The sequence below is a fragment of the Contarinia nasturtii genome, unplaced genomic scaffold (assembly GCF_009176525.2).
Source record: "Contarinia nasturtii isolate CC-2019 unplaced genomic scaffold, AAFC_CNas_1.1 Cnas_scaffold_695, whole genome shotgun sequence".
NCBI lineage: Eukaryota > Metazoa > Arthropoda > Insecta > Diptera > Cecidomyiidae > Contarinia > Contarinia nasturtii.
In genome coordinates, this window is record NW_022198046.1 from 3,786,314 (window position 1) to 3,913,688 (window position 127,375).

At 34.8% G+C, this 127,375-nt stretch overlaps 14 protein-coding genes and 1 long non-coding RNA gene across 26 annotated transcripts; 8 read left to right on the forward strand and 7 right to left on the reverse strand.

Moving 5' to 3' along the window:
- Window positions 1-358: 358 nt before the first annotated feature.
- LOC116341175 (MPN domain-containing protein CG4751) lies at window positions 359-5,588 on the forward strand. Its single transcript, XM_031768090.1, has 8 exons — window positions 359-1,007; window positions 1,079-1,195; window positions 1,260-1,387; window positions 1,453-1,562; window positions 1,630-1,726; window positions 1,812-1,981; window positions 2,047-3,249; window positions 3,312-5,588. The coding sequence occupies exons 1-8, from the start codon at window positions 645-647 to the stop codon at window positions 5,231-5,233; spliced, it is 4,110 nt and encodes a 1,369-aa protein (XP_031623950.1). The 5' UTR covers window positions 359-644; the 3' UTR covers window positions 5,234-5,588.
- Window positions 5,589-5,819: 231 nt separating this feature from the next.
- LOC116341139 (COP9 signalosome complex subunit 8) lies at window positions 5,820-6,873 on the forward strand. Its single transcript, XM_031768044.1, has 4 exons — window positions 5,820-6,012; window positions 6,103-6,170; window positions 6,266-6,444; window positions 6,527-6,873. Exons 1-4 carry the CDS (start codon window positions 5,956-5,958, stop codon window positions 6,781-6,783), a joined length of 561 nt encoding a protein of 186 aa, XP_031623904.1. The 5' UTR covers window positions 5,820-5,955; the 3' UTR covers window positions 6,784-6,873.
- A 29,834-nt stretch (window positions 6,874-36,707) lies between these two features.
- Window positions 36,708-40,631, forward strand: LOC116340794. Its single transcript, XM_031767459.1, has 6 exons — window positions 36,708-37,993; window positions 38,148-38,486; window positions 38,611-38,854; window positions 39,015-39,186; window positions 39,363-39,566; window positions 39,706-40,631. The coding sequence occupies exons 1-6, from the start codon at window positions 37,942-37,944 to the stop codon at window positions 40,555-40,557; spliced, it is 1,863 nt and encodes a 620-aa protein (XP_031623319.1). The 5' UTR covers window positions 36,708-37,941; the 3' UTR covers window positions 40,558-40,631.
- Window positions 40,632-41,271: 640 nt separating this feature from the next.
- Window positions 41,272-45,049, reverse strand: LOC116340858 (glycine receptor subunit alpha-2). Of its 2 annotated transcripts, XM_031767577.1 has the most exons (9): window positions 44,138-45,049; window positions 43,919-44,058; window positions 43,586-43,847; window positions 43,401-43,483; window positions 43,196-43,325; window positions 42,714-42,856; window positions 42,609-42,647; window positions 41,753-41,970; window positions 41,272-41,665 (listed from the first exon to the last, which is right to left on the reverse strand). In XM_031767577.1, exons 1-9 carry the CDS (start codon window positions 44,290-44,292, stop codon window positions 41,510-41,512), a joined length of 1,326 nt encoding a protein of 441 aa, XP_031623437.1. In that variant the 5' UTR covers window positions 44,293-45,049; the 3' UTR covers window positions 41,272-41,509. The 2 variants fall into 2 exon arrangements, with proteins under 2 accessions (XP_031623437.1, XP_031623436.1); XM_031767576.1 differs by having other exon boundaries at window positions 43,401-43,847.
- Window positions 45,050-45,407: 358 nt separating this feature from the next.
- Window positions 45,408-48,632, forward strand: LOC116341262 (protein hook). Its single transcript, XM_031768219.1, has 9 exons — window positions 45,408-45,804; window positions 45,886-45,942; window positions 46,017-46,169; window positions 46,235-46,585; window positions 46,649-46,806; window positions 46,873-47,599; window positions 47,661-47,825; window positions 47,887-48,007; window positions 48,081-48,632. Exons 1-9 carry the CDS (start codon window positions 45,630-45,632, stop codon window positions 48,211-48,213), a joined length of 2,040 nt encoding a protein of 679 aa, XP_031624079.1. The 5' UTR covers window positions 45,408-45,629; the 3' UTR covers window positions 48,214-48,632.
- Window positions 48,630-49,662, reverse strand: LOC116341263 (uncharacterized protein C1orf50 homolog). The gene is made up of 4 exons (XM_031768220.1): window positions 49,440-49,662; window positions 49,198-49,364; window positions 48,923-49,084; window positions 48,630-48,865 (listed from the first exon to the last, which is right to left on the reverse strand). The coding sequence occupies exons 1-4, from the start codon at window positions 49,501-49,503 to the stop codon at window positions 48,677-48,679; spliced, it is 582 nt and encodes a 193-aa protein (XP_031624080.1). The 5' UTR covers window positions 49,504-49,662; the 3' UTR covers window positions 48,630-48,676.
- Window positions 49,663-50,074: 412 nt separating this feature from the next.
- Window positions 50,075-60,466, forward strand: LOC116340886 (E3 ubiquitin-protein ligase MIB2). Of its 2 annotated transcripts, none has more exons than XM_031767620.1 (10): window positions 50,075-50,282; window positions 55,534-55,786; window positions 55,860-56,027; window positions 56,161-56,332; window positions 56,410-56,519; window positions 56,605-56,696; window positions 56,768-56,993; window positions 57,079-57,142; window positions 57,263-57,425; window positions 57,544-60,466. In XM_031767620.1, the coding sequence occupies exons 2-10, from the start codon at window positions 55,729-55,731 to the stop codon at window positions 59,788-59,790; spliced, it is 3,300 nt and encodes a 1,099-aa protein (XP_031623480.1). In that variant the 5' UTR covers window positions 50,075-50,282; window positions 55,534-55,728; the 3' UTR covers window positions 59,791-60,466. The 2 variants fall into 2 exon arrangements, with proteins under 2 accessions (XP_031623480.1, XP_031623481.1); XM_031767621.1 differs by lacking the exon at window positions 50,075-50,282 and adding an exon at window positions 52,547-52,700.
- Window positions 60,467-63,387: 2,921 nt separating this feature from the next.
- On the forward strand, window positions 63,388-65,552 carry LOC116341061 (D-3-phosphoglycerate dehydrogenase). 2 transcript variants are annotated; one of them, XM_031767917.1, is made up of 7 exons: window positions 63,388-63,485; window positions 63,672-63,785; window positions 64,201-64,251; window positions 64,324-64,412; window positions 64,478-64,543; window positions 64,611-65,194; window positions 65,295-65,552. In XM_031767917.1, exons 2-7 carry the CDS (start codon window positions 63,702-63,704, stop codon window positions 65,414-65,416), a joined length of 996 nt encoding a protein of 331 aa, XP_031623777.1. In that variant the 5' UTR covers window positions 63,388-63,485; window positions 63,672-63,701; the 3' UTR covers window positions 65,417-65,552. The 2 variants fall into 2 exon arrangements, with proteins under 2 accessions (XP_031623777.1, XP_031623776.1); XM_031767916.1 differs by having other exon boundaries at window positions 63,428-63,557; window positions 65,295-65,541.
- A 297-nt stretch (window positions 65,553-65,849) lies between these two features.
- LOC116341062 (actin-related protein 2/3 complex subunit 5-C) lies at window positions 65,850-66,728 on the reverse strand. Its single transcript, XM_031767918.1, has 2 exons — window positions 66,339-66,728; window positions 65,850-66,266 (listed from the first exon to the last, which is right to left on the reverse strand). The coding sequence occupies exons 1-2, from the start codon at window positions 66,555-66,557 to the stop codon at window positions 66,024-66,026; spliced, it is 462 nt and encodes a 153-aa protein (XP_031623778.1). The 5' UTR covers window positions 66,558-66,728; the 3' UTR covers window positions 65,850-66,023.
- A 2,420-nt stretch (window positions 66,729-69,148) lies between these two features.
- LOC116340767 (S-adenosylmethionine synthase) lies at window positions 69,149-80,661 on the reverse strand. Of its 5 annotated transcripts, XM_031767422.1 has the most exons (10): window positions 78,968-79,237; window positions 78,367-78,561; window positions 74,722-74,799; window positions 73,459-73,581; window positions 73,082-73,186; window positions 72,040-72,152; window positions 71,170-71,313; window positions 70,704-70,922; window positions 70,326-70,642; window positions 69,149-70,215 (listed from the first exon to the last, which is right to left on the reverse strand). In XM_031767422.1, the coding sequence occupies exons 2-10, from the start codon at window positions 78,494-78,496 to the stop codon at window positions 70,110-70,112; spliced, it is 1,335 nt and encodes a 444-aa protein (XP_031623282.1). In that variant the 5' UTR covers window positions 78,497-78,561; window positions 78,968-79,237; the 3' UTR covers window positions 69,149-70,109. The 5 variants fall into 5 exon arrangements, with proteins under 5 accessions (XP_031623282.1, XP_031623280.1, XP_031623281.1 ...); XM_031767420.1 differs by lacking the exons at window positions 72,040-72,152; window positions 78,968-79,237 and adding an exon at window positions 80,524-80,661 and having other exon boundaries at window positions 73,074-73,186; XM_031767421.1 differs by lacking the exon at window positions 72,040-72,152 and having other exon boundaries at window positions 73,074-73,186; window positions 78,954-79,217.
- Window positions 80,662-82,709: 2,048 nt separating this feature from the next.
- On the reverse strand, window positions 82,710-85,889 carry LOC116341364 (laccase-3-like). 3 transcript variants are annotated; one of them, XM_031768378.1, is made up of 9 exons: window positions 85,555-85,889; window positions 85,386-85,494; window positions 85,145-85,317; window positions 84,578-84,867; window positions 84,382-84,514; window positions 84,145-84,329; window positions 83,826-84,009; window positions 83,547-83,759; window positions 82,710-83,481 (listed from the first exon to the last, which is right to left on the reverse strand). In XM_031768378.1, exons 1-9 carry the CDS (start codon window positions 85,730-85,732, stop codon window positions 82,997-82,999), a joined length of 1,950 nt encoding a protein of 649 aa, XP_031624238.1. In that variant the 5' UTR covers window positions 85,733-85,889; the 3' UTR covers window positions 82,710-82,996. The 3 variants fall into 3 exon arrangements, with proteins under 3 accessions (XP_031624238.1, XP_031624237.1, XP_031624236.1); XM_031768377.1 differs by having other exon boundaries at window positions 84,145-84,317; window positions 84,578-85,068; XM_031768376.1 differs by having other exon boundaries at window positions 84,578-85,068.
- Window positions 85,890-87,412: 1,523 nt separating this feature from the next.
- LOC116341285 (sodium/hydrogen exchanger 8) lies at window positions 87,413-90,539 on the forward strand. Its single transcript, XM_031768245.1, has 4 exons — window positions 87,413-88,370; window positions 88,446-88,503; window positions 88,572-88,706; window positions 88,777-90,539. Exons 1-4 carry the CDS (start codon window positions 87,660-87,662, stop codon window positions 89,910-89,912), a joined length of 2,040 nt encoding a protein of 679 aa, XP_031624105.1. The 5' UTR covers window positions 87,413-87,659; the 3' UTR covers window positions 89,913-90,539.
- A 1,837-nt stretch (window positions 90,540-92,376) lies between these two features.
- LOC116341007 lies at window positions 92,377-93,515 on the reverse strand. Its single transcript, XM_031767830.1, has 3 exons — window positions 93,435-93,515; window positions 92,635-92,781; window positions 92,377-92,551 (listed from the first exon to the last, which is right to left on the reverse strand). The coding sequence occupies exons 2-3, from the start codon at window positions 92,773-92,775 to the stop codon at window positions 92,408-92,410; spliced, it is 285 nt and encodes a 94-aa protein (XP_031623690.1). The 5' UTR covers window positions 92,776-92,781; window positions 93,435-93,515; the 3' UTR covers window positions 92,377-92,407.
- Window positions 93,516-95,234: 1,719 nt separating this feature from the next.
- On the reverse strand, window positions 95,235-112,772 carry LOC116341041 (flocculation protein FLO11). Of its 3 annotated transcripts, none has more exons than XM_031767893.1 (8): window positions 112,584-112,772; window positions 110,952-111,083; window positions 101,583-101,687; window positions 98,272-98,346; window positions 98,074-98,187; window positions 97,760-97,840; window positions 97,583-97,690; window positions 95,235-97,467 (listed from the first exon to the last, which is right to left on the reverse strand). In XM_031767893.1, the coding sequence occupies exons 3-8, from the start codon at window positions 101,668-101,670 to the stop codon at window positions 95,282-95,284; spliced, it is 2,652 nt and encodes an 883-aa protein (XP_031623753.1). In that variant the 5' UTR covers window positions 101,671-101,687; window positions 110,952-111,083; window positions 112,584-112,772; the 3' UTR covers window positions 95,235-95,281. The 3 variants fall into 3 exon arrangements, with proteins under 3 accessions (XP_031623753.1, XP_031623752.1, XP_031623754.1); XM_031767892.1 differs by having other exon boundaries at window positions 110,952-111,598; XM_031767894.1 differs by lacking the exon at window positions 110,952-111,083.
- Window positions 108,888-109,272, forward strand: LOC116341042. The gene is made up of 2 exons (XR_004201125.1): window positions 108,888-109,070; window positions 109,133-109,272. It is a non-coding gene; the product is annotated as an uncharacterized LOC116341042 (long non-coding RNA).
- Window positions 112,773-127,375: the final 14,603 nt, after the last annotated feature.

A 127,375-nucleotide genomic window follows, 5' to 3' on the forward strand; every position in this document is an offset into this window, starting at 1 on the left:
ACTGGGTAAAAGGTTATTTCGATTTTTATTTCATTTAATTATTCAGAAAATATTCTGTTTTTATTTACAATCTTATTCGGTGCTTAACCCAACTTTTTGAATGACCACAAGTTGAATGAACGAAATCGAACGAACGAGCCAAATACGAGAGTATTTGTTGTGAGAATTAGTGTTTACAGTTTCCGATTGACTCAAAAATTGGTTGTTTCCTTTGGATGACTAACTGAAGTAAGATTTAATTTTTGGCGCTTACACTAGTGCGCGAATACGTAATGATGGCGAAAATTCGCTTTTCGAATAATGATGAACCGCGTGCGGCGAATTGATCAAATGTCAAACAACTTCAATTGTTTTTTTATGATGCCAATAAAAAAGACGGCGTTTGTTGTTCTATACACCAACAAAAACTATCGTCCAGAAATTTGCGCAAAATATATTCAATTCCAAACCATTAATATTTGTGAAACAATTCTTTTTGTATAATTTTGTCTTTTTACAGTGAAAACAATTTAGAATCATCGAATGTTAGTGAAAACGTGAATATTTTTGTTTATTTTGTGAAATTCTTGACGCTCACACATACTCACACACACATACACGCAGAAGAAAAAAAAATTAGTGAGAAGAAAAAAGAGTGCGACGTTATGGAGCAATCGGAAAAATCGGAACAGCCTGGAGAGGTCATTGAAGATTTGAGTATGAAAAAAATTGATGAAGAAAAAACGGAGGCGAAAGAAATAAATGAAGATATTGAAAATGAAGATGTGGAAATGAGTGAGCCCACGGAAAATGAAGAGAAACCAGAGTTAGAAAACGATGCAGAAAAAACTAAATGCTATGATGAAAACAAAGAAACCGAAACGAAAACAGAAGAAATCGAACCTTTTGAAGAGAAAGAAGAGGTGAAAAAGCCTGAAAACGAAAGTGAGACTGAAAAAGATGTACCTGCAATAGATACAACACCCGAAAAAGATAATGACAGTGATGGAGACGATGAAAATGATGAGGTTTGTTATTCATTTTTAAGGGTCATTGTACTTTCCATTTAACTTAATTGAATTGTTCAAAATTTGATTAGGATACGGAGGGTGGACCAAAATTGGAGTTTCAAGTCGGGCGAACGGTTACACTTCAAATGCTTTTGGCTGCAAAATTGCTCGAACCCGGACCAGCCGCAATGAGTATTGAATATTTGGTGAGAAAGACAATCAATTACCTATTTGAAACGATTATTGACCGAGTGTGTTATTTTTTAAAAGGGTCAAAAATTTGTCGGTGACTTATTGCCCGATGGCAGAATCAAATCAATTGAGACAGAGACGATCTTTTGTTCACCCAGCGCATGGGCAATGCATTGCAAGAGAATTATCAATCCGGAGAAGAAAAGGTACAACACATTGTTTTTTTCTTTTTGTGTCCAGTGTGTTTTAAGTGAATTTTATTTGGTTTCAGTGGCTGTGGTTGGGCATCGGTTCGATATAAGAACAAAAAATTGGATGCCATCAAAACAACTTACTTGAGAAAGTGTCAAATTCAAAGAGACTCTAACCTCAGCGATGAAGGTGAGATTTTCAAAAGAAAACGTCAATTTGAAAAATTAGCTTAATGGCATTTATTTCATTGAAACAGCCGAAGCTGATTTGGATTGCAAGCCAGGACTGCCCGAGCTCGAAATCAAACGCATTGTATTACCATTCAACACAGTAAACAATCGTCATATTGTTCAGTGAGTTGAATTTCAATTACTTTGACGAAAACAATAAATTAAATCAACAAATGATATTCTTTTCGATTTTTGTTTGAAATTGTAGTGATCCCAATACACTGGTGGAATCTGTTTCGTTTGTATCACTGAACAAACTGCAACCATTTTTGGTATCAATCACAACATCCTCAGTGTTGCTCATGGATTTTCACTGTCATTTGACAAAGCAAGAGGTGTGCGGCTACTTGGGAGGAAGTTGGGACAACAATACCCAAAGTGAGTTAAATGTGAATGAAAATAAAATGAAGTTCCATCCGTATAATACATCTAATTCATTTCAGCATTGGCAATAACACATGCATTCCCCGTGCGAAATACTCGCCATGATCGTCACTATGCTATTGAGATTGAACAGCAAATTCAGCGTAATATGTTGAAGAAAAATTTGATTTTGGTCGGTTGGTATCATAGTCATCCTCGTATTGCTGCTCAGCCAACGTTAAGAGATTGCGATGCCCAATTGGAGTATCAAATTAAAATGTGTGGAATATCAGATGAAACCTATACACCGTGCGTTGGATTGATTTGTGCGCCGTATTATTCAGAGAATCCGACATTGGAATCGAGTATCAGTGCATTCTGGGTGGTTCCACCGCTCGACAATCGACCAATGGAATATGGTCGCCCGATGTCGATGCAATTTTCCGTATCACAAGATCTTGAAATGTCCGAACACATAAAAACTGAAATGCTGTTGGCAATCGACTACTACCGGCAATATGACAACGAAATGGTAAATTTCGATGCAAAATACGACGACGACGTTACATTCATTGAAAAATTAAAGACAACATTATATACGAAATTTCCGCGTGAACAAAATGATTTTGAGTTTTGGAATTGGTTGCGGCAAAATTTAGGTCTGCAACCAGAAACTGAATTCACTCCGCCGAAATTGTGGTCATCAAGCAACGAACAAAACGCACAAGGAAGTCAAATAAATACGCGTGGCACGGCAGTAGAATCAACCCAAATGACAACCCATAAGATGGCTCCCATTTTTGGCGTAAAAGATGTGGAAATGAAAGAGCCGGAAATCGTTGAAATTAAAGATGACGATGATGATCGTATTAAAGACTCAGATATTCCGGCAAATCTATCGATGTCAACAAGTATGGATTCAAAGGATATCAAAGATGAGAAATTGCAAATTCGATCGCTGCAGGAACAATTGAAATTGCCATCGGGTTTGAATATGACACCATCACCAATATCATCGATTCCATTGTTGCAACCAACAAAAAGTACATCAAGTTCAAGTACGGCCACAAACAATCCCGTTCCAATGGTTTCACCGCGGGATAGCCCCATTTCAACCCCATCGAATTCAGCTAGTCCGGCCACAAAATTCGATATAAGACCACCGGCCACACCATCACCGGCCAAATCAGATGCATCATCGACACGAAATCGGAATTCACCATTGCCGGCCAACTTAAGCAAATATCCTGCTTATCACAATACACCAACATCAACGAAAACAGGTATCGAATATTTTCATATTGTTTCATTCAACTCGAATTTAACCCAAAAAAATGTCTTTCAGGTTCCATTGCAAACGACTCAACTTTGGCCGCCACCAAAGCCATGGAAGAATTGTTGGCTGCCTCATTTCCAGGCGGTAAATTCCCATACTCGTCCAATGACTATGCTACTCTATTGCAACAAGCATCGTCTAAAGATCTGACTGCTGCCGCGAATCTGTTGGCATCGATTCCACCTGGCGATAAACACGCTTCATCTTTAGCAGCTGCTGCATTGGATCCATCAACCAATATGAAAGATTTCTTATCACAATTGGAGAAAAGTACTGAGCTTAGCTATCTATTGCAACAACAATATCAATATCCAGGCTTAGCTGGTATGTCACACATGGGTCAAGGCTCAAATTCATCATCGAATGTACAAATTACTACACCGAAATCAACGAAACATTCAAAACGTAATTCACGTTCGTCGTCAAATTCATCGGTACAGAGAAATTTCGAGGATGAATTCAAGAGTGAATCGAGCAAAAAATCTGATCCATCGAATAATTCGTATCATGAGTATGCACAGTTTTTATTAAATCAAGCAGAAGCATTGAATGCAGCTGTTGCCCATCAAAATTACGGTGAGATTTCGTCGATTGTATCGGCAATAAATACATTGCCAACAAATACATCGGTGAGTGCAATGTCGTCACGTAAATCGCGTAAGTCGTCGACGACCACTCAACCAATTCAATCCGTTTCATCACAACCATCACTTGCCGAATTAAGCCAATTGTTGCACGGGACATCTTCATCGAGCTCAAAAATGCAAGAAATTTTACGACAAATGGAAAGCACCACGGCTGGTTTGAATATAAAACAGTCCCAGAAACAACAACACCAACAGCAGCAGCAACAGCAGCAACAACAACATCAACAACAGCAACAACAACAGCAGCAACAACATTTGAATTTACTTTCATCAATGCAACAACAATTAGGCCAATCAAGCAAAGGTTCTTCCAGTGGTTCATCGTCAAAAAATAAACAATCGCAAAATAATCAAATTTCCGACTACATGACATTGCTGTCGCAAGCAAAAATTCCTGATCTGGCCACATTAATGGCTCAATCGTATGGCAGTGGAAACGATGGAAGCGATTTATCAATGCTACTTCGTTCTCAATACGATCAGCATGGCATGAATAAAAATTCCGATTTGGCATCGTTGAATGCATCAATTGATATGCTTGGCAATTTGTTTTCATCGGGCAAAAATCCGTCCGATTTAAATTCCATCAATTCACTCCTATTTCCGCAAGGTGGCAAAGGTGTATCATCACAATCGGATATAACAAATTTCTTAGCGGCTGCCGGCCATCAGTCGATGAATCCACCATCATCATCACAGTCATTTTCAAAAAGTTCAGCGCTTAACAATCCATACTACTCACAATCGGCCGCCGCTCTCGATAAAGCACAACAAGACTTAATTGCATTATACAGTGCAAATCCGATTTCATCGTCAATGTCTGGTGGTAGCAGTAAATTTCCAACCATTCCAGATCCATTATCGAAATCAACTTTGGCCGCAAACAATATGTTCATGAATCCATCATCAATTTATGCAAAAATCCAACAGGATGCATTGAACGCAATGATCATGAAGCCACCGTCAAAGACCAGTTCAAAAGGTGAATCAAAATCACGTGAAACATCCGAGTCGCCAGCATCACGCATAATGGCATCACCATCATCGACTCCATCACCGTCATCAACAAAACATAATTTTAGCGTTGTTGATTTGGCTGTTTCGAGTGTAAATCAAGGTCGGCCATCCTCACGATCGCCGCACAAAAAGCAATTTTCAATATCAGACTTGGTGTCACCGCCACCATCCAAAATGATGAAATTTGCCGAAAACTTTGCACATGACGCTCACAACGATGACAAGGCTGAAGTATTAAATCTATCCGGCAACAGTTCCGATAAATAATTTAAAACAATTTAGACTAATCTTCTACAAGTATTCAAGCACAAAAAAAAATCTTAGAACTGAAAAGTATTCAAGCGATTATAGTTTTGGACATTTTTTTCTATTTTCGAAATTTCGTCGGTAAATTTCACTTTATATTTATTTTAATCGAATTTTTAGCTGTAACGTATTTGTTCGTCATCATTCATCATATTTTTCACAAAAGAAAAAAAAAACCGGGAAAGTATTTGTATTTTGGGCTCTCTCCCGACTGAATCTCTATATATATTTGGAAGCATATTCTTTATTTTCTATAAGTTTTGCGAAAGTATTATTTTTTTGTTCTTTTGTAGCTCAATAAATAAATTCATATCTAACGGCTCTATTATTAATTATGGAATAAATTATATTTAGTAAATAATTGGAAGTTTTACTGCAAATTCGTGCCGAATCGAAATTCAAATTGAGAAAAAAAAACTATTGAAATCAAATTCGCAGTGCACACGATTGCTGTGTTCGAAATTCGCCCGATGTTCGAATTGGATTTTCGAAATCGCTTCAATGCAGCGAAGTTCATTTGACATTTCGTACGATTTGTGAAACGTCAAACTCAGAATTCTTTAAAACATAAACGCTGTAGACTATAACATCAACTGCGTTTTTGTGAGAGAAAAAACCGCTACATTAAATCCAATTTTAAACTGTAAAATCTTATTGATTACCACAAAGAAAACCAAGCAACAATGTTGTCGTCAAAGATAGAACAACTCATAGTAATACTCGAAAATCAGGAACTCGATGTAAGTATTCAACATATTCTATTGTGTTGCATTCAATGTGTAAATTTGTGATAGTAAAAATAAGACTTTTCGTTTGTCTGTAATTTGTAGTCAACGAATGGAGTGTCGCCACAGTTGTACGCCGAATTGATGGCCGCATATCTCTACAAAAATGATCTGTAAGTAGAATTCAATCGATGTGAATAGAATGAAAAAATGATTTGTCATTATTTTGATTGTATGGTTTTGTTGGTGTCTTTTTTCACATATTCAGCTGTAGCGCACGATTTTTGTGGAAACGAATCCCGGCAAATGTGAAAACAGGAAATGTTGAATTGGAAAAAATTCACAGCGTTTACATTTGCCTGTGGAACAATGATATCCCCGGCTTCTTCAAAACCATCAACCACGAATGGTCCAACAACATTGCCGAACTCATGTTCGAACTTCGAGGTATACATCACAATTATATTAGAAAATAAAAGATGTGAAAATTGTGTTTATTTCATGATTTCGGCATTGGATTTCATTTCAGAAAAAACGTACAAGGAGACAATTGATTTGATTGCCAAAGCGTATACATCATTATTTGAAGATTTCTTATGCAACATGTTGAATCAGACACCTGATGTCATAACCGAACTGTGCAACAACTTGGGATGGGAAGTACAAGAAGGCAATTATCCACGTTTGATCACACCACGTCGCCCGCCGGAGGTCAAAAGTAATACCGATTCAGCGGAAAATCTACTGGCCAAATTGACTGATTTCGTTTCATTTTTGGAGAATTGATTGGAGCATTTTTGCAAAAAAATATCGCGAAATTTATGCTAAATTAATATGACACAGTCCACAATTAATGTAAAAACCTAAATACAATCATTACTTAAGTGAATATTCAATATCAAATAAATATTTCTAAAAAAAAAAAAACAATTTAAATTGATTTTATCCATCTTTCACGAAAGGAGACTGAGATGAGAATTTGATGAATGATGGTGAAGGGAATCGTTTGACATTTGTCCAGCAATGGAATGAGGAATTTGAACTTTGTCCTTATATGAGGTTTACTTTTAGCACAAACAAGAACGGTGATTTTGACATTAGAGGGTAATACCATGATATCGTATCAACACCTAGATAAACAGAATGGTTCATTACAGTTCATGAATCTTTTCATCAAAACTAAAAGGTGACCCTAGATCTCACATGAGATCTCATGGTCAGTAATGGTTCCGTCATCATTTCAAACAAAAACACCTCATGATCATTGACAGTTCGCTGATGTCGCCATTGTTTGTCAATCAGTTTCAGTTTTTCCCTGCACCTTTACTTCACGGTACCAAAATATGGATTTCAAAGCTTTGGTGATTAAAATAACTACTTTCTGTACACCAAGAAGTTGGTATTAATATCATAAACCAGAGATGGGAAGCTCGTTGTGAATACACACTTTATGTAACATAAATTATGTTCACAAATAAAATTGAAATAATTACAATGACCACAATAAAAACCGTGAATTCAGGAAAAACAATAATCTCACTGATCAGATTTGACGATTTAATGTCGGTTACTCAGTTGCTGTCCAAATGCTACAGCTTGAATATCACTAAACTGTACATCGATATTTGCGTCATAAAACATTTGGGGCATATAAAAAATAAATGGGCTGTGGCCAAACATATTCTGATCGCATGAAACGGATGTTTAGACAACGAAAAAGAAAAGTACAATGAGGTATATTGATTGAAAACAAAAAGATATTCACCACGAAACATATGCCATCAAATCGATATCATCAATGGGGTGGTGAATGATGTGCGGACGTTGTTCTTTCTTATTTCACATAATATGAGCATTAAAACCAGTTTAAGACACTTAACATACATCGACAGTGAATGCGTCGTTTAATGGCAAAACTTGTGTCCTCTCAGTGGACCATTCACAAGACATTACAAAAACAGAAATTCGTTTTGTTTGCCAAATAACCCAATCCACACTCATTTATTTTCGTTTATTTGCTAAAACACAAATTTTTAGTGTGCTGTTATTTTTTGGAGCATTTTTCTGGTCGCTTTGCTTCGGCAATTTCGCAACACATTAATAGCAATAACCGTTGAGAGCATTAACGAAGTGGCAACATTGGACATTTTGTTTTTGTTGTTGTACAAGTGTGTGTGGTGTGTATGTAAAGCTAATGACCGAATGATAAATACATTTAATTTTGGACCACGTTCACATCACTATCAAACAATGTATAAATGCCAAAAAGTTGTGCGCTTCACAGGATACGGGTGACTGCATACAATGCGTATGAAAGGCGTCCGATGGGTTAAACGGCAACCGATTACAAATTCACATCTGTAACATTATCTTATTTCAAGTCTTGGCCTGCAAAATAGCAACAGCATCAAATTTCATGCATTGCTTGAGTGTAATTTAAATGAATAGACAGTATACACCAAAATGATAGTCATATTTCGCCAACTCAAATTACAATTTTAGAATATATTCTGTCTATTTCGTTGTTTTCGTTGGTTTTTCTTCAGCCGAAAATGGATTCAAACTGCAGCTATTTTTCGGGTTGAAAATAAAAACAAATATTGAACATCTTTGCCAAATGTATGAATATGTGTGCATATTATACAGAAACAAAAAAACGATCACAGATAAAAACAGTGAAAAGCGAGTGCAAGAGTTTTTGGATTAAGCCACTGTACAAACATAATATAAAATGGTGAAGATGTAATCTTCTTGCATCGTTCTCCTTTTGGCGGCGTATTCTTCAAGGCAACAAAAAGTCAAATGAAACTGAAAAAATAAGCAACTTTTCCAAGTTTGAAATAGCTTATGCCGAATCGCAAATTATATAAGAAATGGATTTTGTGGATTTTATTCTGAAGAAAAACTGAACATGGTTCACCCTCTTTTGCCAATATTGAACACGATTTCCTTTTTTCTCTCAATCTCTGTTTATTTCGATGTTTATTTGAACGCTCAATACAAAAAAAAATTGGAATGAAAGGAAAAAACAGAAAAAAACGGACGAAATCAAAGCATCGTTTTCATGATGACGTGTGTTGGTGGCGCTTCGAAACACACCGAGATTGAACGAGCACGTAACTCAACATGACATCGTTGGAAATTGAAGCCGTTTTCATTTAGTGCGGAAATTTTATTTTCAGAAGTCGAAAAAAGGGGGCCACAGAGAAAAAGAACGAAGAATGCTTATTTGCCCGCCTTCATAGTATCTGATTTGCGCCGCAATTCCATATCCAATGCCATCATTGAAAACATATAAAATCGAAGCTCAAATTGTGAGTACGTGCCGTCATCACCTCTCCCATTCTCTCTTGCTGTGACGGTTTCTCCATATATCCTTCGGCTTCGACAATTGTGACAACGAACAGAATATATGCCTCGCATTGAGATTAGCGTTAGATGCATTCAGTGTACACTGTATACTACATTTGAATTGGTGGCGATATGTGATCTGACCATCAAACCATATTCAATTGATAAATTTTTATCACTTGGGTTTGTTCGTAAAAAAATAATCCAGATGCATTTATTTGTGTGTATGTCGGTCTTTTCATTCACTGTCTGTGCCATTTGCCAATGTTGAATGTCGCACCAATGCTACCCGAATTCACAAAGGACAGCTAAACATATAATACGGGTTTTATAGATCTAATGCCTGTCGAAAGTACCGACACAAGCATAAAAATTGCATGACATTTTCCGTTCCCTTGTTCAGTTATCGAATTCACAAGTCATGTCAATTTGACCATTGGGCATACGGCTATATATAAAAACGTACACACACGCGCGCTCACATAACGGCATCGAGGGTATATTGCGATGGATTTCGAATACAATGGAAAATCAAGTCAAAATCATTTGCAAACAGATCGAATTGGAGAGATAGTGTAGCTGACATTCCGATGTGTGTATTATTGTGTATCACCCACTCACTCTTGGCTGAATTTATCCACTTTCTCATTTACAATCTGAATACGTTTTTGAAATGGTCAACGGGTCTTTCTTCTCATACCGATATTTTCAGCACCACCACGACCAACACCACACTACCACCTTCAGTATCGACCAACAACAGTGATCGCCGTCGTCATAGTGGTTGGAGTTGGGACCAAAAAAAGAGAATGTATCGTCACAGGCGACTGACTGTATGAGCGGGGGCATTGTGCACGCTTTTCTTTGAATATCATCAATATTTCAAAATGGTATGTGTGCATTCGCATTCGCATTCAACCGACGAAGCGTACACCACATTTCGGATCTCTCACAATTCAACTTTTGCTCTCACATCCGTACGAGAAGAGATATGGCATCGAATGTCTGCTATATATGCGCGACACAAAAAGCAAAATGAAAAAAGAAAAAAGTCGTCGAGAAAAAATTAAATCAAACGGAAAAGATGGAAGGGGCTGTAAATCGACTGAAGCACACACACACACACGCCATTCGCACATAAATTCGGAACGAAGTCACGAGCATGGTCACACATGTAACACAATTATATATAAAATATAAGCGCATGCAGTCGGATAGGACAAACATAGATAAAGTACAGTATAATATAGTAGCCGAATGAAGCACACCATGAAGTGAAAAGATACGACGGCACCGATACTACGGTGTGCTCTTGTTTCCATGGGCAATGCAAAAGAATAATACCCCAAAGTCCTTATTCAGATCATGTATTTGTGCAAACATCATCAGATATGGAAGATGTTCATGGCATTTTCAATGGGGATACCATCGAATGCCGAACAACTTTTCCGTCTCAGCTCTGAACATCACCACCTAATATGCACTGACGTCAGCCAGAGCATGTTTTATCGGCTAATTGCCATGTTTTACCTTCGATTATCATTTTCTTCTAAATTAATGTTCACATCGTCCATTTTTTGTGTGAATAAATTCAATTAAAATTTGCAAGACTTAAGCAATAATTGCTCGTCTTTTGCCGTACTTCATGAAAATTTCAATTATTCCGCCCGTTCTTCTTTCGTGGGAGCAGAATTGGGCACAATGATCCTTGATTATGCCCACTAAAATTCCATTGGCCACAGCGCGATGGTGATGACGATGACAACGACGATAGACGTTTTTCGGTACACAAATAGTGACACGAGCGTACGCAATAACTTGCATTAGTCTCTCGTTTCATTACAAGCAAACGCCCGTTTGAATATATTTACCCATGGTTATTTGCTCATGCAATGTTTGTACCTAAACGTCGGTTGGACTTTATTTTGTTCAGTTCAGTCATTCGCTTGCTGTTACTCTATGCTCAACCCGGTGCTGAATAGAATATTCAACAAAAGCCACACTACCAAAGTCGTCACTCTATTTTGTTCATTTTTGTTCATTTGCTTGGTTAGAGTTGGCTGGTTGGATGGTCGGTTGTTCGGTCGGTCGATGCAATACGCAAGGATAGTCTCAAATACCACATAAAATAGAAATGGCAAACTATTATAGATTCATCAAGGCATTGCCATGGGGTAGCATCGAAAGGAGCAAGAGCTTTATAGATGTGGTCGGAACGAAATTGGCAAATGTACAACTTCGTTGAGTTTTTCTTTTTGTTTCTTCCTTTTTATGTCGTTTGTGAAACCGTTTCAGTCAATTCGGTTGTGTGGATGTGTTCGCCAGTGTATGTATGAGTGAGTGGTTCTTTTTTTTCTTGTGGTTTTGGATTTGTTGTTTTTAAGTTCCAAAATTCCAACCATTCCATTTCGACAATCACAGCAGCGGCTGTATTTTCAGATTTTCTCACATTTGACGAATACACGAAAAAGCAACAACACTGCTTAGTGTCCTGCTTGTTTTGTGTGTTGCTTTTTGGTATCGTTAGTTTATCTCTTCCCATTTTTATGTGCTGTATTTGGTCGTTTTGGAATGTTTGCATTCGCATTCGCATTTTGGAGACAACTTTAACCGTGTACTCTGACCATATGCCGTTGTGTATTATTCCGATAAGTTCAAGTATGTCACAGTTTGCAAGCATTCAAATCTGTTGTCTGTTGCAGAAAGTGTTTGCTTTTTCGAAAACTATATCTCGATATGTGCATTGCAATGCACAATGCATTCAGCATATGTTACAATTGATCTTTCTCTCTCTTTCTCTCGCCCTTTTCCACTCTGTGCAGCTCTTAATAACCGGGCAGAATGAAAATAACAAATGTACACACAGCACGTACCCTCATGCATTGTTTGCATTCAACAACAATACAATGCCAAATCCACCGAAGATATTGCTAATTCCAATACATTGGCATGTAGCTTTCTGTATCTCTAGTCATAAGCTGAACACAGGAAAAAAAAAACAATTGGAATGAAAACGGTAAGTATCCGTGCTGTAGAATTTTAGTGGATATTATGCATATATACAGAGTTTTTGGTTTTGTTGTTACTGTTGTTTTTCGTTTTTTTTTTTCTCTCTCTTTTTTTGCCATGAAAAATCAACGAACGAAGAATGGCTTGCAAATGCTTCCCTTAAACTTTATTGTATGGGGTGGTTGTAAGCTTCTGAAATTCTCTACCGACCGGCTTCTAAATTCCATGATTATATACATATTTTATGGTATCAAACAAAAGCGGAAAGAAGAAGAAAAACACAAAAGAAAAGGTAGAAAGCAAACCGACGAGAAAGTTGAAGTAAAGTGCAAAACAAAAATCATCAGAAAAGCACACTCTTTCGAAAACTTTCTTTTTCTACCTTTTTCGGGGGTTTCTCATTCGTTTGCTTACTTGCTTGTTTCCATTTCTTTCCTTTTTCTCTTTTTTTTTTGTATTTCCTCTTCGGTTTCTATTTTCCACTTGGTCATCCGATCGTATCCAAGTGAAAGCGAACAGTGAGAAAGATACTATCTCTAACGACACCATATATATATATACACTTTCCGTTCGGTACAAATAACCGATTTTTTATGCACATTGCATCAGCATAATTCAGGGACTGTTTTAAGGTGGATCCTTCCACTTGAAATAAACTTGCGTGTATAACATCGTCTTGTCGCCTCTTGAACCTTTCGTCGTTCAAAGTCGAAAAGTGCTGCACCGTAACTATGAAACAGAATTCGTTATGAATGTCGATCGCTTTGGCAAAAGAACACAGAACATTCTCTATGTGCATGTATGTGACTAAGAGCGTACAACCGGTACAATACAATGCAAAAAAACCACTTCATATCTCTCAACAACATCAAAAGAGCGAAGACTTTGCACATGATGATGAAGAAGAAAAAGATTCTTTCGAAAACGAGCAAAACTGTTGAAAATAATCCTCTTTATAAGACAACGAACAGCAAGCATATATATGTGCATTGTATATCTATGTCTTCGGATGTCGTGAGTAGTTTTCGCGTTCAAGATACTTACGTATATATTTTGAGAAAGTTTTGCTACTTAAAATGAACGCTTGAGTTTTGCAAACATTCACAGCACACAACTCAAAAAGTTTAAGCCCCCTTAAAAAGTAATGGTCTTGCTACGTTAGCTCAATTATTAGTGGACGCTTCTTAATGACCCGAATATTTTTTGGACCGACTTTATCTTGTGATGAGTGAAATTTTCAACATGGACTCTTTCATTTCAAATATGCTGCTTTTCAATGCAGATATTTTTTCTGTTTGCAATGACTACCAATGTTCGGTCAACTTTTTTGTTGCCGATTTTTGTATCATTCGCAGACATTTTTGCTTTGATACGAATTCTTTCTCGTTGATCGACGGCTTCCAAAAAACAGAATTTGAAGTATTTATTTACTTTCATAAACTTTATGAAAAAAAGCATGTTCAGAGAACATCCATTAACAATGCACGTGTAACATAAATTTTGAACGCCAAAAATGTTATTAATTACAGGTAATTTTTCCTTTTTTTGGCAATAAATTCAAAACGGAAATTGCCTGAAGGTGTGGAAAAACTGCATCAATCTTGCATGTCTTTAGCATATTAGTATTCAGATACTGAATTTTGTGGCTGCCGTTTCTTTTGGCCGTAAAAAAATACCCATTTGTTTCCGTCGGAGACTTTTAAAATTCATTCACAACACCGAAATTCATTATTTTTTCTTCTCTTCTCAAATCAAAGCAGTTATCTACCTTGTGTAGCCCAAACGAACGAAAATACATACACCGTGGTTTCACAATGAAAACGATTCATAAAAAAAAAACAAAGAAAAAATGCACCGGAAAATCACTGAGTTCGACGAAAGTGCAAATATGCAATTTATTTTGTAGAATTCTTACTTGGTATTCAATACAAAGCTTATTTATTTAATGTTCAAAGCTTATGCATGCGCTGCACTCGATTTGTGCAGCAAAGACGAAAGTTGCCACCAAAACTGTTTAACTATGTGAGAGGTAAGCTTTTTGTGTTTATTTTTTCAAGTACGTTTCTTGGAACTTTCACCTTATAAACGTGCTTCATTCAAAATAATCTTTAAATCTGAATTCATAACAAAAGTGTTAACATAGTTGAAAATTGAAGATATCGAACGTACGCATCAAATACAATTACACATTATTCTTTTGTTTGGCTGACAATTATTTTATATGTGGCTCATTTGAAGAATGACTTTTGGAGACATGAAAATGGTGAATATTTTTAATTCATACATAATTAAAAATAAATGCCAATTTACTTGAAAGTAATGCTTGATGTATCGATGTGTATTATACATTGTATAAACGAATTGAATTTGAAAATGTGAAAATTTAAGCTCGAGTTATTTCGTCTTTTGCTTGAAAATTCGTGAAAATGCATGGAAATTTATTAGTTTGCGGTACTAAAGCTACTCTTCAAAAGGTCGTTTTTTTTTCGAAATAGCATATCAAGAATTACAAACTGAGCAATTCTAATCAATCGCAGATTGACTCGGATTTCAACGTCTTCGAATTCCCATACAAATTCTTAAAAAACCCTCATTTCCAAGAAAAATCCAGGACGAATTCATGATATCATGATGCTTGCAAGCAAAACTAAATGCGGTTTCAAGTTGAAACTCTCAACCCGAACCGATTTTGAAATGCATAAATATTTGAATTATCTCTGTGTAATTGAAACGAACATTTGCTCTGTGACGTGTTACCATTGGATGCTACAATTTTTCTGAATACATGTACCTTGCCAATTAGCTACCAATTATATTCTTTCAAGTGTTAAATGCAATGTCTTATTAACAATTTGTGAGAAAATTGAATTATTGTATGAAGATTAAGAATATTCTCTCGTTTAATTTATATGGTGTCATTTGTAAATAGAGGCATAGGAATGCTGTGAAATATAGATTAAATGACAATTTCATTCCTGTTTTCATGCTCTCAACTTCGAATCTTATCATTCTGTCGGCAAATTATATTTCATTTTCATAAAACGAGTGTGAGTGGAAAACGATCAAATGTATGCATGAAAGTGTGTTTCTTTCTATGTGGTGCATTCATTAATATGAAACTATCCAGCCATATGTTATGGATTGTGTCTATCGACCGACCTCTCTGCATGTTTACTGTGGTGGCGCGTACATTGTTGGCTTTCATTTCACTCGAAATCCGTTCGCATAGTTGCGGATGTTCGAACGTAAAATTTACCGACTGAAATAATGGGGAAAACTGATAGAAATGAAATGATGGAATAGCAGAACAGATTCGCCCCATGTCATTCATTGAAAGTTGGATTCTGAAATTGAGAGAATTCACAGTGAAAATATAACAAAGAAAAAGTGCTGGAGTGAGAAAGAGTACTCGGCCAACGTTTGGCCGAGCCAGTGATTGTTGAGCTGAATGGCGTTGACATTTCTTTTTCACGAATACGAAACGATGCCACTCATACCACACATTCACAACTTTGATTGTGCCATTTATTTACTTTTGCTAAAATATTTTGATTTTGGCGTTTTATTTTTCGACGTCTTGCTGAAACAACATGTATATACAAAATGTGGTTTAGTTGGAAAATAAAACGAGCATTACATTTTCAGAAACAAAACTAAGCTGGTGAAACATGGTAACGAAAACGTGCGAGAGATGTGGAAAGAGAGAGAGAGAGAGCGAGAAAAAAAAGTCGAAAATAATTTGCTATGTTTATTCGTAATTCTATTGGCAAGCTATTCGTACGGCGAATACACAAACGAGTGAACGACAGAGCGAACCAACAGTCAGCTATGGTAGTCTTTGCTACTGGCTAAATTGAACGTGGCGTTATTTTGCTAAACACACATTCTCTGTATCATTTGTTGCCATACTTTTGTATGTTGTTGTGTTGTTTTTCTTCTTCCATTTTTTCCCTAATTTTACCTTCTTTTGCATAATTTTCTGTTTATTTCGAACCAGCCGTAGTTTGTGTCTCTCAAGCAAAACTTGCGTCGACTACAACGTGTTTGCATTATGATTGTTATTCCGATGTGAATAGACGACAAGCGTGCCAAAAACACCAACTTTTCTTCTATGACTCTCTTTTTCTCGCGGCTATCTCTGTTTCATTCTCTCGCGTACAAACAATATTCTCTATCAGCAGTATATGTGGAAATGAAGCAAGCGCGTGCTTACGCTTTTTCCCATGCTATTCATGTGCCGTTTATCATTTCTCTTGCTACTCATTCCATAAAATCCAAACAGCGAAAATTGAGCATGCACCACCCGACCGTAATAATCTAAGTATGTAACGATACGAACGCGCTCCTTCCACTAATCCAAGCTTGTATCACGAACATGTGCCGTGCATAAATGTATGCTATAGATGTCGAAAATATTGCACATAGGTATGTATCCTACTACGTAGTATCATGTGTACACCGGATCTCTTTTTGGCGAGCAAGAGATATGAAAGCACACTGAGTGTGCAGACAGCAAAGCGAAATACAAATACCTACCACATCAACATCCGAGTTTGTACCGATTTTTCTACTTTTACGCTCGGTTTCGTCTCTACACTTTGGCTCTAGCTCTCTGGTTGCTAGTGTTTTACTGTTATTTCTGTAATTATTATTGTTATTCGGTTGATGTGCACCGATCTTGCTTTTATAGACGACAACTTCACCGAATACCGAATACCAAAATACACTTGTATTTATATATACGTGCTTCGACTTACCCTCGTTCACATAAATTCTTGCCAAATCGTTTCGCTCGTTCACTAACTCGCTTTGCAGCAACAAACATACACACACACACATGCATACAGTCATCTCCGACCAGAATGGCATTCACAATTTTACACAATCCAAGCAGATGGAAAACGAAGAAACATACACAAATACTGAATGCATTACGAACATTCTGCAATATTTTGTGTCTGAAGCGCGACTGAATGAGCGCTATTTGTGCGCTCGATGTGTGTCGTCTTTGATAACAATAGCTATGCTATTCACATAGATATATAGAGTAATGACACTGGTAAAGTTTCATCCATCCCTATAGCATAAATATACATCTATATATATATTCTCACACACAGTGTGAGCAACGAGAATCTACTCTAACAATTGTGATGTGCTTTGTGTAACTCTCGGTGTGTACCGAAGCAATTGATGTACACTTTTGGCACATACATAATGCCATCGCTTTTTGTGTTGGGTGGCAGGCGACGAAAATCGGATGGCGTGCACAGCATACACAAACAACACTATACTATGCCATTGCGTACTTATACACGATTGTCGAGATACAGACCAGTGCGAGAGAGTGTATTGTAATTCAAGCAGATACGATGACATGACATGGCATACGTACGTAGGTGGTTATGGTGTTAAAGTCATCGAGAGTGTGAGAGCGCATACATATATATATGCTTTTGTTTTCGTGTACTGATCGATTGCCAGGACTTAACAGTTCCACACGTACGTTGTGTTTCTCTCGTTGTACTACACTTTATACCTCGTTCATTTCATAGGAAAGTCAGGAAAGTGATATGCGTACCATCGAGACTTGGTCTCTCTTTTGAATTTGGAAGCAGTAGTTGTAGCAATACTCTGCCACCACCATTGCCACTCAATATGTGTTTGGGAATGGGACATGTGTGTATGTGTATGAATATGACGGCAGCGGTCACACTTTACCATTTATTCGGTATGCACAAAGATACTTCAGTGCTGCAAAACCATGTACGGGTCTGCATAGTAATGAATCTTGAGCATTTTATTTGCTTTGTAAAAGTGATTTCATCCGCCATAAATGTGCCTTAATGCAGCACCCCAACCGTCAATGTTTATTTTGCACACAGCAACATAATGCCATCGTAAATATGCGGCAATATTTCTACAAATATACAATTTGGCATCAACTTGATACGATTCAATACCGAATTTCCATCCACACATACACACTGGGACCACTCATCCCAAAAATAAGAGTCGACAATTTTCCAAACACATACATGCAATGTGCCATGTGCTCATCATACTGCCAGCGGTCGTTGTTGGTGTTGTTGCCATTGTGTCGAAACATTTGAGGTGACATTCGACAAAAACAGACAACGAACATTGGCATCAATAGCCAAAAAACTGTAAAAAAAACCGTAAATGCATAGATTTCGGGACACGCACCACATATCATATATACATCTCTTGATGGATAGATAGATTGGGTATTTTGTCAGTGTACAGTAGTGTTCATAATACACATAGCTATAAACATTCACATAGAATCATGAAAACAACAGTAGCATACATCACCATCATCACCAGTGTGGCACATTGAACAATATGCGAACGGAAAATGTGTGCACACAAACTATGCGAACGCGTGATAATGTTTCGAGTTAAGGCACGATGAGATGAAACACAGACAAAACGACATGTTGGGTTCGCTTTTTGCAAATGCATATTATTTGCATGTTTCCGTCATATAGAGGAACAAAAAATACTCAATGGAGGTATGATTATGTGTGCGCACATAAAACCAAATGCGAATGGAAAACATCGCATAATATCAAAAGTTCGAATCCCTAATATGGTGTGAGGTTGTTGTGGGTGCAATGTTGAAAATGTGCTCGAACATTTTGTGGCATATATGCTCTGCTCTTACTCCCTTGGCTTCATGAAAAATTGTACCACATTGTGTGTGGATATATGTATGTATGCGTGCGTATAATGTGTGGTCGAGACATGAGAAAAATCAAGCATTTAATGAAAAAGGGATGGAGAAAACGAAAAAAAATCGCAGAAAGCACTTACTGTCTCGGATTCTCTTGGTGCTTGATAATTTCCATTTTCTTATGCTCGTTTGTTTTTCTCTCTTATTCTTTTCTCTGCTTCATTTACAACCACGTCGCTGTGTGTTTTTTTCTTCATTGCCATCGTTGTTTTTCTCTTTTTCTCGCTTTTCTTCTACTCTACTTCTATCGGGTAACAAATGCTATTACCCGTTGTTGCCGTACATTTTTGATGGCTGTTTTTGGTGAGTGAGACGCGCTCATTGTTGCTTATTATTTTCTTTTTTTGTTCTTCGTTTCTTAAGATCGTACACAATATGTGTGCGCGAGCGCTTTTTTTCCTCTCTCGGTCGCTTGCTCGTTTCAGTTGTTTTGTTTTATTTTTCGCTTTTGTTTTGCTTATTGTTTTATTTTGTGTGGATAATTTTAGCTGTTGGCGTTGTCAGACTATTGAAATATCACGAAAGCATGAGTTGCTACTGACAGAGAATACAAAATCCAACACAATCCTGTGCGTATACCCACCACATTGTTACTATAGCATATATTCCATGTAGCTATATTATCGTTGCTGTTCATGTCGTAGCTTTTCATTTTATCGGTTGGTTGTTCGGTCGGTCGGTTGGTTACTACATGCAATGCTATCCAATTCCATTCGTTTCGATACAAGTCGAATATTAGCGCTTCTGGCACAAATTTTTGCTCTGGCATAATGTGCAGGATGTATACCCTGATTATAATCAAACCAACCTGCTGTATTATTATACAGCTATGCATTATCTATGTATATAATATGAGAGTGAGGTAAATACTGCAACAACAACAATGGCAGCAGCAGCACGAACGGGAATGAGTGACTGATCCACTTTTGAATGGCGTACAACACACGATGCGAGAGTACAAGAGCTTCATTCAAACACAGTTATCGCGTTGCATTCAACTTTGCTCTGTTTTGCCCTCTTCATCATATCAATTCTATATTCAGCACTGGCGTGTGCTGGTTATGCACGCTACTAGTGCAGTCATCACCCACTTGCTAAACCTCTACCCACAATCCACATATATACGTATAATAACCTATAGTAATATATGCAGATGGGAAACTTTGTAATAAAATTCTCTGGTCGAAGGGATTGCGGTGGGACTGACGGCGGATTGGTAAAATTTTCTGGTGTATTATCGGGCGAAAGTGCCGATGATTTTGATGATTTTGTTTTCATGAATAAGCTGATACGTGTACAACATTGTGTTGGTGGTTCAAGTGTTGCGTCACGTTATGTGCGATGATTTTGAGAGTGAGCATGATATGACGAGAGGAAAAATTATAAAAATCGTATGAGAGTGTGAGGGAGAAAGGCGAAAAGGAAAAAAATACCGGGTGAGGGTGGCAAAGCGCACCCCACGCGTGTTCTACTGCTTTAATGCATAATTGTAATAAAATCTATGAACAATACACAATTTAAATACTCTTGCAAAAAAACAACATTTGATCAATACCATCGGAAGCGCTGATTGATCATGCATAGTTCACAAACGCATTGGCTATTATATCAGCCGCTTTTAAACTCAAACAGGAGAAGGAGAGAAATTGTTGTGAATTTTATTCACATTTGTTTTGCACAATTTTATTGGTTGACTTGTGAATAAAACGCCACGTATTTAATTGAATCACAGTTTTTTTTGAAAATAAATCATTTTCACGGCAGCGTTGCTTGAAAAATATGTATGTTCACTTGTTTTTTTACTTTTCCGCACACCTAGTGTAGGGAAGGTATTGTATTAGGCCAAAAAATTAAAGTCATCCCAAAACATGTTTTCTATGCATATTTAATGTAGAAAACACGATTGGAGATGATTTTGTGGCATATTAATGTGTGTCGCTGTGTGTGATGTGTCCTGTGTCCTGTGGCGTGTTGCCAAAATTTGTTAACTCGATAAATCTTTTTCCAAAAACTCAATTCAAATTCTGACTTTGCAGGATGATTTGGGACTACTAGGAGACGTGCTGATTAGTTTTTGAGCAATATCTGTTGACCGGTGTAATTTTTTTGGGTCCGAATGGACACAATCCATACATTTTACTTTTTTGATCATTTTTCAACCATTTTGGTGACACGATGGTTTCGTGCTCAGACATGAAATTCAAAATCTGACTTTACGGGATGATTGGGCGTTACGAGGAATAGATCTGGTCAAATTTTCAACGACATTGATTGATCGATGTAAAACTTAGACTGTGAAGAGGCACTTATGAGAAAAATGCCTTAAAATGATATTCTTTCGATTTGAACGCTGAAAGACTGTGTAGTGGGGGTTTTTTGGCACGAGAAACCCGAATCTGATGTTAGTTTTAAGATGTAATCAATTTTTCACACACTTTTCATACAAAAATCCACAAAAAGTTTCATTTTTGTATGAAAGACTTGCCTTTGTGGTACTGTAATGATGTGAAACTTTGAACAGGCTATTTTTTTAATTGAAATTTCTTTAGACTTAGTATGATTACTTATTTTGATAAGAAAATAATATTCACAAGTTTTCACGGTAATTTAAGTTACTGCAACCATACGTAGACCATCATTTCTGTTTATTCCAAAAATTTCGGTTCCATGCGGAAAAGTCAGCTTGCGTACGTAAGCCTCTTTATTTTTGTGTGCAATGAAAGCATTGTTTGGAAATAAAATGTTTGTTTGTCGATATGTTCGAATGCGTGTTCCATGATTTTCCAGAATGGTTAAATTTATGCACAATCGAAAAACAATGTTCAACGGCAAACAGATGCTGCCTCAAAAAGCTAAAAAATTTTGCGTTACAATGAGATAAGAGTCCGTTGATTGCGACATTAAATCAACAAATGTTAGGCTCTGAATCAGACATGGAAATGCGATAAAATAGCAATCCTTAGCTGGTGTACACGATTCATGAATAAACGTCACACGGCGTGGAAATAATTTGTATTAATCCACAATTACTGAAATCGATTGTGACGTCCACAATTTGTCCAATATCTGAATTGTTGAAATGACTTTGCCAATGCCAGATACACACGTACAACGCATATTGCACACCTATTATTCAAATTTATCATGGCGTCACATTGGCCATTGTGCGGGGTGTGCAAGTGTGTATCAAAACAAATATGTCTGCCAGAAGTGCTGTGGTATCAGATGGACCATCCTGTTATAAAATAGCGCCAACATAACATAACGTAAGGATATATTTTACCATAGTCAATATTGTTAACTAACTAATTTATCGTCATTTCATGATCTTAAAGCCATTTTCAAACTGAAGTCAACAGCGTGGAGATTCACAATTGATGAACGAACTGCATAAATGGATGAGCCATTCAGTCTTTCAGCACAAGATGAACTGTTCGATTCGTTTTCCACACTTTTTTTTTAAATCATTCATTCAAACAATTCATAAGTTTGATCACACTGGCCCATGGCAAATCTATAGCAATCACAATATCTAAAGTGGGTCATCAGTTTTGCATTTGTAAATTTATTCGGTTGGAAAACCCTTTTCTTGGAATGGTTTTTGTGGGGTAGAGAGCCGTTTTGTGGTTGGATTTCATTTTCACAGCTAATTTGTAGACTTTGAATGAGAGTGTTCCTTTTCCAATTCCTGCATTAAAGTTCTTTCATTATTCAACACAAGCGTATTATTATTTTGTTGGGACTATATTACACATAGGCACACGCACATCCAAACACATTCCGATTAACGAACCAACAAACTCATACCCCGGACAAATGAAAAGTAACGAAAAAAGAGAATTCATTTTTCAATACATCTCTGCATTTTAAAACTGTGTACGAACAAAAAAGCATAATCGGTGCACGAGCGAATTTATTATTCGAACGCTCTGCAAATATTCTCGTCTATCGGCCATTTTTTTCCTTTCACATATTCGTGCTGATGATAAAAAAAATCAAACATATAATCCAAGCTGCCACACTTCGGAGCCGAGAGAGAACAAAAAAAACGATGTTTGTATGCTTTGCATCAGCAATGGCAGCGGTTGGGCGACGAGACCCATTACATTGTTCATCACAGCGAATAACTCTGTCGCTTTTTCCTCTACTCATTCATTCGTTCATTTGCTCGCTCGTTCACATTTTTATTTCATTTTTGTGTGTGTGTGTGTGTGTTTTTTTTTCTCTGTGCGCCCTTTTATCCTCACTCCAGGCAAATCGGCATCAATTCGAATTTACATTTGCTGGAGCAACATTCCATCGTGCCATCGTTCCATCAAGCAAATCCGCGTGTGCCATATCACTTTGCCATATAGAAAGACAGAGATGAAGAGAGGGAGAGAGTGTAGTGTAAACGACAAACGTTCTGTGAAACGACATCACAGTTGCTTCGTTATGCATGCGCTGGTAAATGGCAAATCGCACCCACAGCGAACACCAAAGAATACAAAAAAACAAAACGGTTTCGGATAATGGCTAAGGTTATGTTTGCACCACACGACTGATTCCTCACACTCTGCTCACTGCTGCTGTCATATCCACAGAGAATGCTCTGTGTTTGAGCGCTAACTCAGAATAAATGCTGAAAAAATGGTTGGTATAAAAAAAGCGCTGCCAATGAAGAAAAAACCATGAAAATGGTTGGAGCGAGAGAAAAGTGAAGATAGAGAGAAGAGGGAGGAGAAGAGCATCGAGCAGAAACAGAAGCAAAAGCAAGAACACAAAGAAAAAAGGTAACGACAACGATAGCGGATTGTGATGGGAGCAAACAACATGGAAATGGTAAAATAAAAATGTGAACGAACCGAAAGCGAAAAAGCGTAAAGACTGAGACGAAATGAGAACAAACACACAAAAAAGAGTGGGAAGAGAAAAAAAAGTGAAGAAGAATGAAAACAACATACACAAAAAAAAACTTCTGCACAATTCATCCGAGCATTTACAGTCGTGATCATTGGAGCCAGCGCTCCATGTCGAAACAGTAAACGTATTTCGTTATCCTTTTGGGTGCCTTTTCCATACACACTCACTCATTCTCACCCTCGATGTCTCCCTCTCCGACTTCTATTTTGCCTTCGCTCCATGATTCTATGGCATTCGTTGCATAGCACACAAAAAGATGATGATAATAACAATCACAAACGATGTTATGGTGTTACACCAGATAGAAAAGCGTAGATAAAGTTCACACACTCAACCGTCATCATCTCTTCGGTGCACATCACTCAAGGCGCACAAACAGTGTGATACGATGAGGCAATGGCACATCGCAAAACACAGGCCATTCACATACATATATTTTTATTATACAATTCTAGTTAGATGGATCTACAGATAGATATGGATACATACAGCTCTGCTCGAATGACGAAATGTGTGTATGTACCAAACACACATGAGAATATACACACACACACACACACACAAAAAGTGGAATAAAATCATCGGATAAAAAAAAAAGCACACACTCACCCCACTCGTTCGTCGCTCGTGTACATACATTCTATATCCTCCGTTCGCTTGAAATGCTATAGCGAATCTGATGTGCTATTGCATATACATAATGATAATAAAATAACACATTCATCCATTTCTATCGTTCAGACGTCGACATCTCTATTTGTGTGTACACATATAAAATTTACCGAACGAACCGAAATTTCGAACAGAAGATGAGAACGAGAGAGTGGGATGCGAAAAAGCGAAACGCATATTGTGCGCTTAGCACATTTCACATATACAACACGTATCCTATAAAGTGAGATCCTATAATATTTGTGATGTACGTTTTGCCACTTCGATCGGCTTACCAATTCGCACACAGCACGCGCGCTCCCGAATCAAATCTAGCGAAACGATTGTGCTAAAATATATGATAAACATCACTGTGGTATTTAACTATACCTAATATATAGACCCCGAAATCGAGATGGAGCGAGAATTTTGTGCATTTTCTCTCTCTCTCTCGCTTCCTCTCTCTATCAGAGAATCTCATACTCTCATTTGCTCGTCGGTAGCATTGGGCTCGCACTTTGAGTAGCACAGACAGCGAGACCAAACATTTTCGATATGCTGTTGTATCGCAAAACACAACCAAAACCAAAAACCCACCAGAGATAAAATATTTAACGCTCAGAAGCAAACTCGGACATGTCAAAACCAATTGGATTTCTTTTTTCGTTGCGGGTGGAATTGTGTTGGGACGCCATTTGAGCGGCAGTAGCATCAGCAGAAGTATCATCAGTACTTGAAATTCTCGTTGGGAAAACTTGCAAATTTTTATCTTTTGCCAAATGGCTACTTAATTTGAATATTAAGCTGTTTTCCATTTCGATGAAATGGAATTTATAATCAGAATATCATTAAGAAATGCTCAAATCAATTTCCCCTATGTGTGAATTAATGCGAAAAATTCTGATTCTGATTCTCTCATTCATTCGAACGATATTGCATTAAATTCTTCTTTTTTTCATCTCTCAAAAGTGAAGCTAACACTATTCGCAGTTGCAAATACAGAAAAAAAGAATCAACCAAACGAATGAACAAACGAATAGCAAAAATGAAAGCAACGTAAACGATAGAAATGCAGAGCAAAAAAGTTTTTTGCGAGACTAAAGCCGAAATTGTACAGAAAGAACAAAAAAAATCAACGACGAGAAAACATCATTCGCATAATACCCACCGATTTCAGCGTGGCCTGAAAGTTTTTCACAGTATACTCGTCGAGTGTAATCATAGTCTAGCTTCGCTTCGCTTTCGTTACTGTCCTTTTTTTCATTCTTCTCTGTGCACAAAGTGCGATCGCTATACTCGATTTTGTGTGTGCTGTTTTTCAACATGACACTCGAGCTGCCATCAGTCCGTGAGCAGTAGCACATTGAATGCTGTACGTGTGGTGCTCAGTTCAGCGTGTATTTTGTATTCGTTAAAAAGTTTTTTCCACGATTTTCTCGATTTGCTGCTATACCTTTTCGGTCGTTTCCTCTTTCTCAGTTCCCATTCCCTGTTTCTACCTCCTCATCCCTCTCCACTGCTTGACATTGCCAAGCAGTTCTCTCATCATCTCATACCACTCACGATTTGGCTATCGTGTTCAGTGTGTGTGTGTGTGCACTTTTCTGGCCCTTTCCACACCACACGCAACAACAACGATTCTCTACACTTTTCTCTGACTCTTTTACTCTATGTGAATGCTGACATGCATCTATATAAATGCGCTCGTTTGCGCCGGTATTATAAAATAGTGTACATTATGTCTTCGTTCGTAACCCGTCACACGCGCGCACAGTTAACAACGGAAAATGTGGTGTTTGATAAAGTTCTATTGTTATTAGTGTTGTTGTTCGTTCAAATGTGGAGAGGATGGTGGCATAGCGTGGCATTGCCTTTTTTCCATTGTCGGATCTCGTGCTCGTTTTTCTTGTTTTCCGTTTTTTTATTGTTGCTTCGCCGTTTTTGATCCTCTGTTCTTTTGCTTCTGTTACCGCCGCCACCACCATCACCACCACTGCCATCATCGTCGTCGTCATTGTCGTTTTTTTCTATTTACTCTCTTATGGTCTCATGCCGAAACGCAAAAACGAATCGGCCGAGATACATGTGTACGATTTTATACTAGTATATGTATAACGTGTTGGGAAGCGCAATCATCACGATTATTCAGTTGTGTGGTTTATGCCGTCTTTTTATGCACAGCAATGCTGCTGCTACTGCTATTACCATTCCATCGGCAAACATTCACCAAATGCCTTTTTTTGCTACTTTTTGCTGCTCCTGCTGCTACTACCACTGTTGTTGTTATTGCTGTTGATTCTCCATTTGTTTTTTCTTCCTTTTTTCGCATTTTTTTCGGTGTACTTTTTTTTTCTTTCAATTCGAAAGCGTGCTTCATCTGTTCGGTTTATGGATATGAGATGTTTGTGTGTGTGTACATTTTTTGTTGACGTTGGCAGTGTGTCGGCGGCAATGCGATGGAATGTGAATTCAGCTCGATTCTCATTGCACAACGGACAATCGACTTCTACATTTCAACTGCCACAGGATGCTAGACGATTCGGTTTCTCTTGTCTTCCTTTCTCGCTGGCTAGCAAAAATTCAACTTTTCAATTTGACACTTTTCGAAATGGATATAACTGGTTTGTGTTTTATTTTTCGGCAAAACAATTTACAAAACAAAAAAATAACACATTTTACCATGGGGCAAGTTTTGAAACCAATTTGACCCATTTTGAAAAATTTCAAAAAATTATTTTCGAAAGAAAAGAGAAGAAATACGACAAAATAAATATAAATTATAATATATAATTCATAAAAGCTTTTTGACTTTTATTTTTGGCTCCAATTTTTTTCCCATTATTTTTTTTTTTCTAAATTGTACGACTCTTGCCTTCGCATTTGTGAAACGGTAAATGTGTATACACACATAAAATGCACACACAAAAAATAAAGATGAAAATATAACAAAAGCAAAAGCGACGACGATGACGATGAGGACGAAAAAAAGTTTAAAACGCAAAGAGCACAAAAAAGGCACACGACTGTGGCGTCTTTTTACCATCGTTTCATTCTTTCTATTTGTCGTTTTTTCTCGATTTCTTTTTTGAACACTCTCATCTACACATATTCACAACGGATTGAGAAAAAAAACACATCTACGACGACGATGACGATGATGGCGACGACGACGACGACAAAAAAAGCAGCATCAAGAAATGGAAAAAAGGAAGAAGCAGAAGAAAAATATCAAAAAGAAAAACGACACAAAGTGGGAAAAAATGGAAGAAAGAGAGAGAAAAAACGAATTGAATACTTACCGCAGTATGAGCATTGAGCCATGTATTCGAGGCGAAAATTTTTATAAAATAAGAGATAGCGTAGCGGGAAAAAATACGAGCAACGGCAAGAATATCAAAAATACCAGCAAAAGTAGAAGTAGCACAGCATTTGCACCAATGAAAAAGGACCAGAAATGAGAAGAAGCAGAGAGATGAGATGGAGTGAAAGGTAGAGAGAATGGGAGAGACAGAGAAAAAAAGGCATCAGAAAAGAAATCAAACGAACAGAATGTTCAAGGAAAGTGAGGAAAATAAAGTAAGAGCGACGGTGGAAAATGGATGTGTGCATAGGATTGGAGTGCTTTTTAGAGCTGAAGACAGTGTGACATACAGCACATTGCCAGAAGCATTACACGCCATCCTCAAAACATCAAAACAGAAAAATAACACAGAAAAAAAAGTTCGAAGCAATGAAAAAAAAAAAAAACTTTCAGACATTGTCGTTTGTATCAGATTGCCATCCCTCATGGTCTTCACTGTGACTGCTGTTGCTGCTGCTCTATACAACGAACGATACAGATATGCGGTGGTAATATTAATATATAAACACATGAAAACAACAACACTAACGATATAACGTAGCATGAGGACGTAGACGATGATGAAACGAGAAAATTGCTAAAAAAGAAGTCGAATCTAACAGCAGCATCAGCAGCAGCAACAATAACAACAACAACAAATGACAAGAGAATGAGGCGAAACATCGACTAAACTATGTATGGCAATGGCAAAAAGTGATGCTTAAAAGGTAACATGTTTGCTGAAAATTCGGTTCTCTCTATCGAACTTTTCGTTAAATGAACACATACCATTCGCATACAAAGAATTCGAAACGGAGACCGTCTGTGCTGGAATTTTTTCCTTAACATTTTCTTCGTTTTATACATCTTCGACCGAAAATTACAAGAGAGTTTTTCTTTTTCACAAGTGTACATAAGAGGAACGCATATATTCGATCGGAACGATGTGTATTTTAGCGTAATTTTATGTTCGTGATTTTCTTTTTTTTTCTTCTCTTAGTAATACTGTGTGACTATGCTCAAACAACGATGTAATGAAAATGCCATAATCTAAAAAGCATTTTGAATGACAAGAAACATTCAAACATCCTCTTCGCAAATGGCAATAAATTGGTATTCCATCATCGCATCTGTATCAATGTCTATCAATATATTCACCCCAACAACCAGCACAGTATTTATCTGAAAGTATAAATTTTGTGTGATAGCAAACGAAAGCATTTAAGCATTCCATCACCAAAAGAGACAAATTTCCATCGTCAATACCATTTACCGGTTGGTGGTGCACATGCTATGGCTAACATATTTATTACTACATATTTCATCGCAAATATTATAAATGTATGAGAATAATTTGGGCAAGAACACTTTATTTTGTCACTTGTTTCTACAACTGAATCGAAAAGTTTTGGTGTATCCAAAGAATGTTACCCCAATTCCGAAGTCATTGAACACATACATATGTGAGAGATGTTTTAAGCTAAAGCTGACTAATTCCATGCAAAATGAATGGAATAATTGTTAAATGATTGGAAAAAAAGATGTATAACATCAAAACTATAACTTTTCGCATTGAATGAGAATAAGATACATACGACAAATAGAGAGGAAAAACTTTTTGTATTGTTGAACCTAGAACGACAATGACAAACCGAAAACTCGGCATTGGAAGTATGTGATGAATCTTATTTCGAGTTGATTCGACGTGTATTATTGATTAATTTCCCAATAATTTTGATGCAGAGAAAATCGTATGAGTCTCTGGCTCGTTTTATTAAAATACGTTTTGTTTTATCGTCTGTAAAATGTCAATGGAAAAGGATGGTAAAAGTCAACGATGAATTCGAAAATGGTTTGACGCACCTATTCGAATCATTATTATTTCACCAAGTCGTGTGTTTGCTTTCATTGTTGTGCAAAATGCCACAGCCGAACAGGATTGATGCGATAGTTAATGGTGATGCTCATCGAGAGTTTTGTGTGTAAAATGATAATGGCCCATTGTAATATGGGTGTGTGTATGGCATTGTTAGAGCGACAGTGTGGGTGGAAAGAGCATAAAATTGAGAAGAAAGAGTGAATGTGTATTGGCTGTAATGGTAAATTTTGAATGGTGTAGTCGTGCGGGAGTGTGGTGAATGGTATTAAAAATGACTCGTATTTCGGCTGCTTTAAGAGCGGCATGAATTTGACATACGCGTCACTCGTTCAGTACGCGTTTTTATTCACGTAGACGTACAGTACAACATTATCCATTCAACAATTTTGAACTCATTCCATTGCTCATTCCATTGCTCATTCCATTTCCGTTCAAACAACGAAATTGCCGTCACTTCTGCTGCTACTGATGCTGCTGTTGATGATGATGATGATCATCATGATGGTGTGGATGTTCTCTGCGTCGCACCGTGAATGTCAACAATTCAATTTGGGCAAATAAACAAATCGAATTGTAAATTTCTGCAATTTATGTATATTTAATTAGTTAGCGTGAAGCGCGCGCGTGCTACTTTGCCGCCGCCTTCAACTTGACTCGATTCGTTCGTTTGCCTGCATGCCTCTTTGCTTGTGCCGACAACTAGCTCGTTCGCGTGCTTAAAAAGGAAGGGAAAAGATATTAGCAAGTCTTTGAAGAAACGACGGTGTTGACACAACAGAGAATATACGCGGCAAATGCTTTTAGCGCTTTAATAGTTTCATTTTAATGTCAATTTTTTTCGTCTTCTACCCTCTTCTCCTTTATTAGATTGGTTTTGTAGACATCGGCATGTATATGTATATTTATCGGGGATTTGTTGGATGGGGTGAGAAAGCACTGACTTTATCAAACGAAATGAGAGCACGCGACATCACGATGAGATACAAATCAAGACACATAATTTAGCTGTGGAATTTTCACATTCCGGTCGCATTTTAGCATCAAATATTCAATCACATACGATGTTTTGTGAACATTTCAACATATTTAAGTGCATTCCATTCGAAGTTTCTTTCGCCTAGACTGTTCAATACGAATCTTTAAAAAAACTCGAGATTTGTGGAATTCAAAATGACTTTTCGCCAATAATTTCAAAATTCAATTCTATCGATCAGTCTATTTAACAATGGAAAACATTTTCTAGTTCAAATTCATGGGCGGACGTAACATTCTTTTTCAAATAGCTTGCACAACAAATATTCAACGCATTGACAACAATGGTATTCGAGGTGAAATATGACAAAAAAGGGAGAATCTTTTACAATTATGATTATTGCAATGAGCGGAAAATGGGCTTTGGTTGTGTGTTCGGAAAGTGAGACCGAATATGTGGTAGGTATAATCCCATTCAGTTCAGTTAATCCACACAGAAAGCGTGTCGAATACCTTTGCCTTTTTTTAAAAGGATATCCCAATCCCCAGCGGTACTAACAACAAAAAGATACACATATATAAGTTGTTTTTTTTTCTCTCGAAAAAAGGTGGCGAATAAAATTCGGTTGCATTTGGGAAAAACCCGACATTCAACAACATCCACATGCGGTTCGAGCTCAAGAAATACTCGCATAAATATACGAGAGAAATAGTAGGAAAAAAAGGCTTTCAAACAATCGTTGTGATCTTTTTTCTCTTGATGTTTTTTTTTCTCTGGAATTTCCGAACTCTGCACTTTTGTTCGCATCGTCGTTCCACATATATCGCTTTTTTCATACTCAACACACCAATATATTCCAACTCATCTTATTCGTTCGCATTTTTTTTACTGCATTGAAATTTGTTTTTCGTTTATTTTTGGCCAAACTATTTGCTTTCCATTTTTACGTGCATTTTCATTTGGCATTGCTCTCTTTCTCAATTCTCTCGCTCTGTTTCACTCTCTCTTCAATGAATGCACAGTGCACACATTTTCACCGATGAAATGTAGAAAATGTCGGAAGAGAATGAGAAAAAGAAGATGAAAAAAATGAAATAAAAACTGCTTGCTTTATATCTTCACATGCTCTCTGTATTTGCGAATGGAGCAAATTTAAAATGGAATATTTTGTGTATCGTCGACATCGTCGTTGTCGTTGATGACTCCTCGGTATATGTGTGTTTTCCTTCATTGCATTGCATTGGCTTGGTTTCGGTTTGGACTCTCTATGTTTTCTTTTTGTTATATTTTCTCGTCGTTCATTTCATTTTCCACATACAATATTGGTGTTTTACTTATTTTGCAGTGTCGTGTGTTGCTGTGATGGTATGAGAACGTGTGAAAAAAGTTTGCATTGTGTTTGTGAACGATAGAATACCCTAAAAAGTTCCGACGATAAAGACGACATCGACGCCAAGCATTGAAATGATTACACAGACATCGAATGAACATAGCCAGCGTATCGTATCGATATTTGGTGGAGGAAATCACCAAGAGAAAAGAAATGGAAAAAAGGTAAAAAAAAATAACACGAACAAACGACATCACAAAAAGCAAAGCAAAAGTAAATGCTATGCGAAAAAATAACAGGCAGCGAAGAGCAACAAAGAGAGTAAAAAAGAACAAAAAAATAGAAAAATAAGAAAAAAATGTATGTATAAATACGAGAGAAAAATGGAAATGACAAATGGTATCGTATGCGAGGTGATATGCGAGGTGCGGCAACAATTTTCATTCGTCTCTATACATATAGACTACTATGTATAGAGTATGAAGTGTAGAACTCACATGAAAAAAATAAAATAAAATGCGGCTGTTGTTTTGCAACACACATAGTCAACATACACTGGAATACAGAGCAAATGTTTTATTTTTCTCTCTTTGCAATTTGCGTTTTTGTTTTTGCTTGTTGTGCTTTTGTTTTCATTTCACTTGAGAACGGTTCAACTCGTCCATGTGCGCGCTCATTTTATTTTCTATGTATGAGTATATGTGTATTTTTGTGTAGTCTCTCGGTGGTATGTTTTTGATCACGTCTGACGAACCGTTAGCAGGCAACGGAAGCAGATACATATTCATAAACATATTATTGTTTTGTTCGAGCAATTTGGGTATATGGCTCAAACTATGGAGTGTTATGTGTATAAAGTTGAGTCGAGCAACGGAAAATATCGTCGAGTCGACAGAGTAGCATTGCCACCACCATCTGTACCACCATCATCGCCACCACCAACACCACCATTTCCAACAACATCAGCAATAACAACATCAAAACGAACAACAAAAACTGCAGCAACACGAGCAGAGAGAATAGCACAGGCGTTCATGTATGTACTGTCGGTTCGGGCCAAAAGTTTCTCATGTTAAGTTTTCTATGTACGTGCCAGCATATGAACAACACAGATGTTATTTTGTTCACACGTACGTGTAGATTTTTGGTGCATGCTGACGAGCTTTGGGCGTAGAAAGAAAGAAAAAAAATTGCACGCGACAGCATCGAAAACGAATCGGGTTCAGTCAGACGTTGCATATTGCATGAACTGGTAAAATGCAAACCGGAAAAAAGTTGGCATGTATGAAAACAATGATAATGCTTGAAGAGCTAAGGGTTTCTTTTACATTTGCACAGAGAGTGTCGAGTGCTGAATGATTTTGTGTATGCATTCGACATTACTCGAGTATGGTGGAAAATGGGGAGATTGCTATCAATAGAACGAGGAAAGTGCAGAGAGAATGAGATGTATTTGGCTCCATAACGGAAAAATGATGCAAAATGGAAAAGACACACACACACAAACACAAATATATTCACATTGCTAATATTCCGTGCAATCGAAACTAAATCGGCCAATAAATTCAGAGAAATACGCATTGTAAATCGAACGACTTGAACTTATGGCAATGGATGACGTATCTCTTCCCATTCGCATTTAGTACGGCCACAAAACATCGTCACTGTCGACGAAAATGTTGCCGGCGCGATAAATGTCTTAAATGTCTTTGTCACTCATGTAGATCCCATCCGATTTCCCTTAGCGACAAATTTCCGAGCGCGTTATTTCGAGAGATGCACAGAATCACACTCCACATTTAAACACAAAAAATGAATGTGATGAACATTCAGTCGAGATGGAGAGAGGGAGAAATGGAGATGAAAGAAATAAACTACAGTGAACCGGAGAGATACACATTCAGTTCGGTTAAATTGCGCGCGCGAACAAACGAATGAGCGAACGTTCGTAACGTCGATAATCATAATGCAGACATTAAAGTCAAAGTCTTTTTGTGCACAGCAAAAATAAATACACAAAAGTTAAATACGGCTGAACGAGCACACGCACTCCAAAATTTTAACGATCTACTGCTTTACCCATTAGTCTGCGAAGAAAATGAACGAACATATACACATATACAGTGGAAGCGCGCGCGAGGCGTGAGAAAAGTACCTCAAAATTGTTGCTGCCATAACACACAAGTGAAGCAATACCGAAATCTATTTAAGGCGAACGCGCTCCCATGGCAAAATGAACGAACGAACGAACGAAAATTGTGACGAAGAAAAGAAAACAAAAGAAGGAGAAAAAGAAAAATAAAAACGACCATGCAAAAAGAAAACGATTATGCGACGACCCAAGCGAGGGTGTCGAGCGATGACGATGATAACTTTGCTGCTTTTTTCCATTCCCATTCCAAACACTCATTCCACCTCGACTCTCATTCACTCGGTCGCATTCCCATTCCACTGCTCTTACGCTCTCCACGCTTTCAATGGGTTTTCTTCGGAGTTTCTTTTTGTTTGTTTGCACGAAGGAATTACCGATGCTTTTAACCCTCACACGATATACCAACCGAGAAACGGCGCATCATCTGTCAGCTTTTCTCGATTTGTTTTCTTATTTGAACCGTTGTGTGTAATGTTTGTTGTCGTTTTTGGCTTGTCTTGCAATGTTCGTTCGCTTTATGTCTCGCTCTCCATCTATCTTTTTTCAGTTTTTTTATCGCCAAATCATTCAAACGGAAAACTTAACTCCCCCACAATGTGTCAAAAAAGAAACGGTTTGCTATCATCATCATCATCCTTCGTGCCGGCGACAACGATGGCTTCTGCATTCGTTCGCGCGCGCAAAAAATAATGCTGTGTCGTATTGTGTGTATGGTGGTTACCAATAGTTCATTCAAATGGTGACGACGAGAGCGTTCGATGTTCGCCTTTTCGCCAATACCAAATTATTGCTGTTTCTGCGTTATGTTGCTACCTCTGTTTGCAATAGGATTGGATGATTGCTGAAAAATTTTCCATTTTTTTCCCAAGTTGTTCAGAGAATTTTGAAAAGCCAATTTTTCTGGGTGTTTTTTCACTTCATTATATGGCGTTTACACTCGCATTTAGTTTCGATTATGAAAGCTTAATTACCATTTTTTAGAAGAAACGCCCATCAATATAAATTTAATAGACGTAGAGAGAATGACCAAAGCCAGACGAACTCCTTTCCCTTGTTGCAGAAAATTAATAACCTGGTACCCACAAATAAATCTAGTTGTTTTTGATTTGTTTGTGTTTCAATGAGTTATGTGAGAGAAAAAATAGCACGGAATTGAGAAGATTGAAAAGAACAGAAATAACAATGGCAACTCGAAAAAAAAAACATGCACACACAAACATCGAATATGTAAATAATTTGAGACTGCTGTCCGCATGAATTCACCTTGTTATTTGAGATTGAGCCGCGCGCAATCGTTCCACCCTACACGCACATATTGTATAATAATGCCAGTGATATATATGTACATGTGCATGTAACATAGAAAATGTGTAGTATAGATTGTACTGTCGGTACATCGTACACACCATAAAATACAATGGCATGCCATACTCTTTTTGCCATTTTTACGATACACACAACGCCACTAGTAGCAAGTGATTATGTGCGCTTGCTGCCTTTTTGCTAATGCTACAACAACTCTGCTGGAATTGCTCGTTCATACGTTTCATGTAATATAATTCTACCACCAAACACACAACACATTCGATGGATGGATGGCAAAAAGCATAAAAAAATATGCGAGACACGATATCTGTATAGAGCACACGCTTCAAAATAGATCCATCTATATTGCATAAAGCAGCACATTCACAAACACAGACGGGGAATGGGTGGATGGTAGAATGGAGTGAGAAAACGAAAAAAAAACGTGTTGGCTCTAATACGGTCTATAAGTACTTTTGGTCTCTCGGTTGGCAAAAGCTATGAGTATAAAATTGCTTCGATACGACTGCACATCTATAAGCATACATAAACTTGAAGCGCGTTCAGTTGGTGCCTTTGCTGCTGCTTGTCGTCGTCGTCATCGTTCGTTCGTTTATTTTCCTTTTTCGTTTTCCCGTCTCTTTGCTGCCTTTCTCTGTTCTTTTGCTTCTTCTGTTTGTTGTTGTTGCCGTCGTCGTCGTTGTTTTTTTTTTTTCGTTTTTCCGCTTTAGTCGTATCGTTTTGGTGTGAGCGCCTGTGTTCTGTCGTTCGGTATGTGTACAATTTTCCCAATGCTATTTCGCTCAGTGTGTCGGGCGCGCTATGAGTTTGCAGATAAATATGCATGTATACTTTGGTTTTTCCTCTTTTCCTTTTATTTGGCCAAAAGCAAGACCATTCGCATCTTTCCCATCCACCGTTCATTTGGAAATTGTTGACTCGTGCCAGAGTGAACATGAACAGTGTGAGTAAGTGGTGTGAGAACTGGGAGAGGATGTGTGTGAGAGAGAGTTTGTAGTCTGTCGTGTGCTGAGTGTTCTGTGTGTACATTTCGAAGCGCATATGGTATATGGTATGGTTAGGCGATTTTCCATCATCAGTCGTGCGAACGATGTCGAAGTGAACTGACTTGTTTATGCTTCGAGGCGTCAAAGTTACCATTTTTCCGAACAAAAATATTCATTCACACAGTGAATTTATTACGATTAGCGAAATTTTTCGTTTCATTCACATTTGATTCGTGACACGGAAATCAAGATTTCAAACTTATTTAGAATTCGGTGGCGAATTTAGAAAGGAAGTAAAATTAGTTATTGTGGAAAAAAGGAGAAAGAACCGCATTTCAGTCACCGGCTTAAAACGACTATTCTACGTTTTTTTGTTTGTTTGAAATTGTATGTTTTGCCCAATCGAAATCGGGCGATCAAAGCTAAGGGAGTAGTGTGTTTTTTTTAAATGCGAACATATTATGCGCTGACCGCATGAAGTGCGACAACCATTTATTACGGAATAATAAAATGCGTACGCGAATAAATTTACTGTTTCATTTGTTTGCTTTGTGCTTGTGCTGAAAAAATTGTTTGTCGACTGTGCACTTTTGCTAAATGATTATCCATTTATTTAACACGCAAACCGACACAAAAATCGAGGTAACGACAGAGTGAATGAGACAAAGTGACACAAGCGAAAGGGAGACAGAGACAAAGCCGAAAAACTGCAGTCAGTCGCCAGTGAAAATCAAATATGAATAATTTGTTGTTGAAAATTTATTAACTAAAAATGGTGGTTGACGGTCTTTGTAACATATACATTGTGTGACACGCGCGTCCGACAAGCAGGAAAAAGTGATTAACTCAAACGAATAAAAGCAATGTAACTTTTGCAAATAAGTAAAGTAAATAGCGAAAAGAGAGAGAGAGAGATACACAAAAACACAAAAACAAAAGTGCTAAAATATTCATTGTGTGCAGCAAAAACTTTTGGGCAGAGTCCATTAGTGATGAATTATATGCGATTCGAAAGATATTCGTGAAAAACTTTCAAAGTGGTAAATTGTTCTCAACCAGAAAATCGATTTGCCGAGTCGTTAAATCATTTGGCGTGCCAGTGCTTAAAGTGTTTTTCTACAAAATCACACCGAGAGAAGAGAGATCCAAGCGATCAAAAATTGTGTACTTTGCTCGTATAAAATCATGTTAAGTGTTCGTGTGGCTTAAAATTTTAGTTAATTTTTGTTGCATATTTTCTTTATGGTGTTTGCCATATTTTGTTTAATTTTTGTTCTGAAAATGAAAGATGACAACAAAAAAAGATAGAGAATCAGCTAAGAACAAAGCATCTGCAACAGGTAATTTATACCACGCCTTGTTTTTGACTCACTTTTCCTGTTTCTTTGGTTTATTATACTCGATCGATAATGTACAACAAAATAATTAAAAATAATGTAACATTTTTTGCTTTTATGTTTTTTCTTTGCCTATTTCTATGTACGACAAAAACAGATCAAAATTCAAATTCAACGACAAACAATTCAAGCTCCGTAAATACTGTGACACCTCCGTCACCATCATCATCGGCTACATCGCCAGCCGGAAATACTTTAGAAACAAGCACAAACTCAACAACAAAACGTACAAATAAACCGCTTATGGAAAAACGACGACGTGCTCGTATAAACCAGAGTTTGGCCATTTTAAAGGCGCTGATTTTGGAATCGACAAAAGCGAATAATAGCAAAACGGGCGATGTACATCAACCCAAGCATACAAAGCTTGAAAAAGCAGATATTTTGGAGTTAACGGTTCGTCATTTTCAAAAGCATCGCCACATTGACAATGAGGGTACGCTATTTCGGCTTCTCTAATCTCGGTATTTGAATGACCACCTCACAATTGAACGTTTTTTTTCTTCTTTTTTTCTCTTCGAACACATTCTTTGTGCCAAATGTTGAATAAAAAAATGTAGCGACCGACAAATATAAAGCAGGTTATGCTGATTGTGCCAGAGAGGTAGCTCGGTATTTGTCGACGCCAGAACCACCTCCATTACCGTCTGTTCCATCATTAGCTGATAATGGATGCAAGACCCGTCTTTTACGTCATTTAGATCAGTGTATTGCTGAAATAGAAACCGAAATATGCCCACGTGTAGATCCAGCCACCGTAGCAAATACAACAACAGCAAAAAGTACCATTTCAGATAAGCCCGGGTATGTGTTTTCATATTTACCATTGTTCACATATAAGAGATTCGGATGTGTTTTCATGTGTGCCAAAATAAAATACTAGTAATAAGAAGAGAGAGAAAAAAGGGGTGCATATCACAACAAAAATAAAAATCCATACATTTTCTTCCTCCGCACTCCACAGATTTGAAGACGTTTCAATGGATGGTAATCAAAATTCAAACCCTTTGGACTATAGCCAAAGTGGCGTAGTATACAAGGATGTTAACGGCAATGGTGCAGCTCCATCAAATATTAAATCCAATGAATTTGTTGATCAGAATGGCATTAAATCACCATCAGCTGCTTTAGGCCAGGTAACGAAAAAAAAGCGGAGCAAAAAATATAGGCTTGTTTATTTCTCTCCCCCCTTTTCCCATCAATTTCGAGTCAAGAAAAAAAGGGACCCCATTTCTATCAAATAATTCAAAAAGAAGCTGAAAAAGTATGCTATGGCTGAAAATAATAGCGGTCACTGTATTATTCGTTTCAGCTTTCTCAAGTGTTAGCTCATGCATCGCCTGTGACATCAAACGGTGAATATTTGTCGGATCAAGAATCGAAACCATCCGAATTTGGTTCGGAAAAATCCATTTCTTCGGTTAAATCAACAGTTGGTCTTATCACACCGAAAATCGAACCAATTGCCTATTACCCCGGTTCAGTGTCTGCTACCGCACAACAAATCAAACCGGCTGTAAGTAATGGAAACTATTTTCTATCTTTTACGTGTATTATATTCATTTGCAATAACACATTCTGTGTCTGCTCACATTTCGTTATACAATTCGTACACCATGTATTATTTCATCTGAAATGTTTGCATTGCTATTTAGGATATGACTCAGCTGCTTGAATACGGTGAAATAAAATTGATTGATGCTAGTTCGGCACCATTTCGTGTGCCGCCCCAATATCAATTGGTATCATCCTCGTCTGCTCTCGAAACAATTGATAGCACAAGATTGAATAGTAGCTCCCCATTAAAGCCTTCGCCAATAAAAACCGAGCCGACAACACTGATCAAACCACAATCAACCCCAACTGATTTTGAGAATTTAATCGAAATGAATGCACGCAAACAAAATCTTGATTCAACGGCTGAAATTGCGGCCGCAACTGCAACGGCAAATAAAATGATTAAATTCGAACCAAAGACAATTGCAAATACAGCGGTTGTATCGTCATCGCCGGGAAATATGGTAATTTCATCGACATCGGCGTCACCTTTTTCCAGTCTCAAAGCACAAAATGGTGCATTAAAAGTGAAACCTGGCAACGGTGTTGTGGCTGGTGCTGTTCAACAAATGGATGTTGATGAAACATCAATAATTAGCCCAAATCTAAATCATCTACCGTCACCAAAATTTGCACTCGGCATGGATAATAAGCTAATCAACAAAGTGAAAATTGTTGTGGACAATATGAACGGCGGTGGAAATATCGGAAATTTGGCGGGCAAACATCGACTTGATTTAGATGCAAGCGGTTACCATTTAATGCCACATCCGCATGCATCATTAATGGCAGCCGCTGCTGCACAGCAGGCCGCATTTCCCGGCTATAATTTTCACAGCAGCTTCCATTTATATGAGTATAGTCAAAACAATCAAAATTTTCTGAATCAACATCGCGTCGATGCGGAACATCATAATGCAATTGACGACAGCATGTGGCGACCATGGTAGAATGGAAAATATCGACGCAAAAATAGAGTGATGATTGAAAAACCAAATGAATGAACGAATAAATAAAAAAAAAATGAAAAATAAACGAAAGAACGATCGCAAAAAAGAAAGATATAGCAACACAAACTTACATCCCAACAATTGCACACGCATCCTATACATATATATAATATTGAATTGAGCTTTGCTTTAGAAGGATACAATGCAATCACTTTTAATAAGAGTCCAGCTGGGATGTAGATAGCGGAAAAATACCAGTGACAATATGATGAACTCATTGTTTTTAGTGAATGGATATGTGGCAATTTCAGCGCACAAACAACAATAAATTATATATATATTAAAGCTGTTTTACCAAAGACGAAAACAAACAATTCCAATTGCTAGTCTCTTTTGCCGAACTTCGAAAAATTAAGGAAAAACAAATTCTTAAACCTAATGAATCTTTAGTGCAATTTTCAAACCAAAACTGTTGAACTGTGTATGTTTTAATTTTTATTACTATTATTATATCATCAATTGATTATATACACATGTAACGTATTTATTATTATTATGTTTATGTATAAATAAATGGATGGATGTATCAATAAAATATTGTATAAATCTTAAGTGGAAGTACTAAAGTTTCTATCTCCCTCTGATTGCACTGGAATTAAATGAATTGTAAGCTGCTGAGGAGAAGAGAAAAAAAAAGAAGAAAAACCAAAGCACTTAATTGTAAAGAGAATGCTCGAAAAATATAAATTCAATCGAAAAAATAAAAATAAACATGAAATGAATTCTTAAAATTATTGAATTTGACTGTGGTTTTATTTAGTTTAGGTCAATTATTCGCTTTTTACTTCAATTTCTTTTGGGAATATTTGTTGGCATCCCAAATGGGTATAAAAATCGCTGTCAATCATAAGTGGAGTTGGCACACCAAAAAATATATCATTTTTCTTCTCCTTTACAAAAATGTCGTCCAATACAAAATATTTAAAATGACAAAGGAAAATGGAAAGAAAAAACGTGAAAATTTATCGATGTATAATGCTGTTTCCCTGCCATTGCAAAATGTATCATATTGCGGCTGTATTGACGGCCGATGTTCAATGGATTTTCGCTGCATGAAAATAAACAAAAGAAGAAGAAAACAATCACTCGTATGCTAGCCAATTTATTCACGATCTATTTTACGTTATGCACGTACCTTCGAACCTCGTCCATTTGTATTCGCATCTTGTCCAACATTCTCTTCTGAAAAGCCTTTCATCATTTTTGTTGCAACCGGCCCCATAAAGTTATTAACGACGGCAAATTCCATGAGGGACATAAATACGAACACCGAACACGATGACATCCAAATATCAACCGCTTTTACATACGATACAGGTGGTAATGATTGCTGTGACTGTGTATTTTGTGTGGCTTTGTTCCGACAATGCGTGCACCAGAGATAGAAAGGAGGAGAAAGTGAGAAAATTGTTTAAAACGTTTTTCAGCAAGTAAACAATCAATATGCGTGCGTACCTAGGGGCAGAGCAGTACTAGAATAATCATTTTTGTTTAAAGTAATTCTATGTTGTGAGTAGTAATCCATATTAATCCGTAGTAATACACACTTACGTAAATTTTAACAGCAGTGCAATGAAGTTTCATGTGTACGTTGTGTATGACATTTGCTAGGCATAAAGCGATCGCCGTATATTTCGGATGAGACATTTTATTGTTAAAAAATGGAAAATAACGAATTTAATAAATAATAATATTTTATTTTAATTAAATTTTAACGAATTTAATTTAATAAATATCGAATAAATTGTTTCAATGCGCAATATACGACGATCGCTTTATTCCTAACAAATGTAATACACAACGTATACATGAAACGTCATTGCACTGCTGTTAGAATTTACGTAAGTGTGTATTACTGCGGATTAATATGGATTACTACTCACAACATAGAATTACTTTAAACAAAAATTATTATTCTAGTACTGCTCTGCCCCTAGGTGCGTACAGTGTACGCATTGTGTGTTTTAAAATCATATTGGTGCTTAACCAACCTAGAGTCAATAGAGACGTCACACCAAGGGTGATGCGGGCTGAAAAATCAGAAGAAAATGTTTCCATTGAAACTGAAATGGTACAAAGTATTGACATTGCATCACCTGGAATTGCTTCAGGTTTTATCCAGAATGAAATCCAACTCATGACCACAATGAGCGCTGAAGGTATGTACGTGTGAAAGAGATGATAGCCCAAGCGGCGCCGTAATTCAAATACCACAGCCAAACATGTAAAATTGCCCGTGCTGAAATGCTCAATTGATTGTAACAAATGCGGAATTTTGATCGATAGCGCTCACAGAAAAATAAATCATTCACATTTCAATTATTAAAGTAAATCATTTTCATTTGAGTGGAAATCATGTTCACATGTACTTTCCGTTTTAAATTTTTGCAAATTGCCTTTTTTTCGAAATGAACCCAATTTGGTGCTTTTAAAACCGAAATTATTTTAATTAGCTCTTCAATATTCGTCCCTTTGAAAAATGGACCTTTTTTTCCTTTTTTGACCTCTCAAAAATTACATCCAAATCCAATATACATATGTCATATGTATATATTGAATCTCTACTCCGCCGTTTTACCTGTATTCTATTGTACAATCGTTGGTATAAATTTTTGAAATATCCTGTTGTGGTAATTCAATATCGTCATTTACGACCAGCGCATCGGTCATATTCCATATAAATACTAAATCCTGCACCGTGTGCGACACTGTTACCAATGAAAAAGAATACAAAATGCTCGTTGAACCTGTCTGAGTGATATTACAATTTTAAATAGACTTACGGCTTTCGATTAGCATGGAACACACTTGTGTATCATGCGGATAGCTTTCGAATTTCATTGCACAGCTCAGATGTAACGTCAATCTACTCATAAAAAAAACAAGCGTGGCACCACATTTTATAGTTATAGATGTTGAAACACAATATACCAAAGTGATAAAAAAAAGTGAAGAGTGTTGCATATACTTAGCCATATAAAGTAGGGTTTTATCACGATATAACCAGAGATAATGATTTGGTATGCTCATTTCGTGGAATGTGACTTTCTTTGCGTTTTTGAAAAAACTGTCCGGTCTCCAAATGTCATGCAGCCATTCGACATCAAGTATTCGATATTCTTCTAGCATATCGGAGGGTAAACGAAGACGAGGATCTCGCCAACTTTGCGCCAAAAATATGTCCGTCACATAGGTCATTGATTCTTCATTCACTGAATCAAGACTGAGAACTGAACGAATAACGTATACTTTACATTTCAGAAATATGCGATTAGGTGCAAATAGATTCAAATCGTATTACCAGTGACGTGAAAATAAACAACCGTGGGCTGCTTTATAAGTTTGGGCGCTCGATTTTTGTCATATGAACGTTGTGTTATTGGCATTATATCAGACAATGACAATGTTGAATGCTCTTCTCCTTGGCTATAGCTGCTATTACTGCAAAAAGATTCCACTTGTCAATGGTTAGATCAACAAAAATTTCATTTTAGATGAAAAACAAAAAAACAAAACATACCTGTAATGGCTCGAGGCATCAACAATATATATACTCATTTGTTCGTTGCAAAGGAATAGAATTACAAATATGGAAAATCCATTAAATGGATTTCTTAAATTCATCATATATGATAAGTGCCGTACGGATATGATCACACCTAAGTTTGTTTGCATCTACGCACCCAACTTTCAATCACCTATTCTGTCTCGTTATTCTTTCTATTCACTCTATTCTCGGTTTTCGTTCTTTTGAAATTCAAATTTCATAAATTTTCGCACAAACTTAGTAACGCGAAAGTAACAACCCATAAAAACACATCCATACTTTTAACCAAATGAACTTTTCATATTATTTACTGTGAGCCATCGGAATATATATATGTACGCGAGTGAGAAAAACGTTTATTTCCACATTTGCACTTTTACTGGTCTCATTAATAATAATGAATGCACATAAAGTTTTGCGGAATGAAAACGAATGAGAATTGAGTGAGCGTGAACGAGAGAGAAAAAGACCGAAACTTTTATTTTTCATTCGATGTAATAAAATATTTTGAATTGGTTGGAGACATTGTATAATATAGCGAACTCATGACCCCTTTTTTGTTTATATATCAATACATTGGGGCAATTTTCTCTAATATGCACTAATTAAATTAGATGACAGCAACAGCAGAAGCAGTTAAAAATCACGCACCACAACATTCAATAAAAGAAAAAATCTCGCCGTATTGCCCTTTTTTCTACACACTCAATTGGATTGCTAAAAACACAATCACTTATTTCAATTTAATAGATTTTTTCCAATAGATTGAAATACAGGAAATTCTATTGCACATTATCGGCACGCCGCGCTTTTTTCTCTTGTATGTTTGGAACTTTTGCAATGAAAATTTATTATAAAGCCTAGAGCGTTTAATTGGACCAACGTTTAAACACTAAACCAATGTACATATAATGTTAAAAAAAAAAAGGTGACAGCGGCAACGGCGGAAAGCGAAAACAATGTCACAAAGTAAACAGGTAAATGTTCCGTTGCAATAACTATATCGTCTCACAATGGATGGTCATCCCTCATTTATTCAAATCATTCGAACCGTTAACCATTCCAAGTTAACTGGCCACATGCATCAATTGAAGACAACCTCTCATATGACGTGTAACATACAACATGTGACTGTATAAACACAACACAACACACATACATTCGCACTTCTCGCCCGCCGATGACAGTTCATCCAGTATAGATACACAACAATCTCTCGTTGTGGTTGTCATCGCAGTCGTCATAATAAAACAATGTCAAATTCTTGAATAAAATAAATTAAATAGATAAAAATTTTGTTGTTCTATTCGTTCTTTTCTTCGATGCGATTACTTTAACAATTCCACGAATTAGAATGCAAAGATAGTCGTAACACAGTTGTCAGTATAAATAGAGCGTTTTGTTTTAAGTTGGGACTTATTATTTTTTTGGAAAGTGATTTGATATACCAACAAACAAGTCAATCATGGAAACAAGTCGCGAAGAAATGTGTAAAAGTTTGACCGAATGGTTTTTTGTATTTTATAATGAAAATTGCGTTTCATCCGATCAACATCTCGTGAAAAACTATTTAAACGATTTAACCGATGGAGTTGCAATCGCTATGGCTCTACAAAAATTAGCACCCGACTATTTTACACGTAATTCAAACATCAAATGCACATATACAGACCTTAATTGGTGTGAAAGTGAAATCTAAACTCGACATTTTTTCTTTGCAGAAGCATGGTTTTTGAAGCTTAAAGTTGATAATATCGGTAATAACTGGCGTCTCAAAGGTATGAATGAATTTAAATAACATAAAAAGTGTTTGTGCCGCATTATTTTGAATGATTTTTTTTGTTGTTTACAGTGAGTAATTTGAAAAAAATCATCGAAACTGTCACCGAGTATTACAATGACGTTTTGAACATTACACTGACTGAGTTTATAAGTCCGAATGTGATGAAAATCGGCGAAAAAGGCGATCCTAGCGAATTAGGACGTTTTCTACAACTGGTATTAGGTAATTTTATTGATATCTCGGGAAAGTCTCCAATTTTCACTTATGTTTCAACAATTTAATGTTAGGATGTGCAATAAATTGTTCGTCAAAGCTGGATTATATCCGCCAAATTATGGAATTAGAAGAATCATTGCAACGCAATATAATGCAGGCAATTCAAGAGCTTGAGTCATCATATCAAGGATCAATGGCATCCAAAGCGTCATCGATAAGCAATTTTGATACGAAATCCATCCAAGAAGATCGCGATCGACTGGCACAAAAGTGCCACGAAGCGGAAAGACAAATTGCACTCTTACTTGAGGAAAAGGCACAAATGGCACAGGAATTGAATAAACTTCAGCGCGAAGTTGAAATGTACGAAAATCCAAAAGGTGCTATAATCGGAGATGATGGAACGTCGCTAGGACCCATTGGTAACTATTACATTTTGCAAGTTTAATGATCACCAATTTTCAACAAATTGTTCAATTCAAAAGGTCCCGGATCAAATCGACACAACGACCTACGACGTCAAATTGAAGCACTCAAAGAAGATTTATTACAAACAGAAGCGCAACGGGATGATTTTAAAATAAAATCGATGCAATTGGAGGATGAGCTTGTGGTGTTGAAACTTAAACTGGATGAATCAAGTGTGAGTGAATGATATTTGGTAAAGGCAAAGAGAGTTGAAAATGACAACGATTTATTCAATTTTCAGCAAGCTCAAAGTGAATTGTCACAATTGAAGGACGAACTGGATGCATTACGTGAGGCAAATGACAAGTTAAAAGTGAGTGAAGCACTCGTAACTACATACAAAAAGAAGCTCGAAGATTATTCAGATTTAAAACGTGAAGTCAAACAACTTGAAGAAAGAAATGCGGATCTAACACAACAAACGTTACACAAAGAAGAAAATATGAAAAAGTTATCGGCACTTAAGGGTCAGATTGAGCTATACAAAAAGGAGATTCAAGAATTGCATAGTCGGCTCGATACCGAAATCAATAAATGTGTTAAAATTGAATTTGAGCTCAACAATTCGAATGCAAAATTGACTGCATTACAACGTGAGTACGAGAATTTGACAGTTGAACGGGATTCCCTCCTGGAGCAATGTGATCAGTTCCGATGCAACAACGGAATGACAACGCCAAGCGATGGTGCCCGTAATGCAATTAGCAATGAACTAACATTGCCAGCACAACGAGAGAAAATTCGACATCTAGAGGAAGAGAATAAAGCGCTCCGTGAAGGACAAGGTGGTCAAACGGCATTGGCACAAATGCTTGAAGATGCCAATCAACGTTCCGAAAAACTTCGCGAACAATTGAAAGTGGCCAATCAAAAAATTCTCACGTTAACCGCACAAAACGGCGCCGATGGAAGTGATTCCGGAAAATTGGCACAACAAAAAGAATCTCTTGAGACCAACGATCAAAAAGGTGAGACATTTTGAATATTTGTAAATAAGAAAATTTAAATTGAACATTTGTGCGATTTCAGGTCTTCAAACTGAAAATGGACGATTGCAAAGTAAATGCTCACAATTGGAAGCATCGCTGAATGCACGTGAACAGGAAATCATTCTTCTTGAAGCAAAATATCGAAAGTGCGTTGAAAAAGCCAAAGATGTGATCAAATGCTATGAACCACGGCTGATATCATCAGGTTTGTTATATTACTCGAAAAAGATTCGAAATCAATCATTTAACTTCAATCATTTCTCTAGATTCACCTCAAATCACTGATAAGAATACAGATAGTGAAAATGAATTACTTGTGGCATCATCACATTCACAACCAACAATGAGTCCTCTTGAAGAGCGATTGATGGCAACTGCTTACCATAAGTGAGTAGTCGAAGCATTTTAGGCACCTAATTCTAAATTAAATTTTTTTAACCTATTCAATTTGTCTTCATAGCTTGGCTGTATCATGTCAACGAGATGTAGTTGATGCCCGTTTGGCTCTGATCAACGGTGGTGGTCAGAGTTTTCTATCTCGTCAACGACAACCTCCGACACGAAAAGCATCACTAAACAAACGTACAAAATGACTGTAGTAGTCATGGTTCTTTGTTTTGTTACTTTTTTCCGATCATTTAATCAAGTTTTCTTTGCTTTAAAAGTCTCACAAGTAATTGTAAAAAAGAGCTTACACAGAGAAAAATTTCGCACCTGTTTATTAAATTGTATTACATACATCATATGTATTATCACTCATATATTATACCCCCTCAAATTGTTTATATTTTATAACGATTTTATGATTTGGCATCAATGTTTTTTTAAAGTAGTTTCATTTGAGCCTTCATCAATTTATGACCAAAAATGCATATGCACACATACACAGTCAGACGTAATCCCACGAAACTGTTGAGATCGAATAATAAATGGAGAACAAACATTATTTTTCTAATTAAAAGAGTTGAATATATTTCATTTATAAAAATAAAATTAAGTTTTTTCACACACACACAATGTTCATTTTAGTTTCTTTTAAAAAATTGTTGTTAAAATTCAATTCATAGCATCGTCAGTATTGGCAATTGCACGAAAACTCTCCGCAAAATTGGATGACTGGATCAGTTTTTTGGTGATTTTCTTCTTTTCGTCGACATCACCGATTCTATCTAGTGGCGTCCACGTCTGATCTAATTCCAACCGATAGCCTCCCAAGTACTTGTGCAATAATTTCATTCCCCATTCCTGAACAAATTCATTACATTCAATTATTTTTATATGTATGGAATATATATCCCTTACCTGAGGTGACAGCATACTGAAATAACATTGTCCTGATTCACGTTGATATAAATAGTATGTTTTGCCAGCGACTTTTTTAAAATTACACGCTGCTTGATGTAAATTAACGTCCGTTTTAATATCGCGAAGTATTTGATGTGCTTGCGATTGTAGAAACCGGATCTACAGATGAGAAACATATGAAAAGGGAAGAGAGTTCATATACAGTCTAACTATATAAGATTGGTGGCTATTTGGTCTTATATAATCCAGGATAAGACTTGTCATATACTCACTTGATCCAGAATCAGTGTTAATTTTCCACTCTGATTATTTACTGCAATGTCTGCATTTTGAATTTCTGACGCCAATGAAATTAAGTCGAATGCATTGTGTTTCCCAACATAGTTTGGATTCAGTAGTTCATAGCCCAATGGTGTTGTGTTTCGTTCCACTAAATTCACTGTTGTGCAAACAATTGAGAAACATGGATAATAGGAACGAAAGCAAAAAAAAGCTAAAAATAATCAGAATTAACCTTGTTTTGAATTCATTCCAATGCTATCATCATTTGACAAATTTTCGGTCGCTGCACGTTTCATTTTGTTTGTTATTACTGCTTTAAGTTGAAAAGGTAACAAAAAAAAAAACTCGAATCAATGTATGTAATAAATACAATGTCACAATAAAGACTCTTTGCTTCTTCGACTCTTTGCTGTGTATTTATTTGGATAAGCTATACATATAACATGTGTTCAGTCATACACATGTAATCTACCGTGGTATACGTAATACATATGACAGTTTGTTCACAATACAGCATTGGACGCATTTGACGTACAGCATCACAAACGTGTCGCTACCATCGCGTTCAACACACACACACAAGCACACTACAGCCAAAATAAACGTTTGTTTTGTTATCGTTCTTCCACGGAATTCCATTCAATTTATATGGAAAGTTATTCTAAATAATTGTAAAAAAAGCGACGAATAAATAATGTAAATCTAAGTTAATTTAGTGTAAGTAATTCGCATATAATCCATTCATAAAAACAATCATTTGTCAATGCAAACCAAAAGTGGCAACACTGAAGCATATTTGAAACGACAAAGCATGAATGTGTTTGTTCGATCATCTTTTCAGCTTTAGTTCTATTTTCATTGAGTTGCTGTCGTGTTGTGCACTTCAATCCATCTCTCACAAAAAGGAAGAGAAAAAACCTTTTTTTCTCTTTTACATAAACTGTGCTGTGTTTTTTTTACGACAAAAGAACTGAAATCAATAAAAAAATTTATAAAAGAGTTGTGAAATAGAAAAAAAGAAGAAAAAACAAACACTGTAAAAATGTTAGAATGAAAACGGAGTCATCGAGATTGAGTGAGTGTTAATAAATTGCTATCGTCTCTTCTCTGTATAGAATACGAGCAAAGATAGCGCAAAAATGTAGAAAAGAAGATGATATATAAGGTTGTCATATCGCCACACACAATTCACGGACACCGAAAAGAAAAATGTTTCGAACAAAAAAAAAAAAAAAAAAAAATGTATGCGTCAATCGAACCAGAGTGCCGAAAAATGAATGACGACGAAAAAACAGCAAGACACATTTTATTATTGCTTAAAGAGCTGAAAGAGAAGTGCAATGTGCAAATTGAAATGAGCCTATTTAACGCATTGGGTCATCGCAGCCAGTGATTTGACGTCGATTTTTCTCGAATCACATTGCGATGTGAATTTCTAATGTGTGTGTATGTATGTGTGTGTGTGTTTTATTTTTGAATAATCGGCTTGAATAAATTTGGAAACGGAATGTTGTCAGTTGTTGTTGTTGGTTTCCTTTTTTTGTAGAAAATTTTGTGATTGAATGACCTGATATGCTCGATATTTGGATTATGGTCAAAATGTTGCCTTTTCACTGTTGCATTGAGTGAACGAATGAGTGTTGTGCGTGTATGTGTTTCTATGCACAAACGATGGTGTTTGTTTTTGTTTTGTGGCTCCAATGTCACGAATTCGTCCGGATACACGCAATGTAGAAGTGCACTTTGCAAATGTTTATCCTGTTGTGTGGCGTGTGCTCAAAATCAAATTTTATGAATGAATTCTTGCATGTTGAGTTCGCTCTTTTTTATTCGTGCAAACAATTCACATATTATTCGAGTCGTGAACAAATATTGTATACATGCGATAACTATTCGATTCAATTGACTGTATAAATTGTCATAATCGCTTACATCAACTTTATTTAAATGAATAACATTTCCGATGTAACGAGAACATGGACATGGCGATGAAATGATGATCGATTGTAAATTGTCATCGTTGATATTCATGACCGAACGTTCGTCCGACTTTTATAGCAAAATGCATCGTTTTAAAATGTATTAAAAAAACTTCATTTTTGTGGGATGAGTTGCGAGAGACACACACATAGATTATATCATTTTTGTTACGCGCTGCGTCATATTATCCCATCCACATGAATAATTCTGTGGGTAAGGTACAGTGAGTTAGTCAGTGTGTATGATATGTACGGGTTTTGTTGTTGTTTTATCATAGTTTTTTGTTGTTTTTGTTGTATTTCTACTTTATAAAGTGTTACTACATCTCATTTACGTATAATGCAATATGAACATGCTTGTGAGTATCAGCGCTACAAGAGTAGTTCCGCACAAATACAAAAGCAATCAACAATCATCATTGAGCATTCTCCTAGTACCGACTCTAATAGAAAAAAAAACGACATTTGTGTTGTTGTAGCCGCTACAATTTTTTTTCTCTATATTATTCCATACGTTTGTTGGTGTTTTTCTCTCTGTTATTGTTCGTTTCACTACGATTCAACGTGTTTATTGTGTGTATCGCTGTTTTTTGGGGCGGGGAATTTTTAATCAAACACTACACAGCGAAGAGAAAAGAAGAAAAGAAAAATAAAATGCGCTTAAAGTCAAAGAATGAATAAAAAAGAAGGAGAATAAAATACACGATGAAGGAAGAAAAGAAAAAGAAGTAGTAGTAGTGGAAACAGCAACAAATTATAACAATTACAAACATTTCGTGTGTACATTTGTATGTGCCATTGTATGCTTGACTATAAGTGTTCTCTCTTTTTCACATTGTGCATCTATTTTGTCATTGTCAATGGAGTGGATAAATATAAAACATATAAGCGCAAATAGACATCAACGACAGAGACAGAACAAATCAACATACACACTAAAATGAGAACAACAACAACAACAATCAAAAAGACAAACACAAACACACGAATACACAAACGTCTAAGTAAACATGGATAAATTCTGATTTGTTTTTATTTTACATTTTATCAATTGGATTTGAATGAATCATCGTCCACGATCGAATGGACGATATGTATGTGGTATAACCCATTGTGAGTGTGAATAAGTGTTTTACCATTTACAGAAATAGTTTTGTGTATGATGCATCGATTCGGGGTCCAAATGTTCATTACATTTCACAGCATACAGTATAGACATGGTACAAATTAACGTGTACAGATCTCTCTATTAGCAGATTGGCCTTTTAACTTGTGATTTAGATTGAATTTGTCTTTTGCGTGCCTATGTGTGTTTAGTGTTTTGTGTTGCAATTTCGTATATCGAGAGCGCAGCGTTATATTCATTTCAGTGTTGAATTCAGTGTTCGTATCGTCGTTCACCGTATCAGTGTGTATATTGTGTTGAGCTGTGAAATATATTAGAGAGAAATGATTTTGTCGAGTTTTGTTCGAGTAGAAAATTTTTCATGTGTGAGAGAATATGCTGATTGAAGGTATTCACGCTTTCCTTTTTCCGTTGAACGAGCAGAGAGCTCGATTTGCATGTTGTACAACAACACACAGGAAAAGCCATAATACATAATGGAATCATACACTTCGTGGGCTGTTGAATTTTCGATACGATGCCATGTTGGCTATAAATAAATGCGGCACTTTTTTTTCTCTCTTTTCTTTATTTGATTCTTTTTTAGCCGACACATTTCCATGTCGGTTTAATTTTTTTTTTCGTCGATAGTGTGTGTGTGCATATTTGATATTGAGGGAGAGAAAATTGTATCTAGAGACCGCTTTAATTATACGCGTGTGCATGCAATATGTAGATAAAAATCGTTTGGTTATGTGACAATTTTAACACAGAGCCTTTTGAAACGCCACACATACACACAGATATATTGTAGAAAAGTTCCTGTCAATTTCTTTTCCATTTTTATTTTTCAAACTGGGGGCTAAATTGAAACAATGACATCGAACGCTTGTGAACAATGTCAACATTAGTTTTCAACAGAAAATAGTCGTGTTACTTACGTGCGTTGAAAAGTTTTCGTTTTCCCTTTTTCGCTATCGCTCTTTTTCCGCTTTCCGAATAATGTCTTTGGTGCGCATATATTCCGACAAAACTGTGAATTTACTTCATCATTTTGAATGCCGGAACATTTCAATTCGTGTACAGACCAAAGAAGTAGTGCACAAATATTGATGTAACTAAAAAAAAACCATCAAATTAAAATATACAAAATACAACCGATTTAATACATCCGGTGTGCCTTCTATATTGTTGGCCAATTTCTTCCATTAAAGTAATTACATTTTGTACCGAAGTTCCATTCGTTCTGCACAATTAATGTGGCAAGAAAAGAATAATTAAAATGAAAAAAAATCATCAGAATAAACTGATTAATTGAAGTGAATTGGTGAAAATATGTTTGAAATGAAAAACGTTATTGTTTATGTCGACAGAAGACATAACTATATACACACGAAATGCGAAAATATATATACAAACATTGTATATTCGCACATCTTGCGAAAACAAATAGTTTCTTATGAAAACTTCCGTTTGATATCTCATTTCCTCGCGTAACGGATGTAAACACAGTAACAAAGTGTAAACAAAACCCTCTCGATTGTTTTGCATTCGTCAAGATGAGAACAGCCCTTTTGCCATTGTTCGCAAAATTCATTTCTTCAGAACAATTGAAAAATTAATGAACTGAAAGCCATCACAACTGTGCCAAAAAAAAAACATTCCAAAAGAACAAAGATATTTGAATAAATTGTAATAACAGTGAGCGAAATAATGACATTGCTGTATCGTTACATCAGATGTGATTTGCTGCACGCATCTTTTTTCGCATAAAAAAATGCTTAAGACAATAATTAATGGGAAAAGACCAAAACTGGTAGAAACAAACAAACAAACATTTTGAAAAAAATCCCCAAGTTTAAAAGTCACAAGCCAGTGTTACACAAATTGATAATTGTATGCAAACAAAGATAGACAAAAAAAACCTAGACATTTTTTTTTTAATTTTTGTAACACAAAAACCCGCACACATTGATTAAAGTTGCGATAGCAAAAATACCAAAAAAAATTATTCACAATCGCATATTTTGGGATTTTGCAGATAGTTAAAAAGTGATAAGTACATTGTGTGCATGCACAAGAAATCGATGATTCATCATAATGTTTATCAACGTCAGTGACAACTTTTAGATTGTTGCTTATTCTTGAAGTTGTCGGTGTGGAAGTTGGCATCGTATTTAAATCAAGTAAAGAAAATAAACAATATACAGTGACAAAGACATCAGTAGCAGCAGTAGTAGCATACAAAAGGATAATAATATCAAAGTTGTGATAAGTTTTGCAAAATCAAATGGAAAAAGTAATTCGAGGCATTTCAATTCTTCATTCAGTGTAGTCAACTTCAAAAACTTTGACAAAACAAATGTACAAAGATTGCATTGAATGGAATTGCAATAGTTGAGTTTTCCTACGTGCATCAGCGCTTTTATGTATTTACACCTTTTATTTTCCATATAAATGTTGCGATAAGAATTGGCACGACTCCAGGCAACAAGAGTGCAATATTATTCCGTGTTCGTATTGTGCAATGGTTTCAATTTCACTATTAGTTGTTGGCCGACGGGATTTTCTTTAGTCCCCGATATCATGCATATTTCATGAATTTCGAGATTGGATAATTCATTATTGTCTATCTAAAATTTAAATTTATTGTCGCAATTACAAAGTGCCGATGTGTAAATGAATTGAAAAACAAAATTGATTAATCGTATTTGTAATCGTTATTTGTTCGGCTGTATTTCGATTAAATTCCATAGTGTTTGCATTAGAGTTTGTGCCGCTTTTGTACTCCAAAACTCACACAATAGGAGGAAGCGAAAAAAAAAGTAACGAAAACAACGAACAATTCAATTCAATTATCATATTCGCAATGGATTGATAAGCAATTTTTACTGTGTCAATCATGGCATTAATGCAAATGTCAGTCAGAAGCAACAGTGCGATTCAAAATGGAATATAATAATAGCTTCGTTTGCGTTTTGTTTTTTGTTTTTTGTGTCTACTCATTTTTAATTCAAAACTTGCGCACACACACACACGCATACTTGAATCGCCAATTAAAAGTTGAGTCATTTTCATTCTGCATTTCGGTGTCTGGTGTTATTGACAATAATATCACAGGAAATGTCATCAAACACACTATATTACTTGCTTATTAGTTATTACTGCAATTTATGCAATTTTTCTCTTCTTTCAATTCGTATTTACATCGATATTTTGTTTCTATAATAATTTAATTACAGAGTCGGGTCAGTGATTTCGAATATATCTGATACGAGCCCTACGAAGAAGGCAGTGTATGTGTGAGAAACACACACATACAGAGAAAGAGAGAGAGAGAGGGAGATAGACAGACAATCGATAGAGAGTGAATGAAATAAAGTGGGAGAGAACAAAGACACATACTTATAATTAAACGAAATCGACAATCAATTGATATGATAGCACCGGGAATTCGGGTGGCGCGCGGTCCCAATTGGATTTGGAACGATCAAGGTATCATCAATGAACATTCATTTATTGCTTGTACATAAATCAAACTGTAATTAATAATCGTTTTGTCTTCCAGATGATGGAGAAGGTCACATAGGAACAGTTTGTGAATTGGGAAGGGCTGGATCTACATATTCACCAGAGAAAACAGTCATTGTAAATTGGGACTCTGGTAATCGGTCAAATTATCGGGTCGGCTATCAAGATCAATATGATTTATTGGTCGTTGACAACGCACAAATCGGTATGTTGCGTAGTGACATGCACACGAATCTCTCATTTTTTTCATTCATTTATTAATCAAACGCTAATTTTATGTTCATATAATTTTTATTACTCCCGTTCGTTGTTGGATTTCGGCGATTTGAAATTAAAAGGTGTGCGACATGCAAACATTATATGTGATGGCTGTTCGAAATCGGGTTTAGCTGGCATTCGCTTTCGATGTGCACAATGTCCGAACTTTGACCTGTGTTCATTATGTTATGGTGACGATGTGCATGATTTGAATCATGAATTCATTCGATTTCAAACTGCCAATTCGGCCGGGTATGTCACATTCAATAGGCGACGTAGAGAAACCGCATGAATCATCAAATTAATTGAATCAATTTTTATTGCTATAGAGTTCGGGTGCCACCACGTGCCGGTTCAGTCAAACTAGAAATGAAAGGCATTTTCGTTGGTGCCAAAGTTGTGCAAGGCCATGATTGGGAATGGGGTGGTCAAGACGGAGGTGAGAATTAATCAAATTAAAATTCTTTGAACATTTTCTTAATTATTTTTCCGTCTTTCTTCATCCATGGTGATGTAATTTTCAGGCAAGTCTGGTTTGGTCGTTGAAATTCGAGGTTGGGACAATATTTCATGCCGTAGTGTAGCAAATGTATCTTGGGTATCCGGTTCGACCAATGTAATTTTCAAACATTATCATTTTTTCATCGACGTTCATTTTAATTAGATTCGTTTTAATTTCATTATTAGGTATATCGATTAGGCCATAAAGGAAATGTTGATTTGAAATACATTCAACCAGCGTCAGGCGGTTTTTATTATAGAGATCACATGCCAATTCTCGGTAAAAAGGAAGAACAACAACCGGTAGCGGCAGCAACACGCTCCACATTTACAGTGGGTGACCGAGTCAAAGTGTGTTTGGATCGAAAGGCATTAATTAATTTACAACAAGGGCACGGTGGATGGAATCCACGTAAGATATTTTTCATTTTATTTTCACAAAAGTTGTCCATTACCAAAGTATCGCTAATCCACTCGTTTCATTTTTCCACGTCCAGGTATGGCTGATTACCTTAACAAAGTCGGTTGTGTTCATAGAATCACCGACAAAGGTGACATTAGGTAAGGAACTTCTCATTACTCACAAATAACTTGCACTTTCTTGGTTGTATACACATATCAAACGTGTTTATTTCAAATTGTGTCATATGAATTGAAAACTTTTCCTTTTCAAACCACTAGAGTTCAATATGAAAACTGTTCGAATCGTTGGACATTTCATCCGGCAGCATTAGTGAAAGTGTGTACATTTCAAGTTGGCGACATAGTTACAATTGATACAAATGCGACTAAAGTGGAGAAATTGCAAAAAGGTCATGGTGAATGGGTGGAAACGATGCGAAATGTAAGTGAACATTTTAATTGCCCATAAACATAAAAATTATAACTGCAAATACACCACAATTGCGCAAAATTACAAAAATATAACGAAAACAAAAACTTTCTATTCAAAATCATTGCAGGCTTTGGGTAAAACAGGAAAAGTGACAAAAGTGTACACCGATGGTGATTTGCGTGTGCAACAGCTTGACGATGGTTTTGCATGGACATTGAATCCAAAATGTGTGAAATTAGAGCGTTCACCGGCCATAACAGCAATAGCCACCGAACGTTCGAATAGTATGATGGATTTGAGTCATCAACGCACTGACCATGTAATGACACCATTGTCCGACTTGTCTGGGACATCGGCTGCTGATAAATTGGTACGTGAAGCTGCATTGGGCCGATTGGATTATGTAAAACAATATTTAGATGCACATCCCGATCAAGTTGATTGTATGAGTGCTGGTAAAACTTGTCTTCAAGTGGCTGCACATCAAGGACACATAAATATCATCAAGTATTTGTTATCGGTGCGTGCAAATGTCAATATTGTTGATAAAGAGGGCGATTCTACACTTCACTATGCGGCATTTGGCAATCAACCAGATATTATGCGAATACTACTCATGCACAGTGCTCACATAAATGTAGTGAACTCAAGTCGATGTTCAGCGCTGCACATTTCAGCCCATAAAAAGCCACCCCATTGTGTAAAAGTTTTACTTGAATTCGGTGCAAATGTGAATATTCAAGATAGCTACGGCGACACAGCGCTTCATGATGCAATCGGCAAAGAAAATACCGAAGTTGTTGAGCTATTATGTAATGCAGCAAACCTTGATCTAACCGTTCGAAATAATCGTGGTTTTAATGCATTGCATCATGGTTCGTTGAAAGGAAATGTGGCCGCAACACGAAAAATCCTTCAATTAGCTCCGCAACTGGTTGACATTAAGAAAAACGATGGATTTGCACCGTTACATTTGGCATCGTTAAACGGTCATTCAATGGTTGTTGATGTTCTTGTTCGTGAAGGCAAAGCCGACATAAATATACGTAACAATCGACGTCAAACTCCATTCTTATTGGCTGTGGCACAAGGACATACAGCTGCCATCGAAAAATTGGTCGATTTGGGTTGCGATGTTTTAGTCAAAGACGAAGATGGTGATAATGCGATGCACTTGTGCGTCATCAAAAAAAGCAATTTAACACAAGAAGTGAGTGCTAGTGAAGCGCCCAAGATTTATGCAATCTACCAGAGTTTGGCACATTGCCATGAAAATCGTTTAATGTATGCAATTCTATGCTACTTGGCACAAAGTGGTTGCCAAATTGAAACGAATAACAAGGGCAATCAAATTTTGCATTGGATATTGGATAAAGAAATGCAAGACATGATACTAAGCTATGTTGCAAAGGCTCGTGCGGTGGATGCGGTGAGCGGACGACGACCCGGTGTCAGTGATTTAAGAAGTGAAATTGAACAAACCTATTCAAATATACAAGCATTAAATTTATCGGACAGTGGCAGTGTTAACAATAGTTTTGGTACCGAATTCGAACGTGACGATGCCATGCCAGGCACTAGTGGCACTTCAAATCAATCGAATCCCCCGACACCGATGCGACGACAACAGCAACGCGATCAAAATGCATCACCATTGAATGCAAGCGGTGATGAATTGTCTGCAAATCAGAATATACCAAAGAAATCGAATATCGATGATTCACGATTAGCCGTACGTGGAAATACACCAGTTGCCGCAGCAGCAACATCGACACCAGATACAAGTAATTTATATGCAAATGCTGACAATGAAATTGCATCGTCATCATCTTGCAGCTCAACTTCCAAAGATAACAATAATTTCAAGCAGAATACAAGCAGTTCGAGCGGACCAAACGACACCACCACCAATGAAACGCATCATTCAAATAAAATTATCAACCAAATTCATTCGGTGCAACCGAACGAGTGCATTGTATGCAATGAAATATTACCGTTGGTAATATTTGGATCATGTTCACATCAAATTGCATGCAACGAATGTTCGATGCGAATGAAAAAGTGTTTGTCATGTGGACGACAAATTGAACATCGTCACGCTCCAAATGGCAAAGATATATCAACTGTTAATTCAGCAGCAAGTCGAATGCAAGTTCAGGTGACGCCAAGACAACCAGCCGCCGATGATCGGTTACGATATCTTGAAAGTAAAATTATGGAATTTGAAGAAACGCATAGTTGTAGCATTTGTATGGAACGTGTACGTGATGTTGTTTTCTTGTGCGGTCACAGTTGCTGCTCTCGATGCGCTGAAACACTAAAAACGTGTCACATGTGCCGAAAGCAAATCGCCAAAAAAATCTATTTGTATTAGACATAGAATACACCGCGTATACACCGATTGACCGATTTAATAATATGGATCATCATTCGATATCTCGAAAAAAGAAAATTGATAAAAAGAATAAAATCTTAAAAAAAATTGAAAACATAAACTGATTAGCATCGTTTATCAATTGATGAAAAATGAATGTATTTACAGGGTGCACACATTTATGGCTAAGATTGCATATATTTTGAACATTTTAATCAAATATTACAAAATGTACCAGTAATGTTAATGCTCTATTTAAATTGTTCAACTCTATTTTTCACCATATAGTCAAAACTTTATATTATGTAATGAAATTAATATACGGAAAGAATGATAAAGATAGGGAAAGAGGGGGATAGGTAGAGAAAGTTTAATAACGTATATATTAAACTGACGCATCGTAGTCTCGACTAAATTGTGAATTATAATTTACGACAACATTTGAATGAAATCTTGAAATGGAAGTTGCCAACGGGTATTGAAATTCGAAACTGGAGAATTTTACCGTGTAGAAAAAGTGAAAATTAAAAAGTCGCAAATTAGATTTACTTGACCGAAACAAAATAATAATAATTTATCTACATTTTGAAAGTCTGATAGTTTTCTCAAATGTATTTCGTTATATAAAGTCAGCCATAGATTCAATAAAAAAGGAATATGGAAATGAAAACTCTAATCGGAAAATAGTTGATATACAAATAGATTTCATATTCAGTGTAGTATTTAGGATCAGTCAAAACCAATTCGGATTGCATTTCTTATCGTCCATTTTGTTTTAATGAGTGTTGAGACAGTAAAGTGCACATGCAATAATTACACATACAATTCAAATAACTGTATATTTTCGTAGCTATCACTGGCAAAATAACATTATCAGTAACGAAAACATTTCATATCGCCTCACATTTGCTAGATACTCTGTTTTTTTCAGAATAATAAACAATAATCAATGGATTATATATTTGAAAATCGTAGATATCAGCAAAGTTGATGATGCAATTCTCTAGTAAACATACAAACAAGACTTACTGATAGATATTGATTATTTGAGTCGAAAACGGTTTTGAAAATTGATAATTGAGCAATTGAGCGCGAAAATCACAATTCCTTAATTTTTTTTTTTTTTAAATAGTCAGAGTTTTTAGTTTTGCTTGATTTTTTTTGCCAGACTCAAAGGGCACCTTATCACATTCACACACAAAATACAATTGTAACATTTTATTTTAAATACAGTCGGCTCTCGACCAATCGGTGTTTTGAGTATAAATCTACATAAAAATTCCGTTCGATAAGTCATTTTTCCTGAAAACATTCGGTTCAAGTCGGCTGGTTTTAAATAAACTTTATATTGATATGGAAAGAAGCATCGGTCATGAATTTCGAGTTAATCTTTTGTTTCATTGAAAGTAATATCAAAGTTCATAATCGATATTTTTCTACATTTCAATAAATGGTTTATGAAAATTGGTGATAAAGCTTTATAGTTATATTTTGTGTGCAATACTGCCATATACCTGACTATATAGACGAAAATCCAGAAAAAATTAATGAAAAATCGAAAAACTGACAATTTTTAGATGCAAATGCGTAAAATAAATCTCTAAAAATATGTGTTTCTTTGTCATTTCTGAGATTTTTGTCAAATAGTCCGAACTATGGTAAGTTAATAATAAATGCATCATTGAGCTATCATTATTATTTTTGATTAAAATGATTACACATCTCGTATCATAGCATTTGTACTTGTGTTTTCGCTATATTTGCGAATTGCTTTAAATTGCCCTTGCATTTGTACATAAAACTAGGTTTTGTTTGTCATAAAACGGTATATAATGAGAATTAATGCGAATAGAACGTTTTCTTCCTTTTTTTTATATTATAATAATTTATTTATTTTAAATTATTACCCATTTTTTTATTATTTTAAGACTTAAGTTACGCCTAATATATTCAATTTACAATCAAGAGTTAAAGCCGTTCCAGATAATCAATCGTGAATGCATTGAATAAAAAAAACATCAACATAACAATTTACGGAAAGAAACAAATGATGATTTCACAATGTATTTTTTATTGAATAACACACGAACACACACACCTCGCATTCAGATTGAATTCTTTGCAACAATTTTCTTTCCATAATTTCCCAACATAATAAGGACCATTTGATTGTAAGCAAAGTACATGTGTATACCAATAGGTAGGATTCGACGTGCATCACAATGTTAAAGAAAACATGAAATGCCCATATATCATAGGTACATTTAGAGATTGAAAGATTACAAACAATTCGGACGAACAAAATAAAATGAAATTCTGTATTTATTCTCGTAATGTTGAAACAAAACAAAATAAACCTTATAAAGTTATTGTTGCTAATATTTTTGTGACAATTCTGTAAGAACCCCAATAAATTTGTTGACGAATATGTTAATAAAAAAAACCTACATGGCAAACATGAATAAAATCAAATTGTTTCTTTTATATGTTTTAAAGATGATTTTCAATCTTTTACATTCCGACTATTTAATAGAAGAAAATCCAGTTTTGATGGCCAGTCTATGGAATTCGGTAGACTTTGTCTATTTTCGTCGCAATTAAATCCATTAAATAAACAATGAACAACAACAAGCATGATTAAGTACGTAATGGAGCATACATTGTTCTCTGTTGCGATATTGCGAACATTCCAAATTCGTTCACAAAATTCGCCTGAACGGTACAATTATTATTCATTAATATTCAATGATGCACCCTTGTCAGTGCATCGCCATTTTCGATATTTCAACGTATTGACCGATCCAGAGAATTGTCAATATTTTATAACCCATTACCGTAGTACACCAGAAATTAAAACACTGTAGAAAATTCTCGAACGATTATGGCTGGAAAAATAATCATGACTCGCTACAATTGCAATTTCTTATCGTTGTTATTTTGTTTTTATTCCTGATAAAGAGACCACTAACGAACTTGTTATCAATTCAAGAATAACCTATTGAAAATAATCTCTCCCATAGTAACAATTGAATCGTTATCAGACATTTACCCACGATCTTTTTAATAAACAAAAATAGATGCAAAACAGAATTGAAAAACAAAAAAAAAAAGTTACGCAAAATTAATCCAGTAAAATATCGAAGAGTTTCTACATTCGTTGTGAAAATTTCAGCTGTCCCAATATGTCTGTATTCACACTGGAGAATTTCCCAATTTTATACAGTTGAATATGAATTTATTTTTGTCTCTTTTTCTTCTTATGATGATCAACAATTGAGATTTTCGTTATAATTATCTGGTTCCCCCCGTTGAGAAATGACATGCTGGATTTTAACGTCATTTCCAACATTTCAATTGAATCAGTGATTAAATTAACGCTATGTCTATTTGAATCGCTGTTGAATCCATCAAATAAACAACAAACAACAACAAGCGCATCACATTATTAAGTACGTTAAACAAAGTGATAAGACCCACAAACACAAGCAAACAGCAGATCATACCATTTACAGCGCTAATATTCTGTGGACAAAAGCTTGTGTGTATTGATAAGTAGACTCTCGACACCGCTCGACACACAGTGAAATATGCACACTCATACACATTTGCAATGGTCGATTGAAAGAAAAATTAAGAATATTTCAAAAAGAGTGAGTTGACAGGCGAAGCATATCACTTGGAATTGAATCGTTTCGGTGAGTAAACGCATAATTAGTTTGGCCCGATACACAACACCATAGTGCTCATAAATTCATCTTATTTTTCAAGTGAGCTGAATTTTTTACATTTATTAATACACATTAGAATCCAGACGCAACCGACTGTTTCAACTGAATTATTTTAACACATCTCACAAACATTTCCTCTTGTTTTTTTTGCAGTATAAGAAATCAAAAAACAGCAACAACACAATGCCTGTAGACATAAAAAACGTTCTGGTCTGCGATGCTGTCGATGAATCGTGCATTGAACTCTTGAAGCAAAATGGAATTAAAGTAAGTTAAAAAAAATTCCATTACATTTGCGATCGCTTAAAATCTATACACAAACATGGCAACCAAAAGCATTCCGATGCTAATGTTGTTGATATATTCGTTGGGAGGTGAGGCGCTCACATATTTGCACGCAACTAGAATGACCGAAGAAAGAAAAATCATAAATCAACCGGTTTTATAGTATGCATATTCATGCATTTTGATCAGAACGAATAAAAAAAGCAAATTCAGAACTGCAAACGCTCTTGAATGGTTACTTCTTCTCTTTTCATATGAATGTATTCAACAAGTAGTCGTTGACTGGCACGTGTATAAATGAATCGGCATTTTTTGCATGCATTCATGTGCATCGATTTTTTAAAATAAATTAAACCATTGCAATTTTAATAAATAAATAATATAATTCTATTTACAGGTTGACTACAAATTGAAATTGTCGAAAGAGCAACTTTGCGCTGAAGTGAAGGTATGGTTATGTCACTGATTTTCTTATCATATTCTCATGTTTCAATATATATTCTACTCTATTTCACTACAGAATTACGACGGTTTGGTTGTTCGATCTGATACAAAAATTACAGCTGAAGTGCTCGAAGCTGGTGCGGGTCATGTTAAAGTTGTCGGCCGGTAAGTTGATCGGTTTATGTGTGAGTGAGTGCTTTTAGTTAATGTCTGAATTTTTTTGCGTATAGTGCTGGAGCTGGAGTTGATAACATTGACATCGCTGCCGCAACCAAACACAACGTTATCGTTTTAAAGTGAGTCGAATGAAAGTTTATTGTTTGATTTTTGATTACAAAGTAGCTAATTAATTTTTGCGTATAGTACGCCTGGTGGAAATTCAATTTCAGCATGTGAGCTAACATGCTTTTTAATCGGTTCGTTGGCCCGTCCCTTTGTGCCAGCTGGCAAAAGCATGAAAGATGGAAAATGGGATCGTAAATTGTATTCCGGATCGGAATTGTACGGTAAAACATTGGCCATTCTTGGTTTGGGTCGCATCGGTCGAGAAGTTGGCATCCGCATGAATGCATTTGGAATGAAAGTCATTGGATTTGATCCAATCACAACGGCAGAAGAAGCAAAAGCTACGGGCATTAAAAAATTGGAATTGGACGAAATTTGGCCTTTGGCTGACTATATTACCGTACACACACCACTCATTCCAGCCACTAGAAATTTAATCAGCACAGAAACACTTGGAAAATGCAAAAAAGGTGTTAAAGTCATCAATGTTGCACGTGGTGGTATCATCAATGAAGCTGATTTATTGGTTGCTTTGCAATCGGGACAATGTGGCGGCGCAGCAATTGATGTTTACGAGCAAGAGCCACCAACCGCTGATGTAACAAAACAATTGATTCAACATCCAGCGGTCGTTGCCACACCACATTTGGGCGCCAGTACAGGCAAGTCACTTTTTTGCCCATTGATAAACCTTCTTATCATTTCACGTTCAGTTCAACAATCATAGTATTCGTAATTATGTGTAATTTATCTTTCGTTTAGGTGAGGCTCAAGTACGTGTCGCAGTCGAAGTAGCTGAACAATTTGTCGCACTCACCGGTAAATCAAAGGAATACACCAAATATGATGGCGTTATCAATCGTGATGTCTTGAAAAAATACTAAACAACATATTCCGTTTGAAATACTTGCCACCACGTTTATGTGTTGACATTCTTTCTATTCTCACAACAAAAAATTATGAATAAAGATAAACAGTATATTTCTTTTTTTTCTTAAATAAAAACGAACTTGCAAAGTATTTTGTCTTGGCTACGTGTTTATTTGAGCGCAATTTTTATATATATGTATATATTTCTTAATTTATTCAATTGATTTTTTTCAATGAAAAAGGTGTCATACAAATCAACTAAACCATTTTGCTGTGATGGTACATAAAAAAATGTTTACAGTCAATTCTCTACATATATTGCAATTAGTATTCGTTTATAAATCGATAGAAATTGTATTTAGCACATGATTTCATCTTACTAAAAGTGGATCACTAACATTGCAAAAATCTTTGTCATCAAATTGAACCGAAAAAAACACAAAATTGTAAATTAATTCACAGTGTCCCCATAAACACTGCCGAAAAGTAAGTTATTTATTAATCGAAGGAGGAAAAAAATGCTGTTTTCAAAACACTTATTACAATTTAATCTTATCTACAGAGGTTCATTTGACTCTGTCATACACTTGCTTTATAGTAAACGGGTGTGTCCGGTCGGCATTACGCTCGATTTGTGCATGTTAAAACTCGTGTAATGCAACCGACACCATAACGAGCGTACACTTTTTCATGCCATTGCAATAAATGAGCGCTGGAATTATCCGATGGAAATTCGAAGCCTCGATAAATGTACTTCATGAGAACGTCCACCAAATCCACATCGTTCAAAGCTGTTATTGCACCATCCATTTGAGTGGGTTTGATCGATAGCAGTACTTTCAGTGTCAATTGTCGTGCACTTTCCTAATGTATCAAATGAAAGAATCGAAATCAACATTTCTGAACCACATTGAGAACATTATTCAAGAGATTTACCTTGGTTTGTTGATTTTTGCTGGTCAATGGTGCATTTTCAAGTACCAATTTCAACGCTTCAATATTTTTGCCGGTGTTAATTAGTTTTGTTATTTCTGCATCATCGGGTCCAGTGTATGCTGTTCCATTCGAATCAATTTCGTCTTCTTTGAAATTGTCTTCATTGTATTGATCGACATTTATCTTACGAAAAGCCGAACTTGATGTATTCTTTGCCATTTCTTTTGTTTATTTTGCTATTCAAGTACAAAACTACGCTAGTTTTGCTCAATTTATTATCAATTCCAAAGCAATTTGGTGATTTAAACCGCACCTTTTGCGATAAATTATTTAGTTCACTTGCAATTTAATGTATAAACTCAATGAAAAGAGATAAAAAAAAGAAACATAAAGATGATTCAGTGGGGTAATGATATATATGTCATAAACGTCGTGAGAGTGAACATTGAATTGAAGTTGGATGCGAGTAATGTTAGATACATTGGATTTTGACTATTTGAAATATTCGTTAATTTTTTTTCTTCAGTCAAATGATGGAAAAATAATTTAGTTAAATTATCCAAAAATATTATACGACATTTTATTTTTTGTTTGTAAATTTGTTTCTAGCAAAATATTCCATAATACGATTTTGTTGTGAATGATTCTTACAACGGGGCAATGAACGCACTCACTTTTAAATGCTACTTCAGTTGTGTCAAGCGGTAAACAAAATTGTAAACATCAACCATTTGAATACAAAAAACGGGTTCAACTGAGTCGTATTTACTGTCGTTCATACATGTATAATGTTTAGAAATTTGAAAGTCAGTACTTTTTTTGATGTAATGTAAAATGCAAATTATGCGAATATTCATATAAGAAGAGCGAAATAAATATGTATTCAAATACCGGTATGTCTAAAGTTGACTAAAGGGCACAATGCATTTTTACTTACACGGATCAATAGTTAAAATAATACAAATGACAAAAATTAAAATGTATAAGGGGACAAAAACATGTTTTGGCTCATCCTTCATTTTTATTTCAGGAATAAAGTAAATTCTCCCGTTAACAACATATGAGCAAGATGTTTACTGATCGGCACCGAACGTTCGATTAAGTTTAAGCGATACATGTGCAGGATTCTTTCCCAGCATTAGTGTTGAAGCGTATGCAATTGAAAATACTCCGCAGGTTTCTGCTACTTTCATGATAAATACAAATGTAATGTCCGATAGCATTCACATCACCAATTTTGCGTCCATATAAAATTTGAATGTCATCGGCGTTCGCCAATTTTGCATGGACGCTGTACTTTTCTGGAATTTGGCCCAAATTAACATTGATCATTTTCAATTTAGACTGTGCTTTGCTGGCAAACTCAATGAAGAAATTAATGCTCTCATCACTTAGGACCTTTCGCGGTTTCATAATTTCGGTCACTACTTTTGTTAATTCAAAAGAGTTTCCTCTAACAAAAATTAAAAACCATTGAATTTCATAAAAATATTTTGATTTTTAACTTACAACACTTACATACTTGGAATTTCTAGCCCTTCTACAGATTCATGCACATTTTTGCATCTACAACCGAAGTTAGACTTTTGGCGAAGATAGACTTTTTCATTTAGAATAACAGATGCATACTAATAATGCACTACAAAAAAATTAGGATAAAAATACATAAATTAATATATTCATAAATATTGCAAATTATCATTTTCATGAAATCGATGAAATTTAAAATTTAAAGAAATACTTTAGTTCTACGTAGAACTGTTCGTTACGAATTGAAACAGTGTCAATATGAATCTTCCAACCAAAATCAAAAAATGTCATCTGCTCAACAAGAGTCACTTCAGTGGACTTTCGCCCTGTATAAAAATAACAAAATCAGCGGTTGTTTTTTGGACTTTCGTTTTATTGTGTGAATTTTGAAATTGATTAATTCTAATCAAATACATGGTTTTAATATAAACTGATTATTTTGATAAAGTGAAAAATGTATTTTGCGACAAAAAAGATATGTTATAAAATGTTCAATAAATGCTATAAATTTTCATACAAAATCTGAACACTTCGTGTGTATTTAAGAAAAGAAGGAATTTTTCGGAATCAAACATAAAACGTTTTGAGATTATAACTATATCATCTACATACAAATTAAACGTTATTCATCGATGTATTTTTCAATGTAAATGGGTGTTTCACCAATTTTTTCGAAAAAGCGGACAATTTATTTTATAACATATCTTATAAGTCTCAATGAAAACACATTTCCAAATATGGCATAGATTGTGAATTTGTAAGAAGAATTTTTCAAGTGTGTGTGTGAATTTAACATTGTTTCTATTCCACAAAAAGAAATGTATAGAGCATTTTTTTTAACATCAAGGCCGATCATATCTTAGAATAATTGTTCTTTTTCTCTTCTGCAATAAAAACAAAAAAAAACATAAAATCGTTCTGAAATGATTTTTATTTGGATTTCAATTTTTCGATTGAACTGACGAAGTCGAATTTTGCTTTTTTGTGTATGTGTGTTCTCAAAAAAGGAAAATAATAAACAGGAACAAATTACAACTCTTATGGTCTGTATAAATTTAGTGATCGCAATGAATTATAAAAAAAAGGAATAACAAGAGGAACGGTTGGCAGAAAATGCTAAACGAGATATAGACCAAGCAAAATGAATGTAAAATTCTTTAAAAATCACGATCTTTTTTCGCTGAGCAAATCGTGATGCTCCAAAGTTTGAAAATGCAATTGGGTATGTCTGTAGCTCGCCGATGTGGAAAGTGTGCTTAAATAAGTAAAACAAAAATTGCTTCTATTGCCTGCTCAAAATTAAATAACATACGATTATACAATCATATCAAGAATTTATTGTAATTGATCACCGTGATAAGTCAGATTGCGTTCGATTGAAGACTAAATCGAGTATGAGATGTGTAAGCTATAAGAACCTACAATATCTAAATAATATAGTGGCTATATTAATCGGATGGAAGCTATACAACGTAGCTAAAAACTACAAATATTGTGTAAGTATGTAAATCGGACAATCGGTTAGTTATAATAGAATCATCATTAAATACACGAAGAATCGTTCATGGCTTAATGCCCATCGTTTGCTATATTTCTTTCATTTCAAAAATGTATAAAGTGTATTTTGTTTCTGTTGCCTTCAATAAAAAAAAAATGGTAACGCACAACGTCAATTACAATAAAAAACAAAGAATAAAACAATAGAACAATTACATTTTTTTTCTACAAAAAATTAGTGCATAAATATAGGAAAATAGAAAAAATTCTTTGATAAAATCAAAGATTTCACTGAACATTAATTTTGAACTTAAAACATGTTTGTTTGCTTTTGTTTCCTGTAGTAATGTTAAATTCGATGTGAATACAAAAGTAAGCACGAAATTGTATACAATTTAATGACGACGTGAGCAACATTATAAACAAAATTTTGAAAAATTTGTTATTTTTCTCTTTTTTTTCATCTCACAAATAATCCGCCTATATTCTATGTCGAGCTATTTTCAAAAGGATATACTATATACGTTAAACTCATTTATTTCGCTCTTAATTTACTTATTAAATTGTTGTTATTATTATTTTTTTGTTATGTGTTTGTTTGTGTATGTCTTCTTCTATGTGTTTGTGTTGAATATTTCTTAGGTTCTATAGAAGGTGTCTGATTTTTTGCTGTAGTTCTTATGAATATTTAGCCTTTTTCGCTGCAATAGATTTTTCATTACGAGCTTCGTCAAGTCCATCTAGTCAATCTACATCTAATTCTTTTGCCTGTTCCCATGGGAAGCAGTCACGTCCAAAATGTCCATAGCAACTGGTTTGTTGGTAAATTGGTTTGCGTAGATTTAACTCTCTGTTTGAAAAAAAAAAAAGACAAATTAATATCAATTCAGAGATTTTATCAAATTAATTTGGCCGAAGAAAATGGTAATTTTCAAAAAAAAAAAAAAAATGTGCACTTACTTAACAATGCGACCAGGTCGAAGATCGAAATTACGTTTGACGATTTCTAATAAGTCTCTCTGAGATCGTTTCGATGTTCCGTAATCGAATACAGTGATTGAAATTGGTTCAGCAACACCAATGGCATACGATACTTGCACCAAACAACGACGACAGATTTTGGCTTTAACTAGCGATTTTGCTACCCAACGTGCTGCGTATGCGGCTGATCGGTCGACTTTTGTGAAATCTTTTCCTGAAAATGCACCACCTCCATGTGCACCCCAACCGCCATATGTGTCGACGATAATTTTACGTCCCGTCAAACCAGCGTCACCCTTGAAATTCAAATGATTTTAATTAATAAACCGAAGTAAAAAAAAAACAGAGGAAACTTACCATTGGACCGCCAATAATAAATAATCCGCATGGATTGATGTGTACGATTGTGTTTTCATCAAAATACTGTTGCGGAATTACGATCCGGATAACTTTTTCCATTAATTCACTACGTAAATGTTCCAATGTGACTTTTTCCGAATGTTGAAGTGATACGACTACAGTATGAACACGTTTTGGTATGCATGCTCCCTTGTCAAACAAGTACTCACACGTGACCTGCCAAATAATAGAAAGAAAATCAATTAATTTTCATTTCAAAATTTATTGGTGTTGCAATCATTTATTTTAATTGAAAAATTACATCAGAAAAACGTTTTCATCACTGTTCAATCAAGAGTAGCAAATAATCATTTTTTGTTTTTGTCAACATCATGTACTTTTCTTTTCAAATTTTGTTAATTCTATCAGCAAGATTTATACCTTGATAGATTTTGAATAAGAACTAATTTTATCTGGTACGTACCTGTGTTTTTGAGTCTGGACGTGCCCACCAGAATTCTCCAGAACGACGAAGTTCGGCAATTTTAGCATTTAATCTGTGTGCTAATACGACCGTCAACGGCATACACTCCTCGGTTTCATCAGTGGCATAACCAAACATCAATCCCTTTATTTAATTTTTATCAATAAATGGACAAGAGACAAAGAAAATAATTTGAAAATGAATGTCATTGTTTTTGAATAGAAAACAAATAATAATCGAAAAAACGTGAATAAACTCGGTTAATATACAAATATATATCATGCAATTGGAATTAGTTTACACATCTGTTAAAATAAATTATGATTGTATTGATCTTTATTAATTTTGGTCAACAAATGAATTCATGTTAAATTTTGTATTAACACGTTTAGTCCAAAAATGCTCGAAATTGTGAATGTTATTTTAAGGTGAAATCAATCGGTTTCAAATGAATTTAGTATATAAAAAAGCGATTAATTTGTTTCTGAAAACAAACACGTGCAAATTTGTTTTTTTTTTTTTTTAATATAAAGATGCGTTGGTTCAACATGAATTGATTTGAATGAAGAGCGATAAATATATATACAATAATGGAGATTTTGATTCTGAAAAGTGGTGATATGCGATTGTAGATGAATTTAGATGTTTTGTTTGCCGATTGATTTCGATCAAAACTATTCTACATTCAACAAAAGTGACTGCGCGCGAAATCAATAACAACAAAATAATAATAAAAAAAAATTGGAAGACATTGCATGAGCAAGTTCAACTAAGTGCATCAGGAAAAGTGAAAATCCTTTACAAATCGGTTTAAATAGAGATAAAATGAAACATAAAAGCAACGCTACGGAATTCGAAGAGAGTGCTGACCTGATCACCTGCACCGATATCATCTTCGTCACGGTTCACATGAACACCGGCTGCAATTTCAGGCGATTGTTGATCCAATGCGAGCAAAACATTACAGGTTTTATGGTCGAATCCTTTGAAACAAAAGAACGAATCAAAATCATTTGTTTTTCTTTAATTTCATTTTCAGGCGCAACACTTTTATCAATTTTTTTTTTTCATCATTTTTGATTATTTTATTTCAGTAATATCGCTGTCATCTTGAATTCGGCACTAAATGACGACGCTTCGATTTTATTAATGTATCGTTTGTTGAACTTGATATTGAATGTATATAATGTTGGCGTTTTACGACAATATTACGTCATTATATCTGTCAATATAAATTGTGACTAAAGACTAAACATTGCGATACACTGGAAATTCTTGTTTAAACAATATCGTTGTAAAAATCGATATACTCTATGGCAAGCACTTGTGTTACGAATAAAATGCTATAACTATTGTTTGCGGTTGATTGAAGTGGGTCACTGCCCTCTCTTTCTCTCCATCAAAATTCAAAGTTTGATTCATGTTTACCAATTTTACATACAAAAAAGTTTCGGTTAATAGCATGCAAAATAAAACACAGGCTACAATAACAACGATGATAAAAATAGAGTCCAAATACTAGATTTTGGGGAATTCGCTGAGGTCAAAAAGGTTGATAATTACGTCAAAAAAATAACGATTCGGACAACACAATGAATGGGACAATCACAAAAATAAATTCAACCATTGTTGAGGTATATTTTTCTGTATTTCAGCAAAATAAATAAAACGATTCCCATGTGAGATGCAAAATGAATATGGCAACGATTGATAAAGAATTGTTCCCAGAATTTATGAAAAGAAGCAAATTTGAAAATGTTGTTCCGTAAGTTTGAATGCTAATCATTTCTTTTTTAGTGAAACAAAATTTAGTAATTTATTCGGTTTGTGTGTTCGAACACGATTCCCTGCATGATTTTCTTTGTATGGGTTTATTTCGTGTTTTGATTTTTGTTTGTGTGTACCTGATCACCAGCACCGATGTCTTCTTCCACACGATTTACATGAACACCGTTCGCAATATCAACGGATTGCTGTTCAAGAGCTACCAAAAGATTTAGGGAGCGCCAATCGAAACCTATAGTTTGTTGGTAGTTGGTTCGGAAAGTAGAATGTGAATAAGGCTTTTCATATATCATTCGGTTTTGTTTTTCGTCGGGACGATCACAATAAATACACTAAATAAAATCGAACGGTTCATCAAACAATGATGTAAGATGTGCGCCATCTCTCGTTTCAATTTCACTCTGTCTCTGTTTTTCTCTCTCATTTTTTTTTTAGATTATGCATAAGAAAGTGTACGGAGTCCGTGTAGAGAAAATGTGAGGGGCGCTCGGATGTCAAACTTACCTTTTGAGGAATCGTCATATCCTATATGATTTACTGTGTCACGTACAACTTTTTGATAGTCTACAACGGCTTTGCTCGTAATTTCACCGCACAATAAAATCATTCCAGTTTTAGCAACGGTCTCTGCAAATAAAAAATAATTATCGATTTATCACAATGAATTTTCTTTCAAAAATCATCTATATCATTCATTCTTTAAATTGATAAATGGTATTCATAGTGTGGTTGAGCTATTTTCATAATAAAACAAGGAAGCGAAAACGAAGTGTTACGAAATTGAAAAATTACGTGAAAAAATAAATGATTGAGTCAAATGGATTTAAAGAGAAAATTAACATCTGTGGCAGAGTCGGTTTATATCAAATAAATTAGTCGCCTCGACACGATATGAAAATAAAGAACGACATCGTGAAAAAGAAGACGAACAAAAAAGTTACGCATACACTGTCGCCCGACGACAATCATATGAAATAGATATTTTTAGAACACAACAATAGTAAGCAGTTGTATTGGATTACATGCAAAACACAGCAAAATGCGGGACACAACACCACCAAATGCTATATAATACTCTAGTTTGAAGCAGCTGATAATATCAGTGCTTTGTATGTAAGTAGAAAGCACATTTACATCCCATTTTCCGGTACGAGAAATAATCAAAATAGCCACCGTCGACAGTTACATCAATTTCGACGATTGAATATTTGTAGTCACGTTGCCTTGCTCTACATATACACGAAAAACATCGATGGCTCTTTGTATTTTGTTGTTATTTTTTTTTACCGGCATTCTAATCGCTTTGCTTCTTTAATATTAGGTTTCAAAAGTTGGGCTTTGTAAGTGGTGATATTGTCTGCATGCATTTTTGTGCGTTCATCGGCGCTTTCAATTTGAATACATAATTCAAACGATTTAACTTAAAAACATCTCAATTCGACTCATGCTAATTTTATCACATTCAAATGTGAATTTTCGACGAAATCATTTCAATCAACAATGTGGGAGATTTTTGCTTTTAACAGAGAGTGGAAGCCTAGGGGCTACCCACGAACTCGATACTAGAAAAACTAGAACATATTAGAAACATGTAAAATGTACATGTTATATGGCGTTTTGATAGAAATATTAGAAAAAATTAGCACATCCGTGGTTTCCCCTGAGTGGAAGCTCAAGCGATCTTACCACTTTGATAGAATATAATGAATTTTTTTTTTCAGGAAATTATTGACACCCTACAAATTTTACAAAATATATTTTACTTACCACATGCAACTTTCGCGTTCGGATCTTGCTTCAAATGGGCGTCCAAAACTGCATCACTGATTTGATCACACATTTTGTCTGCGAAGAAAAAAAGGCAAATAATTAAAATACAATTCTGTTTACAAAAAACTAAATCTCATAATTCATTTACAATTTGTGTATTGATTGTTTGGTTTGAAGTTCAATGTTATTACATTTAAATAATCGCAAAAGATAAGCAAAAGGGTAACGTAACCATCATTTAAAATTTGGGATCAAAAGAGAAGCAAAGGTCTAGACTGAATCCTCATATAAACAAACAATGGTAAAACAGTAATTTTTTTAAAAATTCAATGCAAATGTGTTTGTTATGTTATGTATTCTCTTGAAATGCTAAATACATATTTTTGGAAAATAATAAAGGACTCAGACGTCGTAGAATGCGAAAATATAATGAGCAAAATATCGCGTTACGATTTTTGCAAAGCTGTGTAGTTTTGCGAAATGAACTACAAAAGTGAATATACTGTGTTTGCAATTTTGATCGGTTCGCACAGACGATTCGCACGTGCACAACTTGCTTGTGTTCATGGTTTGGTATTTCATCGGTTCTCGATGTTCATGTGTCGCTTTTTGTATGATCATGGGATCAAACGTGAAGAATCAGATTAACCAAAATAAAAACTGACGTTGATTTTGATAATATGATAAAACGATTCCTTTTGCTACTTCCACGAATTTTTTCGTGATCGTGCATATATTTTTTTTGCTTCAATTATTTACGACTGGTTTTTTGTCATGCATTGTCCACTTCTCGGAAGAAAATCATGAATTTTCAACCGACTAAAAAAATGATTGTGCTGATTAAATAATTATAAAGTCGTTCGATTAGTTTTAACGAAAGCACTCGAAAGATTAAAAATCTTACTTCGAATGGAAATAATATTAATTATTGTTTACAGAAATTTGTGCTATCTCTCGTTCAGTCTTACATTGCCAATCTAGAATTCTAAGATGATAATGATACTTGACATAAAAAGAAAGAATCTAGAAAATGTTGATTGATAGGTTCAAAATCCGCCCAGCATGCGCATAAAACTAGCAAATTATCGAACAAGAACGTTGTGAATTTTAGTGGTGTGTTACTGGGTGCGCAACAAAATAAAGATGATCAGTGATACCTGGCGATTGATATAGCCTTTGTTGCGGTCATTACATCTTGAATTATATGTGCTTTGGTCTAAAACCGGTTTATTGGTTTTATTTATTCTTTCATTGGAAACGGGCTTAGAACATAAGAAAAGAATTCGAAGGCAATAAACGAAAGTAATATTATAACGTTGTTTGGCTGGAGCCTGAACCGCTTCATTTGTTATGATATTCTAAACACATGTGCGTTCGCAAATGAATGCGGCTGTATTTTGTTTATATTCGCAGTATGATCTCAATGCTGTGTTTCTGTCGGTGAGTCGTCAACGGAGAATGACAATTAGCACGACGTTTATTTTTTTCTCTTCTCAATGCGAAAACATTCGAATGATTCTTTTATTGCATTTAATTGAGCAACAATTTTTCCTTTATTAATTTCTATCTGTTTGCCACTGAATTGCGTAAGTGTCTCAAATGATTGCTATTCACACACGTCAAGCTGAATTCCAGACGTGTAATATCGACAACAATTTTTTTATTATGTAAATACTTGATAAACATTCCAATATATATGTGTGTTCGAGACGCGCCAATCGAATATTACATCCAAGTGTAATAAATGCAAAGCAAAAGCATATTACTGTATGTACCGGTTAGCGGCCACTGTCAAACCATGTATATGCAAAAAAGAAAATACAAAACATGCCAAACAAATACGAATGGCTGAACTGTTGTATCTAAAGATAAATACTGGTATGTCTAGTCTCTAGTATGGGCACAACACACATCACCGTCGGCAATTTTCTTGGGAGCCACTACTATGGAAATTCATGGAATTCTTTTTCTATCTGTATCTATGTCGATGTCATGAGAAAATCTTGAAACAAGTGTTAATTTACTACCTGCTGGCTGTGACTACGATTTCGTTCATGTATGTCGCCAAAAAGATTTATGCCATAATCGGATTTGTGCCATTGTATACATATTGGTATGAACATCTGCTCCGTTTGCCAAACATGCGCATAAATTTTCACTTGGAAAAAAAAAGAATGAATTACACTTGAGCGTGTATACTAGGCTGCAAACGGAAAATTTTACGATTTCTAATAGTCAAAAGGCACTCAAAGAAATTATTACCGAAACATCAAAGGAGTGTCAACGAAACAATGAACAATGTCCTTTTTGATCTAAATTCGTTCGCTTTGTGACTATGCCAAGTCCACGTGGTAGATTTTTTTTACAATTATGGCATGTCGTCATCGATTATCGTGAAATATGACATGGAACGTAAAAATTCCCAGATAAAAATTGCGACGAAAACAATTTTTACGTTCGCTTTCAAAGTGGAGTTCATCATCACGAACTATTATGTGAATGTGTCACCACAACAATTATTATTCGTTTTTAGTGAGGGTTTTTCATTTTTATCAATACTCATTGACTTCAATGCTATTGTTTGCTAACAAATATGATAACATAATTGAATTAAAAATTGAGCGCGATCTTTACTCTTGGCAAAAAAAAAGAATATACAACTTAAAGCACTAACAAAAAAGTACACAAGCGGCTCTTACTGTCGATTTCGATTTCATTTTTAAGTAGATAGTATCACACACGTTGATTGTGTACAAATCATCTGACTTTAATTTGGGTTGTCAGCACCGCCATTCGTTTTTAACTCTATGCGATTAAGCTATGTTTTTTTTCCGTATGTGACATGACTCCCGTGTGTTTCATTGCATGCGTATTGGAATAGCACGCGCCAGATAGAATTCAAGTTGAAATATTTGAGCATATGGATCCAGACACGCGTATCAGACGCCATATTGGGAATGCGGTAATCTAGAATTTGTTGAGCACTTTGTCTTTGAGCACACATTTGTTTTACAGTGTCTTGACCATTCGCAAATCAATAAGATAATGAAAAATTACTTTTTCGCTTCACTGTTTCGGTTGTTGTTACCACATCGATTTATTACAGTTGGAAAATTTGGAAATCACCAATTATTGGTATATCACTTCACGTAGTTGACATGTAATAAAAAATGTTACCGTCGCCGCTTCAATTGGGTTACGGATTAAACACAATCGCATATTGACATTTTTCTTCGTGGCAAATATTCGTAATCACACACTGATATTCTGATTATTTTTTTTTAATCATAGCTAAGGGACATTAGAAACCATTGGAAGTGACAGCGTTTTCATCGTAAAATTTCGACTGTGTGTCAAAGAACAACATTTTAATAAATACGCATTACATTTACGCAACGAAAAAGTAATTCTAAATTTAGACAAGAGCATTTGAGATGCATAGAAAAGTACTCATGAATCACTGTGAATCACTTGAAAAAGATGGATTCAGTACTTAAAATGTTATTTTTGTACAGTTTTAAGGCCATCATTTTTTTTTCATTTGCATTCGTAACACAATGCATTGAACGTAACATTTTGTATACAAATCATCAAAGATTCTGGTTTCGGGGCATATTAAATTCCTTAATGTTGGATACCTACCGGGATGACCTTCACCAACTGATTCCGAAGTAAATAGAAAGATTTGCTGATCCTCCATTTCGTATAATCCACCTCCATTGGCGTTGCTGTGGCCATTAGTGTAACCATTTGTATGAGTTGATTGCGGCATTGTTTCTCTCTGTTTTCTTATTTTCGTTCAACTATCTCTGATGTGGGTCCGAATCCGAAAAAAAACTAATAAATTTTAAAAACAATAAATTAATAACGACACTCTTGTGTTTTCCGTTTTTCATTAAAAAAAATTCAAACATTCAATTGAATCTTCCTTTGCGAATTTTAATCGCTCTAACACACACTTCGAAATTGGTACATATATTTCGTTCTTTTTTTCGCTCTATTTTGCAAGGTTTTGAAATTCATAAAATGATTCATGAACACATTTAACTATGAACGAATTCGCTTGCGATTTTCTTCTTCTTTTTTTTTTATTGTCGAAGCACACAAAAGTGGATTCGCGCGGCTTTTATTCTATACACACAAATTCACTTTTTTATAATATTTTTTTTTTGTTAGATTCTATATTTCCTCAATCATTAACCAATTTCACAAGTATTTCAATTTATTACCAGATTTTACGTACTTTGAATTGCACTTTAAAATTTTCGTATTTTTTCAATGTGTCGTTTGAATTTTTGTTGTTGTTTGTCTTCTGATTGTGAATTAATCGAAAAAAAATGTGTTCGATTAATTTTTGGTTGTTTTTTTTTTGTGAGATAGGGAGAAATACTCATACAGCGATGTACGATTTGTGAGCCCTCGAGAATGTCGTCTGTATCACATCAACGTAAGTAAAGAGACAAACATAAATGGCGTGCACGATTTTATATAGACTCGGAATTGTACCGCTTCGTACGAACGAGAACCAATCGCAATTGTTTGTTGCTGTGTTAGTGCATGCGCTTCATTCGTTTCAATACTCTTTTTTCCGTATTGCTGTATGCCAATTGGTTGTGTAGTTGTGTTTTCTTGTGTTGCGGCACAATTGAAAAAACCATGTGCTTCACACAGTACGAATATACACATTTCGAACTGTCAGCACATTTGCGGTTCATTGTGTGCGTTTAATGACGTTAAACCGTATTCAAAGAAGCTCTTTTATTCTCTTCATTGTTTATGTGCATCATTTGAAAATGGAAATCTTTATGTTTGGTTTATTTTTTCTTGCATTTTAAACGGAATCAAGATTACAAATGTTTACTTTGAAATGATTTTATTTTAATTTTACACTTCTGCATTATTTTACTGGACGTTTTCATTTCGTTTAATCTTATTTCATTCAAAGAATGTTATTTTGGTCGCATATGAAAAAAATGATTTGTCCATTATCAGACAAGTATAATCGGTTTTACGTCAAAAAATTTTTGCCGAGAAATCGTTCCCTATTCTCATGTAAACAGTTTTTTCGTTGACAACAAATGGAAATATGTTTGTAACCAAAAATAAAAACATTTCTATCAGACAACAGACGCATAGAAAAATGTTTGACTTAGTAAAAATCATAATATTTTTGGCACAGGTCAAATTTTTTTGTATTCGAAAGGGCAAATTACTGTCTGATCTTCATTTCTTTGATAAAAATACAAAATTAAAAATAGAAATTGTATTAAAATGAAAATAATGTTGTATGAATTGAAAAGAGGTCACAGCATTTAAAACACACTCCGAATTGCCGGAAACTGATTTTGTCATTGTTTCAAAACAGTTGCTGAACCGATCGCTATAAAACCACTATCTATTCCAGCTGTGGCCTCCTTTGACAAAAGTTCGTCGATACTACTGACTCAGTAGTCTTTTCAATTGATTTCGCAATTAAATATTGAACACAGTTCCAAGGAAACTTGAAATCAATTATTGAACTTGATCCGTTCCCGATAAGATTTCAACGAAAAAACGTTGTGAAATTATTGCAATTAAAATTTAAAGAAGAAAAAAAATCGTGAAAAATGTGTGCGCCTCACGATGCTAACGCCAATATATTATACAAAAAAGAAACTACACAATTCACACGTGGCTACTCGGTTTGCATTCTTATCAAAAAGAAATAATTGTCGCAAAAAGAAGAACTTGCACATCACACTAATTCAACAACAAAAAAAATATGTAGAAAAAATTTCCATAACATCAGGGTGTACGAACCTTATTTTTTGTACTCAAAATGATCAAATTTACTAACTGGTTTTTTCTACTTTAATTTTAATTCAACTTTGAAGTTAAATATTCACGATCGAAAAAAGCCTCCTACTGCTTGAAATTTCACTTGAATAATGACAAGAAATCGATTCGATTGCTGCTTAATAAACATCCGTCGTAATGATTTGTTTCTTTCTTTCCTAATCGAGATAACCAGCTGATATTATTATTAGACAAATTGCACTGGACCTCTCACATGTTTCGTTCCGAGCGTGGCTCATGACTATGCATCTTTTTCTGTCGAATACAACATCTACGTCTATCTCGCTCTCTTTGTCATGTATTTCATTATAACGTTTTTCTTTTTCGTTCACATAACAACGAGTACATAAAAATATTTCATTTATTATTTAATTATTTTTGTTATTTCTATGGATCATCATGGATGTGAGAAAAGGAGCTTCTGAAAGGTGATGGCTGTTTTTTTTTTATTTACAATCATCAAAAGTTGATGATAATAAATAACCTGATTGAATGGCGAAAAAATACGCTTAATTTAAAAGAAAAAAAAAACATCGGATGTTAATCATTTATTACAATAAAATTATTGGCATCATATTTACACTGTTAAATGAATAAATGTGCCATAAATTCGATAAGAGTGGCCTGATACACAATGTAAGTGTATATAAAAATAAAAACGTACGAGATTTGGAATGATGGCTCGTGATTCGCGCGACAAATCATACCAGTGGTATGATACCAACGATTCGGACTAATCTAAAGCATTCACAATCGTCGTGTTGGTCAAATAGGTGGAAAATGACAGGCATTCTATTTAATGCAAATTTTAAACAATATATTGTACATTTATTCGAAAGAGGTTTTAAAATAAAAAAAGTCTTGAAACATTTCTCACCACATGAAAGATAATCCATACACACGTTCGCCACTTAAATTTCATATAAATGCTGATCCAAATGTTAATTGAGGGAAGTGTGCAAATAGTGTACAAAAAAGTGTCGTTGATATGGATATATCAACACGAACAGCACAATATGAATCATTGTTGAAATGCAAATGTCCATCTATAGTTTGATCGACACTCTTGAATTTGATGAAATAGATATGCAGAGCACAAAATTTGGGCTTAACTAACTGGTAGACATGAACTCGATACTTGAGAGAAAAGACGAACAATCTAGAGCTTACTAAGAACCATGTCTCTTAGGGAAAAAGCAACAATTGAATGTTTTTATTTAAATGAAATTACTAATTCTTATCCCATAATTGTTATGATTATTATTTTATTGAAATTATTTAATTATAATTTGCGCAATTCAATAAAATTGATTTGAAGAAAGCAAAAAATGAAAGTCACGTTTGCGTATTTCCCAATGCTTTGTTTATCAGCTTCGTTTTGATTCATTTGTTTGCTTTTTCCACAAATGTGATCATGATCAGGCTGAAAAAAATATATTTTTCAAAAATCGGAGTTTTGTTTTCGTTTTCACACCACAAACACGCAATTTTTGAAAAATAAGCCGTCATTTATTCCACACCGCTATTACAATCTACAATATTTGCCATATAGAAAAAATCGTATGATTTTTTTGAAATCAGTTATTTTTTTTAGTTTTTTTATATTTGTTTTTTGCTAAAAGTATCAAGCGCAAAAAAATGCGCGCCGAAATGAAATGAACTTGAAAACAAGCATGATTGCTTTGGAACGAAAGAAAGAAAGAAAAAGGAAATTGAAAGTTATCATCGCGCGTTTGTCACGTCATGCTCTTGCAAAAAAACTTCGACAATGAGTTTCAATTTTTCTCTTTTCAATTTTTTTGGTGTTTAATATTTTTTTACAAAAAATATATGCGCAAGAAAGAAAAGAGTGAAAAATGGTTATAATCAATATATTCGAATTTAAGGCGCAATTTTTTATTAAATATATTCATTGATTCGTTCAAAAACCAAGAACTCAATCAGTTCACTGCAACAAAAACTGTTTTACGTTTACACAGCAAAACAATTCAATTCGAATGCAATAGTAATCAAAAGTTTTGTTTTTCAAAACAATCATTATTCATTTAACAGTTATGCGGTGCAATTAAAACGTCAATTCAATCGATACGAATCAAGAACTCTGATCAGTAAACCGTGTGATTTTACTTATTTCTGAAAAGAAAATCACATTGTGAAAGACAAAAACTTCATTTATTCATTAATCACTACAGGAATGCACGTAAAAAATCGAGTTCTCTTCAATGGCTTGGAAGATATTATTGTGATGTATTTTGAATACACTAACTTAGAGTATATACTAACAAATGTCATGCGTTTTACACATCATGTAAAATGGTTGTTTCTATAAAGTTAAAATAAAAAATTTGCAAAAGCAGCGAAAAATTTTTGATTTTAAACTGCAGAAAAGCACATTCCTTTGAAATTTTGATTTTAACATTGAGTTTTGCGTTGACATTCATAAATTTTTGATGAATGTTTTAATTTTTTCGGATATTCTGTTTCTTATGCGCGATTTTTTGACATTTTGTGGTGATTTTTTCAACTTTTTTAGATGATGTTTGCTCTTTTTAGCCATTTTACAGGGGCTATCACAAGATTGTGGAAACGAAACCTTTGGTAAATAGTCACCACAAGTTGGAAAATTTGGTGGCGGTTTTACCATGTCTTCTTTTTCGCCTACTTTAATAATAGCCATCATGCCGGTATGCATATGGAATTCGAAGTGACAGTGCAATAGCCAATATCCCGCATTACATGATCTAAATCTCAATCGAACAAAACCTCCACTGGGAACGCTTATAACATCCTTAACCGGGGGTAGCTTCGAAGAGTCTGCGAAGGCTGTGCTACCACTTTTATATTGTTCCATGCTCCCCATATCCACCACTTGAAATCCATAACCATGCAGATGAATCGGATGGTGAATAGAGCCACCACGTCCTGAATTATTTGTTTGAAAGAATTAAATTTTAACAAATACGGTATGGTTATTATGCAATTCTTACTTCCACTGTCGTACAAGAAGAACTCATAGACTTCACACAGTTTAAGCGGAATTAAATGAATGCAGTTGCAAAGATCTTGACGATCACAGTTTGCTGGCAAATTTTTTGCATTACAATATTTAACATCGGAATCATCTTGGGTTAGCACTGAAATCGGCGGATGCATCATCGATATATTATTTATGGCAGAAATAACGGCAAAATCACCAATAGCTAAACACAAAGTAAAATCGATGGATGTAAAATAAAATTCATTATTTGTATATTGCATAGACATACTGAAGTAGTTCATTGACCTATCGGTACCAAGTACATTTCGGAATTCAAGTTTGAAACGTTTTTTTATTTCTTTATTTCTTAAATTTCCTCCAGTTGGGTATGGTATCTGTTTTTGTTGTAAAGCAGCCACGCAATAGCTGTTCGAATTTTGATCAGTGCAATCCGTATGCGGATGATTCAAGTACTGAAATGGAATAATGAAATGAATGCCGAGAAACATACTGTTTCTCAAACAAATTTTCGGGAAATCGGCTTTGAAATGAAATGAATTGACGTTCAAAAGATTACTACACTCATGGTTTTCTTTGGATGAACTCACAGATACTGTTGGATCATCTAGTGATTTATAGCTTGGTCTTGTAACCAATGGTGTCTGATCTTGAATTCGATGTTCAAAAGTATCTAAATTGTCTACGAAAATGATTCGAGCGAATTCTTGTAGCTTCAAATTTTCACAACCTCCCAAAGCACGTACTCGCATCAATTTCTCCACTAAAATGTTTTCTTTCCAATAAGTAATTTTTTTATGGCAAAAATGCACGAAACTCAAACTCACTTGTTTGTAGGTCGCTTCTTGCATCCATAACAAAATCGTAGCGTTCTCCCGGTGCGCTAACTATACGATCGACTGTTACTGGAATAATAGAATAGCTGTCTGTTGCAGTCACTTTTAGTCGATGTTCTTCAATCTACAATGATCATTTTAAATCAACCAAATTAAATTTTTGTAAGCCAAAGTAAATAATACAAACACTAAATTCCATTGGACAATTATGTGAACCAGTATTGACAAGACGGAATAGATGTCGTTTGCCTCTTTCAACATAAAATACTGCCATTGGTGCAAAAGTGAAATTTCCAAATGGAACATTGTTGAAACTTCCACAACCGTTAATCAGAATACTATCAGGACGTAATGGTTGATTCTTGTGCCCTGGTATAAATTCTTCTGACAAGAAGTTATTCCAATCACTCAATACGATTGAGTGCTCTGCTCTATCGTAATCGTAATATTTTGCATTTGGATCATTTTCTTGGCGAACTGTAAATGATCCAAAAATGCCGTTACCTCTCTGCACTCCAGAATGTGAGTGATACCAAAAAGAACCAGGTTGTGGAACATTAAAATCATAGCGAAATGTGTTTCCCGATAGGATCGGACACTGTGTTACCATTGCCACACCGTCCATAAACGGTGTTTCCTCTTGTAAAATTCCATGCCAATGAATGACAGTTTCACTACCTGGTTTTTTCGTTCAAATACATTTTATTATTGATATAGATTTATTGGAATTGGAATGGAACAAAATTATTTTTACCAGGTAACTCATTCATAACATCGATAATGACACGATCACCTTTGCAAACATTAATTGGCATTCCAGGCAATCTACGATTCACTGTCATTATATTACGTTGAACGCCGTTTGCCGGTATGCAACCGATATTGAAGCAATCATCGATATTTTGATGCACACAGTTGCGACATAATCTGTGAAATGGATTTTTGGATTATTTAGAAAATCATTGGAGAAAAATGCGGTAGGGAATTCAACATACCCTGACATTGTGTCATAGGTGTCCACCATAAATTCGTAATAGCAAATCTTTGGTTTGTCATCAGAACAGTCACGGTAGCAGCTTTTGCCATCGTTGAATGTTGTTCCGTCTTGATGGGAATATTTTTAATTTAATTAAATCGCTTTTTATATTTGTCTTTTTTTTATACCCTGTCCGAATCTTTTCATTAAGTCCACTCTAGATAAATGTATTTTTCCAGATTTACAGTTATTTCCACACTTGCAATTAGTTCCACGTCCACAGCTTACCATCAGTGAGATTAAACAGAGAAACACGATTACGATCGATTGTTTTGTATTGAATTGTGGTACCATTTTTAATATCATATTGGATCACAATAACGCCCAAACACTTAGTGAATTTCAAAGAATCAATGTCAAAATTACACTCAAACTGAATTTCTTTGAAGTCATACATTTAACTTTATATTAAAATGGTCAGAAGCACTTTGATTTAAGCATTTTTACATGACAGAATCTCTGGGAACTAGTAACACAAATCATCAACGGCCAAAAGTGGACGCATTTAAATACTCTACTGAACGTGAGGTGAATTCACAAACAAATAAATAAATCAAATAAATAAAGCGGGACACAGGTGTTTAAAGCTGATAAGAAAATAGCCAATGTAGATCAAGCGATGTTTTATTTTTGCACAAAGTAAACAAATACATTCGACTAATCGGTTTCATTTAAAGCATTGATTGACTCTAATTTTTTAAGGTAAATTTACCTGAATTGATTCTGATTTAAGATCAGTTGCGGGTGGACACAAGTTAGAAAACTAAAAAAAACTAAGATAAATTATACCTTAGGCAAACTCAGCCATAGACTAGTGGTTAGCGTGCCAGGTTTGTGAGCGTGAGGACACGAGTTCGATTCTCGGTCAAATTTGGTCCGGTATTTTTCCACCGTGATTCGCTCAGGAATTATCAGTGGTTTTATGCGGAATAGATTTGGCCGGGTTTCGGGCTAGTGGAGTGCTTCGGAGGGCACTTAAAGCCGTCGGTCCCGTGTGTGTGCACAAAGAATAATGGGTTCAGCATAGACACACGTAAAATGGAGTGCCTTTACGTTAGGTTGGTGTCTTGGATATGTCAAATATCCAATACGTCAACCGTAAAAAGGTAGTGCGACATCTCTGGTGAATATACCGGTAAACCAGCGATATGTGCATTCCTCCATTGAAATAAGAAGAGCCCAACGCCATCTAGGAATGAATGGAATACTTGTGACTGTCACGACAATTGACTTGAGAAGAAAGCCCTGGTCACTGACCCTGTACGGAGGCTAGTTACATGGCTGCTATAAAGTGGGCCACACCGTGGGAAGCATTCTCCAAGCAATCGAGTGACAGCACAAGTCGGGTCGTCATGCAATAAGTTACGAAACTTGAGCATCGAAGTGAATAACTCCCCGTTTAATCCAATAATCCAATAATCCAATACCTTAGGTCTTATCAAATATACAGGTTATATACTAAAAAAATAAGAAAATTTAGCAATATTAGAGCTCGTGTCTTCCCCTAGTATGCACCTCATTAGAAAATAATTTTATTATTGAAGTAGTAAGCGCCATTTGCATAGCAATTTTCATATATTGTACATATAACCGTTAATAACAATTAAGTTTATCTGAGAATAAATTGAGCTTAAGACTTAAATGAAACAGCGAAAAAATTCTAATGCTGTATTTGAGTGACAGCTGGTAACTAGTTAAAACATAAGACGTTCCCATATTTTATTAACGCATTTAATCATATTTTCTCAGTCTTAATTCAAAATACATATTTTATTTGGCATTTTGGATATAAATCTTTAGAAATCAATAACTCAATTTAAAACCTGAATCATCACGCGCGCCAAAATTCAAATTCTCAAAACAATTGTTTAAAACTCTAATGACATTGAACGCATCCATTATATATACATTCGTCTGACACTATATACATTCATGCACAGAGTTAAGAACGTCATGTGTTTGACATTTCATGTGACGATTGTTATTTTTTATATGATGCTGAAGTAATTTTTTTTTTCACATACGTATGACTGCGGAAAAATGACAAAGTTTACGTGTGTAATTTGAATTTGCAGAAAAGCACACGCATCGATTTTTTTTATTTGATTTTAACGTAGAGATGGTACTAAGCGGCAGTGTTTATATGAGTTGTCATCGTATTTAAACAGTTTGGGTGAGAGAATTACGGTGAAAAAGTGTTATTGATTGAAACATATGTTAAAAATCAAACGTCATGACGAATACACGGAAATCATCACGATCCAGGGCCATTTTTATGTCACAACTATTCTTATCAATAATATTGGTAATTTGTACGAGTTGCCTTATAGATAGTGTCCAATGCGATGCGGCTTCAGGCCAAATATCATCGTCTGCTATTCCAAGCACGATTGCAACAAATTTAACGTCGCCAACTCAGGGCACAAGTACTACAAGCAACGTTACCAGCAGTACACCGAAATTGAATCAAAGTGTAAGCACTCCGAATGACAATAATCATTTGGTTAAACCATCGTCATCAGTTGCCCCAGAGATTTCGTCAGATGGCGATAATAAAGAATCGGATGCCAATAATACCGTTAGCAAAACAGATGAATCGAAAGCCGTGGAGCAAGAGCACAATAATTCAATGGCCATATTTTTTGTGTTATGTATCATTGCATTGGGAATACTTCTGATTCATACAATGCTTGAGACAGGCTTTCAATACTTGCCAGAGAGTATTGTAGTCGTGTTTTTGGGCGCACTCATTGGGCTTTTAATAAATTTACTGTCAGATCAAAGTCCAAATTGGAAACGTGAACAAGTTTTTTCACCGACCGCATTCTTTTTGGTACTTTTGCCACCAATCATCTTTGAAAGTGGATACAATTTACATAAAGGAAACTTTTTTCAAAACATTGGATCGATTCTAGCTTTTGCTATTGTTGGCACCACTATATCGGTATGTTTTACTTTTCCACCTATTGTTTTTCCATTATTTTCATATTTATTTTGATTGGGAAAATTCTTTCTTCAGGCATTCACAATCGGAGCAGGAATTTACATTTTGGGTATGGCTGATGTTGCCTATCGATGTAAGTTTTTTTCAAAGCTTTTTTTTACTTCGATGGACAAAATCACATATTTTGGTTTATTTTTGTAGTAAATTTTGTGGAAAGTTTTGCATTTGGCTCCCTAATTTCTGCGGTCGATCCAGTTGCAACTGTAGCCATATTTCATGCCATCGACGTTGATCCTGTTTTAAACATGTTGGTGTTTGGCGAAAGTATTTTAAACGGTAAGTTTTCCTCTTTTGATTTCAAAATTTCGCAGTTTGCTCTTAGAACATGAACATTTTCCGTTTTCAGATGCCATTGCTATTGTTTTAACAACAACGGTTTCTCGTATCCCTGACTCGGATTTTTCGGAAGCAATTTGGTCTGGATTTAAAACATTTTTAACAATGTTCTTTGCATCGGCCGGCATTGGAGTTGTATTTGCGTTGATTAGTGCGCTTCTTTTGAAGCATATTGATTTGCGAAAGCATCCATCCTTGGAATTCGGTCTGATGTTGGTATTCACATATGCACCGTACGTACTTGCCGAAGGTATACATTTGTCAGGCATAATGGCGATTTTATTCTGCGGCATTGTAATGAGCCATTACACTCATTTCAACTTGTCAACAGTGACTCAAATAACCATGCAGCAAACTATGCGAACATTGTCATTCATTGCAGAAACATGTGTTTTTGCTTATTTGGGTTTGGCAATATTTTCGTTTGAGCATCGCTGTGAATTGGCTCTCGTCATATGGGCAATCATTTTGTGTTTAATTGGACGTGCATGTAATATATTCCCACTGGCGTATATGGTGAACAAATTCCGTGAGCACAAAATCACCAATAAAATGCAATTTGTAATGTGGTTTTCGGGGCTGCGAGGTGCCATTTCCTATGCACTATCATTGCATGTAGAATTTGCCAGAGAAGAATCCCGTCGAGTGATGATTACAACCACACTAATTATTGTCTTGTTTACGACTCTTGTTTTTGGTGGATCGACAATGCCGTTGTTGCGATATTTGCAGCCGGGTAAAAAATCAAATAAACGTTTGCGAAAACATTCGGGAAGAGGACGAAAAAGTTCAATATCGTTAAGTAAAACACGTGAATGGGGTCATGCAATTGATAGTGAACATTTGTCAGAGTTCACGGAAGACGACGAAGTTGGTGTTACAGTAAGACTTGGTGGTTTCGCTCTATGGGACACAAAATATTTAAAGCCATTCTTTACAAGACGATTTACAACACAAGAGCTACACGATTGCAAGAGTCAAATGACCGATTTAACCAATAAATGGTATCAGGCGATTAGAGTGTCGCCCGATCACAGCGATGAAGAGGATCTAGGAACTGCATCAACGCTACCGATGGCATCGCGGATGGCATCACCAGGCACATCAAACAGTACAAGCATTCAAAGCTTTACAACAAACGCATAGACACAATAAATATACTTATGAATTTAGACGTAATTTTTACACCAACAACTCAGTGCAAACACAACGCCTTCAGTTCGGATAACGAGATAGAGTAGTTGAATGTAAATTTGAGAACATTAGCACAAAATGATAATAAGAACCAATTCGAATGCTATAAGAATGTTTCATGTGCTGTGAGGTGCTATAAAGATGCGACACATTTTTAGTATTGAATATCTTTTCTTCGATGTTTTGCTTAAACGTACAGTTTTAAAATTAATTTATTTAAAATGTAAGCATGCGATATATTCAATATTTATTTGAAGCGAGTAGATAGTTTTTCGACAGTAGATATTGCACAGAAAAAAAGGTTCGTCACCTGAAAAGACGCCGGTCGCAAGTATTAAATAGTCCAAAGATTTAAGTCGAAAAGGTCAAAAGTGAAGGTGAAAACTTGAAGTGATTTTTACACATTTTGAGATTACTTATGTCTCAAAACAAAACAAAAAAGATCCACGTGTTTGACATGTATAATTTATTTTTATTTTGGTGTGACTTAGTTACCAACGTTTTTTTTCAATGGCTGTTGGTTTTCATTTGTGATATGATATGATCAGCATCAAGTCGAGTTACATTGTTTTTTTTTTTTGCCCAAATGTAAAAAGAAAATTCTATTTGGTTTTTGGTTTGAATAAAATAGTAAATAAAATTGACCTTGAATTTGTGATTTTGATTGCCACGCATAAACATTTTACAGCAAATTTCAGCGCGATCTGGTGAAAATTGCACGAAGTTTGAAGTTTCTCAACTGATTACACATATGCTATATTGGATGGCATTTATGTGAGCAAGCACTTTTTGGTTGCAATTTATGTTATTGATGAAGGAAATAGTGCATTCACCCTGAATGATAATGAGGAACGAAATAACCGATAAATGTCAAGCGAATTTTACTTGAGCCAATTATTTATTGGCCATTTTTTTGGTGTGCGCTGAATACTCAATGCTAAGACATTTATTATCTTATAGCCTAGGGATTCCATCTTGTCATCCACATTCTTCCAATCCAAATATGAAAGTAATTGATGTATCCAACAATGACCTCAGGCGATAACGAAAATTCGTAATTGTGATCGACAAAAGAATCACAAACGAATTATACATCTCACCGCTGAAAGAAGTACTTGCGGTATTGAATATGGATGTATAACAATTATTTTAGCTACCTCAGGAGAAATAACCGCTGAACGAACAAAACAAATTGCAATAAAAAGTATTGAAATGCCAATGAGCAACCAAACGTTAATTGTGAAATGCCCATCATTTATTTCCCTTTCAATGAAAGTGAAAGCACCCAATACTAGTAGCACCAGAGTAAATATCACGTATTATTTTTTATCTGTGTCGTGCAAGTAATGTGTATTAAAGTTTTTGATTGTTTTGTTTTGTATCGGATTTTCAATGAACATTGTACGTTTAGCATCGCCACATAAATTATAATGATTATAACTTTATTTGCATACTTTTGCTCTTGTTGGCTTTCGTTGAATTTTTTTTTTGTGTGCTTAATTGCTCACGATCAATTTTCGTAGTTACATCAATCTTATAATTGAAATTTCTTTTTGTGGATATCATTTTCAAAATCAACATAAATCACAAAAAACGCATGCATTGTTTCAATTATCGCTGATGATGAAACTACATATTATGAAATTCAATGACATCAACAAACAATGCGAAGAGAAGAATGGAACAATGTACCGATTAAAAGTGAAGAAAACAAAATGATCAAAACTTTAATCACGTCGATTCAAGCAATCAAGCGAAATTAAAAATATCAATCCATTTCAATTTATGCAATCTGTGCATGCTTCACATGCATAGTCGCACCCATACACACTACACAGTAAATGTTTCATTCGGCAGCGGAAGAATTTTCAATTAAGAAAATACATGCATTTTTACATATTATTTCGAGTTTTTTTTAATACCTCTGTAGATGAACTTCCTCGTATGAGATGGTGCTCAGATTGTACTTACAAGAAGCTGAGATACTTTGATGAACACGTTTTGCCATAACTTCAATTTATTGTTCAACATTTGAAGTGAGCGCTATTGAACGAAATAGTTTTTTTTCGTGTTCCGATGCAAGAAAAGTATTGATGTTCATGGTTGCTCTAAATATAAATAACCTTATAAAAGTAAAAAAGCACACATTTTTTTGGTAACAAAATTAAATTTTTTTAATATATATTTACATTTCTTGCATAACAAATTTTGTTTAAAACATAAATGCCTAGGTAAAGAAGATAGACAGAAATGGGAAACGACGTAAAATTAGTAGTAAATTGTGGACACAATTTGGCACCATGGTGGAAGAATGCAGATTAAATGTCCATTTAAAAGAAAAAATTCCATTGAATTATTATCTCGATCATTGAGAAAAAGATAGATCACATAAAATTGCGCGACATTTTGAGGTTTCTTTTTTTTTGTTGGGAATATCATCGTTCAATTTAGTTACGTCCAACGCTGTCGATTTGTCGTTGAAGATTTTGAACGACTTCAGATGGGAACTCCGAGCCCAAAATAGCATATAAGTCCACACGTTGATTGCCAGGAATGTTTTCCAATTCATTTAATGGAATCGATGATTCAACCTATTTGCAAAAAATCAATTTTTAAAATAGCTTTCACACAAAAATTAAATGCCAATTTCTATTATGTAAAATTAGTTACGCACTTTTTGGATTTGTGCATTTTGTGGGATTAAATGTGAGCTTTGTGCTTGCCGAATGGCTTCGTTGGTGTAGGCTGCACCTTCCTGAGCTGGAAATGCGACGGCAACGGCAATGATAGCAACGAAACAAATGATGGCTTTCATTTTGACCTAAAGCAAAAAAATATGTTTGTTTTTTTATAAATGAATAGCGTAACTATTGAAATGGCACTTCATTAAAAACACATAAATAACAATTAATTTCGTAGTTTTTCTTTGGCTATTTCATAATAACAAGCAGAAAAAAACAACATCGACAATCAACGAATTGACCACAACATCATTATGCATTGCAAATTTAATATGCATATTTCGTAACCAATATTTTTTTGCCGTTTCGATCATACATTTTGATGCAATCTGTATGCCATCCATTGGCAATGATATCGCATTTTAATGGTATTGGCAGATATTTGTGGTGTTTGTATTTCATTTGCACATCGTGTGCACAAAGATTGCACTCCGTCTATGATACATTGCACTAAGCCTAAACGCGTTTAAAACTGTTGTTATTCTTTTCAAAATCGATGGTTAGAAAGTTGTCGCGTCGACTTTTTATTTTTAATCCGAATTTATTCGACGGTGAAAGTCCATATATTATCTAAAATGGCACACGTATGCTTGAGTTTATTCCCTATTCTTTGAATTTATTATACTTGTTAATTTTGTTTTCGACAAGCAAATACTACTTCATTCTTTATTATTTGTGTAATCCACAAACACACAGTTTATTTAAAAAGAAAACTTTCTTGAAGGGAACCCACCTTTTAACTTTCTCACTACTTTGATCTGTAATACGTTCACTAGAAGAATGGTGAAGCCGGCCAAAACAACTCTGGTTTTATAGCTATAGCTTACGATCCCCTCTCGATTGTTTCAATTCACGATTACGTATAGCAAGCAGCGTATACATTTTTTTTCTTCTCTTGCAGAGCTCTGTCGCAAAAACCCACTTAATGGTCAAATCAAATTCGTTAGCTGTGGATACAAAATGACAAAGAAAGAAAGCAATTGGAAATCAGACATTCTGCCAAATGAGAGCAGATTGATCTAAAAACCCATATTTAGTGAAATTTGTTGATATTTATGTTTACGCACTTAATAATCCATCAAACATTCACTGTGATTTTATCCGAAGATAGCTGGCCAGTTTGAAACCAATTTGTATATGCCCAACGAACTATTCCAGTTCTTTGAATTTCTAATTAAGTCGAACTTGATCAAATGAAATATTTGAAGATGAAAAAAATGGAGAGTAACGCAGCAAAGGTGATATTCACAGCACGAAGCGATTCAAAAAGGTAATCAAAATTTAGGATAAGTGATGCAATCATCTATTTTTTACCCATCGAAAATATTCAAAATAGCTTCCAAGAATAAGAAACGGTTAAAATAAAACACAATATACACTAAACGATTTCATGTCCATTTTCAATGTCTTTATTTTAGATATTACAATATTCATTTTTATCATACATACTTGATTTATAGCACATGTGACATGTCAATAAATAAAAATTCTATTTAAACTTAATTGTTTGTTATTTCTCCTTTTGTTGTTGTTACTGTACTTTTACTAATTTTTCCAAAAAATCCAATATTCATTTTTCTTGGTTTTAATTTTTGTCCTCTTTCTAAAATGTATCTCTAAATGTGTCAAAATTTAGAATGTGCGAAATTATTATTCAGTTAATTAAACGCTAAATGAATTAATTTCGGTGTTATTTGAAAAACGAAATGCATATGAATGAAAAGAAAAAAAACTATATCACATAAAACAAATTATTGTGTTATCTAAACCGAAATGGGAAATGGAAAATGAAGGGGAGAAAGAGAAACTAAAGGAAATTCAAATTATAGTTTTCGTAATGCTAAAAATAATGTAGGAAATGGAAGTTGAATTGAAACGCACGAAACATTATCTCCTCTCAAACCAAAATAACGTAAGTTATCATAGAAATTCGTTCCGTTCGAAGCCAAAATGCAAATTCGTAGTGCGTCTTATTTCTGACTTGCACCGCACAACGACCTTAACAATTAAATTTTCATTTTTTTTTTTTCAATTCGCGACTTAAGGGGAAGGAGGAAACACACACTTAATTGCACATTTTATTGATATAATTTACTCGCAATAATATCTCTATCTCGTCCAATTACGAACATCGTAATCATGATACACGACTAAATATCTAAAGATCTAGACACAAAAAAACTATTTCCATACTGTTTTCCTATTCAAAAAAAATTCACTAGATTAAAATTGCTAATATTAAAATTAAATTTAAAAAAAGTCTTGTGGCACGACTCTTATTCATTTGATACACAATTTGTGCAAAATAAATACGTTACACATTGTTTTTATTTCTGTTCCTTTTTTGCTTCTTTTGCTTCGGCGAATAATGTGTTTTATTCACTAGCTTCTTACGTGCTGCATCTAAAGTCATTTCTAAACTGCTAAAAAATTCAGCCTATATATTTCTTCGTGTGTTCTTCGAACGCAGTTGAGAACATTCATCATTCATCAAAAACAAATGTCATTTAATTGTAAAAAAAGAGCATTCAAGTTTCATTCACGGGTGGCTTTTATTCTAGAAAATAAACCACAAAAACGTTATTTTCGTGCTGACCAGCCGTTTTTCTCTATAAATCGCCAATAATTCTGGAATGATTTTGGAATAAACGATGGCTCTTCCAGAGAGGAATATTGCTCATTTGTATTCTCATCACTGCTGCTGCTATTCAATTTGATGCTTTCAGCATCGTCTTTTGGCGATGTGCCAGTTGAATTATCAAATTCGGATTTGGCGGAAGAGGCAGCTGAACCTTCTTCACTATCAAAATTGGCATAGCCTTTTGTTGTCGGTCGTTCGGTTGTTGGCTCTTTATTACCGTATTTCTCTTCCGAATCCACAACATTCGGAAGTGTTTCGATATTTGTCAATGCTTCACTTTTATTTACTTTTGTTCCGGCCACCGGTAGCTTATCGAATATGGTTGTTTTACTGATATCATTCGCACCGGTGATCATATCATTTGGACCAAGTGTTGTGCTTTCTTCCATTTTCTCGGTTGTGGTTGTGGTGCGTTCCCATTCTGGTATTAAATGTGGTTCGCCCGGTGCACGTGATTCAACGTTATCGATTTTATGTGATAATTTGATGTTTTCAAGTGATGGACCCCGTGTACTTAGCTCCACACTTTTCAATGCATCAGCATCACATTCTTGACACGGACCGGAGGTTGATGATGAAATATTCTCTTCGGCCTTATTTGGTAAACGGCGTTTTTCCTCTTCGTCATCTTTATGCGTTAAACTCAAATCATCCGGGATTGGAGGATATTCGGGGTTCTCAAGGATGCTTTCTTCATCTTCGTATGAAAAACGACTAGTTGATCCGGAGAATGATTCAGTTGTTGTGCTTTTTGGTGTACTCAATGGCTCAGCGGTCACCGGAGCCAATGTTGTTGACGTAAAGTTTGGTTCGGACGAACTATTTGCATCCAAATTATCTGTTGTCGATGATGAAGCATCAAATGGACCCTCAGTTGTTGAATAGAAAACAGTATCAATTGCCTCTTCACTACTTGGTGATACGGTTGATTTTTCTTCCGGATAATAAACAGTTCCATAAACATGTTCTGCACTTGATAAAATTTCAGATGAATTTTCTACGCCTTGCGTCGATGATTCTATCGAATTATTTGGTTCTGTGCTGCTTTCACTTGAATTCAATGTATTTTCAAGATTTTTATTAATTTTCCACGAAACCGTATCGTTATCGTCAAACAATTCAGGTGTACCAGTGGTTGTTGATGAACCATCCATAACCAATTCTTCACTTGATTTACCCTCATTGCTATCAACAGTTAGATTAAACTCATCATTTGTCAGTTTAATGGCTGAATCTCCGATCTCTTGACTATTTTCTGTCGTTGAACTTATGACATCTAATTCTTCAACGCGTTGCAATTCATCTACGCCAGATATGTGGAATGATTCCGTTTTGCCGCCATGTCGAACAACAACTAAATTTTTTGGTGTCGAAGAAACTAAATCGATTTCTTCGCCACCGTTGTTTTCTGTACTTGGTGATTCGCTAAATGTACTTGTACTTGACTGAAATGGATTATCGGTTGTGGTTGAGCTGAAAAACTCAGAACTACTTTCGGAAGACTGGTCGATTCCATCGTTTGTACTATTTTCTGTCGTTTGTCGTACACTTTTATTGCCCACATCATCACCAATGGTATTTGAATCGGCGCTCACCAAAAGCAGTTGAGGCTCCACTTCACCTTTGGCTGAAGCTTTTGTTGGTGGAGCATCCGACGATGATAAACGATCGTCGCCCAACACACCGTCATCCATATAATCACGACTTTCGTGCTCTCCACTTGATTGGTTTGTGTCTACGGTAGACGATTCATAGCTATCTCTTGGCAACTCCGTGCTTATGCTGCTAATTGTGGACGTTGACGACGTTTCTGTTGTTGATAAAAACTTTGTTATTGCCTCTACAGTACTTTCTGCTGTTGTCGGTATAGATGCTGTTGTGGTGGTGGTTGTCGTAGATTTGAATGGATTATACGGTTTTGGTTTATCATCTGTTATTCTAATCTCTTCGGGTTTTGTGATTTCTTTGATTTTAATGCCAAGTGGATTGTCATTGGCCAGTTGCAGCATTGGATTTTTCTCCACAATTGTACTGCTTCCGGCCGTTGTCGTTGTCAACGAAATGATTAAATCATTCTTTGTTGTTTTTGATTCAGCTTCTTTAGTGGCTGCGATTTTCGCATCGTCTGATAATAAATCGAAATATAAACATGAGATAAATTAAACGAGAAAGTTTTTTGAATAGCAATCAATAAAGTTCAAAAGATAGAGAAACAAAAGAAATAACAAATAAAAACGTACCTATCGGAGGACAATTGTCGAATGTTGGACAACAAACACCCTTTACGTATCTTGGCTTGCAGTCATCACGAATGTAACATGAAACATCGTTGCAAGTCACTTCGCCACCTATAAAAACACAATCAATAAATTAATGATAATATAATAATTGAGTTAATTAAAGTGTTAAAAGCTGACCTTTACATAGACATCTGAAGCATGGATTGTGGCTTACAATTTTCTCTCCATTCTCATACGTTCGATCTTCATGATTACATGCTGGCAACAAATTGAAAAATGAATATCATAATAATTAATCAATTAGTTCAAGTTTGTAAGCAAAGGGAAATGCATTGTTGTTAATGAACTTGGAAATTATGAGAAAAAGGTGAAGTGAGTAAACATAATGGGAAAAAAGAAAAGGAAACAAAAAATGAAGATGCGTTGAAAGAGGTGTTACAAGTAACGAAAGAAAAGAGAAAAGATGAAAAAAAGAAGAAAATGAAACTTACAACACTGATAATCCGGACAGCATTCGCCTGTCTTCTGAATGAGCTTGCATCCAGTTTTGATTTCGCATGTTACGGATGATTTCTGAACCTCGACCCCGTCATGAAAGCATGTTTCTGTACAAATAACAAAAAAAAAATATCGACCTTGAATTTCAGAGAGATGCATTCAATATAATCGTCGAAAGATTGTCAACTCACCATTTGAAATTGTATTGCTATTAGTTGCATCAAATGAAAATGTTTCACGAACCATGCGTCTTGATCGAACGGGCACTGTGTGAATGAAAAACAGAAAAAAGAAGAAATGTTAAACACGATGTAAGAAGAGATAATTAGCAACAAAACGAGCTATTTTATACGGTATAGTGCAAACATACGGTGAGTGATTTACGTTAAAAAGATGAATTAGCGTAAAAATATGTAATGAATAAATTTTGTAATTAGGTAAGGCAATGAACTAGATTGACCCAATTAAATTATACGGTTTATACACTTAAACGATATGAATCATTCGCAATTAAAACATAGAAAACTATATTGTTTGTTAGTTTGTTTCAACAACAACACTTGGTTATCACGCGCATATTCATTTCATGAAAATATGTTACAAAAGTATCGAGCTTCATGGAAAAAATGGTGTCAGTTATCAGGTTTTTTTCAGCGGCGCTGTTGATTGATATAAGGTGAAAAATGGCCTGTTAAACTGTCTGATTGAAAACTTTTTTTCTGAATGAAATTAATTTGAAAAATCATCGTTTACATTAGCACCATTATCAGACCTTTATTATTTATGGATGAGCGAGTTTTTTTTTCGATAAATGTTTTTGTGCTGTCGCAACTGCAGACACGAATGTATCAATAGAAAATTCAAAAAATCAATCGGAATATTAACCATTATGCCAATAACTGAAAAAATGCTGAATAGAAAAATATATTCGACGAAAAACCCCTTCAATGCACCAAAAAAAAAGGGATATACCTTTACCTCAATTGTTCAGCGCTGATTTTCAATTTCAACGAAAGAATTCGATTTGAATTTTTTTTTCTTCGTGAAATGATCCTTCTACGTTCGTCGTAAATCGACAATGTATCCAAAAGTTTAAAAATGATTTGCATTTTTTGTTCGTTCATTTGCCGTATTTCCAATATCTGAAATGATTGCCAGTTTTTACGCGTAAAATCATCGATTTGCAAATGAGCAACCATCAAAAATACAGGTAAGTGCTTTTTACTTTTAGCTGTGAAAAATTTCTTTAAGCATTCTTAAAACTTATCGAGCACTTATGCACATTTTCATTTTGACTGCAGTCAGGTAATGTGTGCGAACAAAAAAAAAACTTACTGAATGAGAGAATTCCCATATGATGCGAGGAAAAGGATCGAGATTGACGTGCAATTTTATTGAGAAAAATGCGAAAAGTAGTTTTATCTGAAGTGAAGTTCTCTTTTGTGCCAATCGAATGAACATGTAATAAATCAACAAACTATCTCACACATCCCGGGAAAAATGCATGACATTCGAATTTTCAACTCCAACGAGATGATTTTCGCTTTGTTGCAATGGCGTTTGTTTTGTTTTCTGTTATCTCACATGCATGATGAGCGCTAGAGGAAATACAAAATTGCCACATGCACTGCATGTCATGGCACCACAAATATGCGCATATACATAGACATTGATTACATCGGCATCGTAACAGTGTTAAGAGTTTTCAATCATCGGTTGATCGCATCATGTTTAGTGGATTTGTATCATCAAATTATGGGAAACTAATTGAATATTCATAAGTGAATACATCATTTTCAATTGTACAACACCAGCTCGTGTATGCGCATTTGTTCTAGTTTTCATTTTCCGCCCTCACAAAAATACCACAAAATATTCGCAATCAAACCAATGGGAACAAAGCACAGCGTACAATGACGATGAACCATTCGCAATGAATTGAAATGTATAAACAAAATCGAATTCGGTTGCAGTGGATGACAATAAAAAAAAGAGCAACCCGCATAGTGGAGCACATTTTCGGTCAACATTTTGAATGATGAATATTACAAAGACTTTTTCTAACTATATATTTTTTTAAACTTTTGAGTCTTATCGAGTACAGCGGTTCCGGTAAGAAATCCATTAGTCATATTGATGCGATACAATTTCCATTTAAAATCAATCCGATCTGTGTGTTTTCAATCACTCTTTTGATTTATAAAATTCCCCTTTTTGTACGATTTTATTTGTTTTCATTTACTTGTGACATTTTTTAATGAATCAATAAATCAGCAGTAACAACAGTAGTAGTTCATGTACAATTTTAAAATGTAAATAAATCTGAATCGAATGCAATTGCAAGCAGTGTGGTTCTAATGCCAAGGACTAATCCTGTATTGTGGCAAATAATGCATTCTCACACATGCTGAATTGAACAAGCACTTCGGATAAGCAGTAAGCATATTCAATGCACATTGTTCAAGACAAAAAAAAATTGTAAGTATCGAATTAAATCAGAGCTACAAAATTGTAGCTTATCTTTGGGTTTTCCCCACCGTTTGGAATCGTCGTACAAAATGGAACAATTACCCAGCGAAACAATGTAAAATTGTTTTAAGTATATGAATATCGAGAGGTTTTTTTTAATTCAGACTTTTGTCGAGGTAAATGCAGTTTGTGAGTGCGCTTTAAAGTGTGTCGAATTTATTGTTAAACATGCTGAACTGCTTCTCATCACTATTTTCATTGAGTGTAAGCGAATAAAGATCAACGATACCGGCCTCAAACATTTATGCTTATGTAATTTTTAAATCAAGATTTCAATCTTCTTGTTTGCACTCGAAAATTGGCTGTTAATTCAAAATCAACCATTCAAAATCTTCCCATTGAAATAATTTCTGAATTAAATTGTGATAAATTTGATTTAAGAACATGATTCATTTCTTTTATTCAAAAATAATTCAAAGTCTTTAAATCGGCATTCATTTCGAGGTGCAAAAAAACATTAAAAAAAAAACAATCGAATAAGACGTAATTGCAAACAATCATCAAATTCGTGGCATTTCTGAAACAATTAATATGATCAATAGATCGCAGCTGTTGATTTGATGTTGACAGAAAAAAAAGTGCTCCATGTCTGAGTTTGAATAAAATTAGCGATGAAAATATCACATTGACGTCGATTTGAAATTCTAGACCAAGGTATTGGGTTTTGTATCAATTGTCTGAGAATAGAAAAACCGCATTCTTGTGTCGTCTCTCACACATCAAGCAACTGCGCTGGTGTTGGTATGTACGCGTGAAAGTTCTATTGAACATCAAAACGATTGTTTCTATCCGCAATAGAAATACAACGCGAGAAAACCGCAAAAATCAACATAAAAACCGCCGTTTCATTGGTTTGGCAATTGTTAATTGATTTAGAGCGATTTCGGTGAATTAATTAGTTATTAACAACAGAACTTTGGAAAATTGAATTTATTTTTGTTGAAAATCGATTAAAAAGATGATTTCCACTTACCCGCAATAACTGTTGACGACAGAATGACGAAAATACAGCAACAGGTATACAATGGCGACCATCGTAAATACTTTGAATTTCCCTGCATTGTATTTGTGGAAAAATCTGCAATCGAAAAGTCAAGAGCGTTAAAAATGTAGTTGAATGCGTCACATGGAATTTGCGTTGAATAAAGAGAATAAAGATTGGATTAAATTACAATTGGATTAAATTAATAAATATATTTATGTATAATTGGATTGAGCTTCAATACACACACACTCTACGGCTATAACAACAAATGAAGGAAATAAGTTTGGCAAATTGCTAATTAGTTCGAGAGTTGTACCAATCTGTTGCAGTTGACATTTGAACTATGATCCGAACGTAAACTTTTTAATTATAATTTCATAGCCGGAATATTAAGCAGACGTCGGGTATGATGATGACGGCGACAATCGGCAATGACGCTACCGATTCAAAGTGATAAATAAATTAAATGGATTCACAAAAGGTACAACCACATGAATTGCTTTGTGCAATTCTATTTCGATTTAATTCGATGTTGATGTGAAAATTATCGCCTGAAACAACACTTCATTATAATCACAATGTGCGAAAAAAACAACAACAACAGCAAAGCATATATTGAATTTTATGTGTGGTAGAAATCGAATCGGCCAATATTTGGAATTGATTGCATTTCCATGCGAATTTACTAACGGGCATATACATTCGACATGTGTATGTATCGTTTGTCGTAATTATGAGATAATTTATATAATTTATGGCAATTATTGACCGTATTGATATAGAGCCGTATAATTATCCAAAATAAACGTGCGTTAACGATGCACACACACCGTTTGCTTATGTGTGTGTGTGTTTGGCATCGAATGAATTGAATGTATTTTACAAGCGATGCCAGTGGCGAGTAAACGCATCACTGCGATTATCCCATTTAAAGACATGAGTAAATAAAATAGCGAATCGCTCCAAACGGGCCTCATGTTTATCGTGATTCATCATCATATTTAGTGTAAATAGTACATAAATATATTCAATTTGATGGTCTATTGTCACCAAGAATCACAACAAAAACAAAAACATTAACAAAAAAGTTGTGAACAGTGAGATGACACAGGCAAGCCGAAATTTGAATATATGTGACTTCTGTAAATTGCATGCATTAACAACGAATTAAATAATGCGTACACCATATAATTTTGAAGTCAGTGTATCGTCGACGATCTTTTCAATATATTTTAGGCTAACAACACAATGCTTTGACGAATAGTTGAAGGCAACACCCACAAATACTAACAGACAATGGCTAGTATACAAACAAAATTACATGGTTTTTTTGTGCATGATTGTGACGCAGCATATACACTGAAAATACGATCATACGTTTACATATACCGAAATGAAAAGTGAATCGCTTAAATGCGATAAAATAGATATTATTTTGAATAAAATTTAATATCATTATCGCGATACTGTTTATGGTAAATCAATAAAAGTAATTATCGAATATCAGCGATCTTAATTATAAATAGTGCCAAAGCTCATTAGAGTAGCTTAATGATTTGCGGAACATTTTATAATATCATAAATGCGGCAAATTCTATTATATGAATTATTTTGGTGCAGCACCCAAAATAAACTGCTAGATAATAATAGATAATTGACAGATTATTCAATTTCATGTGGCTATGTTTAGCATAATGATTGAGTCACTCTCGTTTCGGGCGAGTTTCAAATGGATAGTTAGATTGACGAATGTCTTTTTCCTTTTGCTTCTTTGTCGATTTTTTTTTCTACTTCCAGACTTTTTGTTAGACATTCTATAGTTCGAGTACCGAAAAAACTTGTGTTTTTTTTGTTCATTCTTTTGTCAAGATTGTTCGCAACAAAAACAATGACCTTGAGAGTTATCGTGAATTTTGCGGCTCGGTTGCACGTTCCTATTTACGTATCGGACTGTTCATTGTTCCGTGCAAAGAGAATACAATATAACCGACTCGATCAACGTTAAAAGCAGAATGCATGATTATTTGGCTATTTTCTAGTTAACGATACATTGCCCAGGAACAATGCCAACAAAAACGCTAAACACTATTGATTACCGGAGAGAATGGATCAGCATCACGTCTGTTCGTTGTTGTTGTTTTCTTTTCTTCTTTATTCATATCTAAGCAATACAAAAAATCATTGTCAGTCAATTACATTGTTAAATGCTTGAAAAACGATAAATTTTTTTCTCGCTCACTTCGATCAGATTTACATAATTGCGCAAAAATATTGACACGGAATACATATTGAAATGCGGAAATATGGATATCACTTGAAAATCGGTCTCGAATTTCCAATGAAATCGTGCCGAAGAATTTACAATTTATTCTAGGAAGAGAATTCATTCGTTGCCAATTTGCGGTTTTTTTATGCGACGTTGAGGTAAGACATTTTTTCAACATTTTTTTGATCGAGTTGTCATAAAATGATGACTTTAAGTGTAACACCATCGAGGTTTTTATGAATGAACAACTTTTACTACCAAAAATCACGAATTCGATGTGTGATTAATATTCATTCACAAGAGTGTTTGCTGGTGAAATCGAATGTTTGTCGATCTTCGTGCGCTCAGCAACACATGGTGCTGAATAACTGTGTACACCATTTAATTTACGAGCTTCTGGTGCTAATCAACCATTGAATAATAATAACGGCAAAAGAATTTGGCCTGAATTCGTCACTTTTAATTTTTTGTTTTAATTTCAAATGTTTGGCATGGTGATATCGCGTTTGATTGCAATCGACAATTTTTGACGGAAGTGAATTCATTCGACCCAAGAAATTCTCAAAAAAAAAAAAAAAAAAAAAATCAAAATTACGAGCAATGCTTTTGTTTTAAATAGTAACGATAATAGCAATTTCTTTGTGTATTTGCTTTTTGTTCCCCATTCCGGTAATTAAATCGCAAATGAGCATTTTCGTGATAATAGCCAGAGAGACCACACTGTGTGTATGTGTGTTTGTTTGTGACGATATTAGCATACAATCAATTTGGTATTCACATATGAAAAGCAATGCACGTGCGCTTGCTAATCACAAAATACTTCAGGTATATATGTGATTTACATGTACAAGACGTCACCTTCAATTTGTACACATTCGGAGCTATCGATATCGGACATGATGTTATTGTTATTGCTTCCGATCAAATGTGCACCACTTGGTATGCAAATCAATTCCATCCGAAATCAAAGTCTGCAGTTTCGAATCAACGATGTGTACACTGTGCAATTTGAAAAAAAAGGAAACATTCAATCACAATCACGTTTTACATTCTTTTATTTCAGCGCATCGATTTAATATCTAGTTGAAATCAATTTCATTTTAATAACAAATAGTACGGACCGTAAATTATGATTTCATTCTAACGAAACATTTTCAAAATGGGTGAAATAAGAATTTTTTTATGTGCTCGCAGAAAGAAAATTTCCAAAGTCGAAATAAAACGAAACATTCTTGATTTTCTGATAGTTTCGAAGAGATAGCAAACGTCTCGACGGTGATAGTAATCGAACACGAACAACCACTTTAATTGAATTCCGCTTGAGCGTAGACAATTGAAATCGATGTCGTTAAAAGTGGAGAATAATTCCCATAAAAAATTCATTGACTTTTTTCGTTGATAACACAATTTCAATTCAAATAGTATGATGAGATTATATAAAAAATCGAGTAATTCCACTTCGAGTGACATTTTCGTCGTTTGACTCAGTTATGCAAACATATTGATTTTTTTCGCATTATTCTCGTGGATATTTTTTTGTGGTATACATGTCAATTCAAAAATGTGCATGCACAAAGAAAATAATTGAATAAAGGCGAATTTTTGACGAGGAAAAACCGCCCGGAACAATAGTTGTCAAAGTAAAAATGCGCGACCTTGTGATATTTTGCCATAAATTTGCATCCGAACAAACAAGCGGGTGATACTAACATCAATCGGCACCTCAAAATGTAAACAGCACACTGTTTTTGTCATTTTGCCAATAATTCAATGTTCTAAGCGTATAAATTTGTCAAAAGACGCCATAAATATTGGATAACGTGTGTTGGGGAGTCAATTCATTGAAAAGAAGGCAGGTTTACATTATTATTATTAAATGTGCTTGACTTTCATAGCGACCGCGAGAGTAGGTGCTCGTATCAGAATGGGAATATTAAACAAACAAAAAACTTGAATGTAGTTTAAAGTTTGATTCGTTATTTCGGTTCGTTGATACGTGTTTGAACTTTCGTTTGGTCACGAAACTCCACTCGTACAGTCTGTACACGTGAGATCTCTTGAATTGAATTGTTTTTCGGCAAATGTTCGCGTGCTGGAGAGTATTAATATCTTGTAATCAGGTGAGAAAATTTACTTTTGATTGATGCACACATTGACAGGAAATGGAAAGTTTTCCGACCAATAATGCATTAAATTCACGCTTCACAGTGGACAATAATTGAAAACTAACAACTTTATTCAATGGTCACATTTAGAAAAATATCACACAGAATTAATGAGATCTAATCGACCATGTGCATGTTCTCTAGTCTAGAATAGTATTAAAAATGCTCATTTCAACAAAAAAATGCAACAACAACAACAACACATAACGTGGTGTGAATTCACGAAAGAGAAATGCATTTGATTTATATGGTTTTCATTGTTCTTCCATACAAAAAATACCCGACAAAATATTTTCTACAAAAACCAGTATGGAATTTCGTAATAAAATGAATTTATTGATGTAAAGGCAAGTATATTTTTTCTGTGTACGGTGTTTTTTTGGAATTGTTTCAGTTGGTAAGTGCCATAAAGCTAAGTGCATGCATAAAATGTACAAAAGATACACAAACGACTAGCCGTACATCAAAGAGGAAAAGTAATGCTTACGGTAAATATACACAGAATGCCCGAAATGTTATTGTTTGAACTGAAAGTTATTTTAATTTGGCGTAATCGAGACATATTTTTCGGAATGAATGTGATTAATTGCTCGGCTAATTTAGTGGCAATAAATTAGTTCGAATGGAATTCTTTTTTTCCTCACACAAACACAAAAAGTGCTGCTGACTACGATGGTACTGCTTACCACTGAAAAATCAACTGTATAGAAAATCAACTGTATAGATAAAAATCATACCGAAATTCGATACGGAAAAAATCGCAAACAGAGTCGCAGAATCGAGCCAAAACTGTCGAAAAACACAACCGTACTCACAATGGGTGAAAATAATGAAATGTCACAATGCATCGCTTTGTATTTCAATAAAAACCGCATAAATCGATTAAATATTCACTTAGAAATGGATGTAGGGGTCTTTTTTTAACGTTGAATATAAACAACGGCATTTTGCGAACGGTGTTGCACATGACTTGTGCCGATTTTTGTGAGAAACCAGGTGGATCCAATAACCCGATACTACATATTTGCACAAACTCATCGTAAAATCGATGAGCGTGTCCGTCGTCATAGCTGCAATAAATTTTGTTTACATTTTGCTTGTAATGCATATTTTTTTTCGTAAACCAACGAATATTGAGCGTTCAAAACCCGAGACTCATTTCAGGATCGTTCACTTTGTGAATGATAAGACAAATTATTTCGAATAAGTCAACAATAAACTTTGAAACACTGCGGTAAAGTATTCAAGCGACGATGACGACGACAATGGGTGTTCTATTCCTTTGAACATGCGACACAGTCACAAGTTGTTTGGATTGTTGTATAGCAACATGCGCGTCACTTCGAAATGCTCTGGAATGCATCTGATATAGAAATTGGATTACGGCACGTTGCAGTCAGAAAATGGAGCGGGGGGATTTGATAGTAAAACAAATCAAGGATCATGGATACCAACAAAAGGCTACATTTCGGAAAGTTGAATAAACTTAATTTAAATATTTTATATGTATACATTGTATAATTCATCAAACGACGCGCACACAGCGATATTTTGTCAACTTGATGCCAACTATTTGTAATTACACGTTTGAAAAGTTTTTTTTTCGATAAAATTCGTGCATTCGTCACTTGCTTTACACTGCAAAGGAAAACTTCGGTCTTTTTTTCCAAGGCAAAATTCATTTTTTATTTTCTTATAATGAACTTTATCATAACTTTACTTGAGCGATAAACTTTCATGTCTAAACGAAATTTAATTTGCTGTCCAAATCGTGCAACACGCTTATCGTCGTCATCGTTGTCTTTCAAGTGAGCAATGATTGTGATTGAATAAAACGGTAACATAGTTTTCCGTACATTCTAACAGAAAATTATTGGCCAATCTTATGCTTGTTAAAATTAAGATCGTCACTTGCTCTGGGTTCGAGAGTTCAAATTGTTTTACACAATTTCAGTTGAAGTTTTCTTCAGAGGAAAAAAAAGTGTTATAACACGATGAAAACCAGTTTTAATTTTGTCGTACATTGGCTTCTTCACTTTGGTGCAATCAAAACGAAAATATGCACGATAAACTTATTTAGTTAAACTAACAACTATCGTACACATGATATAAAATCGTTTTTGTACGATTCACACTCATTCAATTTGATGATGTCCAGGCAGTGTGCAAATTTTTCTTGCAATTCAGCATTTGTCGCTTTGTCCATTTACTGGAGTAGCGATAAAATTTAAATTTATGCTAATTTCGGTTCGCGACCGTGGCCTTCTTCAGTCATAAATCAACGCATAGTTGTGGCGAGCAATGGTGTTTTAACTTTTAATGGATATGTACCACAACCGTTACCTCATTTACTATTAATCATATAGCGGTAAATCGCAATCATCTAGTCAAATGACCAGTGCACAAACATCGAACGACAAAACATATGTTCACATCGATTTATATTTAAAATGTTGATGTTTAATGAAACCCAATTAAAATGATTCTGGGAAACGGCGAAAAAAAAAAAACAAAACGAACAGAGTCATAAACAGCAAAATATTTGGGTTTAGAAAATATTAATTAAACATGCAGTAATCAACATAGATAGAATGTTATTTATTTTGTGTTTTTATGCTTGCACAAACACCGTTTGACATTGTTAAATAATTCGGAGCAACAAAAAATGATTAAATTATCAATGGTTCATTTAATCGAACAGCGACTGAACTTTTTTTGCACATCATAAATGCGATACGAACTTTTTCACTTCAAAAACATTACCGAATACCGATAATAATGATAATAGGTTATCAGGTAGACTTTATGCAGCAGTGAATTGGTTTCGATTCAATTGCATTCGATTCGCCTTTATAAGAGCCATGCATCTGCAGTTGAAATTTAATATTCAATATAAAACCAATAAAATGAGAGCTGTATTCGCATTTGTTTTTATGACAGTGGCATTACTTTTGGTCATCGATCAATATAGTTGTCATTCAAACACCGACGTATCGTGTCCAGATATATATGAAGGAAGACCCGTTCAATGCTATTTCTACGAACGTAAGTAACTGCACAAGTGAATAGTTTCGAAATGAAATGACATTCTTGAATATTCTTTTCAGTTCATCGTGGTGATAACTGCGGTACTCGCATCTACACTCAATTTCCTTATCAGCAGAGAACATGCTACTGCTGCTGGAAAGACTAAATACGCTGAAATATCTTCAATCAATTGAGTTCAAGATGAAACTATCCAAAAAAATTCAAATTATATAGTTGAATTGAAATAAAATTGACGAATTTTCATACATTTTTTTTTTTCATTTATCATAAACAGTATTAATTTTTAAGCAAATGATTCGAGACAGATCGTTAAAAACAAAAAGCAGCTAAATTATCAATGCAGTGCAATAGTTGAAAATTGCTTGGCCTTGATTTCAATTTTTCCCAATTTCAATAGGAACGAGTTCAGAATAAGTATAAAAATAACTGTTGTGTCATAATTTGGAATTTTAAAAATATGACGAGCAACATGTCAAGGTAAAGCTTAAGCTTATTACAACATTTCTTGCGATTATCTGTGATGCATTCGTATTTTTGTTAGAATCCATGTGATGACTGGTCAAGTTGCAACTTGAACTAAACAAAAATGAAAACTCTCTTTATATTGACAATAGAAACAGCTTATAATCACGATAAGATTGATTATTCATCTACGATCAGAACATTTGATTCATCAATTTCAGATTTTCTTGAACACATTTTTGAACTCTTCAACTTGTAAACGGGTTTTGTTCCTATTGCCCCGCTCCATAGACAATAGATTTTTAAATAAATTGATTGCAGTATCGAAAGATGATCCACGAATGTATTCAGTCACACGTGAATTTGTTAAAATAGACATTTTTTAAATTATGAATCAACTGTTAGATCTTCCGTCAAGATAAGCTTATTTAAATGAATAGCTACGTGCGAGTAGGATTTATTATTTTGAAGCATAGTCAAGTATAATCAATAAATTGAATTCTTTTATGCTGTGTAGCAGCTAATCAGTTCAATCACGTTATAATCGATACGTTTCAACTTTCGGCTCGAGTGTCTGATTGAGTTTTTATTTATTTCAAAAATAAAATTGTGAGAAGCGATTTGCACGCAATAAGTTGTTTGAATGAACAATTTGACTGATGCCAATGTAAGTTGAAACTATTACAAACATTTGCTAAGCTACTATAATCATGTGCATCCTCGACATCGACACTGACAAATGTCGAATTGCATCGAATTTCAGCATGAAACGAATTTTGACGCGCATCTTTTCCGAAAAGAGTGTATTCATCTGTTTCAATCGGTTTCGTTGAGAGTTCAATTTTGCGCGAAAGTGACGGTAACTCTAATTAAATCACTCTTCCAACTTTATTGTGCTGTATACATGTAGAAGTGTGTGTACAGCCGACTATAATGATGCAAATCAGTTAATTATTCATTTCTGGTTTATTTATTTTTCTCGCGCGTGAACACAACAAATGTTCTGTGAGATATCATTGGTCATGAATCATTTTTTTTTCGTACATTTTTTTCTGACTCGAATATTTACAAATAAATCTATTTTTTCATTTGGTATTAAAATAATCACTTTTGTTTAATATTTTTATGTGAATGAATAAGTCCATTTCAGCAAAAAATAAACCATATGTATATGATAAAATGTTAACGAACTGAATCAAAAGTGACAAATAAAACACGACACAAAGACGAAAAAGAAATAAAGCGATACCATGGAAAGAAAAAAAAAAGAATTGTCTATTTGTATGACACATGGGGATATTGGAATTTTGCGTGCTCATACCAAACAACCCGATATGAATAACACCAAAACTATGCAAATGTGTCAATAATAAAAAGATCAAACCATTGCACTAAGTTTGTATGGTCAAAACTTACCGGTTTTTCTTTCTATTGGTTCTTTCGGAGAAATGCTTTGGAATACATACACACAAAACTGCAAAACGAATCGACGACTCTTTTTACGGATCAATAGACGACGGTCGATTGACTAAAGGAATTTCTTTCTTTCTTTTTTTTGGTAAGGTTGTAAGAGACAGAGATAGTGAATTTTGGTGTACGATGTGATAAAATGGCAATATAAATATATGAAACAAAATCGAAAATAAACACGTGCGGTCAGGTAAATGCCATCGTTTCAAACGAAAAACTTACAACAACCAAGCAAATTCGAATGCGCAATAGATTGTTCGTGTTATCAGTATATGTTGCAATAGAAATGCGTAGATTTGTGTGCCCAATGTTGCTGTGTTCGAAGTTTCTCGTAGACAAAAGATGCCTTAATTGAACCTTCTTAAAATTCGTTTTTTTTTTCGTTTCTACGTTTTGTGTCGTTACTTTTGACGTTAATTTTGTGTTATCTATTTCGCGTTCTTTGCTAATCACACGATGCTGACGGCGACTCACACTCTTGATCAATTGTAGTTTATCTACTTAAAGTATTCTGGTTTTGCTTAATGCTTTTTCTTTTCGGATTTTTTTTTTGGTTCTCTTCACAAATTCTTTTTTTTATTATTATTTCGGATCTAGAATATGAAAAATTAAATACTATAACGTGATATTTAATTGATGGAAAACGAACTGCGAATCGAGAGAAATAAAAATATGTAGTCAGTTTTATGTTCATAAATATTTTATGAATCACCGAGTGCGCACTATATCGATGAAAAAATTGGTTACACGCAAACTTTATTATTTATATTTCATTACAATCTTGGTTACGGGCATTTGTTATTATTGCTCTTCGTTCCGAAAATTTGTGTGTGTGTACTTTTTTCGTCGTCAGTTGTTATTATTGCTACTGTACAGAGATTTTCTTATTATTATTATTGGCTCTTTTGTATTTAACTAATTTAATCGTATATATACTTTTCGCGCTGCCTCTAATTAATTACTTATCAACATCGCGGTCTCGTCTAATTGACTGGCGCGCGCGCAAGAAAAATATTCATTTCAGAATCGCAAAACAAGACAGGCGATTTATTGAAAGAGATAGAGAGAGGGGAAGAGTTGCAAATTTAATGCGGTCTTTAAAATTTCATTTATTTACAGCAATTACACGAATATTCACTGGTTGTTATGGAAATTTTAAGTTTGATATCGATGGATTTCAAAAAAAAAAAACAAACGCCGATGAAATTTAATTATATATGTGACGAGGAAATGCTAGAACTTTTCTGGCTTTAGAATATTTCGACTGCTATTTCAGAATAATTTGAATAGGTTTTTTTGGGTTTGTGCGATTTACTCAATTTTTTATCATTTAAGATTTTTTTTTAAATTTTCAACTTCTTTTCTATAAATATATGTTTTACTCATTTTCAATTTTGATTTTTATTTTAAAAAAACTTTCATATTTTATCATAAAAAATTCTCTCCGAAATATTTTCAGCAAAAAAAAAATGTGGATAAAAAACTATTTGAGAACTCGCAATTTCCGTTGTTCTGTCAATTTCAAATTTCGTTTCGAATTAATAAAAAAAACGATGATAAATCAAGTAATTAATTTACCGATTATAAAACAATCAAACACCCGAAATAGATTATGTTATGACTTGTGTGTTTTGCACAATATACACGGCACATTGAATTATTGAGTCGAACGATACACGATCAAACAAACGATATATAAAAATAACAATCATCAACTGAACTGAACGCCAGCGACAACACAGCGCATAATATATACGTCTACTTACATTGAATCTTTAGTTAAAACTAAATATTACAAGTTCAAAAGCACTGGATTTTTTTTCATTGGCCGTTTTTCCGTTTTGGTTACACACCAAATACAATTAGCGTATAATGTAAAATACATAGAGACAGCGAAGAATGTATAGTGTGTTGATTTGTTGTGTTTTTTTCTCTCTCTCTCTCTCTTCGTTCATTTTTCTTTCGTTGAGTTTGGAATCGGTCGTCGCAGGCCGTGTGTGTGTGTGTTTGTGTACCTTTTTAGCTACCTGTACAGTTGAGCATATATTTATAATCAACAATATAAAATACACAAACAAATGCAAAGCATGATCGTGTTGCGTTTACTCAATGCTATGAACTGATGGTTGTATTGTTAGTCTATTCATTGGTTTGGATTCTCTCACTCTTCCTTACCTCTCTTTATGTGAGAGAGAGCTCGGTAAACAGTGCACATTGTGTGCAAATGCAAACACATGCAAACATTTTATCGAAGTTTATACAAAAAGGTAGACGAAGAAAAACATCTAAAGAGTAAATGAGATAGAGAGAAAACGCATCGATACCAATACGAATGAATATTTTTGATTACGCGAACTCGCGCCCACTGACAACGGCGAATAGTTTAAATTCCATCTGGTTTATGAGTGTATGCGTGTTATGGACGATATATGCCATGTAAATTACCAAAGAGAATTAAACCATCTCTTTTTTTTCTAAATAAATAATTCTTTCATCTCCCTTTTGAACACCTTTTCTCCGGATTTTGCTCAATTCATATTGCCGTTGCATTAATATTTTTCGAAATCTGCAAAGAGACAGAGCGATTTCGCACACATGGCAAACATCCAAAATGCATTCTTTTCTCTGCGCTACCCAAGTATGTGTTTAAAATGCCGGTCACATAAAGATTGAGCTTCGTCTATGCGGCTGTAATTTCACGAAGAAATTCTTTGTGTATTTGATTGTGTACATTGGAATCGTTGTGTGTGTTGTATGCGCGCTTTTATATGTTGGTATCGTATGATTTCTGTTATGAAAAATGAACATACCGCACAAGGGAACCGATTTATAAGACGATTGTATTTCTAATGGAGTACCTGTACTGATAACTAAATGAATTCGCTGTCGTTGTTGTTGCTATCGTCGATTAAATTGCACATCACAAACACACTCAATCCAGATTATTATATTTGAAATGTGGGGGAGAGTAAGATCAAACATACCACAATCACTTTAAGCTCAAAATCATATTTTCATATATCATAGCAAGTGTGTGGCTCTACTCGAATTCCGTATGCATTACACTCGTGCATACAAGCACCAAAGAGACACAGAGAAAAATTATCGACTTTCGATTCTTTGTCGCACGCTCTCTCGCTCGCATATTTTCTCAATAAATTCAAATTTTAATTTATTATTTATTGGAAATTCTGTTAACGTTGGCGTTTATGCAATTTCTCGATAACTGCGTCGATATATGCTAAGTAGCGTGCTGTATTTTATTCCCCATGTAAAAACTGAATATCTCGTAAAGCAAAAAAAAAACCAAGTTGCGTTGTCAACATTTAAATCATATATAACATGAAATTATGCGACAAATTGAAAACAGTTTGCAAAAACTCGATCAGATTTTTGCTGGCATTTGAGTTCATTAAAATTTTAAGACATCGACACAATTACATGGATCACATCGAAATGAGATTGATGTTTTTTCTCTGTCAACGGAAGAGGGTAAAAATTGTTCAAATTAATTTTAAATTCATCAATTTTTCGATGCTTGTTCCTATACTGTAATTTGGAATACCACTTTAACAACAGAACGAAAGATTAAGTGAGAAAAAGTGTATGCGAGAGAGAGAGAGAGAGAGAGAGAGAGAGAGAGAGAGATGGAACCATCACTCGACATCGGATAATGAAAAAGGCGACTTAGCACAACCATCTCAGTATTTATATGTTGATATTGAACTTGATGTTGGTGCCTGTGTTTGGATTTATCGAATCTCTATGCTTCTGCCATACATACACATTTCATACACATGATGCATATAGAATTGAGTGCGAGAGAAAGAGTACCAACGAGTCAAGTCAAGCAAATCCAAGACAAAATACCATCTGAAGTATCGATCAAGTATTTGCTTAGACAGTCGGTGTAATATGCTGCTGCTGTTCCAGCACGAATGAAGAGATGGTTGCCGCGGCAACGTTTCTATAATGAAAACAAGCATATTTACCAATTACATTCACATATGCAAACATTGTTCGTATATTCCATCGCGTGCGTCTATCGTCGAACATTTTTTGTCCCAACCAATTTCGTTCGTATGTGTCTGTATGATGGTAATATATTTTACGATTTTTGCACACCGGCAAGTACGTGCGATGAGATTCAAATATTTATTTGAAAACCGATTCTTTCTTCATCTCTTTCTTCATTCTGGGTTGTTTGCTGTTCCGTTGTTGCTCTTGTCCAAATGTTATTTCCTTTAAATAAAAATCGTTTTGATAATCAGATGTAATTCCACGCCGATTTCATGATCACATTTCAAGCACACGTAGTTCACGTGTATTCCTACGTTTCTTCATCGTTGTCTTCTTCTACATTTCTTTTTTGTCGAAGCGTTGCTGCACTTTTCGCTAGTAAGTGCTGGCCGCAACAAAAAGTTGGCGAGGTTACGCGAATACTGCATATTTTACTGTGCGTTCAAATAAAAACCGTTGCGCAACTATATATGGTCATGATTTGGTGTGTAATTGAGCGCTTACCAAAATGCATTTCTTGCATAAAATTGGATCGGAGTGAACGAATATACATTTTTATCGGTTCGCGCGATGATATGATGATTCAATATGGTCTTGATGTGTATGTGTCTTGTCGAAAGACGAACAAAAAGGAAATAAAAATCGTATCGAATATTTTTCATGCGATTTTCTTATTCTTCTACTCGTCGTTTATTTGTTTTGCGTGAATTGCAATCGTGCATTTAAATCCAGTTTGAAAATGGTAAATTTTGCTGAAGATGCACGAAAAAAAAACGCGCTCAGGTGTATTTCAGTGGGTCTTGTGTGTGAAAATTGCGAAATATAAATTCACTCTGGTGGTCGTACCACGCGACTTTTCTCTCTCTCTCTCGCTTCCTCTCTCGTTTTCTTTCACTTGAAATATTTTGCTGACGATGAAAATCGAACATAAAAACAAAATCGAAAGACACCTTTTTTTCGCAACGATGGTCATTTTGTCAAAGCACGCGATTCCAATCACCTGATCCAACTAAAAAATGTTATCCAAATAAATGTCACTCATATGTCACACTTCGGTTTTGCTTACGATGAAAAAAAAAAACGTAAGAAAAAAGGTGATCGAATCGTTCGCATCAAGAAAAAGTACTTGTTTATCGTTATGTCACTTGAATGAGATGCTATATTTAAAGGGGTTGAATCTTAGTCATCTGATAACATTCCATTCATTTGAACGCACGTAAATCGACGCATTTTTAATAAAATGACGATAATTTAGACGATTGAGCGTTTACAATAATCGTGCCACATAAATCATTAATATTTTACATATAAAAGCGGCATACATTTGTTGTCCTATGCTTTAAAGTGCAAAACTATTTGATTTTCCGTTCAAGTTCAAGTTAATCGCTCACGTTCGAAGCAACAGCCATCGTAGCAGCAGTAGCAAACACATATATTCTCATTCACACCGCCACCTCGCCAGCTGCGAATATCAGCGTATCTATCCATACATGTCTCTTTCGTTTGTATTGATGTTGACTGCGCGAACAAAAAAAAAATCGTCGACAAACGTGCTGACGATCAATGAACTGGCCATACGATCGTGATACCTTCAATTTTTTAGTTCGCATCCGCAAACGTTTGTTGAATTTTCGTCTATTAGCCATTGAATTTACATTAAAATAGAATGAACGATAGACAGAGACAAAGATTTGTTCACAATACTCACATGTTGAGGCATCACCGATTGGCAAATAGTTAATTTCTGTTATTTGTTTGCCGCTATTAAATCAATGGTTATTGTGTGCTTCGACGATTACAAGCTATAAAAAAATATCTTTTGTAGCCGGAATATGTAATAAAAGAGTTGCCAGCAATTAATTGAATCGATGTAAAATGAAATCATTGTAATGCCATTGAAAATTGGCCTATAATTTACAAATCGTGTAACTTGAATGGGCATCGATTGTCATTCATGATATCATTCACAAAACAGTTGGTCCCTTATCCGTATAATCTAAGTCGCAAATAATATGGTTTGGTCGATACTAAATTGACCCAATTGTTTGTCTAGGCTCAATTTGTTAGTCTAGGCGTCATTGATTATCACCGTAATAAACTGATTCAATGGTCATCGTAAATTTGTTTTGAATAGAATTTTGATGTGACACTCTGTTTGCTCTGGTGAGCGGCATATTTTTAAACCACACATGGTTAATATTGTTATTTATTTTACTTGAAATGGATAGTGAATATGTAAATTAATGACGACCGCGACGGTTTGGTTTATTATTCGAAAAAATAGCACAAAAAGATCGAAAGTTATTTATTACTTGAGCACCAGAATCATGTCTAGCAGGTGGGATTGATTTTGGGGACGATTTCCGCTTCTAGTTGCATCATCATATGAAGATATTTGACTGAGACATACGTTCAACTATGTTTAATAACAGCTTCCATTTTTGAACGAAGAGGAACGTCTTTATTTTGTTTTCGTTTTTAGTTTTATTGTTTTTCATTGATTTAAATGGTCATTCCATTCGAAAGTGTTATTAATTCGACAGAATACCGTCAAAATAGATACCAAATATGATGAAGCTAGTGCCAAAACAACAATAATCTCCGTCTGTTTTACAAAAATATATTCTATGACTCTATGACAAACACGGATTTATTAATCATTTGAATAAAATACTTATTCTGAGCAATGCGTGCGAAGAGAATACAACGTGTTAGCTTAATAGCCGATCATCATCATGAGATAGCGTAACCATTTATTAACAACATTTAGACAGAATTACACAATAATTCGTAATATTTTGAGTTTCTGACTTCATAATACTTTTGATTTATGCATAAAAAGAGATTGATTTTCAGCGAATTAATCATCATTTAAACAGTATTTTGAATTTAAATTCACAATCACCAACATTCAAACAATATGTGAATCATCATTGTAAATTGAATAATTTGTATAGTCGGTGTTAAAACAGATAGAATTACGGAACATCAAAACCCTAGTTAGAACCCGGATTGAGTCGGGGCAAGAATTTATCTGTAATTAAAAAGGTCTGATCATGTTAATTGTGCTGTGATTGCTGACTGCGTATTTCAAATAAAAAGAAGATATATCACTTGTAAACCGCGCACACGAATTGCGTTTTGCAATTGAATCATTTGCTCTGCAACAAAATGATATGCGATGAGTAATAAACAGACACCGCATCGGATCGAATTGAATGAGGCTGTTAAATGTTATTATTGGTATTTGAATTGTAAATCAACAATCAAATTGAATCACTATAACTTTGTTTCGAATTTCGATTGACAACTTGTCAACTTTGTTTAAATAAACGTATTAATTCGTAATATCCAATTTTACATCTTGTTTGTATCTCTAAGACATATTGCGGGGAAATACGACGACACAAGTTTCCTACTGCGTCGTTCAAGAGCGTGGTTGACATTGAAAAAATTGAAAATCGAGTTGCTTTCGAATGAAATCGAAGAAATCACATACAGGGAAAAAACGTTAACAAATTCGCGTGCAAATCTCGTGGTTTCTCCCATATATCAATAATTCTGCGAAAAATTTCTGCCATATCAAATTCGATTTGGCACAATTGGAACATTGATGCAAACATCAATATGTATTATGTATTTTATTTCTTGTGAATTTTATTTTTGGTGGCCAATCAGCGCAAACATGTTCAATGCAAAAGTAGTGCTAATAAACTGATAAACAAGCAATTTGTAAGCCAAATATGTAAAGACATTTTAAAAAAATGAAATGATGACGATTATTGTTGAATGACACGTCCCTCGCCAACCGATAATGACTCAAAACTAAAACCTGACTAAAGAGAAAAACACATACACACACAAAACATCAAAGAAAAACCCAACATTTAAAAAAAATGCAATTTATTTTACATTTAAAGAGTTAAGCACTCTTCATACTTTTGTTTTAATCATTTGAAAATTTGTTTTTAAAATTTCTATATTTTTGCACACACACCGAAAAAAGAAGAAGAATTACAAATTGTTGACCTGGTTGTTTGTTCGATTTATTAGTACATATGGCAATTTTATGCATGGAATTTCAATTTTAATTTTAATAGCAATGATTTTGGATAAACAAATTCCGAAACAACCAACATACGAAAGAAAGAAAGAAAAAGAATAAGAAAAAAACAACAATATGCAGCGATTGAGAAGCCATTCCTGCATAGAGAAGAATGCAGTGAATAAACTTTGTCAATGCTTTGTCGCATTTTTTTGGGAAATAAAACGATTCACTTCCTCAATTACGATTGAGGTCTACGTTGTGTCCTATGTGCGCCAAAAAATTGTGCATTGTTTCATTTCCTTTCAATGTAGAGTAAGATATATATTATGTGAACTGGTATGGCACAAGAAGACAATATCCGAATTCATGTAATGGCCCGCACAACATGGAAAAGAAATATCGAACGGAAGCGTGCACAACCAGCAAAAATACAATAACAAAGTATAGAAGATAAGTTTGTTGAAGCGCCAAGAGAGTTAGTTAGGTAAAGCATGACATGTCGTTCGCTTGCCGCTGCTCTGCTGCAGTAGCAGTAGCAAAAAGTCAATGCTGCATATTTGAGTGCACTCCATAAGCCGATTATAGCAACAGATTGAATTAAATTAGTAGCAACATGATGAGTTGGCGCCAATCAAATGCATATACAGAGGCAAACAGAAAAAAAAGAGACCTGTGACATCATTAAATACAAAGTGCCCAGATCAAGTGTGTTGAAGTGAAACGATGGAGAGAGAAGAAAAAAATGTACAATAAAACACAAAACAAACATCTCTCGACAGACGTTAGCATTAGTACAAGACGTCATTCATCATTTTTGCGCAATTTATGACTTGACCAGCGCCAATATTCACGTAACTGATTATGATAATTTTTCAATTCAGTTTAATTGATTTACAAGTACTAATTCCAAACTACCTACCTGAAATGGTTGCAGCGACAAACGTCGAACACAAATGCCAACATTTTTATGGATGATTTTAAGTAGTCACGCTCGCGCGGAGATACGATACGCTTTTATTTTATTTTCACGATATTTAATGAACCGAATAGGCTGCAGCCATGTCTTCCTATCCGTTGAGCACTTTGTAGTTGATTCATTTACGATCGCTTCGATTTTTATGGCTGATTTACGACTTTTCATCTTCGTCTTTTTTTATCAATTTTAATTTGCAAGAATAGCAAGAACGGAATTCATTCGTTTAATGTACAGTTCTTTACTCTTTCTTAATGTTTTTTTATATTTCTATAGAATTTTATCTTTCATAAAAAAAGATTTGATCAAGGAATGGAAAAGTGAATCGGAACTGAATTGATAATTGTGTATTTGTTCTAACATTATCCAAAGCACATCTACAACGATGTTCCTTCTAATTGATGACGTTTGTATCGCTGGGCAAACTGTATTTTTCGCTCAAAATCATTCTTTTCGCACTCCAAAAATACATTATGATGACAAATTGATGTTTCATAAGAGTCCGGTTTTTTTTTCTTGTTCGAAAAAACTTTGCACACAACCATAAGGTGCATTAGGTCAATGTACTTTGTATGGCAAGACAACGGGCGTTATATTTAAAGAGCCTCTTATGTCCATTTTAATCGAACGTAACAAAATTCTTTCTTTCTTGTATCTTTTCGATTTAATTAAAAACTTGAACGTTGTTGCCAACAAGGTATACACTTTTCTTGTTCTCTCTTCAATCGGCTATCGTTTCAGTGGTTTTGCTGTGTTACGTATTCCTTGTCTCAGTTTGACATTCATTTTTTCCCATCGTATTTAATCTTCATCTTGTTGGATTCACACAACAAAAATCCAGTCGAAAAAAGAATCGGAAGACAACAACAACAAGTACGGCGACGACTCAATCCGAAGAATGTTGTTGGTTATCTGTTTCGTTTGAACTTCGTACATAAATTACAATCAATATTGCTGGGAGGCGTACGTACATTTTTCGATACTCTGATCGATTCAGTTATGCGTGCAAGACGTAAGGCGATGAGAAAGAAGCAAAGAATTTACTTTCATTCTTACTTCGAGCATGCACTTGATGGCCAGATAATGCTATTTTTGTGCTTTGTTGTATCCTAAGCATGCCAGATCGCCCGGATAAATCCGGTCTCGCCCGGATTTTTGAGGCAAAACTCGGACGAAAAATCGCCCGGCCCGGATGACCGGATATGCCGGAAAAATTCCGGATTTCGTCCGGATTTTTTACAATTTTCGACAATTTTTTAACAAAAAACTTCAATAATTTTGGATTTTTTTCTTTTTAAATGTGTGAGTTTGTTGTATTTTTTATATTTTTTAAATCCATCTTATCAAAAACTATAGAAACATCATTTATTGAACTTACATTGATAATCAAGTCATTTTTGTGGAGATCGAAAAATGTTACAAAAATTTTCTGAGGAAAATATTTTTGTTTTGGTTGAAAAAATTAATTTTGCAGGGATTCCGCCCGGATTTCGCCCGGATTCCGCCCGGATTTCGCCCGGATTTTCAATTAACAATTTTGAGTTGCATCGCCCGGACTTAGAGCAAATTCGCCCGGATAATCCGGACCGGATCGACATAAAAAAAAATCTGGCATGCTTATTGTATCCAAATCTAATACCTTTGCCCGAAGTACGTCACACAGACAAAATACACACATCAATTATGTAAAAAAACGACCACTTCATCGAGAAGCTTCAATTTCTTGCTTCATAGACATACAAAAGAATTGTGGTTGTTCTATAAAACCGAGTGAATCATCTTTTGAACAAGAAACCCGAAAGGCAACAAAAAACCGAGATAAAAACAACTTAAAAATATGTAACGTTAAACCAGGTATGCTGTGAACTATTTAAATGCATTCCGCTTTGGCATAAAATCGCATTCCATTTGTAAGTTTTGATGACACGATAAACTGATAAACTTCTACACGGCCTCTTAAGTGGAATATCCTTAAGGAATGCAACAGCTCTATAAAATTGAGCAAACGAAAAGAATTCTTCAGATTTTTTTCTCGGTTTATTCGTTCGTTGTTCCCCAAAGACAATGCCGGTGATGCATCACTTTAAATATTGTGTGTGTGTAATGAGTTTCCTTTTCCCCTCGAACCATATGGGCTCACTTCATTTTGAACATTATTCAACGATACCTGAAGTGCTTGCGTTTTTCGTTGTTCGGCGTCAACGAACTTCATGAGTTTTAACGGAACGATTTATAAAAAACCAATGTACCAACCAAACAATGACGAAGAGAGAAGTTTAGCCTTTTTCACATTCGAAATGACCCTTTTAAATCTTTGATAAGGCAAATGAACAACAGCAACGAGAAATAACAAAAAAGCGATCAACAATTCAATGTGCACACTGAACAATGGACGATAAATTCTTGTTTACGTAATTTTTTTTGTTCGTCCATATATTCCTGTAAAGTGCGCTGAAGTGATTTCGAGTTTTAAGTCCCATTGAGTTGATGACTCATCGAACGTGATCTAAAAACACAATAATGGCATATAATTGGGTATCATTGGCTCGTTCAGTGCACAGACACTGAAAATAGCAAAAGCAAGCATTAAAATAAAACACAAACACACACTCAACTGGAATTAAATCGAACGTTAAACAATGCCAATAGCAATACGATATTTATTGGGCTCGTCTCTTTCGTTGAACGAATCAGTGCGTCTTCTTTTTATTGAATTCGAAATGCGACTGAACGCAAAAAAAATTGTTCAACATAAGAGAATCATTTTATGCAATTTCATTCAATGTGCCATTTCTCAACTTTGAACAATGCGCGCAGTTCGATTAAGAGCATTTTATGATGGCGATAAGAGCACAGAACATGATGAATAATACGATTTAGTCCGACAAGTGTACAAACCAAAGAGGGAAAAAATTCGCTTCGACTGGATGTTTTATTGCATTGTGTTTGTTGCATTGTGATTGACTTTTTTTCTGTTGATTTTTTTCATTTACATAATAAAATGTAATCATTCGATTCAGGGTCAGGGTTAGGCTCCATTGTGCACAAATCATAAAATTTATTTATCATAAGCACCGCAATCACTCTTCAATCTCATTCTCTCTCAATACTTCCAATTTAAAATCCTCGTCATTCCTTGAACAACCAATAAATAAATATTTGCTCTCGCATCGAATATTATGTAAGTGGTTGGACCATCTTAGTATGACTCGGATATTTGTTGAATTCATAATTTTCAGTGTGAATTTAAATACAATGCAGCATCATGGTGAAAATTCATTACTTCTCATTTAAAATGTGGTACATTCATTTCGTTTTCATATGATAATGCTGGGTTGTGGACGAACAAATAGCCAAAAGCTTTTTATTTTTTTTCCCACTCCAATCATCGTCTCGATTTTAAAAAAATAGCTTCGAGAGGTAATGAAATTTTTTTTTCTTACAAAAACTTTTCCATCGATGTATCGATAACGTTGTTGAAAGAAATTCTGAACATTTCGCACAGAGTCTGTAAACTCATTTGAATAATTGAACACGAAATGCAGCTACTTTGTAAACCTCAACTCTGGCCATCAATGAACGGTTTTAGGTAATCGGTTCAAGCAGGTAAAAGGTCAATTCGTTTCGAAGCATGCCAATAGCCTGTCAAGTTAAAACTATATTTTCTCATATCATTCGGTTTCGGTATCGAATATTCAAGGGGAAGAATGTGTTGCGGGGCTGTCAAAAGCCATTTCGAAAACAGACATTATTCTTAATGTCGAGTAGTTATACTTTTTATATTATATGCATATCAGTGCTGATTCAAATGGGTTAACTCACTCACATGAATGTGAATGTGAAAAACAATTCACATTAGCACAAAACTTTTTCATCAAAAATAAAAACATGTGCTAATTCTCATTCACATTGTTTGGTTTTATTACAGCACGAGCCGTTGCAGTTCCATTGTAATAAGATCTAACGGATATATTCAGAAACTAAGCCAAAATAAGCCACAAATATCGTTTCCAATAGTCAATTTTACATGCCGTTCGACAAGTAAATCTCAAATTAATTGGTTTCAAATATTGGTATTAAATTTCCAGCAACTTGTCGAAGAAAACGATACGAACCAAGTTCAAGTTCTTTCATTTGCAGTAATCAATTTTGCTAGCGTAAACTCTATGAAAACTTTAATGAATTGGATTTTTTTTAACATGAAAACTGCTAATTTTGAATTTTGCTTAAAGAGTGAACGATTTTTTTTGTCGTTTGATCATAAAAACAACGGTAAGCAACAAAAAGGGTGTACGTTTTCAAAAGCAACGGAAATACACATTTTTACGTTAAACGGAATTTTAAATATTAATCGACTTTTTGCATTACAAAATAAAAGTTTATACCGAAAATGTTTGTCAGTTGAACAGGAAAAAACACACACTGTTTTCGGTTGATTGATTTGATCCGATATGACGAAGAGCGACGGTACGTCCGTATGTTCTGAAATTGTGTTCGCATAATCAAATATTGATGGTGACGAAATGATGCAGGTAAACGATGAATGGTTGGACAAAATGTCGTCGAAAATATGCAATGTATAATAAGCAATCAGTTTCATCAAGTTTCATTGCCTTCTGGGTACTTTGGCTCAAATTGTTTGTCGTCGTACGTTCTTTTTTTTCGCATCGTCGTTTGCATAACATCACATTCAACCAATCTATTCAGCAGTTGTTCGAACATGAAATTTATGCAAACACCAATTCAGATTTTTATACTGTGTTGCATGCTAGCCAATTCCATTGAGATTGGCAGAGAGAGAGGAGAGAGAGAGAGAGAGAGAGAATCTTGCCATAGCAAACAAAAATAGCTTTAAGATAAGAAAAGTTTTTCTCTTTTTTTTTGCTCTGTTCCTGCTTTCATTCACACAAATGGTACACATCGATGATGGGGTTTGCTTCGTTAGACGAACCGTTTTATGTGAATCAAAATATTGAACCAGTTGAAACATTGAACATACCAATTTGGCTGACACCAGCACATTTTCGAAACACCTGTCCAGACGTGTTAAATCTCTTGAACGGGAGTGCTTTGTCATAGAAACATACAATTCTTATTTTCAGTGAATGGACAACTTTTCGTTGACACTTTAAAATACTTACCATTGAACTGTCCGACGCAGCAAGGACAAACTGTCGAAGAGAATGGTCTCTATAAGATTTGCTCAAAATCAATATAATTATTTTTACTTTCTTAAAAAGAAACAAACTTCGGTCTGCTTTAAAGTTTTGATGTGAATTTTTATTTTTTAATCATTTTTCATTTTATTGTTGGATATGAATGATTTGTTCTTCGTTAGCTATTAAGATTGCTGAGCAAATTAAATATGATGTATACGATTGTGTTTTGTTTTGTTACTTTGAATTATCTGGACAATTAAATTTTTATATGACTATTCAAAAAAGATTGAATAGATTAAAACGGGAAAAAATTATGGCAATCAACATTGCTGTTGAACAATTGAAAGGGTTTCGGCGAATGCTTTCTCAAACATTTTCTTCCATCGTAGCTTAATCAAACCAATAGTCGGGCTTATTCAAAGCTAGCTCCGATTCGAGGTAATCAATTATCATCGGTCGATGATGTAACCTTTCAGCAATCAAAACTCTGAAAATGACACGATTTCATTTGAAATGATTTAATTCGAATGATAGATTTTCATAGACCGATCGATTTTAAGTTCAAATAAATAATTTATTTAATTGTGAGAATACATTGACCGACGTCAATGCGTCCGTCATTGATTGTTGCGATTCATTTGTTTCTGAATTTAATTTCCAGAAGTTGATTTATATATTGGAATATTTTTTGAATAAGCATTCGCTGAATACTCTCCCATTCATTCGGTGTCAGATACATATACATTCTTGTTTGCATTCTTTGATATTTTTTTCTTTGAATAATTACTTAAATAATTTTTATTTCGAACAATTTTTCGTTAAATATTTTTTTTCTGTAAAATTTTACACTTAATATGATAGTTTCAAGCAGAATTCCGACTTTTAGTTTAATTTCAAAAAGAAGTTCATAAGCACACAGCAAACAATGTTTGGCTTATACAAAATCGCGAACAATTTTATATTATGGAATACTGTGAATGAATAACACACACACCATATGATTAAACGGTTATCATTGCATTATAAAATTTGGAACATTATGTGAAACGCATTCAGAACCTTTATATATGATTGTCCGAGAATGAATGTGAGTCTTTTCGTGAGAGTTTATTGAAATGTAACACCGCCATACAAAATAAAATGTCTTACATACGTAAGATGAACTTTTCCGCACTGTGATCCACAAAATTCATTTATAACTTATCTTTTACTTGAATTTGAACTCACGAAAAACTGAATCTGACATTAGTTTTGCGATACACATAATTTTTGACACACTTTTTATATAAAAGTTACTTAAAATGGGAATTTTGGAATGGAATCAATCCTTGCATGACGACGTGAAACTTGACACAGGGTATTTTTTCACAAAAAGCCAACATTCTGGAAGTTTGAAAATATTTCAATACAATTTAGGGGTACTTCCCATACAAAATTTTCGTTTTTGGGTGAAAAATCCAAAATTTTGTTCGGAAGGTACCCCTAATATGTATTGAAATGTCTTCAAACTCTCGGAATATTATTTTAGTGTGATAAAAATAACCTGCGCAAAGTTTCAGGTCATTACGATATCATACAGGCATGGCTTCCATACAAAAATCCAATTTTTTTGAAATATTTGTATGAAAGGTGTGTCGAAATATATTTGTATCGCAAAACTAATGTCATATTCGGTTTTCTCGTACCCAAAAACTCCCCAATACATATTTTTGGATGTTTAAGAATACATTAAATATCACTTTTGGGGGGAAAATTGAATTTTTCCCATGGATGGCCATGGGCATCACACCAGACATGACACGTTACTCTATCAACCAAAGTCGCTCAAAATCTAATGGTTTCTATTCCTCGGCATCCCCAATCATCCTGTGAAGTCAGATTTTGAATTACTTTTCTGGTTTGAAAGTTATCGTGTTAACAAATTTTTGCGTACAGCGTACAGCGTACCACGCACATATATTCGGACATCGAAAAAACGCTAGATTCGTGTTCCCTGGGTCCTAAAACATCCAGAAAACATGTTTTTTGAGGGTGTTAATTTTTCGACCGATTCCAATACTTTACCTTACACACTAGGTGTGTGCGGAAAAGTAAAATGCTGACAGTCAGCATTTTTTGTATGGCGGTGTTACATTTCAATAAACTCTCACGAGAAGACTCACATTCATTC

Bases quoted from the DNA above. Each gene is read 5' to 3' on its own strand.
- LOC116341061 (XM_031767917.1), top strand. From the start codon at position 63,702: ATGCCTGTAGACATAAAAAACGTTCTGGTCTGCGATGCTGTCGATGAA. The intron at 64,413-64,477 runs GTAAGTTGATCG...TTTTGCGTATAG, and splicing joins CATGTTAAAGTTGTCGGCCG to TGCTGGAGCTGGAGTTGATA. The intron at 65,195-65,294 runs GCAAGTCACTTT...TCTTTCGTTTAG, and splicing joins ACATTTGGGCGCCAGTACAG to GTGAGGCTCAAGTACGTGTC.
- LOC116340886 (XM_031767620.1), top strand. From the start codon at position 55,729: ATGATAGCACCGGGAATTCGGGTGGCGCGCGGTCCCAATTGGATTTGG. The intron at 56,333-56,409 runs GTATGTCACATT...TTATTGCTATAG, and splicing joins CAAACTGCCAATTCGGCCGG to AGTTCGGGTGCCACCACGTG. The intron at 56,520-56,604 runs GTGAGAATTAAT...TGTAATTTTCAG, and splicing joins ATGGGGTGGTCAAGACGGAG to GCAAGTCTGGTTTGGTCGTT.
- LOC116341263 (XM_031768220.1), bottom strand. From the start codon at position 49,503: ATGAAACGTGCAGCGACCGAAAATTTGTCAAATGATGATAGCATTGGA. The intron at 49,365-49,439 runs GTTAATTCTGAT...TTTGCACAACAG, and splicing joins TGGAATGAATTCAAAACAAG to TGAATTTAGTGGAACGAAAC. The intron at 49,085-49,197 runs GTGAGTATATGA...TCTCATCTGTAG, and splicing joins TAACACTGATTCTGGATCAA to ATCCGGTTTCTACAATCGCA.
- LOC116341062 (XM_031767918.1), bottom strand. From the start codon at position 66,557: ATGGCAAAGAATACATCAAGTTCGGCTTTTCGTAAGATAAATGTCGAT. The intron at 66,267-66,338 runs GTAAATCTCTTG...TTGATACATTAG, and splicing joins GCAAAAATCAACAAACCAAG to GAAAGTGCACGACAATTGAC.
- LOC116341041 (XM_031767894.1), bottom strand. From the start codon at position 101,670: ATGCAGGGAAATTCAAAGTATTTACGATGGTCGCCATTGTATACCTGT. The intron at 98,347-101,582 runs GTAAGTGGAAAT...TCATTCACACAG, and splicing joins GTCGTCAACAGTTATTGCGG to TGCCCGTTCGATCAAGACGC. The intron at 98,188-98,271 runs GTGAGTTGACAA...TTATTTGTACAG, and splicing joins TAGCAATACAATTTCAAATG to AAACATGCTTTCATGACGGG.
- LOC116340794 (XM_031767459.1), top strand. From the start codon at position 37,942: ATGACAACAAAAAAAGATAGAGAATCAGCTAAGAACAAAGCATCTGCA. The intron at 37,994-38,147 runs GTAATTTATACC...CGACAAAAACAG, and splicing joins GAACAAAGCATCTGCAACAG to ATCAAAATTCAAATTCAACG. The intron at 39,567-39,705 runs GTAAGTAATGGA...ATTGCTATTTAG, and splicing joins CACAACAAATCAAACCGGCT to GATATGACTCAGCTGCTTGA.
- LOC116340858 (XM_031767576.1), bottom strand. From the start codon at position 44,292: ATGCAAACAAACTTAGGTGTGATCATATCCGTACGGCACTTATCATAT. The intron at 42,857-43,195 runs GTAAAACGGCGG...TGAGCATTTCAG, and splicing joins GATTGTACAATAGAATACAG to CACGGGCAATTTTACATGTT. The intron at 42,648-42,713 runs GTGATGCAATGT...CTGATTTTTCAG, and splicing joins AAAACCTGAAGCAATTCCAG to CCCGCATCACCCTTGGTGTG.
- LOC116341364 (XM_031768376.1), bottom strand. From the start codon at position 85,732: ATGATATTAAAAATGGTACCACAATTCAATACAAAACAATCGATCGTA. The intron at 84,330-84,381 runs GTGAGTTTGAGT...CTTATTGGAAAG, and splicing joins AAGAAGCGACCTACAAACAA to AAAACATTTTAGTGGAGAAA. The intron at 83,482-83,546 runs GTAAGAATTGCA...CAAATAATTCAG, and splicing joins CTTCTTGTACGACAGTGGAA to GACGTGGTGGCTCTATTCAC.
- LOC116341285 (XM_031768245.1), top strand. From the start codon at position 87,660: ATGACGAATACACGGAAATCATCACGATCCAGGGCCATTTTTATGTCA. The intron at 88,371-88,445 runs GTATGTTTTACT...TTCTTTCTTCAG, and splicing joins TTGTTGGCACCACTATATCG to GCATTCACAATCGGAGCAGG. The intron at 88,707-88,776 runs GTAAGTTTTCCT...TTCCGTTTTCAG, and splicing joins TGGCGAAAGTATTTTAAACG to ATGCCATTGCTATTGTTTTA.
- LOC116341007 (XM_031767830.1), bottom strand. From the start codon at position 92,775: ATGAAAGCCATCATTTGTTTCGTTGCTATCATTGCCGTTGCCGTCGCA. The intron at 92,552-92,634 runs GTGCGTAACTAA...TTTTGCAAATAG, and splicing joins AAAATGCACAAATCCAAAAA to GTTGAATCATCGATTCCATT.
- LOC116341139 (XM_031768044.1), top strand. From the start codon at position 5,956: ATGTTGTCGTCAAAGATAGAACAACTCATAGTAATACTCGAAAATCAG. The intron at 6,013-6,102 runs GTAAGTATTCAA...TGTAATTTGTAG, and splicing joins TCGAAAATCAGGAACTCGAT to TCAACGAATGGAGTGTCGCC. The intron at 6,445-6,526 runs GTATACATCACA...ATTTCATTTCAG, and splicing joins ACTCATGTTCGAACTTCGAG to AAAAAACGTACAAGGAGACA.
- LOC116340767 (XM_031767422.1), bottom strand. From the start codon at position 78,496: ATGCCGCAATCAACTCATACAAATGGTTACACTAATGGCCACAGCAAC. The intron at 73,582-74,721 runs GTAAGTAAAATA...TTTTATTTGCAG, and splicing joins GAACGCGAAAGTTGCATGTG to AGACCGTTGCTAAAACTGGA. The intron at 71,314-72,039 runs GTCAGCACTCTC...AATTAAATAAAG, and splicing joins ATATCGGTGCAGGTGATCAG to GGATTGATGTTTGGTTATGC.
- LOC116341262 (XM_031768219.1), top strand. From the start codon at position 45,630: ATGGAAACAAGTCGCGAAGAAATGTGTAAAAGTTTGACCGAATGGTTT. The intron at 45,943-46,016 runs GTATGAATGAAT...TGTTGTTTACAG, and splicing joins TAATAACTGGCGTCTCAAAG to TGAGTAATTTGAAAAAAATC. The intron at 47,826-47,886 runs GTTTGTTATATT...TCATTTCTCTAG, and splicing joins ACCACGGCTGATATCATCAG to ATTCACCTCAAATCACTGAT.
- LOC116341175 (XM_031768090.1), top strand. From the start codon at position 645: ATGGAGCAATCGGAAAAATCGGAACAGCCTGGAGAGGTCATTGAAGAT. The intron at 1,196-1,259 runs GTGAGAAAGACA...ATTTTTTAAAAG, and splicing joins CAATGAGTATTGAATATTTG to GGTCAAAAATTTGTCGGTGA. The intron at 1,388-1,452 runs GTACAACACATT...ATTTGGTTTCAG, and splicing joins ATCAATCCGGAGAAGAAAAG to TGGCTGTGGTTGGGCATCGG.